Source organism: Schistocerca serialis, chromosome 11, assembly GCF_023864345.2.
Source record: "Schistocerca serialis cubense isolate TAMUIC-IGC-003099 chromosome 11, iqSchSeri2.2, whole genome shotgun sequence".
Classification (NCBI taxonomy): Eukaryota; Metazoa; Arthropoda; class Insecta; order Orthoptera; family Acrididae; genus Schistocerca; species Schistocerca serialis.
The window spans coordinates 43,973,162-44,117,340 of record NC_064648.1 but is presented as its reverse complement, the minus strand read 5'-3'; the positions used below and the strand labels follow the sequence as shown (position 1 = coordinate 44,117,340).

Below are 144,179 nucleotides of genomic sequence, written 5' to 3'. Positions count from 1 at the left end.
CTAATAATACACAGATTTTCGAAAACCCAACTACCGAAGCACTCAGGTGAAACTACATAATTTGCCCCAATTAGGAACTTGTAATATGTCACCAAATCAGTTTACTATCTGACGCAAGTGAAAATGCGAGGACAGAGGCTATTAGATATTAAATTTACGCGCAGAAACTCAAGGAACTAAACTATTAAAGCACACAGGTGGTGTAATAAAATTTGCTAATAAAATTTGTGCTTAATTTTTATGACCATTCTTTTAAAGTCAGAAGGTATGACATCACATCTAAACATCAACTGACACATGTACGGTTATCAAGAGGGCCATAGGCAGGAATATCAAATGAGATATGTATGAGTCTTGATGGCATCAAACACTGTAGAACATGTGGTTTTTGGTAAAATTGTGGCACAATTCTTGTGATGGATTTAAATCACTGAATGAGTCAGACTAGTAGATTTTATTCCATGTTTTACGTATGCAGCACATTGAGTACGAAATGCCCCTTCAACATGTAGGTTTACAGTCCAGCATTCTTTAGATTTCCACTTTGCCCTTGGTATCATATTCTGTATGAACAATCTATGAAATTTTTTAATGAATTTTAGAAGCCAACACATTTAACTGAAACCCTGTTCTTCTGATGTCCTGTGACATGTTCTATGAGAACCACATCTGGTTTAGAGCTTCTCTGTAATTCTTCTCTGTAAAAACCTAACAGAAATATCTTCAGCTTCACTGTCCTTTAAGATGTAAGTTCTTGTGTTTGTTCGTTGCACTTTGGAAACTGTAAATATCTCTGTTGACCAGTTCAGTTGATAAGATTTCTCAAACACCATCTTATATTTTGAAATGTGTTCCGAATCAGGGGCATTAAATTTTTGATCGCTTTGATTCACCATTTTAACACATTTGTGTACCATACTAGGGAACCCATCAGTGCTTCACAGTTGCTAAATATGTATGGGAATTGGAATACATTGTGATCTCCTCCTCCCCCCACTCTTTGCCCATCTCCTCCTCATTCTCTTCCTCTCTGTCTATCATCTCCTTCTCCTCTCTCTATCCATCATGTCCTCCCCTCTCTCACTCCATACCCTCCTCCCCTCTCTCTGTCCATCTCCCTCTTGCCTCTGTCTACAACAATCCCCCTCCCCCCCCTCTGTCTGTCTACTCTTACTTGACCTTGACCTTGAGCCTTGTTTATTGTTATTGTGCCGGCCGCGGTGGTCTCGCGGTTCTAGGCGCGCAGTCCGGAACCGTGCGACTGCTACGGCCGCAGGTTTGAATCCTGCCTCGGACATGGATGTGTGTGATGTCCTTAGGTTGGTTAGGTTTAAGTAGTTCTAAGTTCTAGGGGACTTATGACCACAGCAGTTGAGTCCCATAGTGCTCAGAGCCATTTGAACCATTTTATTGTTATTGTAAATGAAACCTTGATTGGAAACTGAAGTCACTTAAAATGAATGGGTAAATCGGTTGGGTTTGTTGGTATGCAGGGTATGAGAGAGACATCTCCAGCTGCTGGATCTGTGAAGATAGTAGCTTCAGTGATAGTAATTCATATGGTTTTAATCTGTGAATTACAAAGTTAGACAATGCAGTTGCGTAGTAGTATTCTAATCGTAAGCTGATAAGCCATAAATACAACTTACCTGTATTCTGCACAAACCAACTGCAAGGAAAGGAAAGAAAAAAAAAGCACATTACTGTGTATACAGTTTTTGTTTAAAGTTATATATAGAGGAAAAGAATACATATATATGAGAGAAAAAGTTTGTCTAATGGTTTAAATATTTTGCTATCATAGATCTGTCTTAACATTTAGTAGAGTATCATGTAGATGTTTGATGTAAATCATTCAAGAACTTTTTGAAATTTTTGTTAACAGCGTTTCCCCTTTATATATACATGTAGCATATGTCTGTCAGAAATTTTATTAGAGTATATATTATGTCCATTCAAACTTTATATTATCCTGTAGAAATTGGTCTAAAACTTTCCAAGATTTTTGATAATGATATTAAACGATGACTTGTCTTCGTAGAGTAATATAGATTTAGAAGCCCATTATCCTAAACATCGATAATTTTATTCTTATCAGTGATATTTAGTATGCTTATACTGCCAAGTTATTTGTGGGATAATATCTAGAACCACAAAGATTAAAACACATACATTTGTGTTTTTTATTGTTCTGTACAAACGTTCCATCGTACTCAATTTCAGATGGGAGAATGTTGAATAGTAGTTTACTCCATTCCTTGAAATACATACTGTAAGATTCACCTTATAATATAATAAAAATATATGATACAATAATATAAATATGTTTATATGTATCAAAATAATGAGATTAATTCTTCGGCACTTAGACAAGCACAATAAGCTGGGCTATACCTTTTAATGGGTTCATATTAGTTTCGCATTGACAAAGTACTCTTCCTGTTGTTTTAGATTTATGCTTACCAATTAATAATACTACGTGTGATCACCGTATCCACCTACGAAATCTTGACCATGTCTATGACATTGTAATCGGATCTTCATTGTAACTCCAAAGTACACAGGTGGGCTTCTTGGATTTTTATATATTACAGTACCACTTGGAATAATAACTCATATAATGTGAAACAAATACTAACAAAGAGATAGAGGGGCTGCCCAGTACTTACCTCAGCTCAGTTCAGCCGATACATACACAAAACGGTATCTATCGGCTGTACTGATATGAGGTAAGTACTGGCCAGCCCCTCTATCTCTTTGCTAGTATTTGTTTGACGTCTTTAGATGAGGTTTTCCATTAATCATTTAGCTCATATAATGTTTCAGTTAGTAAAATGATATTGTATTTGTCCTTTGATGCACATAAAAAATACAGACTTTTTACTTATTCTCACAACCAAAATGGCAGATTACACTCTAAAATAACATGCGTCTACCTTCATTCATTAACAGAGAGCGAGTCCTTCCTTTTACCAAGAAACAGGAAAAATATCTTTTGTTTTTTAACACTTGACAATCAAAAATACATGATGGTAGGCACAGGCTCTATGCTGGGCTACCACTTCACCGCTTCTCTTTGCCTTTGAAGAAATCAAAAACATGAAAACAAGAAATGGGAAAAGTACATCACAACCTGCATGGTCGATTTGAAGATTGCCTAGGCAATAATTGATCCCTCTCCACAGCAATTGTTCAAACACCCATGCAACATCTGTTCCACTCTTTGCTTTCTCAGGTAGAGCCCAGGGAAATTTGGAATATGTATCTATAACCATTAAAATATATGTAAATCCTTTATTTGCTCATGCATATCATGTGACATCTATTAGGACTGTCAATATTTATAAAAATATTGTGAATCCGATATATCGATATTTAGAAGACTGTCGTTATCAAAAAAATTATTGGTATATTGATGAAAAAAACATTGGCCTATAAAAATATCAGCCGTACATTGTAAATGTGTGGCCGGTTTTAGAGCTGTATTTTTAAGTACTGTAGTGATTTATTGTTAGATGTTCTGTTCATCAACAAGCTAGCAGCCTGCTTATCTCTCTTACAGCAAGAATTGAGAGGAAAGTTATGCACATTCGTGCTTGGCGATAATCACTTTGCTAACAATGGTAACTGCTTGTAAGTGGCACATAAATGAAAGGTGTTCAATGGGTACATCATTCGGTTTCGTCACATATCAGATCTGTCCAAACAACTTCATGTCGACTTTCATGATTTTTTTTTTTTTTTTTTAATTTCTGCACCCTGTTTTTTTTTTTTTTTTTTTTTTTTCATTTCTGCAAATGTCAGCGACCTAGCAGTAGTAATGTCAAAATTGTGTGGTGAAGTTAAACATTGCAGTTTCTGTTGTTAGCCGATTACAGCAGCATTCCCCCTCACACCTCTCGCCCTACCACATAGACCAATCTCGTCGTTTAGATTTTTGTTCATCTTTTTCAGCAACTGTCAATAAAATTCTTTAGGGCTATTTACAGCATTGTAAATATGTAAAATTGTCCAAAGTTTAGACCACTGTTGTAAGTGGTCTCCCTCAGGGCTTGCGCTGCGCTAACTCCTGTTTTACTTTAACAATGCTGACTCCTGTTTTATTTTAACAGCCCCTGAGCTGTTTCATTGACAATGATAATGGCTGCAGAAGCCAACACCTACTTTTTTTTTAATAATGCTACTGTGTAGAAATAGCACAAAAGTTGCATTATAAATTGTTTTTTAACCCAACTGGTGTGCTGTTTCTTCGCATTGGTAGTCTTGTTATCCCATTCACACTGTCACCCCTTAGTGGAACTGGACTACTTCTTTGTGCCACCAAATTGCTTCACACAGTCGAAGAGAAAGACTGGACGTGATGAAAGCTTAAAAAGAAGTAAGACTCCTTCACACCGTGAAAGTAAATAATGTTTTACTACAATTTCAAAAGAACAGTTTCAAACATTTACCAAAAATACAGAAAAATTTAATATAAAATAAAAATATTGGCACTTAATATTATTGCCATTTTGATATCTATATATTGGTGAAAAAGATATTGCTGATATTTTATCAACAGCCATTATATCTATGAAATCTACCTGCCATAAATCAGCAAGCCCTAATATCTATGAGATCTGCCTGCCATATATCAGCATGTCCACACGAGAATGTTTCACACACTGGATTGTGGAGTTACTGTTGTCTCCTTAATAATTGTTCAACAACACATCTTTCTCGAGGATCTGAAATGACTGATATGATTTCATTCATGTGAGCTGTATTCCTTGCAGTGGTTGATATTTTGAGCAGTCATTTCCATTGTGCTATTTTGTTGGGATTGTCATAATACATACAGGGTGAGTCACATAAGACCCTTTTATAATCTTGGACATCACATGACAGTGGGATCCACTACAGTTCATGCTACACGTGTCTACTAATCACTCAGTGCTCAATCATAATGTCTTGTCAAATTCATGTCAGGCAGCTTTCCAGTGGAGTACACAAATGATGAATATGTCAATATGCTTTTGGTGCTGATGGATCTGATAACTGAGAGATGTTGTTGCTGCTACTGCTACTCATATGTATGCCATCAAAGGCGCCATCCTGATAAAAATGTTTTTTGTCACCTGGAGCAACACCGTGGTAATCTTCTTCCACAAGTAATAGACACAGGTCATCCGAGGACCAGATGTACTCCACAGAGGTCATGATTCTTGAAATAGTTCACCAGTCACCTCGGAAAATTACTCGTATTAATTCAAAGCAGTTCCAGATATCTCAAAGAGTGGTTGTTGAAGTTGCGTGATGAAGAACGGCATCCGTGTAATTACACATTAACTCAACACCAGCATAAGACCATATTCGAAAAATACAGTTTTGTGAATGGCTTTTGCACCACATGAAAGATTACGAACATTTTATAAATAACATGGTATGGACAGAGGAATGTAGCTGCACTCATGAATGTATGTTGAACCTCCACGACAGCCATTATTAATCAGAACACAACCACATGTCTTCCTTGAACGTGACTTTTTCATGTTTTGACATAAACCCATGGGTTGGAAGTGTGGGAAGAGTGTTTTTGGGCTCTTACCTATTGCCAAATAAGTTTAATATCCTGCTGTATCATATGTTTCTTTGCAATACTTTGCCTAATGGATTAGAAAACGTTTCACATGGTGTTCAGCAACAGTTATGGCTTTAGCATGATGGTGCACTACCACACTTCGGAATGAATGTGTGTAACTGTGTAAATGAAGCATTTGTAGAGCCGTGGATTGCCCATGGAGGTCCATTGTTCTGGCCTCATTGTTCCCCGCTCCTTAATCCACTACATTTTCATTTGTGAGGATACTTAGAGGAACAAGTTTATAGCACTCCACCTATGGATGTACAGGATGTAATAGCTCGCGTGGATGCTGCTTTGGCAATAGTGGATGCCGGTGTCCTGCATAGAGTTGAGCAAAGTATGATCCAGGAAGTGGCAAAGTGTTAGCAAATGCGAGGTGATCGGTTTGATCATCTTTTCGAAAGTGAATGTAGCTCATATGTGTACGTACTGGCTGACTGATGTCAAACATACAGAATAGAATTATTGTGCATAGCACAATGTCAATCTAGTTCAGCCCGTCTATTGTGTTATTTGCACCTCATTGGATACAGACACGGTTAATGTATCAGCTATTATTTTCTGTCAGCTTTACTTGTGTCATGGACGAAACACAGTGGTCATTTGTGTCTGTAGAAAGTTTATCTTATGTCTTAATGTTTAAATAAAGGTAACAGTAACAGAAAGAAGATACCACATTGTGGGGGTGTTAATTTGATACAGTTTGATGCTTTAACTGGGAAAGAAAAAAAAGTTTGTCGTGAACGTTACTTCAACTTTGATGAGTCTGCGTATCTGTTCTCCATGGCTTTGCTCATCTCACTGAGCTAGTGGGACAACTCTGCCATTGCACATGAGTCAAAGGGAATGGGAAAGTGAAAAGACAAGTTAAGACAAAAATGAAGAAATTAAAGAGATTGTGTGGGGATTTTCATATGTATGTGGGCAAAAAAACTTACCTTTGGCTGGACCCATGTTGCAGAGAGGGGCTCTGAAAGCCTGTAAAGAGCAAGGGAATACATATTTAAGGCATCCACGACATGCCTGGACAATTTCAAAGCTAGATATAACGTTGTATGTGGAAGCAAAGGATGTGCAGTAAATTTAGCAACAGAATGGAGTACAATACTGCACAACCTAATGGTAAATTATGACCCAAAAGATTTGTCCAGTGCCGATGAAAAGGGTTTATTTTATCATGTGCTGCCTACAAAATCTGAAGTAATTCAAGAAAAGTACATCCGTGGAAAATGTCCGAGGAGTGACTCGTTATACTGCTGCGTGGAAACATGTTGGGTGAAATGGAGAAGCCACTGGTAATTGATGAGGTGGAAAAACCCCCTTGTTTCAAAAACACAGACATCAATAAGCTTCCAGTCAAATGGCTAAACAATGAAGAGGCATAGATGGTGTTTGTGTCTTATGGAACAGTGGCTGAACTTTTTCACTGCCAAAATTAAAAAAGGAAGTCGCCAAGTTCTCGTTTTCCTAGACAATGCATCCTGCAAATTGAAAGTCAAGTTATCAAATGTGAAATTAACTAGGTTCCTGCCCAGTTCAACCAGCCTCACACAACCAATGGACTAGAGGGTTAATTACACATTCAAGACCCAGTACAGAAGATTATTGATGTAGTCTCTTATTCTTAGTGATAAAGATGCCAAAAGTGCATATCCTCTAGTACAGTCAGTTTCTGTACTGGATGCAGTAAATTGGATTGGTTTGGCAGTAAGGGAAATAAAGTCCAAAACTGTCATCAAGTGCTTCAAAAAAATGGGGCATGGAAGTAATGAGCAAGATGCTTCTGTACTCTTCAAGGCTCAAGAAATTTCTGCAGCAAGTGCTGAATTAATTCAAATGCAAAGCAGTAGGTGTAATAGAAAACCGGAACACAGAAGACAGTGAGAAGGGAAGAAAGAAGAAGAATAGGAGCAAAGTAATGTCCCTAGAAAAATTAATACACCTGAAGAGGCTGTTGCAAGCATAAACAATGTTACACAATTTGCAGCACATACAAATTCTCTCAAGCTGTTGGAACTATTTTGTGGTGTAAAATATTTCTTAAAAAACAATTTTGAACAGGAAAATGTTTAGCAAATAAACAAGGGAATAAGACGTGTATGCAGATTGAAAGTTTTAGTAAAAATCAGATATGCTGTATCACATAGCAGTATTGTAATGATCTGGTGTTCTAAGCCACATCAACTGTGTAGGAGTAAAGGTATCTAAATAGGTGCATAGTTACGGATTGTATGTTTGTGTATGGTACTTTACAAATTTTACATAGTCTAGTGTGTTTTGTGTCATCCGGAAACTTGTCCAATTTGGAAAATTATTTTAGTCCCATGTGACTCCATTTTGAGCAAGTTTTATTGTATTATTATTTTTTCATATTTTTCATTTTAATTTTCCTTTTCTGCAGCATTTTTTAAAATCAGTTAATAGAACATAAAATTTGGAGAAGTGTAAATAATGTTGTGATATTTATGAAGAAAATAATAGAAGATAGATGACTGGGGATGAATTCCTTGGAACTGTTGCTTTGAGGTGATGACTGCCAGTCACAATTCTTAACATTAATAGTTACGAGTAGAAGAGACACTGTGCATTGGCTATATGGTTGATACTCAGGCAGTGTATTGGTTTAGTCCATTATTATTATTATTATTATTATTATCATTATTATTCTTTCTTTCTTTTCTCAGATGTTATGTCTGGTCAAAACTGGAAAGTGACGCGGACCTTGATCAAGCATGACTTCCTTTTAACTGTACGGTATATGCTATATTGTATTTGGGAACTTTCGGGTGATTGAACATGTATCAATAATTACGGATTTCTGTAGTTGTATATATAAGTTTGGATGTAGCTGTATTGCATTGATGTACTGGTGGATATTGTGTGGTATGACTCCAGTAGTTGATAGTATAATTGGTATAATGTCAACTTTATCCTGATGCCACATGTCCTTGACTTCCTCAGCCAGTTGGATGTATTTTTCAGTTTTTTCTCCTGTTTTCTTTTGTATATTTGTTGTATTGGGTATGGATATTTCGATTAGTTGTGTTAATTTCTTCTTTTTATTGGTGAGTATGATGTCAGGTTTGTTATGTGGTGTTGTTTTATCTGTTATAATGGTTCTGTTCCAGTATAATTTGTATTCATCATTCTCCAGTACATTTTGTGGTGCATACTTGTATGTGGGAACATGTTGTTTTATAAGTTTATGTTGTAAGGCAAGCTGTTGATGTATTATTTTTGCTACATTGTCATGTCTTCTGGGGTATTCTGTATTTGCTAGTGTTGTACATCCGCTTGTGATGTGATCTACTGTTTCTATTTGTTGTTTGCAAAGTCTGCATTTATCTGATGTGGTATTGGGATCTCTAATAATATGCTTGCTGTAATATCTGGTGTTTATTGTTTGATCCTGTATTGCAATCATGAATCCTTCCATCTCACTGTATATATTGCCTTTTCTTAGCCATGTGTTGGATGCATCTTGGTCGATGTGTGGCTGTGTTAGATGATACAGGTGCTTGCCATTTAGTGTTTTCTTTTTCCAATTTACATTCTTCGTATCTGTTGATGTTATGTGGTCTGGAGGGTTGTAGAAGTGGTTACGAAATTGCAGTGGTGTAGCCGATGTATTTATATGAGTGATTGCTTTGTGTATTTTGCTAGTTTCTGCTCATTCTAGAAAGAATTTTCTTAAATTGTCTACCTGTCCATAATGTAGGTTTTTTATGTCAATAAATCCCCTTCCTCCTTACTTTCTGCTTCATGTGAATCTTTCTGTTGCTGAATGTATGTGATGTATTCTGTATGTGTGGCATTGTGATCGTGTAACTGTATTGAGTGCTTCTGGGTCTGTCTTACTCCATTTCACTACTCCAAATGAGTAGGTCAATATTGGTATAGCATAAGGGAAATGGATAGGTTAAAGTTAGATATAACGGGAATTAGTGAAGTTCGGTGGCAGGAGGAACAAGACTTTTGGTCAGGTGATTACAGGGTTATAAATACAAAATCAAATAGGGGTAATGCAGGAGTAGGTTTAATAATGAATAAAAAAATAGGAGTGCGGGTTAGCTACTACAAACAGCACAGTGAATGCAATATTGTGGCCAAGATAGACATGAAGCCCATGCCTACTACAGTAGTACAAGTTTATATGCCAACTAGCTCTGCAGATGATGAAGATATTGATGAAATGTATGACAAGATAAAAGAAATTATTCAGGTAGTGAAGGGAGACGAAAATTTAATAGTCATGGGTGACTGGAACTCGTCAGTAGGAAAAGGGAGAGAAGGAAACATAGTAGGTGAATATGGATTGGGGGGAAGAAATGAAAGAGGAAGCCACCTTGTAGAATTTTGCACAGAGCATAACTTAATCATAGCTAACACTTGGTTCAAGAATCATAAAAGAAGGTTGTATACCTGGAACAATCCTGGAGATACTAAAAGGTATCAGATAGATTATATAATGGTAAGACAGAGATTTAGGAACCAGGTTTTAGATTGTAAGACATTTCCAGGGACAGATGTGGATTCTGACCACAATCTATTGGTTATGAACTGCAGATTGAAACTGAAGAAACTGCAAAAAGGTGGGAATTTAAGGAGATGGGACCTGGATAAACTGAAAGAACCAGAGGTTGTAGAGTGTTTCAGCGAGAGCATAAGCGAACAATTGACAGGAATGAGGGAAAGTAATACAGTAGAAGAAGAATGGGTAGCTCTGAGGGATGAAGTAGTGAAGGCAGCAGAGGATCAAATAGGTAAAAAGACGAGGGCTCATAGAAATCCTTGGGTAACAGAAGAAATATTGAATTTAATTGATGAAAGGAGAAAATATAAAAATGCAGTAAATGAAGCAGGCAAAAAGGAATACAAACGTCTTAAAAATGAGATCGACAGGAAGTGCAAAATGGCTACGCAGGGATGGCTAGAGGACAAATGTAAGGATGTAGAGGCTTGTCTCACTAGGGGTAAGATGGATACTGCCTACAGGAAAATTAAAGAGACCTTTGGAGAGAAGAGAACCACTTGTATGAATATCAAGAGCTCATATGGCAACCCAGTTCTAAGCAAAGAAGGGAAGGCAGAAAGGTGGAAGGAGTATATAGAGGGTTTATACAAGGGCGATGTACTTGAGGACAATATTATGGAAATGGAAGAGGATGTAGATGAAGATGAAATGGGAGATAAGATACTGCGTGAAGAGTTTGACAGAGCACTGAAAGACCTGAGTCGAAACAAGGCCCCAGGAGTAGACAACATTCCATTAGAACTACTGATGGCCTTGGGAGAGCCAGTCATGACAAAACTCTACCATCTGGTGAGCAAGATGTATGAGACAGGCGAAATACCCACAGACTTCAAGAAGAATATAATAATTCCAATCCCAAAGAGAGCAGGTGTTGACAGATGTGAAAATTACCGAACAATCAGTTTAATAAGTCACAGCTGCAAAATACTAACGCGAATTCTCTACAGACGAATGGAAAAACTGGTAGAAGTGGACCTCGGGGAAGATCAGTTTGGATTCCATAGAAATGTTGGAACACGTGAGGCAATACTAACCTTACGACTTATCTTAGAAGAAAGATTAAGGAAAGGAAACCTACGTTTCTAGCATTTGTAGACTTAGAGAAAGCTTTTAACAACGTTAACTGGAATACTCTCTTTCAAATTCTGAAGGTGGCAGGGGTAAAATACTGGGAGCGGAAGGCTATTTACAATTTGTACAGAAACCAGATGGCAGTTATAAGAGTCAATGGGCATGAAAGGGAAGCAGTGGTTGGGAAAGGAGTGAGACAGGATTGTAGCCTCTGCCCGATGTTATTCAATCTGTATATTGAGCAAGCAGTAAAGGAAACAAAAGAAAAATTCGGAGTAGGTATTAAAATTCATGGAGAAGAAGTAAAAACTTTGAGGTTCGCCGATGACATTGTAATTCTGTCAGAGACAGCAAAGGACTTGGAAGAGCAGTTGAACGGAATGGACAGTGTCTTGAAAGGAGGATATAAGATGAACATCAACAAAAGCAAAACGAGGATAATGGAATGTAGTCAAATTAAATCGGGTGATGCTGAGGGGATTAGATTAGGAAATGAGACACTTAAAGTAGTAAAGGAGTTTTTCTATTTAGGGAGTAAAATAACTGAAGATGGTCGAAGTAGAGAGGATATAAAATGTAGACTGGCAATGGCAAGGAAATCGTTTCTGAAGAAGAGAAATTTGTTAACATCGAGTATAGATTTAAGTGTCAGGAAGTCGTTTCTGAAAGTATTTGTATGGAGTGTAGCCATCTATGGAAGTGAAACATGGACGATAACCAGTTTGGACAAGAAGAGAATAGAAGCTTTTGAAATGTGGTGCTACAGAAGAATGCTGAATATAAGGTGGGTAGATCACGTAACTAATGAGGAGGTATTGAATAGGATTGGGGAGAAGAGAAGTTTGTGGCACAACTTGACTAGAAGAAGGGATCGGTTGGTAGGACATGTTTTGAGGCATCAAGGGATCACAAATTTAGCATTGGAGGACATCATGGAGGGTAAAAATCGTAGAGGGAGACCAAGAGATGAATACACTAAGCAGATTCAGAAGGATGTAGGTTGCAGTAGGTACTGGGAGATGAAGAAACTTGCACAGGACAGAGTAGCATGGAGAGCTGCATCAAACCAGTCTCAGGACTGAAGACCACAACAACAACAACAGTATTTATAGCTTTTGTCTTGTTTCTTGCTGTCAATTTTGTTTTCAGTATTTTTGTTAGTCTTTGTCTATATTTTTCTTTTAATTCTTCTTTAATATTTGTATTATCTATTCCTTTTTTTTGTCTGTATCCTAGATATTTATAGGCATCTGTTTTTTCCATTGCTTCTATGCAGTCGTTGTTGTTATCCAATATGTAATCTTCTTGTTTAGTGTGTTTTCCCTTGACTATGCTATTTTTCTTACCTTTGTCTGTTCCAAAAGCCATATTTATATCATTGCTGAATACTTCTGTTATCTTTAGTAATTGGTTGAGTTGTTGATTTGTTGCTGCCAGTAGTTTTAGATTATCCATGTATAGCAAATGTGTGATTTTGTGTTGGTAGGTTCCAGTAATATTGTATCCATAATTTGTATTATTTAGCATGTTGGATAGTGGGTTCAGAGCAAGGCAGAACCAGAAAGGACTTAATGAGTCTCCTTGGTATATTCCACACTTAATCTGTTTTGGCTGTGATGTGATATTATTTGAATTTGTTTGTATATTAAGTGTGGTTTTCCAATTTTGCATTACTATGTTTAGGAACTGTATCAATTTAGGATCTACTTTGTATATTTGCAATAACCATGAGTGGGGTACACTATCAAAAGCTTTTTGGTAATCAATGTATGCGTAGTGTAGTGACCTTTGTTTAGTTTTAGCTCAATATGTCACCTCTGCATCTATTATCAGTTGCTCTTTACATCCTTGTGCTCCTTTGCAACAGTCTTTTTGTTCTTCACTTATAATTTTGTTCTGTGTTGTATGTGATTAATTTCTGTGTAATGACTGAAGTTAATATTTTGTATATTGTAGGTAGGCATGTTATGGGGCGATATTTGGCTGGTTTTGCTGTGTCTGCTTGATAGTTCGGTTTCAGATAAGTTATTCCATGTGTAAGTGTATTAGGGAATGTGTATGGGTCTGCAATGTAACTGTTAAATAATTTATATTTAAAAACAAAGATGATGGATATGTGTGTGTGTGCGAGTGTATACCTGTCCTTTTTTGCCCCTAAGGTAAGTCTTTCCGCTCCCGGGATTGGAATGACTCCTTACCCTCTCCCTTAAAACCCACATCCTTTCGTCTTTCCACCTTTCCTGATGAAGCAATGGTTGGTTGCGAAAGCTTGAATTTTGTGTGTATGTTTGTGTTTGTTTGTGTGTCTATCGACCTGCCAGCACTTCCGTTTGGTAAGTCACATCATCTTTGTTTTTAGATATATTATTCCCACGTGGAATGTTTCCCTCTATTATATTCATATAATTAATTTGAACCCAACAATTACGTTTGTTATTGTCACTGTGGCATTTCGAAATCTTTCCTGTCATCTTATTTTCCCTTTCTGTTTTTGCAAGTAGTTTTACTTTGTATTCACCTTCTCCTCATTACCGAATCTACCATACAATTTTATCCCGCCTATATATACTCAATAATACGTAACCCACTTCCAAACCATAACCAAAAAATTTTTTTCCACTTTCAACACTACCGCTTCTATAAAATCTACCGTTTCCAGTTCACGAACAGTTCCTTTCAGCTATTAAACAGCCATTTCGGCTAGTTCTAATAACTTTCGCCTTTTTTTTCCATTTCCGTTTTTCCCACATCACTGATCTTTTTTAGCCGCTTCCCACAGGTTTTAACGTCATTATTTCTTCGTCAGACAATTGTTAGCCTCATTTTCACAATCTGCCACCACAAAACCACTCCTTTTAATACATTTGCACGCAGTTTTTTCGAAATTTTCACGAATTGCTCCACCCTTTTACGTGTTTTGGCGGCAACACAACCACCTAACCTTTGTGCACATCGTTGTCTGCCAACCCAAGTTCACCACAGGATCAACAAGCCCAGTTATAACCAGCACTTTTTCGCCTTTTTTCACACCAGATCTCCAGTTGCTTTCCAGTTCACCTTTATCTCTCCCCATATATTTATATTTTTATTTTCAGTTTCATTTCAGCCTCATGTTACACTTTCCACCTTCTAATACCATGTCACCCTCACACCATCCCCACAATGACGCCATTAAGTTTTATTTATATTCCCTCCGCAAACATGCCTTCGCCCTAGCCAGATTACACTCCCATATTTTATTTTCTCAAGCTTGTCTGACATTTGGCATTACCCCCAAAGGCCTCACACTTAAAGTTCCCATCACTGGCTGTAACCCTTCTTTCCATCAGACGCTATACCAGTTCCAAACTGAACAATCCATTGCCCTCACCCACCTAATCCTTCACCTACACATCAACTCAGCCAATGAACACACCCGTCAACTCCTATCCTTAATAAAAGTCCTCAGTCTTTCCTCTCCCACATCCACACCGGCTGTTCAGAGCATCCTCCTACAGGCAAATTGCAAATTAGAACAGCATGCTACCCTCCACCTCAAAAAACTATCCAGTCTCCTGGTTTCCCACCTACGGAAAGGCAAGTCACTCACCCTTCACAACCTTTCCAGCAAACCTCAACCTCTTCTCATTGCACACAGACCCAGTCTCTTCCATCTACTCAATCTCCCACTTCCAGCTCCACTCCCCCCAAAACCTCAAAATTCCAATCAACACAATCTGGAACCACAACACCCTAATTCACTAGTTAACCTTTCCTCCAAACCTCTCTCCCAATCCGAAACCTCTGTCCTATCCAAAGGCCTCACCTTCAGCCCCACTCCCAGATTCAACCAAACAGCCCTCGTCAAAGATTTACTGTCCTACACTCGTACTCTCTGCTGGAAGTATCACTTTGCCACGAAGAAAAATGATCCTAATCCTACTCCTAATGATCCAACTCCCCAAGACGCTATCCAAAATGAACCCTGCCTGGAACAGTTCTGTCCTCCGTCACAGTGGGACCCACTTCCTCTTCCTCAAAATCACCCTCTCCAAACTTTCCAGGAATTTATGACTTCCAGCTTTGCCTCTCAATCCCTCTTAAAAAACCTTAATCCTACTCCCAACATCACCACTGCTGAAGCCCAGGCCATCCGTGATCTGAAGGCTGACTGATCCATCGTCATTCTTCCGGAGGACAAGGGTTCCACGACCGGGATACTTGATCGTCGGGAGTATGTGACTGAGGTACTGCGCCAGCTTTCAGACAACACTACTTACAAAGTTTGCCAAGGTAATCTCATTCCTGATGTCCAGGCAGAGCTTCAAGGAATCCTCAGAACCTTAGGCCCCCTACAAAACTTTTCACCTGACCCCATCAACCTCCTGACCCCACCAACACCCCGCACCCCTACCTTCTACCTTCTTCCTAAAATTCACAAACCCAATCATCCCAGCCGTCCCATTGTAGCTGGTTACCAAGCCCCCACAGAATGTATCTCTGCCTACGTAGATCAACACCTTCAACCCATTACATGCAGTCTCCCATCCGTCATCTAAGACACCAACCACTTTCTCGAACGCCTGGAATCCTTACCCAGTCTGTTACCCCCGGAAACCATCCTTGTAACCATTGATGCCACTTCCTTATACACAAATATTCCACACGTCCAGGGCCTCGCTGCGATGGAGCACTTCCTTGCACACCGATCACCTGCCACCCTACGTAAAACCTCTTTCCTCATTACCTTAGCCAGCTTCATCCTGACCCACAACTTCTTCGCTTTTGAAGGCCAGACATACCAACAATTAAAGGGAACAGCCATGGGTACCAGGATGGCCCCCTCGTACGCCAACCTATTCATGGGTCGCTTAGAGGAAGCGTTCTTGGTTACCCAGGCCTGCCAACCCAAAGTTTGGTACAGATTTATTGATGACATTTTCATGATCTGGACTCACAGTGAAGAAGAACTCCAGAATTTCCTCTCCAACCTCAACTCCTTTGGTTCCATCAGATTCACCTGGTCCTACTCCAAATCCCGTGCCTCTTTCCTCGATGTTGACCTCCACCTGTCCAATGGCCAGCTTCACACGTCTGTCCACATCAAACCCACCAACAAGCAACAGTACCTCCATTATGACAGCTGCCACCCATTCCACATCAAACGGTCCCTTCCCTATAGCCTAGGGCTTCGTGGCAAACGAATCTGCTCCAGTCCGGAATCCCTGAACCATTACACCAACAACCTGAAAACAGCTTTTGCATCCCGCAACTACCCCCCCGACCTGCTACAGAAGCAAATAACCAGAGCCACTTCCTCATCTCCTCACACCCAGAACCTCCCACAGAAGAATCCCAAAAATGCCCCACTTGTGACAGGATACTTTCTGGGACTGGATCATACTCTGAATGTGGCTCTCCATCAGGGATACGACTTCCTCAAATCCCGCCCTGAAATGAGATCCATCCTTCATGAAATCCTCCCCACTCCTCCAAGAGTGTCTTTCCACCATCCACCTAACCTTCGTAACCTCTTAGTTCATCCCTATGAAATCCGCAAACCGCCTTCCCTACCCTCTGGCTCCTACCCTGTTGACTGCCACCAGTGTAAAACCTGTCTCATGCACCCACCCACCACCACCTACTCCAGTCCTGTAACCTGGAAGGTGTACATGATCAAAGGCAGAGCCACGTGTGAAAGCACCCATGTGATTTACCAACTGACCTGCCTACACTGTGAAGCTTTCTATGTGGGAATGACCAGCAACAAACTGTCCATTCACATGAATGGACACAGGCAGACAGTGTTTGTTGGTAATGAGGATCACCCTGTGGCTAAACATGCCTTGGTGCACGGCCAGCACATCTTGGCACAGTGTTACACCGTCCAGGTTATCTGGAAACTTCCCACTAACACCAACCTGTCAGAACTCAGGAGGTGGGAACTTGCCCTTCAGTATATCCTCTCTTCTCGTTATCCGCCAGGCCTCAATCTCCGCTAATTTCTAATTTCAATTTGCTGCCGCTCATACCTCACCTGTCTTTCATCAACATCTTTGCCTCTGTACTTCTGCCTCGACTGACATCTCTGCCCAAACTCTTTGCCTTTACAAATGTCTGCTTGTGTCTGTGTATGTGCGGATGGATATGTGTGTGTGTGTGCGTGCGAGTGTATACCTGTCCTTTTTTGCCCCTAAGGTAAGTCTTTCCGCTCCCGGGATTGGAATGACTCCTTACCCTCTCCCTTAAAACCCACATCCTTTCGTCTTTCCCTCTCCTTCGCTCTTTCCTGACGAAGCAACGGTTGGTTGCAAAAGCATGAATTTTGTGTGTATGTTTGTGTGTCTATCGACCTGCCAGCACTTTCGTTTAGTAAGTCACATCATCTTTGTTTTTAGATATATTTTTCCCACGTGGAATGGTTCCCTCTATTATATTCATATTGTTAAATAATGTAGTTAGATGTGAATGTGTTGAGGTGAACTTCTTTAGCCATAAAATTGCTACTTTATCTTTTCCAGGGGCTTTCCAATTGTGAGCAGAATTAATTGCTTGGGTGACTTCATGTTGCAAAATTATCACTTCAGGCATCCGCAGTATCATCTTGTATGTGTCTGTTTCTGCTTGTATCCACCGTGCATGCCTGTTATGTTGTACCGGGTTTGACCATATGTTGCACCGGAAGTGTTCCATGTCTGTTATGCTTAGTGGATTGTCTACTTTAATGTGTGTGTTATCTATTGTCTGGTAAAATTTCTTTTGGTTTGTGTTGAATGTTTGGTTTTGTTTCCTTCTATTTTCACTTTTTTTGTATCTTCTAAGTCGTTTGGCCAATGCTTGTAATTTCTGCTTCTTTTCATCTAATTGCTCTATCGCTTCTTGTTGTGAGATTTTACCTAACTTTTTTCGTTTTTTTTCTTATAAATTGTGTTAGCTGTCCGATGTCTTTTCTCAGTTTCTCTATTCTGATCTGTAGCCTGTGTTGCCATGCTGGTTTTGTGGGTTTCTTCTGTGTGTTGGTTGGTTCTGATCTCTGCCTAGTATGTATATTTAGTGTAGTGAGTGCTCCTATATACACCAGTAGTTGTAACTCTTCCATAGTTCTGTTTTCTTTTGTTTTGTTGTGTATGATTGTGTTGATAGTTTTTATTGTTGTTTCGACTTGTGGGTTATTTGGCGGTCTATGCAAGAATGGTCTAATGTCTGTATTTGTGTCTTTGTATTCTATATATGTCAGCTGAAATTTCTCTTCTATATCTAACATGTGTGTCACTTCGTGTTCTATTTGTGCTTGTTCTGGTGGCTGTCTTAAGATTTCATTTTCCTCTGATTGTTTAATTGATGCGTGTTGGTCTTTGTTTGTTTGCTCTGGGATGTTTGAGTCCATTACTGTATTTTCTTCTTCTTCTGATCGCACATTATTTTGTTCCAGTATTTGTTGTAGTTGTTGTTTGATGTTTTCTAATTCTGATTACGGTATCCTGTTATTTTTGATTATTACACGGATCTGATCAGCTAGTCGTTGTTCTATTAAAAATTTTAATTCTGGGTATCTGGTAATAAATGTTGTGTATACTTGTGATCTGTATACAGTTGTGTTGGTTCCTAGATTTGTTGCTTGGTAATAACAGAACATGAGGTGTCGATTAACTTCATCTGACCATCTCATCCTCTGTCTTTGTTTTCCGTCTAGGGTGGTTGCAGGAAGCATATCCTGCAAAACACCTCTATTTGGATTTAAATCATTTTCCAGTTGGCTAGCAGTGTCATTACCATTGTGGGCGGGAATAGGGTTCAAGCGTCGTGCCGGACCATGACGGCGCTTGTCCGAGGCTTCTTTAGTTCTGTCCTGAACCAAGTAATCACACTAAAAGGGGGGTTAGCCCTATTAGTGGTTTGTTCTTTTTGTCACCTTTTATGACTGGCTGAACGTACTGGAGGCCTATTCTTTTCCCGGACCTCCACGGGCTTATTATTATTATTATTATTATTATTATTATTATTATTATTATTATCATCATCTTCATCCTAATTATCTGTTGAGAATTTTATTGTTTATGTATCTGTTGATCTATAGTGCGTTTTTGTGACAATACACATCCACTTTCTTATACTTCATCTTATAAACAGGTTTAGATTACATTATTGGGGTGGATCTCATACTAACTTATAGTATAATATGGTCATATCAATCATCCAAAGTTCTTTTGTTGTAGGTGAATTGTTGCTTTCTTCTTCTTCTTCTTGTTCTTCTTATGCAACTCCCCTATGAAATCTGTCATGAGGTCGTGTATAGCCTCACCATCAATAGGTTTGTGTTTATATGTAGTTTTCTCATGTAGCTTTGGGGATGTTGTCTTTTCATATGTTAAGTTTGTCCTATTTCTTGTTTGTGGTTATGTGTTATGTAGTTTTGGTATAATATGTGTCTGATGTTCATATACTGTCTGCAGGACAAGCTGTATGTTCTTGGGATACTTCTTGCCCACATGTACAGGTTGGTGTCTGTCTGACTCATGTGGTTTAAATTCATGGAATGAGATCCACATCCAGTTTAAAAATGCGCAAATACCTCGGCTGGGATAGGTATGGTTCACTCTTAGCTGCTCCCTTATGTCATTATCACATAGGTGTGTGTAGGTACACTGGTAATTGTGATATTCATTGGGTAAATGTAATATTCAATATTTTAGGTTAATAGAACTTAGTGTTGGGAAATTTGATTTGAAGGATGAAAACATAAACTATTCCAAGTGGAGCTCAGAATTAAATTTAGTTGTATTGAATCTTGCAACTGAAATTATCATAGAGTTTGACTAATGATACAGTATCAGTTTATGGGTCTCCACCATAATATTTTCATATTATAAAGATAATTAGAATATTATCGCTAGTAAAGAAATCTGAAACATTTCTACAAATGGGAGTATAAACAGTGTAACTGTAGTATTATTTAATTTTATTTGTGGTTTTTATATGTCAGTTAAGTCAGAAATATTTCCATGTCCAACTTTAATTCAGTGCTTCCTGCAGTAACATCTCAGTACTGAGTCATGTAATGATAGTGATTGTAACTGTTGTTATTATGAGTGGGGTACAATCTTGCTTTCTAGGATTACTGATTTGTGCATTAATGGTAATTACTGCTACCCACAACTTAGATTGCCCTGTATTCATGTGTATCCAGTTTGCTATTCAAAGGAAGTCATAATGAAAGTCACTACAACAACTAATATTCAATTTTCTTGAACATTTAATGTGTCTAATTGGGCTGGTGACCATTTATTGTTTCATTCGTATGAACTTTACTACTTTCATTATCCCCAAAGTAAGAGCCTGTTTAGTTTTTTTATTAATTACAATATACTCAACATTACTGTCTGATACCTTCATCCATTAGACACACGCACAGTCAAAATTAAAAATCCTCCCAGAGCGTAACATTGGTTTGTGTCACAGCAAGCAAGTGTTATAATGGGATGGAAAGCTGAGTGTGATATTGTGCCATGATGGTAATTATTTTAAGCATCTTCTTTGAGATGCACACAGTTACATTTGTTTCAGTTACACGCATCTGATGTGTCTCTTTTCATCACACTATTTCTCTTGGTTATGTCATCCATGTTTATATGAGTGAATGGTGGTGTCTGTTGATATAGTTGGGGGATTAGATATTTCATAAGTATTTGTATTTCTGCATGAATCACATGTGTTGCTTTTGTATTTTTACTCATTTAGTTTGCCTACTTTGATTAATCTAGGCATTGTGGTGTTTGAGGTGTTTGTTTCCTGCCCTGCAAATGAAGCTTTTTGGTCAGTCTCATTTGAGGTGTTTGATTCCCATAATGCAGGTGAGCATTTTTTTTATCTCATTGCCTGGGTTAAGAATGCCTCCAGAAACAGAATTTTACTGGCTTAATGTAATATTCACTTTTATGAGTTCCATATGCTTATTCATGATTTGGTGTAATCAGTGTGATGGTTTGTTTGTTGTCCTCCAGTTGTCTGGTTGGTTGGTTTTGTTATACAGTCTGCTTTCTGTGCTTTCTTTTGTGAGGTAATCATCAGTTCGTTCTCGAGCTCCTCTGTATGTTGTATGAGTGATGCCTGAAAATCCATGCAGTAATACATTTGTTTTTTGATTTTCTTGGCTACCTTGTAGAGAACATATCCTCCAGATGTCATTTCATATGTGTATTCTGGTGTATTGATGTAACTGCCCTATAGCGTTAGCATACTTGTGTGAGTGGGAAGCTGCTCATCATCTATGAAGTTATATGTTAGGAGGCCTATTTGCCTGTCAGGATATTGCTCTCCAGTAGCTTCTCTTGGTGGTTGAGGTATCCTTTACTGCATTCACATCTCTTATTAAGTTGAATTTAACTGTCATAATCAATATTTTCTAATCGGAAGTAGTTGTTGCGTAGTTGTTTGTATGTTTGGTAGTCCCCTGCTGTAGCCCTTTTACAAGTATGGCATCTGTTTTTGCAGGATATGCAGACAATGGTCTCACTTGAGCTGCACTCTGTGCATTTGTGTCCTGATTGTCCATATTTTGTGCATGTTATCTCTCGCTTCCTTAGTGCTGTGGCTGAGGTCGTGGCAGTTAAACCACTGATTAACAGCAATGTAGACTTTAATTGCCAGTGTCTCAGTCTGCATACCTGGTGGTTGTAGCCACATGACTTTGGTCCTGCCTGTAATCTAATTTTCATGACCCTGTCAAACTCCTCACATGTGGTGTCACTCAGGAAATTTCATTGTTAAAGAGGCTTTCTAAAAGTTCTCCATCAGTCAGTGTGTCTAGTATGTAGTAGACAGCTACAAGTGGTTTTCGTTTTCTGGGCCTTTCACCAGTGATGGTGTTCGTCTTTGACTTTTTCAATAAATTTGTGGCAGTTGTTCTGTATAGCGGTTTCTACTGTGAGTGCTATTGTGGTTGCTCTAATCGAGCTGGTGTATAATTTTTCTTTCTAAGACATTTTTATCATTGTCTAATTGCTTTCATCTCCTGGTTAGTTGTTGATTTGAGGGACATAGTTGTTGCCTGTTTAGCTTTTGCCTGCTCTATACTTGTAGCTCTTTAGTTTTTGGTTCACTAGTAAAGGTGACTGCAGGTGTCACGGGGTCTTGCACCTGTTTGTCTATTTTGTCTAAGAGTTCATTTGTCACAATCTCTGTTTCATGGTTCATCACAATTAATTCCTACTTTTCTTTCTCATTTTGTGTCTTTTCTTTAAGTACCTGAATCAGGTGGGTCTGACACCTTTTGGAGTTCCTGTTGCAGTCATCTGTTCTCATGTATTTATCTTACGTTATGGTGTGTGTTGTCATATATGGGCACTATTTGCAATGGTCATTTAGCTTTAAGGGACTATTCAAGGAAAGTGTTGTATGATATCCATGTAAATTGCCTATTCCATCTCAGGTGGTCAATGGTGAATAAAGAATCTGAATCTGAATCTGAATCTGGCAGTGAACTTCAAATACGGGGATATATGGCATGAAAATCCTTATTCTTGCTTTCCAAAATACAAGTAGTATATGATAATATTTTTCATTTATACTTTGTGGGTGGGTCTCAGACTAGTGGTAAAGTACACACCTGGAATAATCTGAAGGAGTCCTACCTTGGCCTCAAGTGTTATGAGTTGGAAGGCAAAGGGATACAGTTTACTCTTCAAGTAGTCAGCAGCATAGGTGAGACATGTTCTGCCTTAAATTCTGTACCAGTTTTGAAATGGAGTCTGTTGCTGAGTTTTTCTGGCTTGGAGACATAGTCATCCTCCATTAGCCCCTTTCCAGTAGTGTTTAATACGTGCATTTGTGACTTAACCCGTGCCACCTTTACAGAACCACTGACATTGGTGTTCTTTGGACACAAGACCACACCATCTAGCATTTTGTGGCAATTGCGATGTCTGGCTTCAGGCAGTAATGTTGTCTCCCGCCAGTTGTTACTGACTCGGCAAGCACCACTCACTTGACTGTTACTGTCTGAGCAAGTACACTGACTCGATTGTCACTTTCTGAGCAAGCCCTGCTTGCTCAACTGTCACTTTCTGGGCAAGCACAGCTCACCCAACTGTCACTGAATGGGCCAGTGTTGCTGACTTGACATTGCTGTCTCAGCAAGCGCCACTGACTTGGCTGTCACCCCTTGTGGCACGGTGGTCTGGTGCGTCAGTCCACTGTAGTGACACTTGGAAAGGCGCTTATAGTCAGTGTCTGTGATATTTGACTGTGCTGGGCCCTCAATATAGTGCAAATGTTATCAGCAATTCCAATGAAATGGTAAGTACAGTCTTGATACACTTATTTAAAAACCCCATGTTGGTCTAATTTTTGTTCGGTCACTCCCTTGCTAAAATATGGTGCAAAGAAATTCACACACACTTGTCCAACAGTTTTATTTGTAGGGCACACTTAATCGTTAATAGATGTGATTATTCAGGGAAAATGCCACTTAAGACTGTCCACCTGTGATGGTTGCAGTCTCTTGAATGCATACACATACTACTTCAATGTGTATTCAGTGCAAATTCTTAGAAAAGCACAAATAACCTCCAAGAAGAACAGGGAAAAAGTCGTAGCATATGTAGGAATTGCATATTCTATTTTTGTGCAGCATATATTGGCCACAGGGTGACACACGCCTGTCTGTATGTGTTCAGAAAACCGATTTATTCGGTTGATTGACCTGTATACTTTTATTTACAAATTTAACAATAAAAACTACTTACATTCTTAATGAAATGAATGTCTATTATTATTATTATTATTATTATTATTATTATTATTATTATTATTGTTGTTGTTGTTGTTATTACACAGGCATTTGCAATAGGAATGTATGTTCTACAGCCTAGTAAACAAAAAATATGTAATGTGTGTCCATTTTACATGTGCAGTACATATGTATAGAATTAACACAAAAATCTTTAATTGTGACCTCTCTAAACAAGCTTAGCTGCTTACGAGCAGGACAGGTACATGATATTGCTCACATTGATTTTGAGCTTGAAACTGTCACAATGCAGAATCTAAAAATGTAATTGTTTCAGAAGAAAACAGCATATTTCTTATCTTCATTTTACGGGTCACTAATTGACGAGATGCTGGAAGTGTCAACTTTCAGTTACGAGGTTTACAATTTCACTGTCCTGAATGATTTAGTGTCCTGCATATGTACCATTGACTCCCACCCATCCTTTAACGTTTCCAAGAATGTCTTCACATGAGCAAATAACATTTTGGGTAATTGGTTGTTCCTTGGAAAGTACAGAAACTGTGAACAAAACACGCAAATGATGAAGTTTTGAGCCCACAGAAGATACATGTTCAATGCATAGTAGTAGTTCGTATTGGCCATAGGGTGCCACACACATCTGCACATGCATCATTAAGTCACAGCTCAGACACTCAGGAGTGCATTTGCAGCATGTCCATCCCCTTCAGTGGTCACGTAGGGACTGGACCGATGAAGAGTGGGATCAGGTGCTCCTCTCATATCAGAACGTGTTCGGTTGAGTGGTGGTTATGGATATACCCTCATATGGTGAGAGGTGCGGACTCATGCATTCAGGAACATGAAGATGAACATGATAATTTTGGTGGTTCAGTTGGTATGATAATATGAGTCTCCTATCACAATACTCAGGTTTTTGCAAGCCAACAATGAGTAGAGTTCGTGATTTGACTTCATTCCCACACTGATCCATTTTCCTGCCATTACTTAACTATACTTAGAATTAAACAGCATAATTTTTATGTCAGGTGGCTGTGATGACTTTGTCTCAACTGACAACATTCTGACTAATTATTGCCACTAATACTTACTTGATGGTCATCTTGAGGCAAGGAGTAATACTACCCATTGAGACATTTTCATCCTTTGTGAGTTGTTACACAAACAGGTGAACTGTTTATCAACTGCTGTAAATATGTAACATTAGCAGCAGCATATGCAACTTTAAAACACTAAAAAGTGTTTAATATATGTGAGCTTTGTTTTTGGTATAAAAATGCAAAAAAGTCCAGTTGTTAAAGCTTAGCAAGTTGGTGGAAGGATGGTAATGACACTCTTTCTGTACGAACTTGTGTTGAAGGATCGAACACCTTACTTGTGGAACTAAAGTGACTGCATGTCTTTATAAATGCTTAAATCACATTAAGTTACAGGATGGGATTGTGAAAAAATAAACAGTTTTGTAAGATAATAATATTATTCATTGTATTACATTGTGTGCAGCAAATCATCGTCCTTTTTTTTTTCCTTTTCTTTTTTTTTCTTAAAACACTTTTACCCCACTACATCAACAGCTGTGCTGTAGTTTCCAAATTGTTCCTTACTCATCCTGAATTCCGTCTCTACAGTGTTCAGACACTCATCCTGAATTCCGTCTCCAGAGTGTTCAGACAGATGGGTCCAATATAAAACTTATATGCCATCTGTAAATTTTGTTTATGGATTTAATATGTATGGCATGATAGCAGTCAGTTTTGCACTGCATGGACACATGAATTTATACACTGTTAAGTCATCTACATGTACATTATGTACATATATGTAACACACAGGCTCACTGAATACAGCTTTGTCATATGGTTGCCACTAGTTCAGTCTGTCAAACACAATCTGTAATGCACCGCATAGGCCAGTGAGTTGATAAGTCTTGAACGATGTCAATAAATGGAAAAGTCTCCAGCTGTTACCTTGAGTGCTGCATCCTTGTTCATTCATATGATGGATAGCTTCACACCTGAGAAGCCAATATCCTGGGGGGGGGGGGGGGGGGGAGTAAGATGGGTAATACTCCATCATGATACGAGCATCTGAGCATCAGTGTATGGCATTGAATGACAACTTATCCTACTCCATATGTGTAAACTGCACTTTAGCACTGTGTATAACATTCTCAGTTTCCTTTACTACATGGCAGTCACAGTCTGCTTGTATTTGCACAGTTGGATCTACTGACAATGAAATTATGCATAAAGGCAAAGAGTAGTAGTACACTGGGACCATTTAACTGTGGCTCAGTGGGTTGAAGAAACAAACAGCGGCAACTCCTGAACCGGTATTTCAGATAGGCCTGTTGTGGGATGCTGTTGCGGTAATTTAGACTCAAAGCCAAAAGATAACTCACATAGATGTTGCTGCTGCCACAATATATCTGAAAAAAGGGAAAAAAAGAAGTATAATGAAATCTCTCTCTCTCTCTCACACTCTCTCTCTCTCTCTCTCTCTCTCTCTCTCTCTCTCTCTCTCTCTCTCTCACACACACACACACACACACACACACACACACACACACACACACACACACTCACACACACACACACACACACACACACACACACTCTTAGACGGGGTGGAGCAGAGATGGATTAATTCTCATCCTTTTTATTTTGTCTTGGGGGGGGGGGGGGGGATGTCGGTGGCTGATCTCTGATGACACTTTATGATGCTAAACCTTCATTGAACAGAACACAAATGACAAGACTCTCACAGTTGGTGTGGAAATGGGAGAAGTTAGGGGAAGGTTAATGTAGCTGTTATCATTTCCTCAGCAAATGGGAATAAATTCCCATCGATTTTTGAGTCTAACAATTGACCTTGAGACATTATCATAGGAGATCTGACAACCATGTAGGCTGTGCTCAAATATCCAGTCAGTGGGTAGCAATGTTTTGAATTGCCTGCCAAATGAGTAATGACACCTTATGAATGTGCTCACCTATGGTTTCCATGTAAAATTTGTGAATGCTTGCTGATTCATTGAGTCTTCTTTACCCACTTAAACAGCAAACTGAAATAAGATACAAAGTCCATGTGACACTCACTTTAAGATTTTCTAATGTTTCCGTCAATCATTCTGAGATGTGTTAGTCACTTTTCATGAACCTCCTACTATGCTGTTACTTAATCTCTAATGTCTTTGGGAAGATATTAGACTTTGATTCTCAAATGGCAAATGTGTAATATTGCACGAGTTTTGTAAATTTTATTTTTTGTCATATAACTTTTACACAGACCCATTCTATTTCAGGTTAGTGAAATATTGCTGGAGAAGTGGCTGCCCATCTTGAATGGGAGAAAACTCTGCTTCAAAGGAGTCAGGTATAGATACATCTGAGAAAGACCATTTTTAATGTACATGTTATTTATTTATTTTTATTTAACTTATGCCCATAGATCCAGGTATATAATATAACATGAGCAGGCTGCATCTTTGCAGATGCTTGTTGTTCTTCTTACTTGAAGCCATTTTTCTGACTAGTTTCACTGTTGAGAAAGATCACACATAATTGTGGTGATGTGCAGTCCACAATGTAATTAATGTGATCATGATCTTAATGTCTCCACAAAAAGGAGTCCGATTGTATGTTAGGGTTGCATGAAGTAATCAGATGCCACTATTTAAAAAGTAATGTGGAAAAAGTTTTGGTGCAAATGCATAACCAACATTTGAAGAACTCCTGTGGGAAGCAGAGATCTGCGAGTAGGAGGGTAATGGGTGGGAAGTTGGGAATTTGGTCTGACAGAAAGAATGCCCAGATGAACAAGGCGGTGAAGGCAACTGTTCTAGAGAAGCGGAGCATCAGGGTTCGAGTCAGAGTGTGGCACCACAAATTTTCAACTCTCACCATCGCATAGCTGCAATGCCCTATGTGGCCGAAAGTCAGTACTTCCTTCCTATCTCTTTCCCATCCTGTTTGCTTTCACCCAATTATTCAAGAATATGTATACTGGCAATATGTGACTTCAAAGGTTAACAAGAATTTGTTAACCCCTGAAACAGGAACAAGTAGACACTATGTATATGCAAGTACTAAAGAAGACATTGGATATTTAGCATCTGGGACTTTTCAGACCTACCTTCTTTGTTGTTGTTGTGGTCTTCAGTCCAAAGACTGGTTTGATGCAGCTCTCCATGCTACTGTATCCTGTGCAAGCTTCTTCATCTACTCATTAACCTACATCTCTTCATCAACCTACATCCCTCTGAATCTGCTTAGTGTATTCATCTTTTGGTCTCTCTCAATGATTTTATTCCCCTTAATCACACACACACACACACACACACACACACACACACACACACACACACACACACACACACTTCCCTCCAGTACTAATTGGTCAGCCCTTGATGACTGATGACCTCAGAAGTTATGTCCCATAGTGCTCAGAGCCATTTTGATCACTTGATGCCCCTGAATGTGTCCTGCTAACTGATCCCTTCTTTTAATTAGTATGTACCACAAATTTCTCTTATCTCCAATTTCATCCAGTACGTGATCTACCCATCTAATCTTCAGCATTCTTCTGAAGTAGCACCACTTTTCAAAAGCTTCTAGTGTCTTCTTGCCTAAACTGTTTATCACCCATGTTTCACTTCCATACAAAGCTACACTCCTTACAAATGCTTTCAGAAAGGGCTTCCTGACACTTAAATCTATGCTTGATGTCAACGGATTTCTCTTCTTCAGAACTGCTTTTTTTTGCCATTGCCAGTCTACATTCTATATCCTCCTTACTTTGAACATCACCACTGATTTTGCTTCCCAAATAGCAAAACTCATTTGCTATTTATCTTATGTCCTCCTTTGAAGATACTGTCCATTCCATTAAGCTGCCCTTCCAAGTCCTTTGCAGTCTCTGACAGAATTGGCATAGGCCATTGGCAAACTTCAAAGTTTCTATTTCTTCTCCCTATTCCTCTTCCAAAGTTTTCGTTTGTCTTCTTTGCTGCTTGCTCAGTATACAGATTGAATAATCTTGGAGACAGACTACAACCATGTCTGTCTCCCTTCTCAACTAATGCTTCCCCTTTGTGCCCCTTGAATCTTATAACTGCAATCTGGTTTCTGTACAAATTGTAAGTAGCCTTTTGCTCCTTGTATTTTATCCCTGCCACCTTTAGAATTTGAAAGAGATTATTCCAGTCAACATTGACAAAAGCTTTCTCTGAGTCTACAAATGCTATAAACATAGGTTTGCCTTTCCTTAGCTTATTTTCAATGAGAAGTTGTAGGGTCAGTATTGCCTCGTGTGTCCCTACGTTTCTCTGAAATCGGAACTGATCTTCCCTAAGGGTTTCTTCCAACAGTTTTTCCATTTGTCTGTAAAGGATTCGTGTTAGTATTTTACAGCGGTGACTTATTAAATTGATAGTTTGGTAATTTTCACACCTGTCAGCACCTGTTTTCTTTGGAATTGGGATTACTAAATTCTTCTTGAAGTCTGAGGGTATTTTGCCTGTCTCATAGATCTTGCTCACCAGATGGAAAAGTTTTGTCATGGATGGCTCTCTCAAGGCAATCTGTAGCTCTAACGGAATGTTGTGTACTCCCAGGGCCTTGTTTAGATTTAAGTCTTTCAGTGCTTTGTCAAATTCATCATGCAGTATCATATCTCCCTTTTCATCTTCCTCTGCATCCTCTTCCGCTTCCATAACATTGCCCTCAAGTACATGTCCCTTGCATAGACCCTCTGTATACTCCTTCCATCTTTTTGCTTTCCTTTCTTTGATTAGGACTGGTTTTCCATCTGAGCTCTTGATATTCATACAGGAGGTTCTCTTTTCTCCAAACGTGTCTTTATTTTTCCTGTAGGCAATATCTAACTCGTAGTGATATATGCTTCCACATTCTTACATTTGTCCTCTTTCCATTCCTGCATAACCATTTTGCACTTCCTGTCGATCTCGTTTTTTTAGATGTTTGTATTCCCTTTCACCTGATTCATTTATTGCATTTTTATATTTTCTCCTTTCATCGATTAAATTCAGTATCCCTTGTGTTCCCCAATGATTTTTATGAGCCCTTGCCTTTTTACCTACTTGATCCTCTGATGCCTTCACTAATTCATTTCTCAAAGCTACCCATTCTTCTCCTTTGTACTTGTTAATATGATACTTTTTGAACAAAGAAATAAGTAAGCACTGGCCTGGTGTAAGTAAAACCCTCAAAGCCAAGTCTGATTAGGATAGTTAAATAAATGAAGAGGACCACAAAAAGATGTACATATGATATTAATTCAATAGAGAAATCACTCAAGCTACTGCTCTAACTAGGAACAGAAAGATACACTTTACTGTTTTACAATGTGACACTAGCAATAATACGGTGGAGGTAGTTACACATCTCAAAATCACTGACAATTGAAAGCCTTGAGACCTCTGCACATAGCACAGTGAACCAGGTGCCGGCAGTCGGTGATCGGGCTACCCCTTGAAGCCATCTTGTGTACCGGTAGTTGCGGCGATGCCTTTGAATGTCGGTGTGCATTATACTTGCTGCAGTGGTCCGACTTATGTCTACTTTGGCAGTAGGTGGCGTATGTCCATGTAGTCCAAGGTGGTAGCTGGAGTGGGAGCCAAAGGTGTGAGAAGTTCTCAATCTGCATGGACTGGCACATTTAGGTGAATGTTGTCTGTCTCCATCCAACTAAAATGCCCAGATCTTTCTTGACTTCATCACTTATATTACAAGCATTAAATAAAAAAATAAGTGTTGACATAACCACAGCTGAGTCCAAAGCAGATACAGGATCATCAGTGAAGTACAATACTTAACACTTACAGTACATTTATTACAGACACCAACATTTAGAGAGTACAGAATTGGATCCTGAATGGAGAGTGTTGCTGTTTATGTAACCATCATATATTCCAGAGTTTGAAAACGTTATGAACATGATAAACTTTGAGAACCTTCCAAAAATGATATATAGTAAATAAGAAATATTTGCTGGTGATTAGATTTGAACTGATAATTTGCAGCATGCCAGCCAATGGTGCTGATTGGTACTGCACTTCCATGCAGCACATATTCTGTCATTGCTCCATCTCATGATGAAACAGATGCCAGCCCATTTCAGAACTTCTCACTAGAGCTGAATACAACATCCTGGATCTAGATCTTGTCAGTGGTCTTCCATTTGGCAGCAATTCAGAGATCTTCATGTCATAATTTGCTGTCATGTTCTCTTTCCTTCCATGAGCATGAAAGGTAGACCTTCCGTCAAAACAATGTTTAGTTTTTTTAATGAAATACGTTCACATTCAAGTTAAGGAAATTCCAATTTTTCTTTTAACTCTTAATTTCTAAGTAGTTTACTCACATTGAAGGCCAGATAAATAAATAAAAGAAACTTATAATAAGCTTCACAGTCATTGGTGGGCCTTCAGTGTCCTTGAAAGAGAAGCCCCAGTGTCAGTCTTTGCCTCAGGAGTGTAGCAGGGCTTCATAAGGATGACATTGATGAGATCTCTGTACTTTTGACTTCTTGGTGAAGGATCATAATCCTCTACTTTGTATGTGATTTCTGAGAAGAGATGGAGGTTACAATAGAAACCACATTAGCATTTTACTAACTTTTCTGATAGCTACACTTTCGCATTATGCAGCTCTTGGTCCTTCTCCTGGGCTTCCAGGATCCATATGCGAGCCAGCTGTTTAGCTTCTTCAGTCTTGGTGATGATGTGTCTCACATAGTCTTCCTGAGTATCAGCCAGTCAAAACTGTAACATTGTTGTTGTTGCTGTGGTCTTCAGTCCTGAGACTGGTTTGTTGCAGCTCTCCATGCTACTCTATCCTGTGCAAGCTTCTTCATCTCCCAGTACCTACTGCAACCTACATCCCTCTGAATCTGCTTAGTGCATTCATCTCTTGGTCTCCCTCTATGATTTTTACCCTCCACGCTGCCCTCCAATACTGAATTGGTGATCCCTTGATGCCTCAGAACATGTCCTACCAACCGATGCCTTCTTCTAGTCAAGTTGTGCCACAAACTCCTCTTCTCCCCAATTCTGTTCAATACCTTCTCATTATTTATGTGATCTACCCATCTAATCTTCAGCATTCTTCTGTAGTACCACATTTTGAAAGCTTCTATTCTCTTCTTGTCCAAACTATTTATCGTCCATGTTTCACTTCCATACATGGCTACACTCCATACAAATACTTTCAGAAATAACTTCCTGACACTTAAATCTATATTCGATGTTAACAAATTTCTCTTCTTCAGAAACGCTTTCCTTGCAATTGCCAGTCTACATTTTATATCCTCTCTACTTCGACCATCATCAGTTATTTTGCTCCCCAAATAGCAAAACTCCTTTACTACTTTAAGTGCCTCATTTCCTAATCTAAAACCCTCAACATCACCCGACTTAAGTTGACTACATTCCATTATCCCCGTTTTGCTTTTGTTGATGTTCATCTTATATCCTCCCTTCAAGACACCATCCATTCCGTCCAACTGCTCTTCCAAGTCCTTTGCTGTCTCTGACAGAATTACAATGTCATCGGCGAACCTCAACGTTTTTATTTCTTCTCCTTGAATTTTAATACCTACTCCGAATTTTTCTTTTGTTTCCTTTACTGCGTGCTCAATATACAGATTGAATAACATCAGGGAGAGGCTACAACCCTGTCTTACTCCCTTCTCAACAACTGCTTCCCTTTCATGTTCCTCGACTCTTATAACTGCCATCTGTTTTCTGTACAAATTGTAAATAGCCTTTCGCTCCCTGTATTTTATGCCTGCCACCTTTAGAATTTGAAAGAGAGTATTCCAGTCAATATTGTCAAAAGTTTTCTCTAAGTCTACAAATGCTAGAAACGTAGGTTTGCCTTTCCTTAATCTTTCTTCTAAGATAAGTCCTAAGGTCAGTATTGCCTCACGTGTTCCAGTATTTCTACGGAATCCAAACTGATCTTCCCCGCGGACAGCTTCTACTAGTTTTTCCATTCGTCTGTAAAGAATTCGTGTTATTATTTTGCAGCTGTGGCTTATTAAACTGTTTGTTCAGTAATTTTCACATCTGTCAACACCTGCTTTCTGTGGGATTGGAATTATTATATTCTTCTTGAAGTCTGTGGGTATTTCGCCTGTTTCATACATCTTGCTCACCAGATGGTAGAGTTTTGTCAGGACTGGCTCTCCCAAGGCTGTCAGTAGTTCCAATGGAATGTTGTCTACTCCGGGGGTACTTGTTTCGACTCAGGTCTTTCAGTGCTCTGTCAAACTCTTCACGCAGTATCGTATCTCCCATTTCATCTTCATCTTCATCTACATCCTCTTCCATTTCCATAATATTCTCCTCAAGTGCATCGCCCTTGTATAGACCCTCTATATACTCCTTCCACATTTCTGCTTTCCCTTCTTTGCTTAGAACTGGGTTTCCATCTGGGCTCTTGATGTTCATACAAGTGGTTCTCTTATCTCCAAAGGTCTCTTTAATTTTCCTGTAGGCAGTATCTATCTTACCCCTAGTGAGATAAGCCTCTACATCCTTACATTTGTCCTCTAGCCATCCCTGCTTAGCCATTTTGCACTTCCTGTCGATCTCATTTTTAAGACGTTTGTATTCCTTTTTGCCTGCTTCATTTACTGCATTTTTATATTTTCTCCTTTCATCAATGAAATTCAATATTTCTTCTGTTACCCAAGGATTTCTACTAGCCCCCGTCTTTTTACCTACTTGATGCTCCGCTGCCTTCACTACTTCATCCCTCAAAGCTACCCATTCTTCTTCTACTGTATTTCTTTCCCTCATTCCTGTCAATTGTTCCCTTATGCTCTCCCTGAAACTCTGTACAACCTCTGGTTCTTTCAGTTTATCCAGGTCCCATCTCCTTAAAATCCCACCTTTTTGCAGTTTCTTCAGTTTTAATCTACTGGTCATATCCAATAGATTGTGGTTAGAGTCCACATCTGCCCCTGGAAATGTCTTACAATTTAAAACCTGGTTCCTAAATCTCTGTCTTACCATTATATAATCTATCTAATACCTTTTAGTATCTCCTGGGTTCTTCCATGTATACAACCTTCTATCATGATTCTTAAACCAAGTGTTAGCTATGATTAAGTTGTGCTCTGTACAAAATTCTACCAGGCAGCTTCCTCTTTCATTACTTAGCCCCAATCCATATTCACCTATTACGTTTCCTTCTCTCCCTTTTCCTACACTCGAATTCCAGTCACCCATGACTATTAAATTTTCGTCTCCCTTCACTATCTGGATAATTTCCTTTATTTCATCATACATTTCTTCAATTCCTTCATCATCTGCAGAGCTAGTTGGCATATAAACTTGTACTACCGTAGTAGGTGTGGGCTTCGTATCTATCTTGGCCACAATAATGCGTTCACTATGCTGTTTGTAGTAGCTTACCCGCATTCCTATTTTCCTATTCATTATTAAACCTACTCCTGCATTACCCCTATTTGACTTTGTGTTCATAACCCTGTAGTCACCTGACCAGAAGTCTTGTTCCTCCTGCCACCGAACTTCACAAATTCCCACTATATCTAACTTTAACCTATCCATTTCCCTTTTTAAATTTTCTAACCTACCTGCCCAATTAAGGGATCTGACATTCCACGCTCCGATCCGTAGAATGCCAGTTTTCTTTCTCCTGATAACGACATCCTCTTGAGTAGTCCCTGCCCGGAGATCCGAATGGGGGACTATTTTACCTCCGTAATATTTTACCCAAGAGGACGCCATCATCATTTAATCATACACTAAAGCTGCAAGCCCTCGGGAAAAATTACGGCCGTAATTTCCCCTTGCTTTCAGCCGTTCACAGTACCAGCACAGCAATGCCGTTTTGGTTATTGTTACAAGGCCAGATCAGTCAATCATCGAGACTGTTGCCCTTGCAACTACTGAAAAGGCTGCTGCCCCTCTTCAGGAACCACACGTTTGTCTGGCCTCTCAACTGATACCCCTCCGTTGTGGTCGTACCTATGGTACGGCTATCTGTATCGCTGAGGCACGCAAGCCTCGCCACCAACGGCAAGGTCCATGGTTCATGGAGTGGGCGGGGGGTTGTAACAATGTGTCTGCTGAAATTATAACAATGTATCTGTTGTAATTTCGGCTTTGTGACTGTGGAGCAGAAAGAATAGTGTGAAACCTTGCATTGCTTGGTCATACACAGATGTCATGATGGGCAATATGTATCCCAATCTTTGTTCGACTGTATCTGCCAACGTCCCATAACTGCCAGTGTTTGCCTCAATATTTTTGTCATACAGTATTACCAATGTAGATGTTAGCGTCTCCTTATCAGCAAGGAAACGTCTTCCTCCCACATCATTCCAGGAAAATTTAGTGTCTCTGCATAGCAATTCTGGCGAGGGTCATGCCTTGCTGCACAGGCCCTTTATGAAGCACTGGGATCAGGATGGGACTCAGTTGCCATTCACTTGGTGCCCCAAGATTTTTATTTTTTGGGTGGTGAATGGGCACTTTTTCAGACTCAGGTGGAACCCTGCAGGTCGAACAGAAACATAAACACAGTGCAAGTGACACGTCTTCAAACTCAGAGGGGCCATCAGGAACTATGAAGGCAGTCTTTTCACTATCAGCCTCATCAATCTCAATTTTGACAGCAGCCTGTCTGCATGATCATCGTTAAAAAAATACTTTGCTACTTTCAAGCAGTCTAGAGTATAGTATGCAGCAATGGGTTTATCTAATTTTTCGGACTTTTTTTCAGTGTCAGTAGTCGATGCAGTAACACCACGCGCCATCCTCACCCCTCATGAGAACTGCAGGAAGGATATAAAGTGCTACCTCAAAGTTAAATACTGACGTCTTGTGGCACTTTCTCCACTTCCTCATGAGTTGTGCGTCACTCAGCCAGTGATCTCATACACGTGGTAACTAATTCATGGATTCTGCCCCATTTTAATATGGTCCACATGATCTCTCACTTCTGCACTCAAGTTTGAATGCACCCAGAAATGGGCATGGAATGGCTACACACACAGACTTTTTCCTCCATCAGGGCAGATCTTATTAGCTGTCTGATAATAACATCGTCCACTTCATCATCTGTAGTGGTAGCAGAGCACAATTCTCCACCAGTGGCATTCAGCTGCCAACTCTGGTCTAGTTTAGCTGCTCCAATGCAATTACATTTAGGGAACAGCTGTATTTGCTTGTGACAATTAGTGATGTATGCGTATTTATTTTTTGGGCCTGAGTATCTTTCTGTAGTTGACAAGAGCTTCACAGTTTGACTGAGTATCTTGACTGAGGAATGGAGCTCATCAGTTAGATGACATGGGATGTCATCTTCAGTAGCAAATAACCACCCAGAGCTTGTTGGAATAGCTTTGTGTATGTGGAACTTTGATTTTGCACAGTCTGACTGCGTGTGATGTCTGCAAGAATTCCTATCTGAAAACAGCATTGTGATTACGTTATGTTAAAACAAAAAATTTCAAAGGGCTGTTGTTCTTACATGATAGTTATTCTTGCAGTACATCATGTGGATGTATGTCCCACTTGCAACCATCAGCACAATTGCTTTTGTATCATGGAATATTGTCCTCTGTTGCTGATGATAACAAGCATTCAACATTGCAGAAAAAGAAGCCTTGGAGTCAAACAGTGCCCAGACAGGTTGGTCGTCAGTGACTATGTCACTGTGGTTTCCTTACACTGTGATGATTGCCAACCAAGGAGGATTTTTGTCCGTGACAGCCTCACCTCCATAGATGGTTGCCTTACTTAGCTTTTATGAGATCACATTCTAGGTGAGTGGCTGGTACCTGTGTATGGCAAAAGGGAACAGCTGTCAGCATCTGATGGGTGACTTTTCCCCGTGTACAACAACTGGCATCATCTCACAAGTTGACTCTAACCATCTGCAGTTGACTAGTGTGAATAGAACTCTTTTGATACTTGACGTATCAAGGCACAATAATCATCATAAGCTAGTCTTATTTCTCTGCACTAGCATACAATGACTCCAGGGTGCCCACAGTGAAGACATACCAGTGTGTTGTTCTCTGACCACCAGATGTCTCTTCTACAGGGCATTGTACTTGGCAGAGGAGTTGGTTGTACTCGAGATTGTAGAAATGCTGGGTTTTCATTTGAAGGATATGCCATAATCCAAGTTGGTAGAGTCCATTCTTCATGGTGCATTCAAGTAGTGCCCGAGATTGGGGCTAAGGATTGGTACATCTCTTTGTCAACATTCTTTTTTTGAAGTATGGGGTTCATGTTCATAGCTGCTATCCCTCGTGCACTTTATGCAACATTCCTGGGTGCCATAAACTGCTGTATGTATCATTACCTGGTGTGTCAGAGAGGTGAGGTCATGATGGGCTTCCACAACTGCCATGGGGACCACATTGAGATGGCGATCATACTTCTTTCATCCAAGACTTGTCTTGTGCGTTTTCTTCATGCACTGGTAACATTAGATGAAATCGTTGATTGTTGTGACATCCTTTACCAGAAAAGCTCAATACATAATCTGTTTTGTTAGCTTCTGTCATATTCGCTTCCACTGTGTGGCATAAAGCCAAAATATTTTTTATGTACAATTGAGTCATTTCTCCATGAATTGGGCCCCATTCTTCAATTATTCTTCCACTAAGTGGACCTGCTGCTGATTATTATGGAATGTTTTCTTCAGTTAGGCCTGGAATTTGTCCCAACCAATGAGCTGCTCTTTGTTGTTCCTGAATTGTAGTTGGGCTATGCCACCCACATGAAAGTATATGAATGGCAAACATTAGTTGAATCCTTTCAGCCATTTTGTTGGGTCCTGACCATTGTCTTCAGTAGGCACTGGAGGATGTCTGATGTGCTGTTCACTTACTGTTGATTTGTTCATCAAGACAACACCTTTTATGTTGTCTAATTGGAGCTAGAAGATACAGATGTTTTGAAATAACCAACATCTCCACCAAACAGGGTCATGTAAAAATCACAGTTGAGTCCAAATCAGAAAGCACGGCCATCTATAAGTACCAACACACTGATACGGAGAGTGCTGTTGTTTATACAAACATAAACTATTTCATTATATGTGAACATAACAGACACAATATATTTCAAGAACCTTGTAGAAATTATGAATACTACATAATAAATATTTAGTGGTAATTGGATTGGAATTGGTGATCTGCAGAAGGCTAGCGGGGATGCTAGCTATAACTTCACACTGCCTATGGCAAAGCTCGTGGCAATATCACCTATTAATATTTTGTATCATCTGTCCAGGGCATTTGATGATGTCGATCAACACACTATTTTTTGTGGAAAGAATCGGTGATGAATAATATGTTTGCACATATTTAATAAAAAGAAGCAGATACTAGAATGACAAAAAAAATTGTCATGGGGCGAATCACAGAAAGTCACATACTGTTTAATTTTGCATCCTCTTCTCTTTCTTATACAGGTGGATGACTCAACATCACATTCATCAAGCATAGTAAGTTCTTTTGGTGTGTGGCACAGCAGTTACAATTAACCATGTTGTAGAGACAGAAGCAGGTGAAGTTGTTAAGAATGTTAAATGACATGTGTCTTAGTTTTAAAAAAGAAAACAAATGAAAAACATAATATTCACTTATATGCAACAAAGGGACTTAACAGCAGTAATTAATGAAGAACATTAACAGGAGCCAATGAATAGGCTAAAATGCTCAAGTTTTTGGTTGAGCTTGTTGTCGCATATTTGCAGTGGACGAAACATATTAGCGAGCCCCTCAATCAGCTAAATTCAGCAGCTGTTGCTACTTGCATAATTGCTAATTTGTGAGAGAAACAAGTCTGTATCTTGTTTTATGTAATGTTATTAATGGCATGTAGCATGAGTTTGTGTGGTAACTCATTGCCAGTGTAAACAGTATTGATTGTGAAACAGTAGGCAGTGAAAGAAATGTGTAGTTTTCACCTATAGCCATCTTTAGAGGCCCCTCCCACAAGTTAGGCATTCTGACTGCACTTGCAAGACAGGTATACAGAGTGTTTCACAATTTCTATTACAGGCTTCTAAGGATTGTAGAGGAGAATTAGTAAATAAATTTTTGTTTAGGATCCCAGTGTGGAGCAGTCACAGGGCAAACCTCAGAATGTCATATACGGTTTAATTTTGTGTCCTGTTCTATTTCTTATACATGTGACTCACTCAACTTCACATACAGCAGGCAGAGTTGGATGTAATATAAAATTGTAAAGTTTGGATCAGTTTAAATCTCCCACTTCGTGGTACATACACAAAGCAAAGGACATGCTGTCAACAACCACTCTTGTAATTGTGATGTCATGTACCATTTTTGCCCAACTACAACAACAGCTGTAAGGAACTGATAGATTAGGAGGGTTGACTAGTGCTTAATGGATCTGCCTCACTGTCAACATTGAAGTTGAAAGAGATGTTAGGGGCTCCTGCAGAACATACATGTCAGAGCTCGTTGTTTCCACTATCTGCATATTGTGAAATGGGGAATTTGAAAGTGATCAGATTTTCAAACTTAGTTTTGTAACTATTAAGTATCTATGAAGTACACTCTAAGACAGAAAGAATCAATGCACTATGAAAGAATTATCCTAATGGGATGGAAATTGGTAGATGTGATATTCATGTACAGATGAACAAATGAGTACAATTTCAGAAAAAATTGGATGATTTATTCAAGATAAAGAGCTTCACAAACTGAGCAAGTCAGTAACAAGGTGTTCCACCAGTGGCCCTTATACAAGCAGTTATTTGGGTTGGCGCTGATTGATAGAGTTGTTGGATGTCCTCCAGAGCGGTTGTTGTTGTTGTTGTTGTTGTCTTCACCCCAGAGACTGGTTTGAAGCAGCTCTCCATGCTACTCTATCCTGTGCAAGCTTCTTCATCTCCCTGTACCTACTGCAACCTGCATCCTTCTGAATCTGTTTAGTTATTCATCTCTTGGTCTCCCTCTATGATTTTTACCCTCCACGCTGCTCTCCAATACTAAATTGGTGATCGCTTGATGCCTCAGAATGTGCCCTACCAAGTGATCCCTTCTTCTAGTCGTGTTGTGCCACAAATTTCTCTTCTCCCCAATTCTATTCAATATCTCCTCATTAGTTATGTGATCTATCCATCTAACCTTCAGCATTCTTCTGTAGCACCACATTTCGAATGCATCTATTCTCTTCTCGTATCAACTATTTATCATCCACGTTTCACTTCCATACATGGCTACACTCCATACAAATACTTTCAGAAACAATTTCCTGACACTTAAATCTGTACTCTATATTAAGAAATTTCTCTTTTTCAGAAACGCTTTCCTTGCCAGTGCCAGTCAACATTTTATATCATCTCTATTTCAACATCTCTACTCTACCATCAGTTATTTTGCTCCCCAAATAGCAAAACTCATTTACTACCTTAAGCTCCTCATTTCCTAATCTAATTCCCACAGCATCACCTGATTTAATTCGACCACATTCCATTATCCTTGTTTTGCTTTTGTTGATGCTCATCTTATATCCTCCTTTCAAGACACTGTCAATTCTGTTCAGCTGCTCTTCCAAGCCCTTTGCTGTCTCTGACAGAATTACAATGTCATTGGCAAACCTCAAAGTTTTTATTTCTTCTCCATGGATTTTAATTCCTACTCCAAATTTTTCTTTTGTTTCCTTTACTGCTTGCTCAATACACAGATTGAATAACATCGGGGATCGGCTACAAACCTGTCTCACTCCCTTCCCAACCCCTGCTTCCCTTTCATGTCCCTCGACTCTTATAACTGCCATCTGGTTTCTGTGCAAATTGTAAATAGCCTTTCACTCCCTGTATTTTATCCCTGCCACCTTCAAAATTTGAAAGAGAGTATTCCAGTCAATATTGTCAAAAGTTTTCTCTAAGTCTACAAATGCTACAAACGTAGGTTTGCCTTTCCTTAATCTATTTTCTAAGATAGTACGTAGGGTCAGTATTGCCTCACGTGTTCCAACATTTCTACAGAATCGAAACTGATCATCCCCGAGGTCAGCCTCTACCAGTTTTTCCATTCGTCTGTAAAGAATTTGTGTTAGTATTTTGCAGCCATGGATTATTTAACTGATAATTTGGTAATTTTCACATCTGTCAACACCTGCTTTCTTTGGGCTTGGAATTATTATATTCTTCTTGAAATCTGAGGGTATTTTGTTTATCTCTTACATTTTGCTCACCAGATGGAAGAGTTTTGTCAGGACTGGCTCTCCCAAGGCTGTCAGTAGTTCTAATGGAATGTTGTCTACTCCCGGGGCCTTGTTTCGGCTTAGGTCTTGTAGTGCTCTGTCAAACTCTTCACACAGTATCATATCTCCCATTTCGTCTTCATCTACATCCTCTTCCATTTCCATAATATTGACCTCAAGAACATCACCCTTGTAAAGACCATCTGTATACTCCTTCCACCTTTCTGCTCTCTCTTCTTTGAGTAGAACTGAGTTTCCATCTGAACTCTTGATATTCATGCAAGTGGTTCTCTTTTCTCCAAAGGTCTTTTTAATTTTCCTGTAAGCAGTATCTATCTTACCCCTAATCATTTATGCTCCACATCCGTACATTTGTCCTCTGGCCATCCCTGTTTAGCCATTTTGGACCTCCTGTCGATCTTATTTTTGAGACATTTGTATTTCTTTTTTGCCTGCTTCATTTACTGCATTTTTGTATTTTCTCCTTTCATCAATTAAATTCATATCTCTTCTGTTACCCTAGGATTTCTATTAGCCCTCGCCCTTTTACCTACTTGATTCTCTGCTGCCTTCACTTTTTCATCTCTCAAAGCTACCTATTCTTTCCTACATTCTTGTCAATCGTTCCCTAATGCTCTCACTGAAACTCTCTGCAACCTCTGCTTCTGTCAGTTTATCCAGGTCCCATCTCCTTAAATTCCCAGCTTTTTGCAGTTTCTTCAGTTTTAATCTACAGTTCATAACCGATAGATTGTGGTCAGAGTCTACATCCACCCCTGGAAATGTCTTACAATTGAAAACCTGGTTCCTAAATCTCTGTCTTACCATTATATAATCTGTCTGAAACCTTTCAGTATCTCCAGGCTTCTTCCTTCTTTTATGATTCTTGAACCAAGTGTTAGCTATGATCTTGACTATCTGAATAATTGCTTTTATCTCATCATACATTTCATCAATCTCTTCGTCATCTGTGGAGTTAGTTGGCATATAAACTTGTGATACTGTGGTAGGCGTAAACTTTCTATCTATCTTGGCCACAATAATGCGTTCACTATGCTGTTTGTAATAGCTTACCTGCATTCCTATTTTGTTTTTTGTTATTCATTATTAAACCTACTTCTGCATTACACCTATTTGATTTTCTATTAAAACCCTGTACCCACCGGACAAAAAGTCTTGTTCCTCCTGCCACCAAACTTCACTAATTCCCACTATATCTAACTTTAACCTATCCATTTCCCTTTTTAAATTTTCTAACCTACCTGCCCAATTAAGGGATCTGACATTCCACGCTCCGATCCGTAGAATGCCAGTTTTCTTTCTCCTGATAACGACATCCTCTTGAGTAGTCCCTGCCCGGAGATCCGAATGGGGGACTATTTTACCTCCAGAATATTTTACCCAAGAGGACGCCATCATCATTTAACCATACAGTAAAGCTGCATGCCCTCGGGAAAAACTACGGCTATAGTTTCCTCTTGCTTTCAGCCGTTCACAGTACCAGCACAGCAAGGCTGTTTTGGTCAGTGTTACAAGCCCAGATCAGTCAATCATCCAGACTTTTGCTCCTGCAACTACTGAAAAGGCTGCTGCCCCTCTTCAGGAACCACGCATTTGTCTGGCCTCTCAACAGATACTCCTCCGTTGTGGTTGCACCTGCGGTACAGCTATCTGTATCGCTGAGGGACGTAAGCCTCACCATCAATGGCAAGGTCCATAGTTCATGGAGGGAGACTCCAGAGGGGTATGGTGCCAAATTCTGTGCAACTGGTGCATTGGATTATCAAAATCCAAAGCTAGTTGGGGGCCCTGCCCATAATGCTCCAAAGGTTTTCAATTGGTGAGAGATCCGGTGACCATGCTAGCCAAAGCAATAGAGACTCTTCCTGTGAGAAGGGATTATCTTGTTGAAATGTAAGCTCAGGATGGTGTCCCATCAAGGGCAACAAAATCCCCCAATGACAACCCAACAGGTCCTGCTGTGAAATGACATGGCACCCCAGACAATCACAATTGGTTGTGTGGCCATATGACAGGTGACATTTGGGTTGGTATCCCACCACTGTCCAGGGCTACTCCAGATACCTCTTTGCTGGTCATTGGGGTTCAATTTAAAGTTGGATTCATCATTGAAGACAATTCTACTCCAATCAGTGAGATTGCAGGTCGTATATGCCCGAAACCACTGTAGACAGGCTTGTTGTTGTACAGGGATCAATGGTGGTCAGCACAAGTGGCACTGAGAGCTCAGACCCTTTTCTGAGATTCACCTATTAATGGTCCTTGTGGTCACTGAAGCATCAGTTGCTCATCAGATTAATAGTGATGGTGAGTCAGGGGCTCTGAGTGCCTCTGTAATGATTGCTGAGTCCTCACATTCTGTTGTCTCTCTAGGTCAGCTGTTTCCATCCCAATGCTGTGTTCAGCCACGGTTAACCCATTCCTGCCAACATAGTCGAATTTTGACATCACTCGTATTCATTGTGAGTGATTCACTGGCTACTCCAACTGTCTTTTTTGAATCCAACTATGCGCTGTCATCTGTGTATATTGTTCATGTGGCACTCTGTAAGGAATAGCTACTGTCAAACTGAGTACACTGAATGGAATGTGCAATGACTGTATGTCTTGGTATCAACATATCCCCAGTTTACTAACCTTGCCAACTGTGTGGTGAAATTTCATTGCAGCATCATACATCCAACTGTCGACCACCAAAGTTTACAGTTTTGCTTTTTTTGTGTAATAAACTTTGTTCAATTGACAAAACTCCCACTACATGGCATTCTTACCTCTGTCTTTCCCGGTAGGAATCTACCATTTTCTGCCATCTTTGTGTGGGCCATACTAAGTTGACACATGGTTTTTTACTACACAATGATCCCCCACCCCATCCCTGTAGTGGGCCTCCCCTTATGGTGATACATATTTTGCTCCCCTCATGGTGGTACATATTTGGCTGGACTGCCCCTGCCTTTTGGTCCTTTGCACTAAATGTGCCACTGCGAGGTGCCAGCAGCCAATCCTGGGATGCTTAGTCTGTCCTCAGTTTTCTTTGCGAAAGCGCTTTGTCCTCTCAGGTTTAAGTTCTTGAATTTTTGTCTGGAATTGGAGTCCCTTGGCGTTGGCGTTGGTTATGGAGGCCATGGCCTTGCCTCCACACCAGCTAGATTCTTTCCAGCATTTCCGCTACGTTTTGTGCAGTTTTTTCCCATTTTCATGTGTCTTCTTCCTCCGGTGTTGTCCCCATAATGTTGTGATCGTGGTATATAATATGCAGTTTGGGACTGATCGATGGAGGTGCTGGTGCCCCAATGCGCGTAGCATTTCTGGATCACCCTACTCTCCCCTGTTTTTTTCCTCTCCCTGCTGCCCCAATGTTCCTTCTACCTCTTTGTTAGCCCGTTTTTCCTTCCCCGTGACTGGACTGTGGTGTTTGTGTTGTTTCTTCCTTGGTTTTTTTCCTACCACCTTATATCGTGGGACCGATCATATCGCTGTTTAGTCCCCTCTCCCAGTCAACCAACCAACCATCTGTCGATACCTGCATAGATATCAGTTTGTGAACAGTTTACCTAACTATTACGTAGCGCATTGTTTTTCTTGCCCTAAAGTGTAGAGGGTGACCCAAAAGCCTGATAACATTTGAAATTCAATATTTTACCAATTAACGTAGGTAGTGAGGTAAAAATTGACACACATACTTAAAATGACATGGGGTTTATGAAACCAGAAAGAAGTTCGCAAAAGACCAACAGATGGTGCTTCATAGGATCATCATCGTCAGTTATCTGCTATATTAGCAGGTCCTTTGCCTCTCCATTTTCTGCGATCCATTGCTTCCTTCTTAAGGCTGCTGTATGTTGTACCGTCCATCATGTCATCCAGTATCTGGAATCTCTTCCTTCCTCGCTTCCTTTTCCCTTCTACATAACCTTCTAAAACTGTTTTTATCAGTCCGTCATTTTTTCTTAATATATGCCCAATCCAATTTCTTTTTCTTCTCTTTATTACATCTAGTAACTGCCTTTTCTCTCCCACTCTTCTCAGTACCTCTTCATTTTTTACTCTGTCCATCCAACTTATTCCTTCCATCTTCCGCCATGTCCATATCTCAAAAGCCTCCAGCCTTTCTCTGTCTTTTTTCCTCATAGTCCATGTTTCAGCACCATATAGAAGAACACTCCATACAAGACATTTTATGAGTCTCTTTCTGAGTTCTCTGTCCATACCGCTGCAGAAGATTCTCCTTTTCTTATAAAACGCCTCTTTTGCCATTGCTATCCTTGTTTTAATTTCTGTGGTGCACTTCCAGTCGGTGTCTATCCTGCTTCCAAGATACTTAAAATTTTGCACCTGTTCTAGTTTTTCTCCATTCAGCACAATTTTTAGTTCCTTATTTCCTCCTATTGCCAATACTTTTGTTTTATTTGTGTTAATTTTCATTCCATATTTTTTTCCGTTAGTTGCAATGGTGTCCACCAAATCCTGTAATTCTTTTTCCCCTGTGGCTAAAAGGACCATGTCATCAGCAAATCTCAAGCACCCTACTCTTCTTCCTCCAATTTCTACTCCTTTGTCATCTAATGAGCATTGGTCAATCATATTTTCCAAGTACAGGTTGAAAAGAGTAGGTGATAAACAGCATCCTTGTCTTACTCCTTTCCCTAGTCTGATCCAGTTTGTACTTTCTCCTCTCACTTTAACTGAAACTTTTTGATTAAGGTACAATGAGTTTATAAGTCTTCTGGTTTTCCAGTCCACTCTCTTTTCCCTCATAATAGTCGCCAGCTTGTCCCAAACCACATTGTCAAATGCCTTTTCTAAATCGATGAAGCACATATATAGGTCTCTTCCTTTTTCAATAAACCTTTCTCCTAAGATTCGTAGGAGCCCTATTGCATCTCTGGTGCCCGTATTCCGTCTAAAGCCAAACTGCTCCTCGCCGAGATTCTCCTCTATTACTTTTTCAAGTCTTTTATTAATTATTCTTAACATCACTTTGGCTGCATGTGAAATGAGGCTGATTGTCCTGTGCTCGCTGCATTTCTTGGTTCCTTGTTTTTTCGGCAATGGAATCATTACTGTTGTCAAAAAGTCCTCAGGCCATTCACCACTGTCATATATTTTATTACATAACCTCAATATTTCTCTTATTCCATTGTGGTTCAAGCATTTTAGTATTTCTCCCGGTATTGTATCTGTACCTACTGCTTTGCCATTTTTCATTGCAGCAATAGCAGACTTTACTTCTTCCATTATGATGGTCGGTCCTTTCTCTTCATCACTTACACTGTTGTGTGATTCAAGTTCCAGAGTTTCTGGTTTGCTATTTGTGTCATATAGCTCTTTTATATATTCTTCCCATCTCTGGAGGACATCGTCACGATCTTTATACACTACCTCTTCGTCTTTACTCAAAATTTCCATAGTAGCACTTCCTGCTCTGTTTTGTTCCCATGTCATAGTCTTTACTCTGTTGTATAGTAAGTCGTATCTTCCTTTCCTGTCCAGTTCTTCAATTTCATCACATTCCTCTTTTAGCCATTTTTTCCTAGCCTGCTCTGTTTCTCTTCACAGTTCGTTATTTAACCTTCGGTATATCTTTCTTGCATCTTCAGTGTTCTTGTTTTTCAATTTTCTTCTCTCCTCCATCTTGGAAATCATTTCTTGTGTGACCCATGGTTTTTTTGACCTTTTCCCTTTTACATATCCTATATTTTGCTGTCCTGCTTTAATGATTCCTTCTTTCAGCATATTCCAGTACTCGTTGGCATTATCAGGTGCTTCTTTGTCTCGTAATGTGTTTAGAAAGTCCCGAGACAGCATTTCTGTAATTTGTTCTTTGTTGGACCTTATCTTCTCTAGATCCGATTTCTTCACCATTGTCGCCTTTTTCAGTTTTTTCATTCTTATTTCTATTTCTGCCATAAGTAAGTTGTGGTCACTATTAATATCTGCTCAAGAAGGTGCACACATAACCAGGTGCTTCATAGGATACAAAAACAAAAATTAACATAAAAATTGATTTTTAGCAAGATGATGTTCTTTGCTTAAGACATGCTCAACATGTCAGATGTCGTTCATCAATAATACTTGCAGTCAAGGGACAATGTTGTGAACAGCATTATGCTGCATATCAATAGATATGTTAGAAATTGCCATCAGATGTCATCTTTTTAGCATCCGTAATGTCAGATGATCACTGTAGACTTCTGACTTCAGGTAAACCTACAACCAATAATCACATGTATTGAGGCCAAACATGATGGAAGTATCAACTCAGCACACAATCCTCACCTAATGATGTGCGTAAGAGATCTTTCACACATGTAGCAATGTGGGCTTCAGTGCCATCCTGCATAAAAGTCATACCTTCCAGCAGGTGTTTATCAGCCAGGCTAAGGATGGTGCGATCCTGTAACATATTGGCATACTTCACACCTGCCATGCTGACAATTCAAAATGCAGTACTATGCATTTCCTCAAAGAAAAAAAGCCCAATCATGAGTGATGTGGTAAATCCACACCACATTATGACTTCCCCATCATGCCATTGAGTTTCCAGTGTCATTGACTTGTTGGTGGGTTTTTGCACTCATTATTGATTTCAATGAAACTCCATGTCATTTCAGACGTGTAACAAGTTGTACCTCTCTACCTTCTTTATTCTGTGTATTAGTGCATTTTAAAATGTTAACAGACTTTTGTGTCACCTTGTATTTTACTCTTAAATTTACTTTGATCTTGTTCTTTTGGTAGATGTAGTGTAATGTGATGCGAGTGCAAACTTCTGTTTATTTCTTTTTTGTGTTCATTAGGTCTATGGGAAGCACGTACATTGATCACACAACAGCTTCAGTAAAATCAAGACTCAAAAGTGATACTGTGACACTTGTTGATGGCAATACCTGCAAGCTCATAGGACAGTTTCATGATGTACATAATTGTAAGGATGTCTACAGTTTTGTATCTCAGTTTTAAGGTGTTACGTTAGAGCTAGTCGAAGGAAAATGAGATAGATGGCAAAAAAGTAAGAAAATTGTTTATGATTTAAAAAGTAATCATGATAACTGTTAATACATTATCTGACTGTGAGACAAGATGACTGATACCATCACAGAAAAATGTTAGCGGAGCAAATTGACGGCAAAAAATGTCTTTCTTCAGGGCTTCAAAAATATGGAAATCATGTTGGTAAGATTGCAACTCTATGAAGGATGTGCAAAGGCTTCCCAGCAAAACTACCGTAGAAACAGCCTTTCAACGTATTGCCCCCTCCACATATGACCTAAGTTGTTTTGAGTATGCTGCAGAAATTTTGCTGGGTAGCTCTTGCACATCTGCCATTCATTACTGATCTCTCCCCATGTGATTTCCATATTTTTTGAGCCTCAAAGAAAGACATCCATGGCATTTGTTTTGCTTCGGACAAAGAGATCTACACCTGGGTAGTAGTAGTGTTGGTGGTGGTGGTGGTGGTGGTGGTGGTGGTGGCGGTAGTAGAGTAGTAGTAGTAGTAGCTTTATTCATCCATAGAGCTCTTTTTACAAGTATATAGGACATGTAAAAGTATTTACAAGTTTAGACCAATTTAAAATAAGTGAATTCATATACACATATATTTACAGACCTCTAGTTAGACATAATCATTAGATTTACTCCTGGTATACAATATGTTTTTTACAAATAACGTATTAAATAATGTAATACCACACTGTTCACTCATATTTCACTATCACTCACTGCACACAGTATACACACATTGTTTCATTACACTTCCCTCACCACACACACACACACACACACACACACACACACACACACACACACACACACACACACACACTGGTGATCTCTGGGCAATTTTCTGTACCACAACTTGCCATTTGCTATCCTGAGAAACTGAGTCAGCATCCCTCCATAATGAGTAAGATGTTGAGCTCAGAAAGAGGAAGAGGTGTTAGAGTGGTGCTATGCATAGCTTAGGGGTAAGTATTTCTTGAAGAAAAAATAAGAAAAAAATGTAAAGTGAAGGTGTTATCTGGAATGTTGGATTTTTTAAATCATCATTATTATTATTATTATTATTATTTATTTCTACAACATTTTTTTATGAAACCCCTACTCTGTTTTGTCTAAGTAATCCTTCAATGTATAAAATATATCGCATAACAGGCACTTTTAGCTGCCTTATTAAATAAGTGTATTTCTGCAATTTCTTTAATCTCTTTTGGTGATTTATTGCACAGTTTTATTCCTTGGTAGAAAATGCTGTTTTGAGTTTTATGTTTATTTTTTCTTGGTAAATGTAAGTTGAGTCTATGTCTTGTTGCATGGTCATGGACAGAGGTGTTTGTGCAGTAATTATCAATCTTATTTTTGATGTGTATAACTGACTGGTAAATGTCTTCACTTGGAGCAGTTAAAATCCCCAGTGTTTGAACAGATCTTTACAATGACCTTAACTAGTATTTTTGGTTATTATTCTTATACTGTGATACTGTGTGCAGCATCTTTTCTGGAGTTTGAAAATTGTGATCATATTTTGTGCATTTGTTCCCCAAAAAAGAATGCCAAAGCTAACAATTGAGTGTACATATAAATAATATGTAACTAAGAAAACTGCATGTTACACCCTGATGATAGGATTCTAAGGGCATTCGCTCTGGTTGTAGGATTGGGAAAAGAGTGGACAGTCCTGGGATCCACATGGTGTGGCTCTCCAATCCACTGGCTAGTGTCAGGACACTGATTTGTGGATTTCTGGTGAGGGGGTTTCCTAAAGGGAGTATTTTCACTGGTGAATGACAGAGGAGAAATTTACTTCTTTTGCTGGGTGGGAGGAGTATTTCCCAAAATTAACTGTGCTGCAAGAACCTTGAGAAGGGAGGGCCTATCTCCCCTATGGTCAAGTTTATCTGTGTGCTACCGGATGTCTTGATGTCTATGTAATAAATACTCCTGTAACTACTGACAACTTGGTCACAGTAGTGACAAGGGTCAATATCATCACTGAGATTGAACTGAGGCAATCATACTTTTCCAGGGCTTCTAAATATGAAAGCATCTGTGAGCTTTAGTTCTTCACTTTTGTGTTTGTTGACTAAGTTACCACAATTCTGCAACTGAGGAGGGTAGTCGTTCCCACAACTGACACAGACGGGGTAGTGATCTCGCAATAAATTTTCATAATGTGGATGACCACAATCTGCCCAAATAGGATCACATGTACACTGGGAAGGCATCAGCCCCAAGTGCCACCCTTTAAAAATGTCGAATGTGGGATGGGAATCCAGCTTCACTTTGCATCAGTAAAACAAAAATTTTTTTTTACCTTTCCTGAAGGTGAATCCCTTTCAAAAGTCAGGAAAATGTGCTGGTGTTTGCTTTGTTTTGGTGGGCCTCAACGTGCACGATAAACAAAGTGAAACCCTCATCTCTCCAATTGTTCATGCAGTCCTTCATCTGTATGAAGGGTTAGTTCTCACTGAAAAATTAATTCTTGTACCATTTTGATGTTCTTATGTAGTGTGATGGTAACATGTACATAACCAACTTGTTTACAAGAAAAGAATGCCTGGGAATGGGTAGCATTTACCATCTTAATTAAGATTTAATCACACAGCAGTTTGCAAAGGGAACATAGTTTGACAGTAACTTTTTCAATAATCTCAACAAAAAAAAAACACTGATTTAATGGAGAGAAAGTATAATCCATCTGTTCAGATGCAAACCGGAAACATAGGGGAATAACTGTTGACAAGTCACTAGGTTATGTTTTCCTCCCATGGTGTAGCCCAGGAGAAAAAGTTTCTAGGGTCACAATAATAAGCACTAAATTGCAATCTGTTCAAAACGTCTGCAGAGGATTCATGGCCACCAGCTGACAACTTTGGTCATTACATGACACAAAACGTTCACCACAATTCCACAAATACTCTGAACGAAGGCTCTCACAATGCATGCCACCATGTCAGAGCAAAGGCCACCTGGCACAATGGTCAGTGCCCAAAGTCTCAATACCCCAAAATGGCAGGCATCTACTACTTTGTGTAAGTGGGAGGTGAAGGCTTGGGTATCAGTAGTGTGATCCATGTGTGGTCAGGAGGGCTACCACCATACGGATACTCGATGAGACTCCCCCTCCCATCCGGACTAGCTATGTTGCTGGATGGTGGGTGACCTATCCCGCGTGACATCATGGCTAGGTTAGCAGAAGAGTTTCGGTGTTAGAGAATAAGTCAGAGAAAATATATAGTCAGAGTAAAACTTCACCACAGGTAATGAAAAGGTCCTGCAATGGTTTGTGGGTCCATGCTCATCACACATATACACATAAAAGAGTTGTGAGCTACCTAGGTGCAAGACTCTTATGTGTGGTATGGTTCATTTATAAAGAATACTTTTAAAGCAGTCTGTCTGAATGAGGTATTTAGTCTCTCACACCTGTAATCAAAGAAATTATACCATTTTTGACCATGCTCTCCCTTACATTTTCAGCTGTCAGTTCAGCTGATGTATCTTTTCCCTTCCTGTTACAGTTTTTTCTTGTTTATTTCTGTCTCCCAATAGCAGCAATGTGCACAGCTTCAATGTGAGTGACAACCAATGTCAGTAGAAATTCAGTGCTCCCCTGACTGCTCTGTTCATCCAAGATTAGCCCACATTTGTGTGAGAGTTGTGATACCTAGCTTATCCCAGTCACTTCTGATACTATCTCAGCTTGAAGACCACAAGTCTTTGCCTGTTGTTCTTGAACCTCATGTCTTTTAAAAAGAAACCTACATATCCCTGTGAAGAGTCTCACTAGAAATCACTTCTCCTATCCCACTGCAGTTGTATCAGTACAAGGCAATTCAGAGTCACCACCCACACACCAATACCAAACTATTAACTAAATTAAATTACACAGATATGTGTCTACATAATGGGTCTGTTACAGCTGTATTGACAACTGCCGACACACAAAGAGAAGTGTGGCCTACTTGTCACACTGTAATCAAACCTGCTTTAATTTCTGTAGATAAATAGGAAGTACTATAACACTTAGTCTTTTAAATGAAGTGGGAGTGCCAAAGATATACCCAGACAACCTTCATCCCACATTTATTGTAAATTAATTTATATCAGAGTCTGTGTTTTCCCACCTTATGAACTTTTCAGTTTTAATGAATTATACTATATGAAAAGGGATACTTCTGTAATATGAACATGAAGTGGCATTCATACACTTGTTCACTTCATAATATATTAAAAACAAAGATTCCATGACTTACCAAACGGGAAAGCACTGGTAGATAGGCACAATAAAAAAACACACAAACACACACACAAAATTTCAAGCTTTCGCAACCAACGGTTGCTTCATCAGGAAAGAGGGAAGGAGAGGGAAAGACGAAAGGATGTGGGTTTTAAGGGAGAGGGTAAGGAGTCATTCCAATCCCAGGAGCGGAAAGACTTACCTTAGGGGGAAAAAAGGACAGGTATACACTCGCACACACACCCATATCCAACCACACATATACAGACACAAGCAGACATTTGTAAAGGCCACTTCATAATGTGGATGAAATTAATGGTTAAACTCCAATTAATACCTTAACTACAGAGCAGCACAAAATGACAGTGTCTCATCTGCAACCAAAACTACTTGTTCCATTCTATTAATTAGTATACTTAATGTCAGAAGTGCTTTACTTTTTTTTTGCATGCGATAGGCACATGTAGCTGATGCAGCCACAATACCACAAAATCACGTCCTTGAAGACTATGTTTTCATTAAACAATAAAGTAACTAACTCTTTGTAAGAGATAAGAAGGAAAATTCTTACTATCAAGTTGTTCAAGTGATCGGACTGTGGAGAAAACAATTTATGATGAAGAGAAAGATTCAGAAATGTAATGTTACAAATGAAGTTTTGGAATATCAACTTTGCAAAAATAAAAGTAAGAGGCCACACTGGATCACTAAAACTAAATACTAGTGCAAAGGTCATAAACAAGAATAATTATATAGTAAATTTTTCTGAATTTATCACGAAAAGTAATAAGGTAAAACCACTCAGATACCATGAGATAGATCGTAACAATGGTTCACAATAATATCTGATGGATTAATCAGTAAATGAAATGACTAGCAATCTATGATGATATACAGTAATGAAATAATACTCTGTGAGACAATGCTAATTATTTACGGTACTGTAAAGTTGTTGCATACGAGTTGCATTAGACACTGCAAGTAGTTTTATAGAGCTATACCCAGCAAAAGAAGTAACTTTCTCCTCTGCCATCACCAGTGAAAATACTCCGTTTAGGAAACCCTCTTGCCAGAAATCCACAAATCAGTGTCCCAACACTGGTCAGTGGATTGGAGAGCCACACCATTTGGCTCCCAGGGCTGTCCACTCTTTTCCAATCCTACACCCAGAACAAATAAACCCTCTCAAGGATCTCAATGGCCAAAAGTTGTGTAAGAGACAATATCAGGAGAAACATACTTCGGTGATCCCAGAGGCATTGGATACCCCATTTCTGTCAACCTTAGGATCTCTTCTCACAGTCTTGTGGCATCACTGCAATGGTTGATATGTGACAATCTTTGTGACAGTAAGCACTTTACGAAGGTCCTCTCACTCCCTCATCACCACGTGATGGACTGATTAACCTGTTGAGCTCTTCAGAGGGTCAAATAGTATTTGTGTACCTCTTCTGTTACCTTCACCTTCTCTCTGTCAGTTTGCATTGATGACATGGTGTCGAACGTCCCTGGCGTGGGTGAGATCACCTACACCACAGGAACTGCTGTTCCACATTATACAGCCCCCTCCCCCCCCCCCCCCCCCCCCTGCCACTGAATGGTGTCATTATAGACCCCAAAGACGTTACAACAACTTTTCAGGATCATTGAAGGGCCTTTAAATGTCTCAAGCGACATTCTTCACTGACCACCTTCTTTACTTGCAAACGGCTCTTCATCTGTGGCTCACTATGCAAGTAAACAAAGTGAGGAAGAATGCTGGAGCCCTACGTTTTCTCATTGGGAACATATGCCTCTTAATACTAGGTGTGAGTCAAGCTTCATAGTCTCCAGGGCTGTCAAATATCAACACGTGTTCCCAGTCTCTTTCTTTATGGTGTTACTTGTTCCAATGCTTTGGTCCTTGTTGAAAACCTTGTAACCTACTTTCCAACAGCATCTGTGACCTCTTCTTATGTGGGTACCTTGTGAATGCTTACATTGGATATCTTTCTGTCTTACACTATCTGTCATGCTGGTTATCTAATGAACCTTATACTGTCTGGGAAGTGCTTCAGGCTCTTGACTCATCATACAGCCCCAGGCACTGATCTGATTCATAATCAGACAATTTTTTTATTTAATCATGTCAGAAACTCACTCTATAGCTTACAAGTTATATGAAATGTTCCAAACCATGGTACTATAAGCATTACAATTACAATTTAATGTTTTGTGACCAGCATGTAGCAACCTCCTATGCATCCTTGGTGACATCGATGGAATTCTGTGGCATGCATGACATTGGGAATAGGCTGCAGACAAGATGATGACTCATCTGTTCTGCACCACATTCACATGCTGTGGAGTTGCATGCAAATCCTCACTTTTTCAAGTTGGACTTCATTCTTCCAACTCCAGAATGCAGCCTGTTTAGGGTCTTCCATATTGACCAGCTTTCTTCATGACCTGATGGGAGGTGTTCAGTTGGGATCATCCACCCTGCAAGGTGGCTGGTTCTGGAATGCCATGAGTTGATCCTGAAGTTCGAAGGTAGTTCAGTGAGGCTTTCAGTTGAATGGAGAAAGCTTTTCCTTGACTTGAGCCTTGGTACTGCTGGCTGATACCCGTGTAGTGTGTGGGTCTTCACGTTCAGTGCCTTAGCTGTTTCCAGTTTGTATGCACATTCACAATGGGTACCTGGAGGTGGGATGCCTGCTAGACTATAAACTTTATCAAGTGCTGTAGATCTCAACATCCTGTACTGAGTCTGCAGGTTTCATTCAAGGTGATATATACTTCTAGCATGAGATTTTCACTCTGCAGCGGAGTGTGCGCTGATATGAAACTTCCTGGCAGATTAAAACTGTGTGCCCGACCAAGACTCGAACTCGGCACCTTTGCCTTTCACGGGCAAGTGCTCTACCAACTGAGCTACCGAAGCACGACTCACGCCCGGTACTCACAGCTTTACTTCTGCCAGTACCTCTTCTCCTACCTTCCAAACTTTACAGAAGCTCTCCTGCAAATCTCATTCTGGAAACATCCCCAGGCTGTGGCTAGGCCATGTCTCCACAATATCCTTTCTTTCAGGAGTGCTAGTTCTGCCAGGTTCGCAGGAGAGCTTCTGTAAAGTTTGGAAGGTAGGAGATGAGGTACTGGCAGAAGTAAAGCCGTGAGTACTGGGCGTGAGTCGTGCTTTGGTAGCTCAGTTGGTAGAGCACTTGCCCGCGAAAGGCAAAGGTCCCGAGTTCGAGTCTCGGTCGGGCACATAGTTTTAATCTGCCAGGAAGTTTCATATCAGCGCACACTCCGCTGCAGAGTGAAAATCTGCTGGCCAGTGTGGCCGTGCGGTTCTAGGCGCGTCAGTCTGGAGCCGCGTGACCGCTACGGTCGCAGGTTCGAATCCTGCCTCGGGCATGCATGTGTGTGATGTCCTTAGGTTAGTTAGGTTTAAGTAGTTCTAAGTTCTAGGGGACTGATGACCACAGATGTTTAGCCCCATAGTGTTCAGAGCCATTTAGAGTGAAAATCTCATTCTGGAAACATCCCCCAGGGTGTGGCTAAGCCATGTCTCCACAATATCCTTTCTTTCAGGAATGCTAGTTCTGCAAGGTTTGCAGGAGAACTTCTGTAAAGTTTGGAACGTAGGAGACGAGGTACTGGCAGAAGTAAAGCTGTGAGTACCGGGTGTGAGTCGTGCTTCGGTAGCTCAGTTGGTAGAGCACTTGCCCGCGAAAGGCAAAGGTCCCGAGTTCGAGTCTCAGTCGGGCACACAGTTTTAATCTGCCAGGAAGTTTGATATATACTTGTTTAGCATGACTAGATCTGCACCAGACAGGGCAAGCATATTCTGCAGCTGAATAACAAAGAGCTACAGCAGAAGTTCTTAAGATGCAAGGATGCATCCCCCAGGTTGTACCCAATAATTTCCAGAAAATGTTGTTCCTTGCAGGGACAAATGTTCAAATGCATGTGAACTCCTAAGGGACCAAACTGCTGAGGTCGTGAGTCCCTATATTTGCTCATTACTTACACTAAAGTAATGCTAAGGACAACACTCACACCCATACTCGAGGGAGGACTCAAACCTCTGGCGGGAGGGACCGCACTATTAGTGACATGGTGCCTCTAACCGCGCGGCCACTCCATGTGGCCTTTGCAGATACCTTCCATTTGGTGTTCAGGCAATGTATTCTGTAGGTAAGTGCTTGATTAAGAGTTACTCCAAGATATTTGGGGGTGAAGCAGTGTTCTAATTACTTACCTTCCCAGAACACCTGCAATTTCCTTGCTGCATGTCTATTTCTAAGATGGAACGCACAAATCTGTGTTTTTGCTGGATTTGGCTTCAGCTGGTTGTCTTGGTAATAGCCACTTAGAATTTCTAGAGCATCGGAGAGCTTCTCTTCAATATGTTCAAAAGATGCTTCTTGGACTGCTAGAGCAACATCATCAGACAATTCACCATGTGGATGACACTCAAAAATCCTGTCTACTCATGGACTTCAACTGTATTTGACCAGAAAGTGTTCTCCCTTCACAGTGCAAGTCCCTTCACAGTGGGAAGACACTTCACAGTGCAAGTCCCATTATAGTGGGAAGATACTATCATCATCCCAATCCTTAAACCAGATGAAACCCCAAGTCTGTTGACAACTAGTGTCTGATTAACCTCACCAACAGGCTCAGAAACTGTTTGAGAGGATGGTAACCTGGCAAATATGATGGGATCTAAAATCACGGAGCCTTTTGTTGCCTGTCAGTGTGGGTTTATGGACAGGATACACAACTGACCATCTGGTTGGTTTCAAAACAGCAATCTGGCAGGCATTTTTCTAAATGCCAACCACTTATTGCATGAGGCATATGACACTGCTTGGCACCATCACGTTTTACTTACCTTCCATGAGATGAACTTTTGTGGGTCCTTATTCATCTTATCCCATCATCTGAAACTGCCCAAATTGTTCTTGTTTCTTCAACTGGATTTGATACAGAGCAGGTAGCTATTTTTTATGTCACTAATTCCTAGACGTTGCCAGACCTATTTATTTGGCTGACTGCCATCAGAAGTGAATGCAGTAATTCTTGTTCTGTCTTGGTCTTGAATCAATTTCTGTGAGATGAAGTCATCAGTACTTGCATTGCAAGTAGCATACACAGCAACAGGTTGGATCCAGTTATGCAGTAGAGCTACAAACGTAAACAGCAGAACATGATTTACATGTTTATTCATAGGAGTCTTCTGGAGTGTATTCCCCTATATTGATGAACCCATCAACACTGAACAAAGTGCTATTAAAATGCACTTCTTCTTGGAGCTTAACTTCATCAAAAATCAGCACACCTATGTGTTTCTTTTCATCTCATCCTTCCTGAGAATAATTCTTAATTGTTTTGGTAGCAGGCATATTGATTCCATATGAGCATCTGAGACCCATTACTAGATTCTGCAGATGGTGTTTTGGAAGGAAGTGGCAACAATCCTTGCTTCAAATAATGTCTATATCCTTTGGGTGACTTAATTTTTAAGAGCATGCTGTCCAGAAGAAACTCTGTTATCATCCACATTCCCTTATTGTTTTCCAACAGGTTTTTCTTTATTTTGTGTCTACTATGATTTTCTGTTTCTTGCTTAGTTTAGAATGATCTAAGTGATGTGACTGAATTGTCATATGCTTTTTGTCTGAGGGGTGCTTCAGCAGAAGATTTATTTCAGCATTCGCTATTCATAATTTAATATATAATCACACAACTTCCAGTTTCTTACACTTAAATGTTCTTTTTAATGATATTACTGCTGTTTCTGGAACTGTTTGGTTCTGCAAACTTCCCTTGACAGAAGAAACACTGAGATCATAACTTCATATTCAACATTTTTCCTTTGCTACAGCTTCTTTCTTGTGAGTGTTTTACTGGTGATTTTCTTTTGTGCAATACTTCCGATAGATATTTTGGTATATTGGGAAATAAATGAGGAACAGCTCCTCATTTTAGAGACCACTTTTGTCTTGGAATTTTAACTTGTTTACTATTGATGACAAACAAGTCTGCTTTTGTGAGAAGTTCCTCACTGAAATGTGAATCACACACAAAACAACTGTGAGTCAGATCTCTAACTTTCCGAATTATTGCTGTCGCTCATTTGGAAAACTCTGCTACATTTTTTGGAGGTCTAAAACATGCTTACCCTTACTTTCTCTGTTGCCTGATCTGCACACTAGAACAATGCACATAGGCATTTTTCATTCTTCTTCTTCTTCTTCTTCTTCTTCAAAAATGAATAACTAAGACTCTTAACACCACTTTGCCACTGTAGCCTTCAACTCTGTGATGTGCACTCACAACATTTCAAACAAACTTGCAAAATAAGCATAGACACTACTGACACACACCTTCCAATATGGCAAAATCATGTCAACTGAAGTGACAGTTCTGCTCGTAGTTTACGGGCTTGCCATCTGCCCTACACTACATGTGTTAACACACCGGGTGGCAGCACACTTTCTCTTCTGCTTGCTATGATCTAATGTTTTTATGGCAGTTGTGACAGCCATTAATAATAGAGCCCTACATTGTGTCAAATGGACCACCCTCAACTGCAGTTTAATTTGTAGTAACTCAGTGAGCAGTCTCCAGGCTGTTGATTTATGATACTTTTGTCACCGTATGATGTGTGCTATTCACAACATTCTCTATTAGACCTTAATCCATCCTCCCATGGGACAAGGCAGCTAACATTGACGTGGATGTGGACAGGACATGTGACCTCAGCACACGGGATGAGCTGGTTAACATGATTTGTGCTCTCAGCACTCTTGTGCACCCATTATTACCTTTATTTGATTCGCAATGCACTTCGTTACCTTAAAAGAATAGAGGCACATAAAATAGCTGTGTCAACTGTGTTAGGGATTGTCAAAGAAAAGTTGAGAAAATCATAATGAAGGTTCTGGACTGATCAGTGGCTTGAATGTTGAATTGCTGGCACTGGAACAATACGTAATGCTGTCCAACAATCTGAGATATTGTTATTTGTTAACTTAATTGGATTTCCATCCCATTTTCAGTTTTAAATTTAATACACTTATGGTATAGTGTCTAATGTCAGTATTCTCATGTTGCATTGACTACCAGCACTCTGAAATAACATACCTTATTGCACAGCTTTCAAGTTCAAGACTTGTTTTGTAATTTCATGTGAATGGAAGACAAGATTTTATCAAATTTGCATACCATCACTGAAAAAGATATTTACCAACAAGATAAAAACATAAGCCAGTCCATAAACCCATATTTTACAAGATGTTTCATAACAGTAAAAACTTCTAGTGTTTAACTTGTTTTACTTTCTGGCATACTCTGGCTGGCTTGTCAAGGTTTCTGGCCACTGGGGAAACAGTCTAGTTTTTGGCCTTTGCAACAAGAATTGCCTCAGACACATTGTTTATAATAAATAACATCAACTTCTGAGATAGTATTTCTACTTTAATTATTTAGGAAAGAAAGGAATAGAAGCAAGTGGATGTGAACCTGCTACCTTTCTTTTCACAGCTCATAGCCCACGGTGCTTTCAGCTGTGTGCAGCGGGTCGATTTGCATGTAATATTTCTGCACTGTGTCTGTCAGTTGTCCTGACTTTGTAATTTGTTAATAACAATATGTTTGCAATGATGTTAACAAGTCTGATGTTATGTGTTGATCGATTCAGTTCTTTCAACACTCTTAGGAGCTTACTAGTCTTCACTCTAGCTAATAATGTTATTCTGTGACCCCCTCTCCCCAGGGGTTCACAGTTCTTTTGTGATTTCATGCATGGTGCTCCCAGGGCCCATTCTTCCTTCCTGGGCTGCATTTCCTTCACCATGCTGCTCCTCTCTGCTCCCTCCTTCCCCTCTCTTGGCGTATTTATTTATGTTGACTTGGCTATTCACCTGTTTCCCTGCATTCCTTGTGATTTTGTTCCTCTTGCCTGTTCTCTTTCAACCTTTTTGGCCTTTTTGGTCCACCCTTGGTGTTTGACCTCCACTTCTAAATTTTCTGTCTTTAGTGTGAGCCATTTGGGGAAGATCTCCCTCTGTAGTGTCTATGATGTGGATTCTTCTCCGTTCCTGCCTTCCACTCTTTTTCTCCACCATAACCCCCACTGCCCCACTAGGTCACCAGCATGTGTAGCCAGTCCATGTGGTGTGGCTGTTATGTACTCATCTGGCCTAGGCCCCTGACAATACAAGAATCACACTACTGATGCATGAGTTGCTTGTCATCCTGGAACATCAGAACTCCCACCGACAGCTGTCCTGCCAGGTAGCCTTTGCTGTGGCTGGCTGGTGCCCATGGGGAGAGCCCCTGACCAGAGCGGGTGGTGTCAGGTGGATGCTTGGTGTACGAAGCATATCAAGCTGCAGAAATCTGGCCGTTCTCCAAAGACCATCACATTTAGTGGTAGGGAATCCTTGAATGCTGCTTCATATGATCCTGCAGCTTTCCCTTCCCTGGCTGTACTTTGGGAGGAGGGCCAGGCTCACAGTCTTTGGATGAAACACTTTCCCCACTGCCTGGTCTGTATTAGGATTCACATTCACCACCATAAAGCCGTTGTTTTTTGTGGAGAATATAGAGGAGAAGTTTGGCAAAGTAGAGTCTCACAGTAATAAGCAGTCAGGCTCCATGTTGATCAAAGCTTCTTATGATGCCCAATCTGCAGCTCTTTGTGCTTGTGGTTGCCTAAGTCATTTCCCAGTGTCTATTATCTGTCACCAGTCTCTGCATATGATCCAGGAAGTGACTATAGGGATCTCATCCTGCAAACTTATGAGTAGCTCTGGGCTAACCTGGAGCAACACAGTGTTCATTTTGTTTGACATGTGGAGAAGTGTCGTAAAGACAACTGCACCTTTATTGGCACCTTTATTAGGCTTTCTGGGGGATACCCTCCCAGAGAAAATTAAGGTTGTGTGTTGCCCCTGTGATGTGGAACTGTACATCCTGCCACCCATGAGGAGCTTTCAGTGTGGTGACTGTAGCCACCTACTCCATGAGGGAAGACCCTTTGTTCCTCCACCTGTGTTGTAAATTGTCATGACTGCCACTCTCCATGCTCGCCAGGTTGCCCAGTTTACAAGAAAGAAAGAAAATCAAAGAGGGTAAGTCCCTGGATTGTCTGTCTTATTCTGAGGCTCGCCAAAAATATGGCCAACTCCAGCCAGTGTTGATTTCTTCCACTTTTGCCTCTGATACATCCTTTCCCCCTCCTGCCACTTCCTTACCCAGCTTCATCCCCCTCTCACCTCCACCTCCCCTGCAGTTCCCATGCCCTCTCCTCTGGTTGCCGTTCACCCTCCCTGGATGAATAAGTGCCCTGTTCTTTGGCACCTGCCAGTGATGCCCCCCCTCACCCCCTCCCTTGGGACCCACCCCTGTGTCTCTCCAGCCGTAGGCCTGCTACCACAACTCAGCTATGGGGTGCACCATTTGTATACCCCAAGGTCGCCCACTCTCTTTCGGTTCCAGACCTTGGGAGCGCCTGCTATCCATCTGTGGCCTGCCTTCCTCAACCTCCAAGAGGAGGAGGAGGAGGAGAAGAAGAAGAAGAAGAAGAAGAAGAAGAAAATGCCTCCCCTTCCCGGTGCCCCATGAGGTGCCATCTCCCCATTTGCAACTTGAGTCTGATATTTATGGATGTCACCCTGCTCTCATAGGTGATGACCACTGACCTGGTGACATGACCTCCCCTCAGCTTCTTTGTGTCTAATCTGGTCTCTAACCACACAATAAACAAGTGTAACTGCTAAGGATATTACTGTCACCTACCAGAAATACAGCTTTTTTCCTCTTACTTTGCATTGTATCTTCTCCTATCAAGAAACGCACTTTCTTGATGACTACTCTCCAACTTTTCATGGGTATTGGGCATTCTGTCAAAACCATGCTGACCATGGGATAGCATCTGGAGAGGTCTGCATTTTGGTTCATACTGATGTCATTAGTAACTGGATCCCCATGTGTACTAACGAAGAAGCAATAGTGGCATGAGTGCAAATGACCCCAGCAATCACCATTTGCAGTGTCTACATCCCTCCAGATACACCACTTCCTTTTGTTGACTGCCTCCCTTGATACAGCAACTCCCACCTCCTTATCTCCTCCTCGGGGATTTCAGTACATGCCACACCCTTTGACGGAGTGGCATTTCAATGGGTAGAGATCTTCTGATTGAATAACATGTTACAGACTTTGATTTTTGTCCTCATTGACAGTTCCCCTACCCACTTCAGTGCCACTCATGGCACCTTTTCTGCTGTTGATCCCACGATCTCCTCCCCTGCTCTGATTGCTTCCCTACATTGGTCACGCCATGATGGTCTTTGTGGCAGTGATCACTTTCTGATGATTGTATCATTCCCCTGCTGCTGCCTGGCAGACAGGCCCCCATGCTGGGCGTTCCACAGAGCCAATTGGCCTTTATATATACGTCTGCAATGCACTTTGACACCTCTATGTTGGATTGCAGTGATGGGGTTGTGTGAGACATTTCTGCAACTATTTTTCATGACACTGGCACTTCTATCCCCCTATCTACAGGTCCCTGTCATTCACTGATACCATCATGGATCAAGGAGGTAGCAAGTCTCTATCGAGGATGGCCGATAGGCCCTGTAACAATTTAAATGTCACTGCTCACAGATCAACCTTATTGCTTTGAAACGTCTCCATGCTAAGTCTTGCTACCTTTTTAAGAAAAGTAAGAAGAAAAATGTTTGGAGCACTATGTTTTCTCCCTCAATCCTTGCAGGACATTTCACAACACACTTTGCAATACCATCATCATCCTGTTCATATCCTGCTATGTTTCTCCAGCAGAAATACCAAGCTGAAGAAACCCCCCTCGGTTTCAACCCTCACCAAGCTGTATTCTACAATGAAGCCTTCACTGAATGGGTTCTTGCAGGCTCTTACTGCTACACATGTCACAGCCCAGACCCAGATGCCATCCACAACCAGATGATCCAACACTTGGGTGTCACCCAGAGACATCATTTACTCAGGGTCAACATTTACTCAGGGTCTTAATCGCATTTGGCTTACTGGTGCCTTCCTCTTGCAATGGCAAGACACCATAGTTATCCGCATCCTTAAGCCCGGGAAGAACCAAACATCTCTTGACAACTACTGCCCAATTATGCAGATCAATGTACTTTTTAATCTGTTTGAGAGGTTGGTTAGCTTCAAATTATGTTGGATACTTGAATCTCAGGGCCTTTTATCACTGTATCTGTGTGACTTCTGGGAAGGATGGTCAACAACTGACCATTCACTCAGATTGGGAGCAGCAGTCTAACAGGCTTGTACTAACAGCCAACTCACTGTCACGGTACCTACATAAGGCATACAACATGGCTTTGTGCCATAACATTTTAGTTACCCTCCATAACGGGGGCTTTCATGGCCCATTCCAGTTTTTATTTGCGAGTTTTTATCCCACTGGCTCTTCAGTGTTTGAGTTGACATTCACCCCTCGGATTCAGAAGAATGATATCTCACAGGGTTGTATTTTAAGTGTCACACTCTTCCTCATTGCCAGCAATGTGCTATTAACCTTTGTTGGCCATCAGGTTACCCTGGCATTATACATCGACAATTTTTGCAGCTCCCACTTGGTAGCATCTGCTGAATGCCTGCTCCAAGGCACCATCTGACGGGCCTCTGCATAGGCCCTCTCCTATGGCTTCCAGTTTCCTCTTTCCAAAATGCAGGTTATGCATTTTTGCTGTCAACCCACAGTGCACCCTGATCCAGAACTTTATTTAGGGAACCAGCACCTAGATGTTGGAGCACAGTCTCAATTCTTGGGCCTTACTTTTGATAAAAAGCTGACATGGCTGCCCTATATTCACCACCTGAAGACTACCTGTGTGCGGAAGTTCAATGTGCTCTGTCTTGTGGTGGACACATTGTGGGTTGCAGTTTGTGCTACTCTTTTCCATCTTTACCGTGCTTTGGGTTTGTCCAGACTAGACTATGCTTGTGTGGTTTATGGCTCAGCAGCTCCTTCCACTTTGAAACTACATGATCCTGTTGTTCATCATTATATGGTGTGCCTTTCACATTAGTCTCATCAACAGTCTCTTGTCACCATTTTGACAGTTCCCTGACCATCCTATATACCCCATCATGTTTGAAAATGAGGGATCTCTCCTAAGATACCCAAACTCAGGTGGGACTGCTGGTTGGAATGTGTCTCACTTCCCGCTCCCCCTGCTGGTCTGGGGGTTAGAATAGGCCCAAGATATTCCTGCCTGTCATAAGAGCCGACTAAAAGAAATCTCACACTTTTCGGCCCTATGAGTTCAGATCCCATTCTATGGTTTGACCTGTCACTTTAAAAATTCTATGAAAATGTGGGCCATATGGGGCAGGACACCTTATGTGGTGCACGACTTATCCATAATGCCCTTAGATTCGATCTCCTGAATCTCTTGTCATGGCTTTGCATCTCCACCTGCAATTCAGCTATTTCGGCAAGGACACTTTCTGGGGTATGTCATCTTCTTCCGTTGCCTCCTGTCCTCTTTTGCCCCCATGACAATATTGGATTTCTCTGCACTCAGTATCCAGCATGGTAGCCAGTCCATTGTGGTTGGGTCATCATGTATCAATTTGGTGGTAGCTCCCTGACAACATAGGGATCACACTGCTGGTGACTGAATTGGAAACTCCCCATGTATGCCAAGGAGTAGATACCTGTCTTCCTGGGGCATCAGGACTCCCAGCAATGGCCATCATGCCAGTTGGCCTTTGCTGTGGCTGGATGACTCTCACAGGGGATCAGAGTGGGTGGCATCAGGGCGAATGACCTGCAATGAAGCGGACTAAGTCATCTCTTGCTGGTGACCGTATGTCACCAGCGGTCTCTAAGAAGGATAAGATCGAACACAATGCTACACCATGGAAGGAACGTATGGCTACAGAACAGAGAGCCATATTAGCTTCGGTTTTTAGTCTGTAGCAGAACTGATAGGGACCCCTTTCTACCTACGAAGCCTCAGTTTTTCATTGAACATGTTGAGGATAAGTTTGGAGAAGTGACAGCGTTGTTCAAGATGTAAAACAGTGCAGTCTTGTTTCAGACAGCATCCCCAGCCCAATCCCAGGCGTTATTCACTTGTGAGTGATATTCCTGTTTCTGTCACTCCCTATAAAAGCCTCAACATGGTCCAGGGGATCAGTTTTCATCACGGTCTCCTCTTGCAGTCTGATGATGAGCTCTGTAACAGCGAGGTGTTCATTTCATCCTGCGTGTTTACATAGGACCCAAAGACAGGGTTGCCACCTGTGCCTTCATCTTGGACTTTGATGATGATTCATTGCCTGCAAAGGTCAAGTTGATGGTTTACTGCTCTGATGTTAAACTGTACTTCCCTCTCCCTATGTGGTGCTTCAAGAGCTGGAAGTTCAGGCACATGTCTTCCCGCTGCAATTCCAGTGCCACATGTTGAGACTGTGGATATCCACTGCACCCAGATACTCCATGTGCACCACCTCTCACTTGCATCAACTCTGGATAGCACCACTCCTGTTGCTCACCAGACTGCCCAGTACTCCAAAAGGAGCATAATCATGGAGTACAAGACCCTGGACCAATTTACTTACACAGAGACTAAATGTAAATTTGAAAGATTACACCCCATTCAGTTGACGTTAACATATGCTGCAGCTATGTCACAATCACCATCCCAAGTGCCAATGGTTCCTCACTCTGTGCCACGAATAGTGGGCCCTCTGGACCACCAGAATACATTTGCCCCCTTGGTAGTAGAGGGCAAATCTTCCTCCATTGCTCCCAAAGCACCTACTTTGGGAGAAAGTCATCCCCAAATGCAGGGGACTTTGGTCCCCTCCCCCCTGCCGGAGAAGCAACAGCCTCCTCTGGCTCCTCTCGTGCGGAAGGGGTCCCTTAGGGCCCTCTCTCCCAAGGTCTCCACTAATGCCATGGTAGACACATGCCAGTGGCTCAAGGAGCCAAAAGCTGCTGGACAAAGAGGTTCATGGTCTTTCTCTGTGCCTGAAGCTGTTTGGAGAAATCTTCCCAGCAGGCCCCAAAGAGAAGCAAGAGAGCAATCAAACTAAGAAGTAGTCTGATAAGAAACAGTACCCTCTGGTGGCCTCAACACCACAACTTCCTATCAGTTCTGCATCTGAGGATGCAGTGGAGATCTTAGCATCCCCTGCAGACCTGGATCTCACTGATGCCTCATCCAGCATAGAAATGGCAACAAATACTCAGTTAGTAGCAGCAGATGACCCTGAGGCTTAACCTGCCTCCTTGCGCGCTTCATGCCTTCCCAGCCTCACGATAATGTCATTGTCCAGAGGAATTGTGGCGGTTTTTTCCACCATCTGGCTGAGCTACGGCAACTCTTAAGCTATTTTCTGCATTGCCCTTAAGGAAATCTGGTTCCCAGAAATGCAGATCCCTGCCCTCCACAGCTATAGGGATATTACAAGAACTTTAGTGACTGTAATAGAGTGTCAGGTGGAGTCTGTTGTGAAACTGTGCCCCTTCAAACACCTGTTGAAGCTGTGGCTGTCAGAATAAGTACGATGCAGGATGTAACTGTCTGCAGTGTGTATTGTTCTCCATATGGTGCAGTACCCCTGAATGCACTGGCTGCACTGATTGATCAGCGCCCTAAACCTTTCCTACTTTTGGGAGATTTTGACACTCATAAACCCTTGTGGGGTGACACTGTGCTTGTTTGCAAAGGCAGAGATGTCGAAAATTTACTGTCACAACTTGACCTCTGCCTCATCAATACAGGTGCCACCTGGAGACATCATATCCTTGGCCACATTATACGAGTGGGGTCTCCGAGGCCTGCTCCTGATTCTTATCCAAAGAATTTCCTGTCGCTTCCAGTTTTCATATACAAGTTGGTGACTCCCATACTTCCCCTTGTATCCAGGAGAATGGGGTCCTCGCAGGGCTGTGTATTGAGTTTATCTCTTCTTTTAGTGGCTATTAACGGTCTAGCAGCAGCTGCAGGGCCATCCGTCTCACCCACTCTGTATGCAAATGAATTTTGCATTTTGTACTGCTCCACCAGTACTGGTGTTGCTGAGTGGTGCCTACAGGGAGCCATCCGCAAGGCACAGTCATGGGGTCTAGCATGGCTTCCAGTTTTCAGCTGCAAAGTCATGTGTCAGAGACTTCTGTCAGCGTCTTACTGTTCATCCTGAACCAGAACTTTACCTTACAGATGATTCCCTCACTGTAGTAGAGACATATCAATTCTTAGGATTGGTTTTTGATGCCTTATTGACTTGACTTCCTCACCTTCATCAGCTTAAGCGAATGTGCTGGCAGCACCTTTATGCCCTCTGCTACCTGAGCAACACCAATTGGGGTGCAGATCGCTCTACGCTGCTGCAGCTCTACAGAGCCCTTGTTCAATGCCACCTTGGCTATGGAAGTCTGGTTTATGGTTCAGCGGTGCCCTCAGCATTGCATTTACTCGCCCCAGTGCACCACTCTGGCGTGTGACTAGCTACAGGAGCTTTTAGGGCGAGTTCAGTGACAAGCGTCATGGCAGAAGCTGGAGCCCCTCCATTGCAGATTAGGTGTGCACAACTGCTCGCCAGTTACATTGCACACATTATTCCTTCTATCTGAACTAGAGTCCTTGCCTTTACCACCTATACTCGAGGTCCATTCACGTACACCTCCATGGTGTACACCTAGGCTGCGGCTTTGTCTGGACCTTTCACATGGCCCCAAGGACTCAGTTCACCCCACAGCGCTCTTGTGTCATTTCCTCTTAATTCTTGACATGTACTGAGGCCATGAAGTGATTTACGCCGACAGCTTGATGGCTGATGGTCACATCAGTTTCACGTATGTCCATGGAGGACATATTGAACAACATTCCTTGCCTGATGGCTGCAGTGTTTTCACTGCAGAGCTGGTGGCTATATCTTGTGCTCTTGAGCACGTCCATTCATGTCCTGGGGAGTCGTTTCTTCTGTGTACTGACTCCTTGAGCAGCCTACAAGCTATCATCAACCAGTGCTACCAGCATCATCCTTTGGTAGTGACCATCCAGGAGTCCATCTATGCCCTGGAATGGTCCGGTCATTCAATGGTGTTCGTGCAGACCCCAGAACATGTTGGAATCCCAGGCAATGAACTTGCTGACAGGCTGGCCAAACTGGCTACACCGAAACTGCTTATGGAGATTGGCATTCCAATAACTGACCTGCATTCGTTTCTATGCTGCCAGGTTTTTCAGCTTTGAGAGACAGAATGGCATAGTCTCCATATGCACAACAGATGGCATGCCAGTAAGGAGACTACTAATGTGTGGCAGTGCTCCATGCAGGCCTCTTGTGGTTCTCTACCGGGTCCACATTGGCCACGCTTGGATTACCTGCAGCTATCTCCTGCCCCATGAAGACCCGCCAGAGTGTCGATGCGGTGCCCAGTTGACAGTGGCCCAAATTCTGGTGCACTGCCCCACTTTGCCTGCCCTGTGACGAAATCTTTGATTACCGGACTCGTTGCCACTAATTTTATCTGACAATGCCTCATCGGCTGATTTAGTTTTAGCACATGTCCTTTGTTCCTCTGTGTTCTACTTCCTAGTGCTTTTAGGCTGGAGGTTTTAATGTGCTGCACAGTGGCTGGCTTCTCCTTTTTATTCTTATGGTCAGCCAGCCAGGGCAATCTGTTTTGTCATTTTAATCTCTTCTACCTGTTTCTTGCATTTCTGTGGTTTTCTTCTCCCCTTTGTGCATTTAAGTGTTTGTTGCCCTTCTGTAGTTCTTGTGGTTTTTCCTTTCTCTCCATTTTGTGTTGTCAGTCTCACTTGTTTTATTCTCACCCTTGTGGCACTGTGTTATTCAGAACAAGGGACCGATGACCTAGCAGTTTGTTCCCTTCCCCCCCTCTTTTAAGCCAACCTATCAACCAATCCTCTGTTGGGATCTCCACTCATTGGAAAATCTCCATCTCCATGCATTGGAAAGTGCCCTGTGTATTCTCCCTCCCCCCCCTTCCTCCTTCATGATGCCTGGAAAACCAGTTAGGATTGATCTATTTCAGGGCCCTAAGGCATCTGTCACCCCTATGATATTCTGGCATCTTATACGTTCCATCCTTGCAGAATTCCAGAGTGTTGCCATCCTCTATACTGATGGTTCTAAAATGATAAAAAAAAGGTGGGATACACTTTTACGCCTCCTAATAGCGTGGAACACCATATGCTGCTGGGATCATGTAGTGTGTTCACAGCAGAGCTGCTAGCCATTAAGAGGGCCCTCCATTTCGTTACTCAGGCTTCTCTTCATAGTGTTTAAATATATGCTGACTCAGTGAGCAGCTTGCAGGCTACATCACCCTTTGGTCTCTGCTATCCATGAACTCCTCTCTGCCTTTGGCCCTGCCACCTGCTCCGTTCTGTTTCTCTGTGTCCCAAGTCTTGTTGGGCATCCCAGGAAATGAACTGGTAGACTGTCTGACTAGAGAGGCAGATACTTACCACCTATTCCCTTTCATGGTTTCAGGTGCATATAAGAGGATACTCATCAACTCTCTCTTTGCCAAAAAGTGAAATGACATCCGGTGCACTGCTGCTCTAAGTAATACACTCTGCACAGTCAAGGAGACTACTGCTGTTTGGCATTCTTCCTTCTGCTCCTCTCGGAATGAGTCCACTGTCTTATGCTGTCTATACATCAGTCATACTAGGCTCACCCACTGTTTTCTCTTGTGTAACAAGCCACCCCCACAATGTGTCTGTGGAGCCAGACTGACTGTATTCTATATATTGGTGGAATGTCTCCTTCTTTTGGCCCTTCATACTACGTTTAGTCTTCTAGATTCTTTGTCTTTAGTATTAGCTGGCGATTCACAGATGGTTGAACTGTTCCTCAGTTTCCTACCTAAAAGTGGATTTTATTTTCAGTTATAAGTTTTGCTTTCCTCCTGGATCAGGGGCAAGGTGGTTGTGGTTGGAGCCTCTCTTTGTGTTTTCTATGCAAAGACCACTCTCTTATACCCCTGTTTATCCAGTTTTTACATTTGGCCTACCCTTTTATGCTTTCCACTGCATTTGTTGTAAATTCATCCTTTTATAGTTTCACTCCTCTCACTGTATCCACCTACTTTTAACAGACACTGTATCTTAGGTAAATAACTTTTGAATCACGGGACTGACCACCTCACCATTTAGTAGTCACCATTTGCCCACATGCCCACATAAAAAGAGAGAGAGAGGGGGGGGGAGGGGGGGGGGAGAGAGAGAGAGGTGGTTACCGTGTTCAGGCACTAACTTTGAGATTTTGGAAACAGTTCCACCTATACTTATTAGGTCAATATCACTGTTGCCTCCGCCAAATAAATGATTTATCCTAACAGATTCTTGTTTAATTGGACTAGCAGGCATTAATTGTGTAACAGTGATAAATAAATCTGCTCATAATTGCCAGCAATAATGTATTTTTCACAGTTCATCATATAGTTATTGTCATCTGTTGTTAAGGCAACCAGTGATATTAGCACACACAACTAATCATTCATAAGTGCAGCTGTGTAACTCATGTCTTTGAGCTAACATTACACCATTGTGAAATGTTATGGCACCTTTTCACTATTGAAAACTGTATATCACTTAAACAGCATGTACTAGCCTTTCTAAATTGATCACGGCTACTAATACTGCCGCCAACATCCAAAGTCATTTCACTATAAATCAACCAACTCGAAGACAGCCTACTTCCCTTTTTCTCAGCCTCACTTAATTTATGATTTTGGTTCTGTTCAATGACATGATCTGGGTAGAATGTAACATGATGAGCATCTTGCACAAACACTCTTGTGACAAACAACTTCTCAATAAAGGTTTTACATTTTATTCATTTTCCATAATACATCTGTATCACCAATGTAATAACAGAAACTCAGGTTGCTCACATGTATGTGTGCTACTTAATTCTGTGAACACAACTAGGCAGTAACTGATACATGAATTAAGATCATACAAAGTCTTTCATCTTTTTTTTGTTCTACAACACAATATCTTTTTTAATGATAATTAAAGTCCGCTATCCCAATGACATCTGACAGCATGGCATGGCTGTAAGCTTTGTGCATATGATAACCAGCTTTTAACAACACCATACCCTGTTACAGCAAGTCTGCCACTGTTGCTCTGGCGTTTTCAAACCCAATGCACAGTACACACTATTTCTAACATCAAACTGTACATATCACGAATAAACTCATTTTTGATATTATGACTTGATACTGTTTTTCCTTTGATATGAATATTACGTATTTTGTATATGAAGAGTACTTACCACAAACTGTGTATCGAACCATGTCATTGAAGGAAGGTAGAGCTGGCTAGGGATGTGCTATATTCTCTCACGAATATCAGCACATGAGCTACAGTATCATCATAGCTACTGGATCACTGTTAATGACATACACAGATTAAGAACTGTACCTACAAATGTCATTAATTCATATTTAATATGGAAATTGTACCAAAAAGATGTGCTTTTGGTAGTCCATCATTGTGCCATAGCATTGAAACGATACATTTTCATAGATTTCAAGTTATAACACTTAAAATATCAGCAACAGGAAGCTATAACCTATGAATATTGAGTTTCCTGTCATTGTATTATAACAAATGGTAACTAAAATAATATATTTTGAGGGGATCTTCTATTTGCTGGTGCTTCGAACCAACTTATATTCATACCATGTACTCAATGAGAAATAAAACGCACCAAATATGATATTTAACGCCATTCAGTATGGCGGCTGCTTTTTTCGGCTTGTGACATGTAGCAGTAACACATCTCATCAGTCACATTCCTGTCCTTGAGGCAAAAATCTAACACACCAGATTATTTATTTCACGATCTGCAGCGTAATGGCACATTGAATACCATGCTGTAACCTCAGCAGCTTCTCATCCACATTAATTTTCACTTCTCTTGAGATAAAGATGGTGGTTGTAGTGCCTGCCCAGTTGCCTTTATCTGGGTCTAAAATCTTGAGAGCATCCCAGGGAATGCACTGATCAAACGAAAGGCTAGAGAAGTGATTATTGTCCAACATTTGCTTTGGTGATCACAGGGTGTGAATTTGTGGGTGCAAATATGACCTTTCCTTACTCATCATCTGCTGGGCTACTGCCTCCTCTAATAAATTTTACACTACCACTACTACTTCCATTCCTCCCAGAATGAGTCCTCCATCTTAATGTCAATTAGTCATTGATGGTGTCAAATTAATCGATAGTTTTATGTTACATAATGAGCCACCCCCACATCATGGTTGTTGAGCTGTACAAAAAGTAGTTCATGTCTGGGTGGGAGGCCCGCTCCTTTTGGCTTTCCATGTTAAGTGTAGTCTTCCAGATTTCTTGCCTCTAATCTTGACGAATGGCTCACAGACTGTTGAAGTCGTACTTCGTTTCCTCTTTGAAAGTGGATTTTATTCTCAAGTAGAACAGTTTAAACTACTGTGAGGTCAAAGTGGTTGGCATTAGGACATCTTCCATTCCTTGCTGGGCCTGGAGAACCCTTGATCATACTCCATTGCCAGCTCCCTCAGTCATCCCTCTTTTGTTCAGTTTTCACTGATTTTAGGGAGCAAGGAATGTGTGTGTGTGTGTGTGTGTGTGTGTGTGTGTGTGTGTGTGTTTCTCCTATAGCTTGAGAAAGGAATTTCATTCCAAAAGCTAGCAAACAAACCTCTTGTTTGTGTATCTGTCAACAACGCAGCGCTTCTGCCTTTCAGTGAATCGTTCCTTTATTCCTTAATAATTCATCATTATTAACCAGAACTTTCAATGCATTATTATAATTTTAAGTACATTAACATATATTTTACTGACTTTTTGAATTTTGTATTTCTCTCTCTCTCTCTCTCTCTCTCTCTCTCTCTCTCTCTCTCTCTCTCTCCCCCTCTCTCTCTCTCACTCTCTGTGCTATGTTTTCAAGGTTTATTTCTTTTCCAGCATATTCATGTAGTTGCCATCATTGTTGATACAAAGTCTGTAATTTTTTACTAAGTTTCTCAGCTCCTGTGTCAGAAGTCACAATTTTTCCAAATAAATCTTCACTTCCCATACAGTTAGTACGACACCTTGATACACCTAAAAATTGTTAAAGGGAACTATTAATGTTGGTTTGAGAGACAACAGCTTACTTCCAATTATTTCATGTTAGTAATGCTCAAACAAATATATGTAATTTCCTATAAATGAAAAAAATAAATAAAAACATTGTACTTGTTACGACATTGAGTTTTCCTCAAAAGTGATGGATGGCTGCGGTGGTCTGCGCTCTGTCATAAAAATGTTCCATAATCCCTATTTCCGTTCAGCCTGCTCTGATCTCTCTATACTTGGGCTGTGGTCAGTCTGGTATGAATATATACATTTTGATGTCTGTTAATTATTTCTCTTCTTAACGTGTGATATGAATATAAATTGAAATCTTTCATGTATTTGTGCATAAGACCACATGTATACATAACAATATAACAATCTCCCCCTCCCACTCTGTCTCTCTCTGTCTCAGTTGGCATGCAACTTTTCGGTAGGAAAGTCATTAGAAAGCCAGCCATGAATAGATTTGATTGAGTGTTTCATGGAGACAAAGAAGAACCCTCACCTTCAGAGTGTGACTGTACTGTCAACTCCTTGCTGACAGAGTAAAGTCTGGTGCTGTATCTGTGTACCACCTGTCTCAGCCCTATGCAATCTTTTCTTTTCTCTGTTTTAATATTACCATTATTAGTGTGAACAATTTCAACATAATTTAATCTCACTCTTCAATTATAGTGGTTGGGCATTTTTGTTTTCTATTGATTCATTTTAATTAAACCAAAATATGGAGGTATGAACCAACATAATGCAGAGTGATTTACAACAAGAGGGAAATAATGGTGTAAAGAAAAATCTAAGGAAAATAAACATAGAGATAAAGATAAATACAGCAAGACTGAAGGACAATGGTTGTTAGAAAGGGGCGTACGGCAGAGCAGGTGAACTAGTAGTCATAAATCTAATGATGAAATGGAAATTTGCATAAATGGAAGCTGTATTACAAGACAAGGAACCCTGCATCCAAAGCATTGTGTCACCTTTTATTTCTTTTCTTCTCAATGTGTGCTGAAACTTAGTAAGTGGAATTTCTTTTACAATCCAGATACGGATGTAGTATATTTTTGTTACATTTTTTTTGCAGGTCTGCCTCCACAAATTGCATCTAAGTTTAAATGTGGAATGCCACGGTTTTGGCATAAAGTTTTAGATATGTGGATTGTCTATGCTGGCAGCATTGAAGGTAATTAATTTTTTAATCTATTTTGGCATCTACTGTTTAATTTTACAAAGCTAAATGGCATAATTAACAGTTTTGACCCTTACCTGTGTATTTCACAGACACGATTGAAATTAATAAAATAGAGTGTACAGTTTTTGAATCAGATACTGTTGGACATTTAGGAGAAGAAGTTAAGGTAAAATGTTATCCTTTGAAGCTCATGTTGAAGAAGAAGAGGAAGAAGAAGAAGAAAACATTAAATATGACTGTAGGGAGGAAACAAATGTAACTGGAATAAAATGTGATAGGTGGATCCATTGTAATTGAGAGAAATACCAAAGAAATTAATGTTTTGAGTTACATGCTCCAGGAGTCACCTTGGATGATATATTATAATGATATTGAACTGAGGTAGTTTACAGGATACTTACTTAATTGATATTGAACTTTGATTGCATGCTGACCATTTACAAAGGAAATCACATAATAGGATACACTATTTATTTTGATAAAACAAGAGTTTATGTAAAGCTGTTGCACTAAATATGCTACTAGTTTCTACAGGGTGACAATTATTGAACTATATGGGGGAGAAGAAAGAAAAAAAGGGGGTGCAAACTATGGCATGCACACACATCATTGAACATGTAAACATCAATTCATATATTCAGATTTATGTTATGACATGTTCGATATGCCTGCTATCATTGGCGATGATGTGGTGCAGATGAATAGCGAAATTCCGCATGCCCCACTGAAGTGTCAGAACAAGGCTGTTGATGACCTGAACAGCTGTTTTCCGCTCAGCAATGGTTTTTGGGTTATTGTTATACACCTTGTCTTCAATATAACCCCAGAAAAAGGAGTTGCATGTGTTCAGATCCAGAGAATATGCGGTTCCCAGAGTGGTCCTCCAGGACATCAAACACTCTCCTGCTTCAGTGGGGTCAAGCTGCATCTTGCATGACCCACATCTTGTGGAAACCATTGTCACTTTGAATATTGGGGATGAAATCATCTTCCAAAACCTTAGTGAAGTGTTCAGTAGTAAATGTGCCGCCAAGGAATATTGCACTGATTATTCCGTGACAGGACACTGCACACCACACAGTCACCCATTGAGGGTGAAGAGGCTTCTTGACCGTGAAATGCAGATACTCTGTCTACCAAATGTGCCAATTTTGTTTATTGACAAACCTATCCAAATGAAAGTGTGCTTTATTACTAAACCACACCGTACAGTGCATAATAGTCCATTTGTGCTCCTTGGCCAATCATACAGTCTGAACATCCTAAAGCAAACTGTTCAGAAGTTATGACAATCTCATTTCATGTAGTTCAATAATTGTACCCCTATAAACAAAGAGGCTTCTAAAGAATGGAAGGAATTTCCAGAAAGGAACTTCTTCAGCTTACTTTCAGATTTAACTTTGTTGTATGTCATGCATTTAATATCATTGGGTAATGAAAGATTTTTTTAGGTAAATTATTCACTCCTTTCTATACTATAAAGTCAATTTAAATTAAGGTAATTTTTGCTATTATTTTGACTGGCTGTCGTTGCATATCCACAAGACATGTGGCTTGTAATAAAACAGACATGGTCTCTCCATTGATAAAAGTTTCTGGATTAATTCCCCATTCGGATTTGGCAAGGGAGAGTGATCATGAGAAAAAGATTGAAGAGTCAACGAAATGGTAATATTCTATGAATTGCGGTATGGGGTGTCTGAAGTCTAAATGTGGCAGGCAAGTTAGGAAATCTGAAAAAGAAAATGCAAAGGATCAGTGTAGATATAATGTGGGTCAGAGAAGTGAAATGGAAAGAAGGTGGGCATTTCTGGTTAGGTGAATAACTCATGAATAGAAAGGTGGGGAAGGGAGAGCTACTGTGAAAAGTTCAGCGATATGTTTTCTATCATCAGAACTGAAAGCAACTCAGGTCCAACTAGGGAGAAAAAGAGAGAGATTTATATAAATATACATAATCATGGGTGACTGATGTCTGTAGTAGGGGAAGCAATAGAAAACAGTTACAGGAGAGAAAGATTAATTCAGTTCTGCTATAAAATTTAGCTAGTAGTAGAAAATACAGTGTTCAAAATTCACGAGAGGAGGAGGGGTACTTGGAAAAGACCTGTAGCATCGGAAAATTCTTGTTGGATTATTGTGTGGTTAGACAGATTCCAAAATCAGATAATGGTTTGTAAGGCTTATCTAGGAGCAGACATAAAGTCAGATCACAGTTTAATAATGATGAAGAATAGTATAAGGGAGTCATTTAGAAGAATCACTGTTACTGAGTAATGATTATGTGCTTTTGAAGTTATCTAAAACAGCTGATACTATAATAATGAATACCACTATAGGCAGGTCAGTTGAAGGGGAATGGACATGTCTGATAAGAGCACCCATTGTGGAACAGAAAAATATAAAAGATACAAAGGATGGAACTGGGTAGAAAGTAAGGATAACAGAAGAAATATTTTCACTCATAGTTATATATAGTCTTTGCCTAGTTTCCAACAGAAATGTCATCCTCAGACCATTGCCTGCATCAAAACATTCAATATTGATAAAAATATAAAATACATAAAGTTAAAATAAAAGTAGTTTTCAAGCTCTCTGTATGCACAGATCTCAGTAGTGCAATATCTCAGTTATGACAACTCTGCATCTTCTGTATTTGATTGTAACATAATTCCAGTAGAACATTTGAAAGACTTGTTTATACACCACATCAAAATAACAAATGTATTTAGGAGAACTTGACAGTCATCCTAGCTTGTTTAATATATGTTCATGCACATTGTAATCACACCTCATTATTGATATACCTTCACATACAGCAAATAGTAACTCATAGTTCCATATTTACATACCCCAATAAACTTTACAAATCTTCCTTGTAAACCTATTCCAATTTTCATCAGATGTGGTTGTGACATTACATCTTTAATCCAAAATGAAAAATAAAAATGGTATATGTAACGTTACATTGCATTACCACCAGCTGAGGTGTTGACAGTTTTATACAGGGTGAGTCACCTAACGTTACCACTGGATATATTTCGTAAACCACATCAAATACTGATGAACCGATTCCACAGACCGAATGTGAGGAGAGGGGGTAGTGTAATTGTTTAATACAAACCATATAAAAATGCACAGAAGTATGTTTTTAACACAAACCTACGTTTTTTAAAATGGAACCACATTAGTTTTGTTAGCACATCTGAACATATAAGCAAATACGTAATCAGTGCCATTTGTTACATTGTAAAATGTTAATTACATCCGGAGACATTGTAACCTAAAGTTGACACTTGAAACCTCCGATGTTCAGTTGCATGTTGTTACAAACACGGGCCACGGTCGGCGAGCAGCATCTGCAGGGACATGTTTATGATGATGACCGTGTTTACGAGTGTGGCTGTAGTGCACTGTTGTGGTTTGGTCTAGCTGTCACCGTGTCCGCATGTAGCGCTTGCTGCTATTGTTATTCTGCATTCGTCTCCGCACACAGACCAACTGTAGTACACTGTGTTACCAGAAGTCTGTGATAGTGTAGTGTTGTAGGAACTGTGAGCATGGTGTATTTGAACTCTGAAAAGGCGGAGATGATACTCATCTATGGCGAGTGTCGACAAAATGCAGCTGAAGCCTGCAGGGTGTATGCAGAACGGTACCCGGACAGAGAGCATCCAACGTGCCGCACATTGCAAAACATCTACCGCCAACTGTATGCAACAGGTATGGTTGTAGCACGCAAACGGGTCTGTAACAGGCCCGTCACAGGAGAAGCAGGTGCAGTTGGTGTGTTAGCTGCTGTTGCCATGAACTCACACATGAGTACACGGGACATTGTGAGACCGGTGGACTGAGTCAAAGTAGTGTCATGCGCATACTGCATCATCACCGCTTTCACCCATTTCATGTGTCGCTACATCAGCAGTTACAAGGTGATGACTTTAATCATCGAGTGCAATTCTGTCAATGGGAATTAACAGAGAATGCGTTGCAGTTCTACCTGTTTACCGATGAAGCGGGTTTCACAAACCACGGGGCAGTGAATCTACAGAACATGCATTACTGGTCCGTGGACAATCCTCGCTGGCTCAGACAGGTAGAGCGACAGCGACCGTGGACTGTAAATGTATGGTACGGAATCATTGGCGACCACATCATTGGTCCTCACTTCATTGCAGGGGCCCAAACAGCTGCTACATACATATTGTTTCTACAGAATGATTTGCCAACGTTGCTCGAAAATGTCAGACTGGAAACGTGTCGACGCATGTGGTATCAGCATGATGGTGCACCTGCACATTCCGCAATTAACACTAGGCTGACCCTTGACAGGATGTTCGACGGGCGTTTCATAGGATGTGGAGGACGCATAAATTGGCCAGCCCGTTCTCCTGATCTTACACCTCTGGACTTCTTTCTGTGGGGTACTTTAAAGGAGAATGTGTACCATGATGTGCCTACAACCCCAGAGGATATGAAACAACGTATTGTGGCAGCTTGCGGCGACATTACACCAGATGTACTGCGGTGTGTACGACATTCATTATGCCAGAGATTGCAATTGTGTGCAGCAAATGATGGCCACCACATTGAACATCTATTGGCCTGACATGTCGGGACACACTCTATTCCACTCCGTAATTGAAAATGGAAACCACGTGTGTACATGTACCTCACCCCTCATGGTAATGTACATGTGCGTCAGTGAAAAAGACCAATAAAAAGGTGTTAGCATGTGGACATAATGTGCTGTTCCTGTCTCTTCTGTACCTAAGGTCCATCACCGTTCCTTTTGGATCCCTATGTAATTCGGTGCTCTCCGATACACACGATCGAACAGCGGAGGAGTGGTACTCAAGTGTCAACTTTAGGTTACAATATCTCTGGATGTAATTAACATTTTACAATGCAACAAATGGCACTGATTACATATTTGTTTATATGTTCAGATGTGCTAACGAAACTAATGGGGTTCCATTTAGAAAAACGTAGGTTTGTGTTAAAAAACATACTTCCGTGCATTTTTTTATGGTTTGTATTAACCAATTACACTAGCCCCTCTCCTTACGTTTGGTCTGTGGAATCGATTTGTCAGTATTTGATGTGGTTTACGAAATATATCCAGTGGTAATGTTAGGTGACTCACCCTGTATATACACATCAAAAAAAGTTTTGCATCAACCCAGTTCTGAGAACTCCTGAAGATAGACGTTGACTGTGGATATTGTATCACAGACACAGCCCATTTGACTGTTCAGAGATCTCACGAAACCCACCCAAAGATCTAAACAACCATGCATGAGTAGCACCTATTAGACAGGGGGGGTCAGACAGGCGATCAGTTCCTGTCATTGCACCAGGAAGGAGGTACACGGATTGTGTTATCTGTAGTTCAACCATGCCTAGATGGTCAATACCACAGTTTGATCATGTCTGCATTGTTACTTTGTTGTGCCAGGAAGGGCTCTCAACAAGGGAAGTGGCCAGGTGTCTTGGAGTGAACCAACTGATGTTGTTCGGACATGGAGAAGATACAGAGAGAGACAGGAACTGTCAATGATATGCCTCGCTCTTGCCGCCCGAGGGCTACTACTGCAGCGGATGATCGCTACCTATGGATTATGGCTTGGATAAACCCTGACAACAACACCACCATGTCAGATAATGCATTCTGTGCAGCACAGGATGTCGTGTTATGGCTCAAACTGTGCGCAATGGGCTGCATGATGTGTAACTTCACTCATGACGTCCATGGCGAGGCCCATCTTTCATCTTTGCAACCATGACACCAATGACACCATGCAGCGTGGTTCTGATGTACCCAACAAGATGTCGAATGGACCACTCAGGATTGACATCACATTCTCTTCACCGATTAGTGTCGCATATGCCTTCAACCAGAAATCGCCAGAAACATGTTGGGAGACAACCTAGTCAGGCTGAACACCTTCGACACACTGTCCAGCGAGTGCAGCAAGGTGGAGGTTCCCTGATGTTTTGGGGTAGCATAATGTGGAGGTCATGGAAGGTGCAGTAACAGGTGTATGATATGTGAATACCATCCTCTGACAGATATTGTAACCATATCAGTAGCATATTGGCGAGGCATTCGTCTTGATGGACGACAATTCACACCCCCAGTGGGCACATCTTCTGATTGACTTCCTTCAGGATAATGACATCACTTGACTAGAGTGGCCAGCATGTTCTCCAGACGTGAACCCTGTCAACATGCCTGGGATAGATTGAAAAAGGCTGTTTGTGGACAAAGTGACCCACCAACCACTGTAAGGGATCTATGCCAAATCACCATTGGGGAGTGGGACAATCTGGACGAACAGTGCCTTGATGAACTTGTGGAGAGTATCCCACAATGAAAACAAGCATGCATCAGTGCAAGAAGACATGCTACTGATTATTAGAGGTACCGGTGTATACAGCAGTCTGGACCATCACTTCTGAAGGTCTCACTGTATGGTGGTACAACATGCAATGTGTAGTTTTCATGAGCAATAAAAAGGGTGGAAATGATGTTTATGTTGACTTCTATTCCAATTTTCTGTACAGGTTCCAGAACTCTCGAAACCGAGGTGACACAAAACATTTTGTAATGTGTGTATTTTACAATAACTGTTTTAACGACTTTTAACTTGTTCTAAATTTAACAAACAGTGGTGCAGTACATAACTGTGTAAAGTGTAAAACTGTATTCATAACTTCAAAATATCTTGATAGCAGCAGAGGCAGTGTCGCAGATACTAATAGCGTACCGATTGCTGCCTCACTGTTCTGTGGCCATCAGCTGATTGCTATGCTTTTAAAACATTCCAAATATTGAAAAGTTAAATTAAAATATTTTCATGTTGTATTAATAACAGCCTCAGGCATTTTTAAAATAAGACAGATACTTTAAAATTATAAATACAGTTCTATTATTTTAACAAATATGTATTATACACAAAAAATTTGTAAATGTAGCAGCACCTGTGGCTGGTGGTAATACAGTGTAACATATTACATACAATTTTTATTATAAAAGTGATGTTACTTGGCTGGCGACTATGACTTATTGACATGATAAGGCTTGAAATAAAACTGATCACAGCCTTCTGTTGCAATTCAGGAATGGTTCTTGCAGGCTCTGGGTAATGAGTAAGTTTCCATTTCATCAGGTCCTATATGCGTTCTATTGCAGATTTGGTAATCTTACTGGACAGGTCTCTTGTTGTACACTACAAAAAGCATGTTGCATTCCAGTATAGGCATTCGGTACTTTATCCAGCAGAAACACCAAATGTGACCACAGGTTGTAACTAATGGTTCCCCCACACTACAAACCTGGGATGATAACTGTGTGCCAAAGGTGAATGTACTCTGGCACACGCAGCTCACCAGACCTGTGCAATACACATGTAGGTCAATTGCTCACATATAGACAGAACTTAACTCTCATCGCTGAAGACAACAGAATGCCATTGCACTCTCCACTCAACTCTTTGACAACACCAGAGTAACTGTGCTTGTCGGTGTCATGGCGTCAATGGTAGCATGGTCAGATGCACATGTGATCTTGAAAGGATCTTATAGTCCTCTTTCCTATCATTTTATTTTATTTCTAGTGCACTTTGCATCCTACAGAACAATTCAGGTGTTCTTGTTGCTAAATTTCATACCAGAGAAAACTGAGCTATGATTCAATCTAGCCAATTCCTATCCTGTGATTTGCAAGCATCATATGGTTGTTATGTTGGTTCTTTTTGGACTTGCAAATGTGTCTATAATGCCATTACAAGACTTCCATGTTTTTATATGTAAGCAAACTCACGACTATGATTCCATAATATGTTTATCCCTTGTTCTCCTATTCCAAAACTCTCTGGCATATGTAATGAATGAATGTGGGTGTGTTTCATTTTGCTGTACGGTGGTTTAGTCTGCTGCAGGGACTCAGCAGTAGTCGTACAGAATGGCCAACCCTTGTAGTTTTCAGGTAGGCAAAGAGGTTTTTTCCCCTTGTGTGAGAGTTACTGGTGTTGTGTTGGTGGTGGAAGCCTCATCTCTGGGATTTCCTGGCCACAGGGTTGTGTGGAAGAAGTTTTAGTGTTAGATGGGTAGTCTGCTTGCAGCTCTCCAAGGGTCTGCAGCCGAGGTCTCTTCGAAGAAGGGTGAGTTCATTTAACCACACGACACTTTGTCTCATAGTGAGAGGGGAGTTTTTATGTAATTCAGTCTCACTGAAGTTGCACCTTGTGCAGCTTATGGCCTCGCATTTTGTCTTATAAAGATTGTTTTGCTAGATCACAGCAAGGAATGCGAGGCTTTTCCAGACTTTCAGTTTGATTCCTAATGACAACTTTGAACCATAAGAAGAACGTAGCACAAAGGTGCTGCATATGTTGAAGCGATCTCACATAGGAAGCGCGCCCTCGGTTCTGTAACAGTTCTGATACTAAATGTAACTAGGTTTTCTCTTTTGATACTAGTCAATTGTCAGGATGAGCATTACTGCAATGGGCATTTCATTCTAAAGCATTATGTCAGGGTGAAAATCCTACATAAATTAATTTTTCTCTCTTAACAACATGTGGACAGGGTGGGTTCTTCCTTGGCTTGGTTATGAGGTAGAATGAAACAGCATTTTTACATAAGATAACTTTTATTGAAGATTTGTACAAGATTTGTACAACTCGATGTCCTGGCTCTGAGAGCGGCAGCTGTGTCGTTTGCAAAGCCTTCTGCTGCGGCAGCGGCGGTGTCTGATTACGCATGGCAGTGTGTATCTCATGTCGCTGTCTCGTCTGGCTGACTGGAGACAGGCAGCGTGAGGTGGCCCGTTTAATTATTGCGAGCAAAGTCGTGCATTGGATGGTGATACCTTGGATGTGGCGTCCCAGTGTTTCTCTTCTCCAAGCGGCCGCATGTGTTGTGCATCGGCCAGTGGAGCGGCGCGGTGGGGGAAGGCCAGTGTCTCGCACTCGAACAACGGACTCCCGCTTGCCAGTCTTTGGCTGTCAGATCTTCATCCCATCTCACAGGTGACTGCTGATAAGTGAGGCCGTCTCCTTCCCGTCCTCACGAGTCACCCGGGTACGTAAAAATCAGACTTCAAATACCTTTTAACTTCTGTCTTCTGGTGCCGAGGCTGCTGCTTGCTATTCCATTACAGCGGCGGACTTGGTGCGTCTGTGCATGATGTAGTCTCTTCTTGCATGACGGTCTTCAGTACCGAAACTGACTGAATGCTACTGCTACTATTCTCTTCTTCCTTCATCTGTCAGGCCCACTGCGTCTCGCATATTTATTCACTTCGGTTTACTGGAGGTGAACGACTTCACGGTCATTGCCTCTTCTGTCATGTTGAGAAGCTTTTCGAAGAATCTTCTTAATGTCGGTCATTGGCTCTTGGAATGTAGGCGAGGGCCTTTGATCACGTGACAACTGAGAAACACGTGAGCCGGTCATTGCCTCTTCTGTCCCGTTGAAAAGCTTCTCAAAGAATATTCTTAACATCAGTCATTGGCTCTTGGAATGTAGGCGAGGGCCTTTGCTCACGTGTGACATCTGAGAAACACGTGAGCCGGTCGGGCGATGCCCTGACGGCTGAATCGACAGCGTCCGCTTGTGTCAAACTTGCTGACTTCACGGAATTGTCTCTTCTGCTCTGCTGTTCTGCCCGCTGTTTGCCAGTACGTAACTCTCTAAACTAAACCAAGTTTTTCATTTATATTCTAATTTCTACTTAACTTTGATTTCACTAATTTATTTACTTAAATACCACTCAACAGTTCAGTGTGAATGCTTGTGTGCCTCTGACTGTGTGTGTATACATTCTAATCTTTCCTGAATTTGTGAATTTTCCTTCTTTCATTACTATATGTCCATTGGAAACCATCCACGTGGGTTAATGCTAGAGTTTGTTGGCCCTCTGCCATTACCCTTTGCCTATTCAAATGTGTCCTCTGTAAATGTTAATTGTTTGTGGCTGTGTAGTTCAATGTTGCTAAAATTTGGCCACAGTACTAGAAATTGTGTCTCCACAAACCACATGTCCACTTGAGTCAACTGTGAGCCTACCTTTCCTGTGGCCCCCTGCCTCTGTCCTAGAGTTTACTTATTGCTCTGATTTTGGAATATTAAATATGTCCTGTCCAGATTATTCAATTGTATTTGTGGTTTGTGATCTCATGTTAAGTGTGTAAGCATGTATGTGTGGCCCTCATTGAGGCTTTTTCTCCAAATCGAGTTTCAACTTTAAATGCAACTGTGATATTTAGAGTTACTCTTTTATTTAATCATTTCTCAACACAGTGGAACAAACCTCATAGCCTCATTGCACGTTGATTTTGGGGCCATTCCTTGCTGTTCTTTGAGTGAATGTGGGTCTGAATGTGAGTATTAAACCTTTCCCGTCCCCCTCTTATTAAGACCATCATTCTAAATTAAGAGATTCTGTTGTGAATCGTATAGCATTTCACAAGCAATCGTATATGGTTACCAGGCAACAGCAGTTACATAGATGTCTTCTATCAATGTTTTAAGAAAAAAACAATTTTGTTTCAAGTCCACTGTACCGATGTTACATCTCCTTTACCTATGCCATTTACCTTGTAGTTTCCTTGTCAGCCCACCATAGCATTTCAATGTGCACAGGTCCAATAGGAAGTGTTCCCTTTGTATTTAAAACAAATTTTTTAAAATAGATCTTGTTTTCATGAATGTTGCTGCAAGCTGCTCTTATTCACAGTGGTCACACACTTTTTACTTTATTTTAAAATTTGATCCATGTGAACAATCCCTGTATCATATCAATAATTACGTCCCACCTTTTTATGAGTGACATTGCAATGAATGTTCTTTTATGAGTTTTTTCTTTATGATTAAATTACCAAATTTTGCAACTCAATCGAACCTCTTGTTTGTCATGTGGCTAGAGTTGGTGGCGACCCAATCTTTTACTTTGATTTTAATGTCAGATAGCATTTCCATTTGTGTGTGGCTCTTTTAGCATTCTGGGTATAGCTCAGGGCTCCACTCATTTCATAAACACCACTTAAATTCACATCACTTACAATCTTAATCCTGCTGTGAGCAGATGGTTTCCAATGGTCCTTCGCCTGGATTTCACCCCTGGATGATGTTTGTTCGGTCATCACTGCTCACATGGTTTGCCAATTTTGTCTTATGTCTGTACTGTGTGAATATCCTGAACCTGGCCTACAAGTGTGGGAATTTTCCACAGGGTGCTGTTGAAAGCAGCAACCCACTATTAATTTTAAAAAAAAACTATGCCCAACATGTACAGCAACCTGTCGATCCATTCATCCAGCCTCCTCCAGGGCCACAGTGTGACTCCATGCAAACGGCTGAAGCTGTTCAACAGGTGTGTTACTCATTGCTGGGGTGTGATTGTACACTAGAATGAATGTTTCAGACACTATTCACCTTAATGAGCACAGTTGGTGCCTGCTGAGTCAAAACAGAGAGTACACAGGCAGACATCTTGAGCGCCATCTGACTACCAAATTGCGTGTCAAATGAATCACAAACACTATGATCCTTCAGTGTATGCTGATTACTCCCTTCTGCCACTGAACCCAGTTCCTGAGGGTGTTGCATTTTTTTCTGGCAGAGTATGAAGATTATAATCTACGAGGGTCACTCCAAAAGAAATGCACACTATTTTTGTAAAAATACAGTTTTAATTCTACATGTGTTAAAGTTTTTTAGTGTGTAGATACATCCTTCCCATTTCTTTTCAAACTTAGTTCAACCTGTTCCCGTGAATGGCGCTGTCACAGCATGTCTTCAAAATGGCTGCTACACTTGACGTTTGTCAGAAACAATGTGCTGTCATAGAATTCCTGTGCTGTGAAAACGAGACAGTGGAAAACATCCAACTGAGGTTGAAAAAGGTGTATGGAGATGCTGCTGTCGATCGCAGTACAGTTAGTCAGTGGGAAAGCAGGTTACATGATGAAAGCGGGCACGGCAATATTGAGGATTGTCCTCACAGCGGCAGGCCTCATACTGCACACACTCCAGACAATGTGCAGAGAGTTAACGAATTGGTGACTGCTGACAGATGCATCACAGTGAATGAATTGTCACACTACATTGGGATAGGAGAAGGAAGTGCTTGCAGAATACTGAAAATGTTGGTGTTAAAAAAGGTTTGTGCCAGGTGGATTCCCAGGATGTTGACAGTGGCTCACAAAGAAACAAGAAAAATGGTATGCAGCGAACTTTTGGAACAGTTCGAGAATGGTGGAGATGAATTTCTTGGAAGAATTGTGACATGTGATGAAACATGGTGCCAACATTTTTCACCTGAGATGAAGAAGTAATCAATGGAGTGGCATCATGCAAATTCACCCAAGAAAAAAAAAATTCGAAACCACACTTTCTGCTGGAAAAGTTATGGCTACTGTGTTTTTCGATTCTGAAGGACTCTTGCTTGTTGACATCATGCCAAGTGGAACCACCATAAATTCTGATGCATATGTGACAACACTGAAGAAACTTCAAGCTCAACTGAGTCGTGTTTGACCACATCGGCAAAAGCAGGATGTTTTGCTGTTGGACAACAATGGATGGCCACATGTCAGACAAAAAACCATGGAAGCAATCAAAAAACTCAGATGGACAGCACTGAAACACCTGCCTTACAGTCCTGACCTGGCTCCATGTGACTATCATCTCTTTGGGAAACTGAAAGACTCTCTTTGTGGAACAAGGTTTGAAGATGATGACTCCCTTGTGCACACTGCCAAACAGTGGCTCCAACAGGTTGGCCCATAATTTTACGATGCGGGTGTACAGGCGCTGGTTCCAAGATGGCATAAAGCAGCTGAGAGGGATGGAAATTATGTGGAGAAAAGAAAATATTATTCCTAAAGGATGTGTCTACACACTGTAAAACTTTAAAACATGTAGAATAAAACATGTATTTCTTTTAGTGTGATCCTCGTACATATAAATAATATTTTTCTGTAGTTTTTAATTACAATATCATGAAAGTTCCATTTGATTCTGCTCAGTTCTGTACTCTCACAACCTCCAAATGCCGAAGGAAATTTCTTAAAGTACTAATTCTTACACAGAAGATTTTGAGACTCATACCAATTTATTGGCTCACAGCAGCTAAATACCATGTTTCATGTTTCACAACTGTAGATTCCATTACAAAGCTTCAGTCCCTCATTGACTCATGAATGAACAATTCAAATGTTAAAAGAAATGACTTAAAACATTTGACCATGTTAATATAACTTGTTTCATCTGTTTCTGTTCATGGTTAAACTATACTATGTGTGTGCTTATACAGAATGTACTCTGTGTAGGTGAGAATCCTTCATCAGTCATAAACTGTGTGGCAGAGAACAGCAATGAGAAAAATAACAATGTACCAGAGAAACTATGTAATGATCAAGGCTCTAATGCTTTGCCTGTAAGTATGCTCTTATTTAATTTTATTCCCCTTGAAAATATGCCAGACACAGATATTTCTTGTGAAAATTATGGAATCGAATTTGTGTTCAGCACAACAAATAATGTTATTGCTATTAGTTTTGATTGTACCTCCTGTTTTTAATTACTTTCATATATATAAAGAATTTCACACACTTGATGATGGTTCGAATATTGGTTGTGTAACAGCTAAAGAAATGCATAATGGGTTTTCCAGCTTTTTATTAATGTAGTAACCATTACAGGACATACGGAAGATCAACTGTACTTATCCATTCCAGTGAATGTTTTAACAACATTTCAAAGTTTAGTCTATTGCACATTGTCAGTTCCCTGGACTTTTCTTAAAAGTTGTGTGAGCAGAAAGTAGATGGAGTGCCATCAAGAGTGAAATTTTGTTGCACAATTACGAATTCATATGAAAATCATAAACCACCTTTGAAGTATTGCACATCATATTGTGATGAGATACTCTGTAGAGTGACTGGATCATGAACACTATACATGCATTGGATATGACACATTGTGGGAGCAAAACAAAACTGAGTGGCTTACAGAAACTTACTCCCCTCAATTCCCAGTTTGCACCCCAACGGATGGAGGATCTTCTCTCCATATTAAACCAGTGTTCTCTTTAGTGAATATTGAAAATCTATTTGGTGAAATCTCCTCCCTTAGTACATTACAAATCTTAATTAAAATGATGAATCCTACTCAGTCATGGGCTTTGGCTCTTGTAAGAAATACTTGGTGATGTGCCTGCTAGTGTAATATTCCACAAGAGCCTAAACATGTTACAAGGTATAATTTTTCACCAAAACTTCACACTGCAAGAATTATGTGAACACTTGGAGAATCATGGGATCCATTTAATGTGTTGAGTATGTCAAGGCCCGGCTGATAACGAGGTTGCCACTGAGCTCTTTTGCTCAGTTTTGAGGAGTATTCACTTCCAGAGAAGACCACAATCATGGTTTACTGCTGGGATGTGAAGCTGTATTTCGCACCCCCAATGCGAAGCTGTAGCTGCCAATGCTTTTGGGCATGTGTCCTCCCAGTGTATGTATGAGACTGGTTGGCCACTTCACAAAAAACTGATCATGTGCACTATCAGCTTTCTCTGACAGTTGCAGAAATGACCACTCTTCTCCATCCTTGAAGTGTGCTACCCTAATTACAGAACACAAAATGCAGAAACTGTATGTCAAAGATTGCCTCTCATACTTTGAACCTTGGAAAAAATTGTATTGTTTACATCCAGTTTGACGGTGGTGAGGTAGTTAGCATTACCGGGCATTTTTACACTCTTGATGTCAAATTCTGGTAGTTGTGCAAGTAAATTAAACCATGCGGACGTTAGGCTGTCCCCTCTCATCATTCTGGGTGTGCCATCTGCTGGAACCTGAACTCCCTTCGCCTGGCTGAAGGAAAGACCAACAACTCAACACCAGCCAAAAAACCGTGAATGTGATAATTCAGTGAAAGTGCAATAGATATTATTGTCACCTTTCAATGGTACAAAAATTGGTGTCACTTCCATCTACAATATAAATGATGTTTATTTAGTTACCATTCCTGTAATGTCAAGTACAAATGGCTCTCTTTACCCCTAACCTCATCAGTTGATTTTGTTTATTGTTAGCATTATCAAAATTTAGTGAATATTTGAAATTTCACTGTTGTAACTTTGCTAGAATTAGCATCCACACACTATTGCTACACCTGCACATTCGGTGATTTTTTGCTGTTATGGTCAGTCATGCGGCACTCATTCATAAAAACCAGGCCCAGCTCCATGAGTTCTACAATGTATTTTGCTGTCACTTCACTCAGTTGAGCATTAGCAAAATACTCCTCATAATATTCACACTTTATCTAACACAGTTACTAAATAATAAATTTTTTGTCATGTGCTCCTACAGAAAATACTTAATTTGGATAAGTCACAAAATAAATCGCAAATCAAACTTTTTCATTGAAGCACAACTTTGATTGGGGATTCAATCCTAGGGAGAATACTGCCATACTTTTTTGCACACAGTAGCACCTCCTACCTTGTATTGTATTGTATTGTATTGTGTAGTATTGTATTGTATGTTAACCGGGAGCCTATAAATGATGGAGAGGCTTCATCCTTGCCGCAGCAGCAGGGGTCCACAACCCCATGACAACTACCGCAGTCCACTTCACCCCTCCGCCACCCCACACCAAACCACTCTTTCAGGGTTATTGTGCAATTTTGCATGTTTCAAACTTGGTTTAATTGTAGGAAACTTTAGATGACTTTACTGACTTGTTTGATTGGAAAGCTACCTGCGTGAATGAAATTTTGTTTCTATGTAAACTCAGATGCGAGATGGAAAAGTGAACTGAAATTTTAATATTCTTAACACACTTGTTAGCAGTGCAATACTACTGTTGATTGAAACTGCTCTGAATTGATTTTAACTTCAAATAATTCTTTCCACTAACTTTTATAATTAAATATGAACAATGTAAGAAAAGACAGATTACCACTTACCGTAAAGAAGATGCATCAAGTTGCAGACAGACACAGTTAAAAACACACTTGCATAAAGCTTTTAGGCACAGCCTTCACCACTCACATGCTCAAGCAGGCACACTTAATGCACATACGACTGGCAACTTCAGTAACTTGGACCAGAATGCAACTATCACGTGGGATGCAAGCAGCAGTCTGGAGGGGTCAGGGAAAGGGAAGGGGTTGGAGTTGGGGTGGCATAGGGATGGATTAGGATGTTGTGGAGGTTGGGTCAGCGATGGAAAGCCCCTTTAGGAGGTGTGGGCAGTATCTCAGGTAGGATATCCCTTGTTTCAGGGAATGATGATAGATAATTAAAACCCCGGGTGAAAGATATTGTTCAGTTGTTTGACGTAGCCTTCCTTATTTGATATGATTTAATATATTTGGAAAATAGAGCTACTGCCACAAACAAAATCTTCCGTTATCTTGGGGAGTGGATCGAAAGTGTCCAAGGCCCCAATTTCTAGTACTTACTTGGATTTTATTGTCTACATTGGCCTTCAACTAGTTGCATTTATCACTTTTGACTTTAATGATCACATGATTTTACCCTTTGCATAATTCGATGGCCCCATGTTGTTGAACATTAGACACTCCAACTTTTTTTGTTTTACATTTCTTTGTCCCATAGTGACCAAATGCTAGGTGAAAATAATCAATTGTCACTTCTATGTGCTGTGAGACCACTCACAATATTCCCAGACAACTTATCTTCTTGTTGTGTTATATTGCTTCATAAATTACATAGGAGCCTATGTCCCCAGCATCTACATCATCAAATTCGACCTTTACATACTTCAGCATCTCATCGGCATTCTGACACATCCTCTTTACTTTCCCTCTAAATTTTTTAAATAATTTATTTCGCAGCCACATCATTATACCTCACCTTTTGAGATGTTCCACTACACACTGGCAGTCATGATGGGTCATCAGGTACAGTATGCTCTATACCCTTGATGTATCTGATTTCCATGTTGAATTACTGTAAAAACAGAGACCATGAAGCCAGTGTGCTATGCAGGAATTGACAGTACTTCAGGAGAGTCAAGCTCTATGATCAGTGTGGATAATGGTTTTGTTCCCCTCAAGAACCCAAGACTATGGCAAGGGCCTCTTTTTCGGACACCATATAGTTACACTCGTATTTGCTGAGGGTTCGGCTTGCAAAAGCAGTTTGCCAATGAGTATTTCCTCCTGTGGCTTCTATCATCTGAAAAACTGAGACCCAGAAGCCAGAGTCTAACTGTCCATAGCCAAATAGTATGGTTCACTGAAGTCTGGATACCACAACTTAATATATTCAGCTAAAGTTACTTTCAGCTTCTTAAATGCTGCATGTTTGTCAGCCCTTATGAATGTGCCACTTTTATTCACTAGACTATTCGGGTGTGGACTCTTAGATAATTGATTGAGCACATATTTACAATAGAAAGAGCATGATCCAATGACTGCCTTCAGCTTCTTGCAAGTCCTGAGCACTGAACAATTTTGAATGGCTCTTATTTTCTACGGATCTTTTTCTATAACTTGGGCTGTAACTATATGCCCTTGAAATTTTATCTCTCTTTCTAACAAAATCGTAGTTTTGTAATCTCAGGTTCATTTCTCCCCTAATTAGAGCTCTGGATACCTGTGGAATGTTCCTAACAAGTCTTGATCACAATCATTAAGTCATCCATGTATATTGCTATTTGTGATCTGAGTTTGCTGGCCAAGATCTTGTCAAGTGCATATATGAGTACGAAAACTGGTGTTCAGCCTGAATGAAACCACCATAGTCTGATAACATTTCCTAGCAAGGAGGAAAGCTATATACTTTCACAATTCTGCATTCAACTCCACCTGCCAATACCCTTTCACCATATCAAAACTTGAAATAAATTTCACCCCACTAAATCTTTGCAAAAGATCTTCCATATTCTCACGGTGTTTTGTCTCTTTCTTTACAGCTTTGTATAACATACGTGCATCTATTACAACATGCATGCTACTATCCTTTTTCCCAACATTTACTAAGGGATTGTTATAAGGGTTGTTGCTCCTTTCTATTATCCTCATTCAAGGATGCAATCATTTCCTTTTGTACTGTGTCCTTTTCAGCTAATGGAATATTATGTGGTGACGTGAAAAAAGTTTCAGTCTCAATAACTTCTGTATGATGATCATATCCAACTGCCTTTTCTGGCCTGTCAGAAAACACTTCTTTAATGTCCTGTAACACTTGGAATAATTTCTCTCATTGTGTAAAAGACAACCTGTCTGCATGATCCACTGCTTGTTGTAAGTTGGGCTCTTTCCCTTCATTGTCTAACATTTTCTGTATTGGGTACCACTAATACCTCAATCCTAAACCAAAATTCCCTTCATCTGTATGCACTGAACAATTCAGCTGGTTCCCTTCTAACACCCTAGTTGATTCAAACAGAATGTCCAACTACCTCCCTTCTGCATGATATATGATAGCTTTTTGAGCTCAGTTTATCAACCAGTCAATCCCTAGGATGATTTTGGCACTTGATTCTGTTACCTCAAGAAATACATAACTAAGCCACTCTCTCTATATCTGAAAATCTAATAATACTTGGTACTTTTTAAGTTTGCTACTCTCTCCTGTGGTGCCTATAACCTTAAGACCTGCCACTGGCATATTTTCAATTTCCATTTGTGCCTGGTTATTTCAAGAAAAGCATTTGAAACAGTAGTTATTTTCATTCCTGTATCCAAAAGTACAAACATTTCCTGTCCATGTACTTTAATGGGAATGATGGTTTGCACCCTAGTGTCCTACCTCCAGTCTTCTCCATTTTCCCATAATAAATCCTTTCAACTGCAAGGTCTTGCCATGATATCCGACCCATTTTTATAGTGAAAGTATTATCTGGAGGTTTCATTCTCCATTTCAACCATCCTGCTCTGCTTTCTCTCATAGCTCAATGCCTACATATTCTGAGACCGCATCCTCTTCTACAGTGTCTTTTTGGTTATGTCCTTCCGCCATGGTTTCGGAAACTTCCTCGCTTACTACATCTTCATTGTTTTCCTGATGGATTTTGGTTTTATTTTCTTTAGCTCAAATTGACACTACAAATTTTACAGTTAGAGTGTATATTTCTTACAGTTGTTCATCTTTCTCTATTTACAATTCATCAGAATCATACATATCTTGCTAGTCTTAAAAGATGCTGTCTTACAATACTGATTATGACCAATTTCTTGTTCTTCTTGCCCCATCTCTTCTCTGAACAGTTTGCACAGGTTTAAATCAATTCCATCGACTTCTTTGTCAGAAAAAGAGACCACCTCATTGCAGCTGCTCAAATCTTCCTTGTTTTCCTGCAAATTTTCTAATCTATGTAGGATGTCTCCGATAGTACTGTCAGTTGTATAAATTCCAACAGTTTCGGATACCTCATCTTCTTGCTGTCACATCTCTTGTTTTCTTGGTTATACATGACTGCTATCACTATTACCAATTGAAATTGACATTACTCTCTATTATTTGCAGGTTTGGGTCAGAATTAGTCCCTTCTATGGAAGTTGTCGGATTCTTAGCAGGCTGATTCTTCACCTGTTGAGTGTATTGAGCAAAAGAGATAATCTCGTAATATGCATGCATGTCAGCATCACCCTTCCCCTTACTGCCTTCCTCTTCCTTCACGATTTATCCTCATCACAATTCATCGACTCGTTAAGTAGTATCTATGCAGATCTTATTTTACCAGTTCATCTTGCACCCTATTACCAGTTAAGTTTTCCCTTCCTGGTGGTAACAACCTACTCAGCCTTCTCTAACTGTTCCTCTCATCATATTTGTTTGTGGCTGATTGCCATTAGCTCTTTCAGGGACATTGTGGTTCCTGAATCCTCTTCGATTGTGAGTTTTGCACTCTATATTTTTGCTCTCTGCTTTTCCAGAAAGTCTTCATAATTATGATGGTTACATCCTACGTATAGCTTGGAATCATCTGGCAGATTCTTCTTGAGTTCTCAAGCTATCTCAGACTCAGACCTTCTGCTTTTTAAATACTCCAAGCTCTTAAACTATGATTCACAATATTCCTTCATGGATCCGCATCCATGTTTTGGCTTTCTGGCAATGGTAAACTCTCATCACAATTGGTCTTATTTCTGGACAGACTAAAACTCTTCCAGAAACTTACTCTCAAAAATTCAGAGAATGGCAAATTCTCCACATCCTAATTCAGTCCCCATCACTTAGCATTTCCTGTTAAGAAATTAATTACTGAATTTATCCTTTCTTTGTCTGACATCATGAGTAGCACATACAGTTTTTGATGAAGTCTGTAGAATGCCAACCTCCCTGTTTTTTCTGAGGGCCAAACTTACCCTCTATACTTAATACCCCAGAATTCTTTGTTACAAATGGTGTGTAACTACTCAGTGTCTGATTCTGTACCTGCAAATGTACCAATTCCATCTCTGTATGAATTGTTGTGGATTCTTGCTGTTGAATGCAAGAACCCATGTTCTCTAGTACACTCTTCATTGTGTTGCATAATGCTTCCAGTTTGGCTTGTGTTTCATCTGAAATTTCAGTCCTAACTATTGGTTCAATAACTTGCAGCTGTCCTTCTATAAGAGGTTGTACCTCTCATTCTAATCTCTAAGTTTCCAAATCAAATCTTTCTTTGATACTGGCAAATTTTGTCTGAATTTTAGTTACATCAGTCTTCATGTTGTTTACCAGTTTGCTTATGTCAGTTATGCATTGGCTTTGTGCCTGAAAGATTTCAATCCAAACTGTATATCATGGTCCCTCTTTTGATATACCCGGTTTTCACTTGAATATCAATTTTGTCTTTCAGTTTAGTCATCTTTGTTTCCTTTTGTGTCAATTTTGTATCCAGGCTAGTATTTATTTTACACTCTAACTGCAGCATAATAGTGTTCATGTTAGTTTCCAGCTGCTTTGGATTATTTTTGAAACCTGCATCCACATTGTTCATATTGTTGGTAATACCTGTAGCCATAACATTATTTGAGTCACTATATGATTGAACAAAGTCACTAAATCAACACTGATATCCATTTGCATCCCCTCCACTGCCACATACGGTTCAGTTTTAATTTTTACTTGACCAGAATCATGTTCCATTTTTATAATCAGCGTAAATCTTCTTAATGGATTGTCTAATCCACATGTACAGTTACATCCACCAACAAAAAAAAAAAAATCTGTTTTCACTGCAGGTAACACCATTCAAGAACTGTCTTCTAAATTGTTGTTCTGTCTTACACTGTCTTCTGCCATCTTGTGATCGAAAGGCAATGCCTCATCTGGTACACTAGGACCTGACATCATGTTGTGCTGCTCTCATTTGTGCCTATCTAAAATTTTCACACAGTGAAGCACAAGCTGCTTAACTATTCTGAATGTTAGGTTTCCTATTATTATACAGGTTATTGCATGGACTTACCAATTTTGGTATTTATTTTACAATGCCAAAATTACAAAACTGAAGGTTATGTAATTTACCATTTTACTGCAGTAATGCACAAATTTTAAAAATCCTGTCACCCAGTCAACAGGTTCAATGGTATAAAAATTATTTGATAATATAATTAAATTTGGGGTGTAAAGAGTTGAAACCTGAATGACAAACCCAAATCATGTTTCTTGTGCGTTGTTATTCTGATGTCACTTCCATCTACAATGTAAGTGATGTTTGTTCAATTTCAGTCCCTATAATGTCAAGTACAACTGACTCTCTTTACCCCTAATGTCACCACTCGACTTTATCACTCACAAAATTTAGTGAATGATTCAAATTTTACTGTGGTAACTTTGCTGGAATTGGCAGCCATGTACTACTTCTATACCAGCGTATTTGGAAATTTTTTGCTGCCACTCATTCATATAACTGCTGGCTGCCTGCCTTATTCTGTATTTTCTACAAGCTATTATGCTGTCACTTCACTCAGTTGAACATTAGTGAAACACTACACACAATGTCCACCTGTTATCAAACACAATTACTAAACAATAAACAATCATAGGTAGAACACTGCCTTACATTTCATATGCAGTCACACTTCCTACCTTACCCACTTTCCTATTGATTTATAATCCCAGTTGGCAGCCATAACAGCAGACAGCCTAAGCAAATTCCGAAGAGAGCATTAATCACTTACCAAGAGTTATCCCGTGTGTAGAACTAACTAATTCAATGAAGGTCGGTCACCAGCTCTAGAGCAGCAAATTTTGTTCCCGGTTTGAATTAATTTTAATGACTTTAGATGACTTCACTGACTTGTTGTATGACTGAAAAGTTACTTGCAAGAATGAAATTTTATTTCTCTGTAAACTCAGAACTGAAATTTTAATATTCTTAGCACACTTGCTACTAATGGAATAATATTGTTGACTGAAATGAACTTAATTGATTTTGGCTTTGAATAATTCTTTGCAAGAACTTTTGTAATTCAGTGACAGATAATTTTAAACAAATTACCTATAAACAGGTGACCACATTGTCTTTGCACTAACAGTGCCGCTCTAAAGGAGCATACATCATCATAATGTAACATTGGATAAGACGACAAGTTTTTTTCCTTATACTGTGCTACAAATAAACTTGAATAGTAATACTGATATTCAAATAGCAATGTACTTTAGGAAAGAGGAATGTGGTTTCAGGCAAAATAACTTTACAAGAATTCCAATTAGTAGTTCCACATTACTACTAAATTGATCACAAATTGAAATTATCGACTGGTGGTATTCTGCATAGATTTGAAATTATTTTCCGATTATAAAAATTATTAACAAAAGTCTCATACCTCATTTTCTTTTGTTACAAGTTGAGACGCCATGGTGGCAGCATGATGTCTTCATGTCTCTATACTGGTAGCCATTGCTAATGCACTCCTTTGTGCATTTCTACACCATTACACATTGGCCAATTTACCATCAGTTCAGTCGGAAATTCCTGAATTTCGACTATTTACATAACTGAGACAATTTTTACTATGATCCAACCCAGCTATCTTCAGTCTTAACATTTAAATAAGTGCTATAGAGACCATTACACAGAATGGCTCTCTCTTGCGTTCACACATGTACATTTACCACAACAACTCTTCAACGTCTGACCACTAACCAATCCCTACCTTTGTTTGTGCTTCTTGCACATGGCCCTGCCCATATGCAAGGCCACTCAACCATAATGCTTGTACCTGTTTGCATCCACACTGGATGCAACAGGTCACAACGCCCATACAGTACTAGGGACAGGAAGTTGGCTGAAACCAGATGTAAATAGTAATGAAATCCTAAACTCAGATTGGAATGTATACCGCAGAGACAGGCTGGAAAGTGAAGGGGGAGGCGTGTTTATAGTGATAAGAAGTGCAATAGTATCGAAGGAAATTGACGGAGATCCAAAATGTGAAATGATTTGGGTGAAGGTCGCGGTTAAAGCAGGCTCAGACATGGTAATGGGATGTCCCTATAGGCCCCCTGGCTCAGCAGCTGTTGTGGCTGAGCACCTGAAGGATAATTTGGAAAATATTTCGAGTAGATTTCCCCACCATGTTATAGTTCTGGGTGGAGATTTTAATTTGCCGGATATAGACTGGGAGACTCAGATGTTCATAACGGGTGGCAGGGACAAAGAATCCAGTGAAATTTTTTTAAGTGCTTTATCTGAAAACTACCTTGAGCAGTTAAACAGAGAACCGACTCGTGGCGATAACATATTAGACCTTCTGGTGACAAACAGACCCGAACTATTTGAAAAAGTTAACGCAGAACAGGGAATCAGCGATCATAAAGCGGTTACGGCATCGATGATTTCAGCCGTAAATAGGAATATTAAAAAGGGTAGGAAGATTTTTCTGTTTAGAAAAAGTGACAAAAAGCAGATTTCAGAGTACCTGTTGGCTCAACACAAAAGTTTTGTCTCAAGTACAGATAGTGTTGAGGACCAGTGGACAAAGTTCAAAACCGTCGTACATAATGCGTTAGATGAGTATGTGCCAAGCAAGATCGTAAGAGATGGAAAAGAGCCACCGTGGTACAACAACCGAGTTAGAAACCTGCTGCGGAAGCAAAGGGAACTTCACAGCAAACATAAACATAGCCAAAGCCTTGCAGACAAACAAAAATTACGTAAAGCAAAATGTAGTGTGAGGAGGGCTATGCGAGAGGCGTTCAATAAATTCGAAAGTAAAGTTCTATGTACTGACTTGGCAAAAAATCCTAAGAAATTTTGGTCTTATGTCGAAGCGGTAGGTGGATCAAAACAAAATGTCCAGACACACTGTGACCAAAATGGTACTGAAACAGAGGATGACAGACTAAAGGCCGAAATACTAAATGTCTTTTTCCAAAGTTGTTTCACAGAGGAAGATTGCACTGTAGTTCCTTCTCTAGATTGTCGCACAGATGACAAAATGGTAGATATCGAAATAGATGACGGAGGGATAGAGAAACAATTAAAATCGCTCAAAAGAAGAAAGGCCTCTGGACCTGATGGGATACCAGTTCAATTTTACACAGAGTACGCGAAGGAACTTGCCCCCCTTCTTGCAGCGGTGTACCGTAGGTCTCTAGAAGAGCGTAGCGTTCGAAAGGATTGGAAAAGGGCACAGGTCATCCCCATTTTCAAGAAGGGACGTCGAGCAGATGTGCAGAACTATAGACCTATATCTCTAACGTCAATCAGTTGTAGAATTTTGGAACACGTATTGTGTTCGAGTATAATGACTTTTCTGGAGACTAGAAATCTACTCTGTAGGAATCAGCATGGGTTTCGAAAAAGATGGTCATGTGAAACACAGCTAGCGCTATTCGTCCACGAGACTCAGAGGGCCATAGATACGGGTTCACAGGTAGATGCCGTGTTTCTTGACTTCCGCAAGGCGTTCGATACAGTTCCCCACAGTCGTTTAATGAACAAAGTAAGAGCATATGGACTATCAGACCAATTGTGTGATTGGATTGAGGAGTTCCTAGATAACAGGACGCAGCATGTCATTCTCAATGGAGAGAAGTCTTCTGAAGTAAGAGTGATTTCAGGTGTGCCACAGGGGAGTGTCATAGGACCGTTGCTATTCACAATATACATAAATGACCTTGTGGATGACATCGGAAGTTCACTGAGGCTTTTTGCGGATGATGCTGTGGTGTATCGAGAGGTTGTAACAATGGAAAATTGTACTGAAATGCAGGAGGATCTGCAGCGAATTGACGCATGGTGCAGGGAATGGCAATTGAATCTCAATGTAGACAAGTGTAATGTGCTGTGAATACACAGAAAGATAGATCATTTATCATTTAGCTACAAAATAGCAGGTCAGCAACTGGAAGCAGTTAATACCATAAATTATGTGGGAGTATGCATTAGGAGTGATTTAAAATGGAATGATCATATTTTGTTGATCGTCGGTAAAGCAGATGCCAGACTGAGATTCATTGGAAGAATCCTAAGGAAATGCAATCCAAAAACAAAGGAAGTAGGTTACAGTACGCTTGTTCGCCCACTGCTTGAATACTGCTCAGCAGTGTGGGATCCGTACCAGGTAGGGTTGATAGAAGATATAGAGAAGATCCAACGGAGAGCAGCACGCTTCGTTACAGGATCATTTAGTAATCGCGAAAGCGTTACGGAGATGATAGATAAACTCCAGTGGAAGACTCTGCAGGAGAGACGCTCAGTAGCTCGGTACGGGCTTTTGTCAAAGTTTCGAGAACATACCTTCACCGAAGAGTCAAGCAGTGTATTCCTCCCTCCTACGTATATCTCGCGAAGAGACCATGAGGATAAAATCAGAGAGATTAGAGCCCACACAGAGGCATACCGACAATCCTTCTTTCCACGAACAATACGAGAATGGAATAGATGGGAGAACCGATAGAGGTACTCAAGGTACCCTCCGCCACACACCGTCAGGTGGCTTGCGGAGTATGGATGTAGATGTAGATGTAGATGTAGGTGTAGAATGCAAATGCAAACAGCCCTATTGATCACTATATCAGGCGGGGCACTTACCTACCTTGAGGTGACCAACTTAATCCAACAACTCCTCTCCCTCCCCTTCCAATTTTTTTCCTGAGTTGGGATTTAAGTGCTCCACCGCCTCCCCCCCCCCCCCCCCCCCCACCACCACCACCACCACCTCTCCCCTCATAGGGAAGTACCATATTGTCTGGTAGGGGCCTTCTAATTGAATAACTCTAGTCCACGCTTTTCCCCAATCTCATGGATTCGCTGCAATGGTCACTACACAATGATTTGTATGGTAGTGGCCTTTTTCCAATGTTCCTGATACTTGTTTGTCAGCGTAACAGATCATGTACCATTTTGAGCTCTTGAAGCGGTCAACTGGCAATTGTATATTTCTGCTACCACTTCATGTTTTGAGTCACGTGTCCTAACTGATCGTCTGCTTTCCAGAAACTGCTATTCCCATTTCAACAGGCCCTTACTGACACCAGGCAGTGCAGTGGTTGACCAAAGACACTGCAGCAACAATTCAGGATCATTTAAGGGTACTGTGTGTCTCAAGTGACATCATTCAGAGACCACACTCATCAGTTTGAAGTGACTGCACACAAGCCTCACAGTCAAATTAAGCACAGTAAGGAGGAATGCTGGGAGCACCATATCTATGCCATGGGAATGTATGTCTTAATTCTGTGTACAGACCAAGCTCCATAGTCTTCTGGGCTGCCAAAGGTTAAAAACTGGTGTCAGTTCTTGCTGAACACCTTGCAACCATTCTGTATCAGCATATGTGAGCTCTTCTTACCCAACTACCTTATGACTGCATAATGGGAAAGTTGAAGATATATCCCTATTGTTCACCCTCACCACTCTGAATTAAATGACAACCTTCCACTGACTGAGAACTTCCCAATTCTAACCAGACAAAACCCCACATCCATCAACACCTGTTGGCCAGTCAACCTCACCAACATGCTCTGCAAATTGGTTGAAAAGATTATAGCATAACCGTTATGTTGGGTTTTCTGTTGTGGGGCCTTTCGCCCCCTGTCAGTTTAGTTTCTGGAAGGGACAATCCTATAAAAGCGAAAATTTTAGGTTAGGCTTTACCATGACTGTTATTGACATTAAATTTAAAAAAACATGTTTGCTGTTACTAGTCACCATTTTATTTATTTCCACAATGCGTTTCAAAGGTTTAAACCTGCATCATCTGGTGGATTTACGTTAGTGAGTATGACATTTCTGTGTGTGTTGTGTTACGACTTTTTGGGAGGAACTTGTGGGACTGTCTAGTGGAGAAACAAGACATTATTTCAGAACATGGTTTTGGGATTCTTCTGACAAAAATTAAACTGATATCTAACAGTAAACATAAAATAAGTAAAATAGAGGACCTCCAGTGGTCACAGGTTCCTTTCGCTGTCGTAACACATCACATGTATACTGTCATATTTGTAAACAAATATGGCGTCTGGAATCTGCTGGGTGCAAGGTTCATATAGCAGAAGAGAAGACATAATAACAAAGTACAAAGAATATACATCATAACAACATTATTACAGAATAGTTATTTAAAAGATTTGGAGGTGTTTGTTTTGAGGTGTCGAATACATGTGTGTGTACTTCAGGTGGCACATAAATCCAATTTTGACAAGTTAAAACAGCTTAAACTTTGCACTCGTTTATACAATCAGGTGAAATGCTAAAATGGCTTAAACTTCATACTTGTTAATGACAGTCAGGTGAAACGTTACAGACTTTGAGAACAAAAATCATATTGGCTACAGCAGTAAAATTACACATAAATGACAATATTTGATTGGGATTAATAGACAGATGTGGCAGGCTGGAGGCAGAAGGAGAGGAAGAGGGAGAGAAAGTGTGTGTGTGTGTGTGTGAGAGAGAGAGAGAGAGAGAGAGAGAGAGAGAGAGAGAGAGAGAGAGTAAGAGTAAGAGAGAGAGAGAAGGTGGAAAGAGTGATTGTATGAGAGCAAACTTTACATGGCTGGGGGTCTTATGCTTACATGCTACATATATTAACTGCCTAGAGGTTGGGGTAATACATTGGTTAATGCTTTAAAATATGCAGATAGATATACAGTTTCTGCCAGTAGTTGATGTACATATAGTTTCAAGCTGACAGGGTAAGGTGTTGGTGTGATGAATTATCTGTAATTGCAGCTGTCAATATTTATGGTAACTATTAAGGTGTGTGTGCATGCACGCACACACGTGTGTGTGTGTGTGTGTGTGTGTGTGTGTGTGTGTGTGTGTGTGTGTGTGTGTGTGTGTGTATTTTAATGATGTAGGCAGTTGCTGAAAACAGAGATGATACTATTATAAATATTGTCATTTTTGTCATTTAAGATGGATTCAGGTTGTTTTATTTGGTGTGTTTCAAAGATTTCTAGTTTTCTGCTTTTTGGTTGGATGTGTAGGATGCTGATACTTGTGTTGTTAACATGGTGTTTTGTTTCATGCAGGTGGGTGGCTATTGTTGATGAGTGTTATTTTTTTTGTTTTTAGTGCTGCCATGTGTTCCTCGAATCTAATCTCAAATGATCTGCCTGTCTGACCTATGTAGAAGCAGTCACAGTCCAAACATTCAATTTTGTACACACCTGTGTGATGAAGTGGATTTCGTGTGCCGATGTTGAGGGGTAATTTCTGTCCAATCTTGTTGTCTGTTGTAAAGGATATGCTTATGCCTTTTCGTTTGAAGACATTGGCAATCTGAGGGGATTGTTTGGAAGATGTTATTTTCTTTTAGTTTTTTGTGTTGTGATTGCTTTACCATTATTGAGTGTTTTAAGGTGTCTACTATGGAGATGTTATAACCATTCTCAAAAGCTGTTTGTTTTATTGTTTCAAATTCTTGATCACATTTCTCTTCAGAGAGTGGTAGTTGGATAGCTCTATTGATCATGTACCAGAATGCTGCCATTTTGTGTGCTGTGGGGTGACAAGAGGAGTTGTGGATTGTGGTATGTGTTGTGGTAGGCTTCCGATAAATTTCAAACTCTTGTCTGTTATTCTTTATTCTAATGGTAATGTCTAGGAAATTTATACTGTCATCTGTTTGGTGTTGAACTGTGAATTTTATGTTTTCATGGTAGTTGTTCAAAAACTGGTTCAACTCACTGATGTCATCTTTAGTGTCTTTGATTAAAATGATGGTATCATCTACATATCTGTAGTAGTAGATGATATTTTCCAGGAGGTGGTGATTGGAATTTAGGATTTTGTCTTGTAGGTTACTTATAAATATTTCTGCTAGCAATCTGGAAGGATTTGAACCCACTGCCAGACCATCTGTTTGTTTGTAGATTTTATTGTTAAATTTAAAATAGTTGTGTTAATGTGTGAATTCAAGCAGGTCCATTGGTTCAAAAATGTGAGTTGAAGGGATTTTTTTGTGTTTATGTAGGTTGGCATTGATTATCTGTAGTGTGGGATCTATTGGTATGGATGAATAAAGGTTTTGTATGTCAAATGAGGCAAGTGTGGCTCCATCAGGTACTTGTATGTTTTTGACATATTGTGTGAATTCTGTTGTGTTTTTAAGTGTTCTCTCATTATTGAATGTGTAAGACCACAAATGACCATTTGATTAGATGGGAAACAGCAGTCCATAAGGCTTTTTTTAATGCCAACACCTCATTGCAGTCTTCTATTTACCTATGTAATGTGTATGACACCATTTTACTTACTGTCCATAACTGGGGCTTTTGGGGCTCGATATTGATTTTTTTGTTGGTTTGTTCATGTCAATGTTGGTATATCACTCAGCTGCCCACAGATTTAAGAGAACAGTGTCCTTCAGGGCTCCATGCTGAGTGTGACACTCTTCCTCATTGCTGTCATTAGGCTAGTCACATCTGTCAGACCAGTGGTGCGTGCTGTATGCTGATGGTTTTTGCATTTGGTATAATTGCCAATGTGTAGCCTTGGCCAATCACCAGCTCTGAGTGGCTCTGCTTTGAACTTTTCCTGTAGTTTCCAGTTCTCTCCCAAGGAAACACTGTTTGTACGCTCAGGTGGTATCACCAGTTGGAGTATGCCTGGAGCAAGGCTCTCTGATGGGAATTCCTAACCCTGTAAGAATGTGTATTCCATATTTTCCTGCATCCCTGTTGATGCACACATTTTTCCCTCCCTATCAAAAAAACAGTAATAAGAATTTTGTCTGGTCACATATACTTTAACATCTTTGGCTAAATGACTACTCTAACTGTAACCCATATTGTCAGAATTTTGTAGGTAAATATTTAGTTGATAATTATGTTCTCACTTATGTTTATCTATGATGTTATCATGTTCAAAAAGAATTTTCAATAGTGCTACAAACTTAAATTCCATTCTGATCCAAATTAATTAATCACATATTATGTTAACCATAAGATTAGTGTTTTAATAAAACAGAAAGTATCTGCAACATGAGTCAGCCCAAAACTTCACGAATTGTTAAGATATTATGTACTTTTGATCTAGAAAGGGAGAGAGTGTGCATGAAGTCTTGTATTGTAAACATATAGCATTTCGGACCTACAGTAAAGAACACACAGTTAAAACATTATTTAGTCATACCCAGTAAGCACTCAAATTATGTAGTCACAAAGAAACCTAAAATTATGTCAGGTGAAGCAGGAAACTATAGGAAAACTAATGAAGCAACAACAATGTAGCAGTGAGTGGGAAACATGAACACCCACAGATTGTTTTTATATATTATGAATAATATAAAGTTTTGAATCAAGAAAATGATCCCTGGAAGGAAATTGCATAGAGTAACCTAAAAATTGTGCTCAAAATGACATGAAAAAATTTAATCAGTGAATCTGTTTAGTGCTAGTTCAATTCCAGCCCCTGCTATCATGAAAGGCGAAGCATGTCGTTAGCTGACAATCATAACAAAACGTGGACATACACAAAGTTTTTCACTTCTCTAATAGATTACATGCTGCATAGTACATTAATTAGCAAAATAACATGGAGTTTGATGACAACAAGTCCTAAAATAATAAAAGTAGCTTGAAATGAGATTTACACTCTGCACCAACTTGTTAGGATATGAATATGGCAAAACAGATGGACTGGCTGTAGTGGAGTAGTGGTTATTAATTCACCATAATACTCTCCCACCTCTTCATTCCTCTTTCATCTCTCAAATAACCAATGACATAGCCTACCACATCACTGTGCCTTCACATTTTGTTTCATTTATCTAGTGCATCATTTTATCAAATGACTGAATGATCTTACAGTTTTTTAAAGTCCTCTTCCTGGTCTCTGCAAATATTTGTAATCATGCAAAGGGTAGGTAATACATTATTTTATGCATGACTGTTACATGCTTGGTGCAAGAGTGCTGACATGCAGAATGTGGAGAAATGTATTTTCTATTTACACACATGTGAAAGGTCTGAATGTGTCTCCCAACTAGAATATTGGTGGGATCTGATGCGATAAGTGAGCAAAAAGTGAATGGAACAAGATGGTAGTAGCAGGCAGAGGACATATCTAACAGAAATTGGGGCTGTGTATGATGGCCGGTCACTAGTTTTGATTGCTCCAGCATTAGTAGTGTCTGTAGCTATTATGTATCTTTATGCTGCTTAACACCCCATCTGTGTGATAGTAGATTGTCATCACCCATTGTGATTAAAAAATTATTGAACTTAAAGCTTTTCCCATCTGTATTTTTAATTTATTTTAAAATGTTTTATATATATCATTATTTGTGGTGGTGTAATGTAGGTGACTGATTTACATTTGAATTCAGTTGATGTGCATGTTTTGAATTATTTAATTATTTTTACAGTCTGTGAAAAGCAACAGAGTACAAACTGCAGGTGACAAGAAAAAATGTGAAATGAACAATCCAGGGGCAGTACCACCAAAAAGCATAAGAAATGCAGTCAACTCAAAACAAAAGAAAGAATTAGTTGGCAGAAATGTAAAGAAAAGTAAAAAAGAATGACAACCATCTGTACCTGGCTCAGACAAAGTTGTGAATAGTGATTCTTTAGATAGATAGATAAATTTGAAAACCCAATTCATTTTACAAATTCAGAAAGGAGAGTTCTAAAGAGTAGAAACAAACAAATCAATGAACAAAAATAATGTTATAATGCCATAATGTATGAGAACAATAATTATGGTGTTGGTAAGAATGAAATTTCTCGTAATATCCAATCAAGTAATAAAATAAATTATGGATGATTAAAGCCAAATACTATAGTCTTAGTACTAGGCAAAGATAGTGAAGAATCCACCTTCAGAAAGGAGAGTTCTAAAGAGTAGAAACAAACAAATCAATGAACAAAAATAATGTTATAATGCCATAATGTATGAGAACAATAATTATGATGTTGGTAAGAATGAAATTTCTCGTAATATCCAATCAAGTAATAAAATAAATTATGGATGATTAAAGCCAAATACTATAGTCTTAGTACTAGGCAAAGATAGTGAAGAATCCACCTTCAGAAAGGAGAGTTCTAAAGAGTAGAAACAAACAAATCAATGAACAAAAATAATGTTATAATGCCATAATGTATGAGAACAATAATTATGGTGTTGGTAAGAATGAAATTTCTCGTAATATCCAATCAAGTAATAAAATAAATTATGGATGATTAAAGCCAAATACTATAGTCTTAGTACTAGGCAAAGATAGTGAAGAATCCACCAATGATGAAAATAGTAAGTGCACCACCAATAAAACTGAAAATATGAAAACAAGTGATATGAGCAATGATTTTACAGGTAAGATGATTGTTTCAGTATCCTAACTTAAAGAATGTAAAACATACACTGGTCTCCAAAATTAAAGCAACAAACTGCTATGTCCCCAACCTGTGTCCAATTTACAATATAATCATACAAACTGTCACACAGATGTCCGTATCGTGTTCTGCATATAAGATGGCATTCTGGTCAACTGACAACCATGCCAACGGTGATGTCAGGGCACCTATGGAAAAAGGTCGTGTCTGACAGGTAGCCTAACAGCCACAATAGCTTTTTACACAGTCACACATGGTGCAGAGAAGATGTTTACCAGATGCTCTGCAGTGGTGGGCCATAGAAAGAAGGGAAACAGGACAGCAGCAAATTGATTTTGACCAGTGGCATAATGTGAATCGTTCTGTCATTTCTCGGCTTTGCTGACAGTTTATAGAAACCAAAACTGTATCCCAAAGACCAGGGCAGGGCCGACCATGTATGATTTCAGGAGAGAGGACTGTTATTTGGCTTTAAGAGCACAATAATAGGGCCTTAGTAGTGCACAGTAATTGGCATGTGAGCTCACAGCAGCCACTGGGTGTGTTGCATCAGGGCAAACGGTGTGCAGAAGGCTTTGGCAGAGTGGCCTTTATTGTCAGAGACCTGCTGTATGCCTACCTCTGATGCATCTTCACAGAAGGGAAGGGAACGTCCAGAGGGTAGTCTCAACATGCCACCTGAACTGTCAAACAGTGGGCCACTGTTGCTTACACAGATGAGTCCCAGTTTAGTCTGGAGAGTGATTCTCGTTGGATTCACATATGGAGGAAACATGGAACGCAGTTTTGGTACCCAAACATTGTGGAAAGAGACTGATATTGAGAAGGATCCCTAATGGAGTGGGCAGGGATTATGTTTACCACTTAAACCACTCTTCATGAAATTGTATGGGTTAATTGGCAAGGATTAACTGCTGTCAGGTATCATGACAAGATCTTCTGACCTCACCTGCAGTAGTTGCAGGGTACTTTGTGCCCACACTTCGTATTGATGGATGTTAATGCTTGACCCCCATAGAGACAGCTGGTTTATGTTTTCTTGGAATCAGTATTGCACGCATGGTTGGCCTGCTCACTCTCCCAGTTTGAGTCCCATAGAGCATATCTGTGATGCACCATGGAGATGGCTTGCATCACATCAGCATCCACCAATCACTCTCCAAGACTGCGAGCAGCTCTGCAGGAAGAATGGGCATTATTGCCTCAACAGGTGACTGATGATATTCACAGCATGCCCTATCATTATCAGGCCTGTATTGTTGCCAGAGGTGGTCACACCCCATACTGAGCACACTAACCAGTTGTGTGCAAATCTGTTAAGTTGGAAAAAAAGAACAACATTTTTGTCTACATTTACACATGTTGTTTACAGTCTGCATTCTTGAATTGTTTCTACTTTACTATCACCTGCTTACACTGTTTTGTGGCAGAATAATTGCAACCTAGCAAAATTTCCATTTGTTATTTTAAATTTGGACACCAGTGAACTTGCACCAACATTTTAATGACAGTGACTAAAACTTTCTCTATTTATAGCATTCTATTTATCTGTTTTAAGAAATTCTCTGCTAGGTTTCTGGATCCTCAGATAAAGTTCTGAGATTAAAGCAAAAGTTGTGAAAGACGTATTAATAGATGCTTGTGCTCCAATGTCTCCAACTGCCATTCATATCCTAACAAATGTTCAGTAGAAAAAAACAGCACTATATGGACTCCAGCCAATAGTTTAAGCTTGGGCATTAAATACTGTACTACAGTGTGCATTCAAGATAATGAGCTTTTTTGTAAATTTGAAAGCAGCATTATTCAGTCTTCTTATATGTGGATCTTTTCTATGGCGTATAGGTCCGTGATCCTCTGTCAGCCTACTGCAATATCTCTCTTGTATAATGTACTCTTCCAATCTCTGAAGGCAGGATGTGACGCATCACTACATACCATGTTTTACAGACTATAAAATGCACCTTAATTTTTAAATAGTTTTTAAAATAACATTTTCAACGTTTTTATTATTGTTTCATCAATATTGCAGATTTTCTCAGAAAACCCCCACATACCCTGAAGCAGAGGAAGGAACTGGCCAAAATAGACAAAACTCTATCACAAAATAACAAAAACATTTGAATGTATTTGATGAAAATGGCAGGGTGTTATGTTTAAGATCTTGGTGTCTGTGTGCTTTCATAATAAATGTTTTAGATTTATCGTATGAGTTTTACTGAGACCATTGTAATCCATTCCCTTAAAAAAATTACTTATGTTAGCTTTTATCTGTATGCCCCCCTATTGAACGTCTATGCCTACAATACAACTTCCTTTTTGTAGGCAGTCAGGTGGATTATTCTCTCTTTCATTTACTTGTGCTGAGGAGCAAGGTGGTACAGCGGCCATATAGGTTTAGATCTCCTGTGATTTCCATACTTCACTTGAGGCAAATGGTGAGATACTTCCTTTAAAAGAGCATGGCCAATTTCCTTCCCTGTCCTTGAAGGAGTCAGAGCTTGGGACTTATCCAATATGACCTTAATGTCGATGGGATGTTAAACCCTAATCCTTGTTCATTCCATCCTTCTTTCCTCTTGCACTTATACACTTTCATACAACCATTGTATCAGATGGTTTGGTTGATTTCTGGTACTTGCTGTGCTAGATTTCATCACGTATGATACAAGGTGAAGGATGATCTCTTCTTCTGTGACCTGGCTCATTATAGTTTGCCTTATATACAGTTTTTGGTTACAGTAAAAATATGTGATTGTGTTAGTAAATTTTTGTGTATGAACCATTTGGAGATGTATACAAACTTTTCATGTATAATTTGATCTTAAGGCTCTAATTTGGATCAGTTGTACAAGCTAAGATAAACAATTTGGTGTCTTGCTAGAAGATGTTCATGATGATGATGTATTTATGCTTATTGGTCATCACACAGAAAGCTCTGAGGGCCTCATACATACAAAACAACCACCTGCACTTGTCATAGAATCAATCATCAGTTACCTTTTTGCAAAGGTAGTCTCTACTGATCGAGGAGAAATTGACTGTGGAATGCCTGTTAAATATTGATTTTGATGCGCATTCAGACTTCTTTTCACAATTTTGAAACTTTAATGATACCGGACAGAAGATGGAAGTGTGTGTCCTAGATTGTACAACTTTTCTGTACAATTTCCTATTTTCTGTCTTTGTGTTATCCTGACTATCAAACTGTGATGTTGTGCTCTTTCAGTTAACCCTGATGAATGTACTTGAGTAACTCCTGTCCCTCAAGGTGTTAATTATGACCATCTATATCTACCTCCATATGTATGTCTACATCTGTTTTTCATCTGTATTAAGTTTGGCAGAGTTTGTAGTGTACCAGTACCATACCCCACCCCTACTCCCATCCCCTCCATGACTCTATCTGTCCATTGTACATGGAAAAAAGATTTCTGTAGTTATTACATTGTAGTCATTATGTGAAATGTATGTTGGAGGAAATAGTATTTATCTTGACTCCTCCTGAAGTAGGACCTCTCAGAATTTTGTAAGAAAAAATGCTCTGTGCTGCACATAGTCTGTCTTGTAGCATCTCCCATTCCAGTTTTTGCAGCATTTTTGCGATAAACTCACACCAGCTAAGTAAATATGTGATGAAGTGTGCAGCTCTGTTTCAAATATTTTCTATGTGCACCACTAAAACAATTTTGTAAGGTGCTGTATATGACAAACAGTATTCAGGAATTGATTGGCAAGGATTTTGCAAGTGATCTCATTCATAGGTGAATTAAACTTCTTTAGCATTCTTATAATACACATAAATTCTGCTCTCTGCCTTCCCTGTGACAAGATTTGTGTGGTGGTTTACCTTAAATCACCCAGACAGGAACTCTGAGATGCTCGAAGACTGAGGTTAATTTTAGTAGAAAGAAAACTGTGTATTGGGTAATAAAATGTTTTCATATCAGTTAGTACATCACATATGTTCGACAGATTCCCTTTCAGGCTTCGTTTCTTAAACACTAGCATATATATTTTGCACAATGTGACATACTCTTTTAGTGCAGTTGTTTTCTAATGTTTATATGTAGTTGTAGTTCTGGTTTATTATATGGAACCAACAGTTATTTCCATCATGTAGCACATGACCAATGACACAAAATTTAATGAATGACCCATTCAGTGCTCAAGCCAGGCTTTGGGTGCACAGCGGAAATAGATGTGCAATCTGCAGTGTTTTTTATGTTGGTGCTGCCCCCTAACTTGAAAAGATTTATAAAAGACTTTCATTCAAACCGAGTTACTTATGGAAAGAGTTTAACTTGAACTGGAATCATGCATTAAACCAGGAAAGAAATGATTGTCAGTCTCTTTCAGGCATACAGGAACAACAAAAACACAACATATTGCCATACCTAATACAATGTAGAAAAACAATTGACATTCAAAATATCTTCCAATTGTCTCAGTATGGATAAATGCAGGTCCTGTATGACTTTCAAGGGAATTTTATACCATTCTACCAGCAAAATAGTGGCAAGTTCAGGTAACAATGATGGAGGTTGATAGTGATCACACACCCTTTTCGCTGAAGTAGACTAGAAAGGCTCATATTGAGATCTGCTGATTGTGGCAGATAGCAGAGAAGAAGCAATTTCTCCTCATGCTCACAAAATCAGTCCTGGATGACACGAGCTTTGTGAACAGAAGGCCCTATTGTCTTGGAACACACCACCACTGGGGAACAAATCACAGAATCATGGCATGGACCTGATCATCCAATATCGTCTCACAATCCGTGGCATTAATGCAACCTTGCAGAGTACCTGTGGGGCCCATGGAAACCACAATATGGCTGCCAAATTGTCACAGAACTTCTGCCAAGTTTCACTCTTGGAATGTAAACAGATCTGTATCACTGATTTCTGGTTTTGGATTTCCAGCTTGCCCTTCGGTTCCCAGCTTATGGAGCTCCCTTTATGTTGTTCCAAGTGTGACATTCAACTCAACAATGGCTTTTTGCAGCTGTCGTTATCCTATTTTTCATCACAACCCCGTTTGATGATGGTCCATCGTGATCACTCAACACACACTTTCATCAGCATTGTGACAGCGGATGATGTTTTCCCACTTTCCTGGTTTGTGGTGTAAATCTTCAAAACAGTGCCTCCTGTAACACCAAACTCTTTGGCTATCTTGGTTACAGAAGCACCCACCATATAACAACCACTAATTTGCCATGTTCGACTGCACTGAGCTCTTGCATAATGCAAGTACAACTACACAGAACACTGTTCTGACCAGGAGTGGAGATTTGCACAGAGCAGTTCGTGGTCAAACTGCAGGCTTGGCTAGAATCGAAATTTATGTTCAGGCTTGCATTTCATGTAGTATTTCCATATTTGTGTGCAAGCCCTGTATTTGAAGGTTTTATTCAAAAGCAATGAGACTGATGGCACTGCTGTTTCTACACTCTGAATGTCTTCCATAAACTTCCTGTAGAGGCACTCAGAATTGTAGTAATAATTAATTTCATTCTGTCCTGTTGCTTGTGACATTGGTTTGATGTTGCAACAGGTAATACATGAAATTACATTTCACTAACCATACTTATTAGTTGCCTTGCAGAAATGGTTGTTGGTGCAGTGTTTTAAACATGAACATAAGAAGCAAATTAAGTGTACAATGAGTGAGAATTCCTTTGATTTAAACAAATACAAACTGACCTGCCCATCATGATGTACTTCAAACTATGTTGTATAACTAAACATTAGAAGGTACAGGTTGGAATACCAACAACATTGTAAAAAAGATAGATTGATACCAACCGTAAAGATGGCATGTTGAGTTGCAAACAAACACAATGAAAGATTGCTACAAAATATTGCTTTTGGCCAAAGTCATCTTCAGAAAAGAAAAACAAAAATTTACACACATTCACACAAGCAAATCCACCTCTCACACACTTGACTGCTATCTCCAACCACTTCAGCCATAATGGAACTGAGGCACATTGAATGGGAGCAACAATCTGAAGCTGGGTGGGGAACAAATAGCAGGGTACTCGTGAGGAAGAGGAATCAACACTGCTTGGTGGAGCATCCAGAAACAACAGGTGCAGAACAGGGCTGCCAGGCCCAGCATCAGTAGTCTTGGGGTAGGGGGGGGGGGGGGCAGTATTGGTAAGGAGGAAGGAGAAAAGATGAGCATAGAAGCAGAAAAGACCAATGGGTGCACCTCAGAGAGCAGCTCATAGTGAAGGCGAGGGGAGTTTGGTAGAGCGTGTGAGGACAAGAGGTTACTGTAGGTTTAGGTTGGGATGATTTCAAGAATAGAGAATATGTTGTAAACATAACCCCATCTGTACGCTTGAGAAAAGCCAGTGGGGGATGGGAGGATCTAGATGGCCCAGATTGTGAAGCAGACATTGAAATCAAGCATTTTATGTACAGCTGCATGTTGTTGCCATAGCCACAGTTTCGCAGTGGACAATCATCCTGGTTGACAGCTGATTAATAGTCATACCAATATAGGAAGCTGAGTAGCCTCCCAAAACCCCAAACCTCTGGTCTGGTTGACGTTAGTGGATGATGTCTTCACACTCTGGACTCAGGGGCAGGACACCATATCCTCATTGTTCTACAACCTCAACACCTCTCCCATCCACTTCACTTGGTCCTACTCGACTGAGTGTGCTACCTTCCTGGACATTGATCCCCTCCTCACTGATGGCTACATCCACACCTCTATCCACATTAAACACCCCCAATCATTAGCAGTACCTGCATTTTGACAGCTGTCATCACTTCCACACAAAAGATCCCTCCCTCCCAGCCTGGTCACCTGGGGGATGGTGTACCTGCAGTGATGGGAGCTCCCATACCCAGTATGCTGAAGGTCTCTCAAAGGCCACCACAGACAACCACTTTCCCCCAGACCTAGTCTGCAAACAGATTTCCCAATGCCATATCCCCACAGACCCCAATCCTCCCATCATCCACAAGAACCAGCTACAAAGTACTGCTCTTTGTCACCCAATACTACCACAGACTGTACCAAGTGAACCACATCCTTTGTAAAGGCTTTGATTATCTATCATCGTGCTCCGAAATGAGGGACATCCTGCTCAATATGCTTCCAGCCCCTCCTAATTGGTGTTCCATGGTTCATCCAATACTCACAATGTCCTAGTTTACCTATGATATGCCCAATCCCAACCCCTTGCCACTGGGATCATATCCCTGTGGACGATCCATGTGCAAGACCTGCATGGTCCACCAACACAGCAATTCCTATTCCAGTTTCACTCCATCAGAGGCTGAGGCAACAGTGAAAGCAGGCATCATATACCAGCTCTGCTGCAATCATCGCACAGCTTTTTATGTTGGTATGACTTCCAACCATCCGTCCACCAGGATGATAGGCACTGCAAAACCATGGCCAAAAGCAAACTAGACCATCCTCTTATCACAACATGTAGCTGTACATAGCATACTTGATTTCAATGACTGCTTCACAACCCTGGACAATCCCTCCACCACAGGCTTTTCTGAACTGCTCTATTGGAAGCTACCCTTACAGCATATTCCCCACTCCTGAAGACATCGTGACCTCAGCCTACAGAAAACTACTGTAGCCTCACCCTCCACCCAACTGCTCCATCCCTTCTGTCCTGTCACCACTTCAGAATTCGACCCCCTCACCATCACTCTGCACTGTTCCTTGCTGGTGCATCCATCAATCTTTTCCCCTTCTCTGCTTCACTCCTTTCCACTCCCCATCACTCCCTCCTTTCTCTCACCCCACAGCCTCCCAATGCTGCATCTGGCAGCCCTGTCCTTCCACCTTTAGTCCCTGCATGCTCCATCGAGCAGCACAAATTCCTATTCTCGCAGCCATACCCTTCTTTTTCAAACATGTGCATACTTGGACATAAAAGTGCAATGCATTATTCCTTTGTGTATCAGCTAGGGTTATGATACACAGTATAATCATACCTGAATTCAGCACGATTACTCTTTTCTCGGAGATGATACAGACACAGGACCTCCGAGACCACAACCACAGATGAAAGCGTTGAGGAAGTAAATGATGTGATAATTTTCAGTTGGGAATTCAAAGTGTGTGGAATAGCTGATGGCATAGGCATGTTGCTACACAACTCACTCAAACTTGGCTACTGTCTCCATCCTTTGGGACCGGACTGTGAAATGCCCCTGTGTCTTGTATGCAGCAGTCTGGGGTGTGTGGTGAGGGTAAGAGGAGGTATGCAGCTGGTGGTGGGAGAGATAACGGGGCAGGAAAGGGGTGAGGTGTTGTGCTACTCGTGAGAGCATGCAGGTATGGCGGGAACAGGATGGGCTATTGGGTGCAGACTCGGAAAGTGTGCTGGAGAAACTGGGGATCAGGGGAGGGGAGGCATTACTGCTATTGAATACTATCTTTCCCAGTGCTGGAGTGACTCCAAACCTACAACCTCCTTAAAGGAATCTCGAAATTACTACAACCAGTTGCCTTTTGTTAATGTTCTTTAAATTTTTTTATTATGCCATTACCAGTTTTGAACCGCCTAGTGATTTATCATCAGATGGCACATATATTAATTGCCTGCAGCAGTGTGGGAGTCATGTAAAATGATTATCATCAATTGGTTGGATGTTGATGTACACAGTTATCTTGAAAACAATACTGAATGTTTTCCAGTGACAATAATTGTACTGTACTTAACACGCTTAGCAGAGGTAACACATTCCACGTGCTTTACAAAACACCTAGATCCAACCAACACATACTAATTGCTCTATATAATGTCCATCCTGCTGCAGAAAATTAATATATCCACCATCTGATGATGACTTGCTAGACAGTTCTAAACTGATAATGGAGTAATAAAGAAACTGAAGAACAAAACAAAAAGTGACTGTTGCAGTAATTTCAAGAAACATTTATTCAGCATAGACACAGTGTTTCTTATCTGTAATGGATAAAAATTCTGCAACCTCCTTCATGGTCACCATGACCAACTGTATCCTCACCCTCAATTACTTCTTATTTGAAGGCATCATGTACTATTAAATCCATGGTACAGCTGTGGCACCTACATAGCACCATCCTGTACCACCCTGTTCATGGGCCACCTAGAGAAATCCTTCATAATCACCCAGAATCCCTGACCCCTCATGTAGTTCGGATTGACTGATGACATCTTTGTAATCTGGACAGGGGATGAGTACACTTTACTCATGTTCCTCCAGATCAACACTTTCTTCCCCATTCACTTCACGTGGTCATCCTCATCCTCATCCCAACCAACCATCTTCCTCAATGTTGACCTCCAACTTAAGACTGGTTACGTCAGTACCTCTGTTCACATCAGACCTACCAACCAGCAATAATACCTCTTCTTTGACAGCTGACACCCATTCCATGTCAAGAAGCCCGTTCCATATAGCCAAGCCACATGCAGTTGTCACATCCGTAGTGATGAGCAGTCTCTCTCCAAAAATGCAAAGGCTCTACACAGACCGAAATTACCCTCCTAACCTTGTTCAGAAACAGATTACCCTTGCCTTGTCTCTCCATACACTTACCATTTCTCACATATCCATTGCCTGGCCACAAAGGAGCACTCTCTTCATGACTCAGCACCAGGACTGGAGTAACTGAACTATGTTCCATGCCAGGGTTCTACTACCTCTCACCCTGAAATGAGGAATCTCCAACCTAATATCCATGGTTGCTAAACATACTGCCCAGCACAGTGTACTTCCCATCAGTGATAGCTTCACAGCCTGTGCCATCTGGATCCTTCCTACCAACACCAGCTTTTCTGAACTGGGTTAGTAGGAAATCTCTCTACAACATATTCGTTATTCTTGTAACCTCACTGTCCTCAACCTTTGCTTGTCAGTGTCCTGCCCTTGCCTATTCCCTTTGCTGCTCCTATTCCAGCACTACACATTCCACCAGTGCACATATAGTCTTTTTCCTTTTCTCTATGTCTCCTCTCTCCTCTGTCCTCTCCCTTTCTCCCTCCCCTCCAACACAGCCTCTTGACTCTGCACCTAGCAGCCCATCCTGTCCCCACCATGTTCCTGCATGTTCTCACCAGCACATCATCATCTTCCTCCCACTGCTATCCTGATATCCCTCCCACTCCCCACCCCATGTCTCCTCCTTACCCCCACCATCCTCCCAAAATTGCTGCATTTGTCAGATGCAGGAAGAGTTTGGAGCTGGACCCCAGCGGTGAGAGACAGTGCCATGTGTGTGTTAGATGTGCTTGTGTGAAAGCGTGCGTGTGTGTGTGTGTGTGTGTGTGTGTGTGTGTGTGTGTGTGTGTGTGTGTTGTGTTGTTTCAGAAGAAGCACTTGCTGACTGAAAACTTAACTTCATTGTGCCTGTCTGCAAGTCAGCACCTCGTCTGTGTGGTGAGTAGCAACATATCCTTTCCAAAAATATTATTTTCCATTGTTTGGTAATTAGTAGTGAGGTATGTTCCACATGGAAAATTGGCTATAGCTCTGAACCTTATTGAATTGAAAGTTTATGATAGTTCCATAGCACAGCAGATCTAGTCAGAAGTTTTTGGAAGCCACATTCAGTCATTTGTCATTTCACTTCCCACATACCACACAGTGTGTAATACAGGCAGCACGCAGTAAAAACATGCAAAATTCCTGCTACCAAAGAAGCAACTATTTATAATTATCTTGCTGCTTCCTGACTGTAGCATACAAAGTGTATATTAAGACAGTCTTTGGAACACAAGACAACAGTTCTTACCATGATACAGCTTGGTTTTTTCTACAGAAGTTTAGTGGAGACTGTATGTCTTCTCACAGTGTTTCTAATCATGTACTGCAGAGCAGATGGCATAAGCAACACCAGTTAGAAGCTCATTGAGGATTTGACTAGTGACTATAATATCTGTCTAGTTCTTCATGTAATATCTTAGAACTTTCTCAGTTTGGATAATACTAAAGCAGTGGATTTTATCGCCATTTTCTCCATTTTCCATAGTCCCTCCTTATTCACTTCAAAATTCATGGTATTATGGTCTATCTATGCAACTACAATAAATGAAAGTCACTTTGTTTTTGTGCCATACACAGTTTTCTTCTTTTATTTATGAACTACGTAAGTGGACTAACAAGGCTGGAAATCTTAACACCAAACGATAATTTAATATTATAAAATTTGATGCTACAAAAGGTGTTACTAATCTGAAAAATAAGAGGAAAAAGTAGTAACATATTGTAACTACTACATAGTACATTTATTTTATGTATAAAAAAAACATATATCATGGCCAGTGGAGAGGCTTCGTAAATAAAAGATGCAAAATGCATATGGCAAAAAGAAACTGCCCTTCATTTAGGAGTGTAGGTGGAACATACCTCCATGAAAAGTGTATTTTAATTGTAATACAGAGTAATATCACTGTAAAGAGGCATAAATACCATCCCTGTGTTTCAATAATTATTTCTGATATAAAAGGCAACAGGTTCTGAATTAAGGCCCTTCACCTCCCAACAGATAGAAGATAGGGTTATAAAAATTTGTACACCTTTATGAATTCCTCAGCTGAAAATGTCATGAAATTCCTAAGTTTTGTTGCATTTCCAAAGCACAGATAACTAATCTGCTACACTATCAGATTTTATAGTAAAACATTGCAGCTGCAATGGTGGCTGATGAGATAATTGTGACTGGAGCTGTTTCTGGTAGCACCACAATGAGGTTCTGTGGATATCTTCCACCAGTGCATACACATACTGTGGATATCTTACACCAGAGCACACACATACTGGAGTTCCAAGCTCAAAATGAGAAGTGTTAGGCTATGGGATGAATTGGGATGGGTATGGAGGTAATGTAATAATGTTCTTCACTGTTTCTCCTGAAATATCTTCTGCTGGGCATTTTGTGCTAATTGGTGTTGCATGTTATGGACTAAGTAATAGGTTCATAGCCATTTAAGGTTTATCTTCTTCTACTTGAATCATAACACAATACCTTCTGATTATCCATTACTCTGTTGATGGACTGATGGTGAAGTGACATGTTATAACACAGCCACCTGCCAATGCCATAGTAAAAATTATAGTTTATTATGTTGTGTGTTGCTTCTTTGAAATACATGAGACTGGAGCATTTCACAAATTTGATAAAATGGTTGATACTAAAAATAAATAATAGTAGTCACCTTGCACATTTGTTGTCACATTGATATTGGAGGGATATAATCTTTTCACTGCAGCCTCTGTGTATCCAGGTTTAGATAATGTGGAACATAACTGTGATATTCTAAATAACTGTCAAATACATGACTTTTAATTTTGATTGAAGTTTAATGAAAAAACTTGAACTACAGTTACACTGTACTGGCTCATGTCCTACAGAAAACCGAATATTTTTGTGAACTGGTTTGGCTGACTCAGCCACCCATCTTTAAGTATATTTCTAACGGTAAAAACCAGTTCACTTATTGTTGATACTACAATTTTAATAAAGTTATAGTTACTAAAATTAATTATGAAACAAATAGGACACAGCATGATGTACATATTGATTACTCAAATTTTATTTCAAATTTGCAACATAAATATTTTGAACAATATAGAAATATTAAAACCTTAACATATAATTGCTGCTTTGAATTCTTTGCTGACATTTATGCCTAATAGAAGGTTGCATATTTTAAGGTAGCATGCTTATTCTGTAATGAAATTTCATATGAAACTTTCTGCCAGATTAAAACTGTGTGCCAGACCAAGACTTGAACTCGGGACCTTCGCCTTTTGCGGGCAAGTGCTCCACCATCTAAGCTACCTGAGCACAACTCATGTACTGGCAGAACTGAAGCTGTGAGGACAGGGCGTGAGTCGTGCTTGGGTGGCTCAGATGGTAGAGCACTTGCCCGCAAAAGGCAAAGGTCCCGAGTTCGAGTCCGGGTCCGGCACACAGTTTTAGTCTGCCAGGAAGTTTCATATCAGCACACACTCCACTGCAGAGTGAAAATCTCATTCTTGACATTTCATATAAACTGATAATGTGTATAGAGTGAAAAAAATGTGCTTTTTATGTAATTGAGTAATAATATTGTAGAGTGGATTTCACCTTTGTGGTGGGAGGAAGAGCCATTTTTTATAGGTCAGGATGGCATTCAGCTCTGCACTGTGGGTATGGTTGCAGCGAAGTGGTGATTAGCAACCAAGTTGCTATCTTCTGATAAATCAAGGGCACGAAATTGTCACATGTTTATTGATCAGTTTAGGGCAGTTGTGGCCCTGGTGTGCATCAAAGATGCTGATCTCAGTGTGCAGTCGTCAAAGGCACAGCCAATTTACAGTGCAAATAGGCTGTGGTGTGATAGTGGCCTGCTGGTGGCTCTATCCTGGCTGCATGCTGTGACTGTTGCCAGCACTGGCAGACATGCCAGTACAACCAGCACCAGGATGTGTGCATTTGAGCAGAGGTAGTGTGTCACTCTGGGCAAACCAGCAGCAGGAGAGCATGCTCATGCAAGGCAGCTAGTCATGTAGGGGTGTGAACCATGGTCCCCTCCAGTATAAGACCTGCAGCTGGCGGAAGTCAACCAGCAGGTGGCCTTCCGCCTGGAAGTCACCAGTTTGATGTTTATGCAGGCTTGTCACCTCATTGTTTTAAAAGGTCAGTATTTCCTGTCACATAGGGGGAGAGAAGGCTAGTGCTGCCAAGGCTGTGTGAAAACCCTAGTTGGCATTTCTCCAGCTTGGCTCTGTGTCCACTGTCAGCAATGTTCGTTGCAGTTGGCGGTAATGAGACTTAGACATGAGGTAGCTTTGACTACAGCAGGGCCTGGGTAGCAACTCTTTCTCCATCAGCTCTGGCCATTATTGTGAAAGAACCTTTTGGCTGCTTTTTGCTAAAGAATTCTATAGCTGTTGTTAGCCAAAGAATGCTTCAGTGGCTTCTTCCCTGATGCTTCTTACATCACATTGTGATGACATTGCTTGGTCATGCCAAGTAAATGATGCCATTGGGCAACTACATCATTGTTTGTATTTAAGCATAACACTTTAGTCAGCAGTAAGCATAAATGAATAAATAAAGTCTTCAGAGAATGTGCAAACTTAAAAAAATTGTGGCTCAGTTGTGTACATGGTGTGGTATCAAATATTCCAATATGTGCCTCACATTCTGTTGCATTACTACGAGGGCCGTTCCATAAGTAATACCCTGCATTTTTTTTCTCAGAATTTATTTATTGTTAATAGTCAGAATTTGGTGACAATATACTTCAGCATGTCTTGTCCATGTCCATTTTTTCTGTGTAGTCTCCATCATGTTCTATAGCTGTACGCCAACATTGTGGGAGTGTGTGTATACCCTGCTGGTAAAAGTTCTTGTCCTGTAGGCTCAGCCATGTTTTCATTGCACAACTTACACTCTTGTCATCTTCAAAGTGTGTTCCCCATAGAGAACCCTAAGCAGCCCAAAGAGATGGAAATCTGAGTGTGCCAGGTCTGGACTGTAGGGTGGGTGAGGCAATGCTGTCCAACCCAATTTGGTGATGTGTTCCCACAGTCTCAGACTTGTGTGGGGCATGCATTATAATGGAGCAAAGTTCTGCAAGATTCTTGTCCGACGGTTCTTGAGTTTATTCAGTCTTCACTTATGCTTCTGAATTGGTGGCTGACCCTCTTGGCATCACATCCACAGAAATTATGTCCCAGTCCCAGAAGACTGTCACTGTGACTTTTCCAGCAGGGGGGGGGGGGGGGGTGTCTTGAATTTCTTCTTTTGTGGTGGATGAGGATGATGCCACTCCATGGAATGCCTTTTTGTTTCCAGTGCAAAGTGGTGCACCCAGCTTTCTCCCCTTGTAGTGATCCGTGAGAGGCCTTTCCGTCAGTCTCCAAACGCACCAACAATTCAGATGAAATGGCTTTTCTTTGACCCTTGTGGTCTACTGTGAGCATTCATGGAACCCATCATGAGCACCTCTTTGAATACACAATATCATTGCAGATATGCTTCCAGGGCTGACCAACAAATGTAGAGTCAATTGTCAAGTTGTGATTCACCAATCGCCATGAATAATGGCATCTGCACTATTCAGCATATCTGGAGCAGTGGCTGTGACAGGATGTCGCAAGTGTAGCTTATCATGGAGCTCTGTTTCTGCATTTTCTTTGGCTGTAACTTTATTTACACATCACCCAACTATACTCTTATCAACTGCAGCATCACCATACACTCCTCACAAACATTTATGGATGTTCAACATGGTTTCCTTTTCTGCATACAAGAATTCAATAACAGCATGCTGCTTGTAATGTGAGTCACCATTTTGACACTGTAATATGACTCTTCCATCTGCCAGAATGGTTTGTATCTTCACAGGCGCACAGAACAAACATCAAATGTGAAGCCCCAACAAAGACATTTGTCTATGTATATTAATAGATTTTTTTTAAAAAATGTGGGGCATTACAACCCTCGTATGTCAATCTCATTTTTAGCAAAGAAATATATTTAATGTAAACTATGGCCCTGTGTCCATTGCAGTCGTCTATGGAAGACTTCAGTTGTAAGAATCTTAGTAAGAGCTCATCTGTAGTGGTAGACTGCATGTTGATTTATGAAAAATTAAAACTGTTTATACAGCCACTAACAACTTGGATGTTAAAAATGGTCCTGCAATGTGCCGATGATGGCTCTGCCAGGCATGAGTTGGTGTGAGCTATAAAATAAATTTTCCCAGTGGTCTTGATTATTGTGTGCATGTTTAAAGCAAATTGATCCAGTCCTCTCTATGGCTTCCGCATATGCAGACCTAGCCAGCTGTTCCATCAGCATCTCTCTCTCTCTCTCTCTCTCTCTCTCTCTCTCTCTCTCTCTCTCTCTCTCTCTCTCTCTCTCTCTCTGTATGCCCCTGGCCCTCTTTCTCTTTCTTTACGGTGTTTGATGTTTCTTGTTTGTGATGAATGTTTGTATCTGCATACTACTTACACCCAGTGCCCTCAATTATTGAATGTCTTATCAGTCCACTTCATTTTGAGCATTCAGCTCTAAGACCACTTCAATTCATTACTTCTCCATTTGTCCCACAGTCCATGATTCACTTCTGTGCAATGCAGTTTACAAGAAGCAAATTCTCAGAATTTTTTTTCTTAATTTAACATCTATATTTGATACTAGGAAACTTCATTTAGCGAGGAAGACTATGTTGTCTGTGCTAATCTTCTTCTTACATACTCTATACTTCCAAGATGGCAGAATTCCTTCCTACTCTGTCTACTGTTCACCCCATTCAGTTTCACAGAAGATAGCGATGCTATCACCAAATTTTGTTATTGAAATCAATTTGCCTTGAATTTTAATCCCACTTCTGTACATTTCAGGGACCGATGACCATAGCAGTCTGGTCCCTTTAATCCCACAAACCAACCAATCTGTACATTTCTTTTACTTGCTTCATTGTTTCTTAAGTGTACATGTTTGACAATGGAGGAGAAAGATTGCATCTTTTCCTAGTGACTATGGTGATTATGGTGACCCCAAAACTTATCTTTTAAGATGCACTAAAGAAAAGCAAACCTACATTTACAGCATTTGCAGATTTAGAAGCAGCTTTTGGCAGTCTATACTGGAATAAACCCTTTGAAATTCTGCAGGTAGCAGGTACAAAATACAGGGATGAGAAACCTCATTTATAATCTTTACAGAAACCAGATTGCACTTGCAAACAGTAGTTGAAATGTGTGTGAGACAAAGTTGTAGCCTTTCCTTAACTTTATTCATTTGGTACAGTGAAAAGCAGTAAAGAATGTAGAGAAGAAATAAGAACTTTGAAGTTCACTTTATGACTTTGTAATTCAGCCAGAGACAACAAAGGGCTCTGAAGAGCTGTAGAAGGGAATGAACAATGTCTTGGATAGGACTACCAGGATGAATACCATCAAAAGCAAAACAAGGATAATGCTACATAGTCAAGTTAAATGAGGCCACTAAAGCCTTAAAAATTTTCTATGGCTGACTGTGATTTGGCGGAACCTCGGTTCAATTCCTTGTACTGCCAGGGTTTTTCCTTGGTGGGAGGACTGGTATGGGGTGCACTCAGCCTCCTGAGACCAACTGAGGAGCTACTCAACTGATTAGTAGTGATCCCAAACTCAAGACACCCATCAATGACCAAGTTAGCAGTCCCTGACCACATGTTTCTCTGTACCAGATCCAATGCCATTGGCAGAGGTTGACATGGCAGTTCGTTGGGCCCAGTTGTCTCATCAAGGCCAGGTGGAGGAACTTTACATTTACCACTGCCAGGTACAGCAAGCAAAATTCTCTCATGAGCTGTACCAGCACCCCCTATAGAGGAAAGCCTGCGCGCCCACTCAGTGACGTCACGCACGTAGTCTGGTGCCAGTGCTCGCAGTCCATTTGGCCACAGCAATAGACTGTTAAGGGAACCACACGAGGAAAATTCGTAAAGAAATCTGACATACCTCTCTCATGAATTACAAGATTTCCTTTCTTAAATGACCCAGTTCTTTTGTCTGTAACTTATTTTTGCATACCTTTTAGCCCTTACGTAAAAAGTGGCTGTAATAACTTTCACTATCTGAGGCATCAAAACTACCAAATGAATGGACCCATTTCATTGTAGTTTACTTCAAAGTTGCTTTAATGGGGATTGTCACTACTTGTTTGATGACAGTCTGGTTAGCCGATCAGAGATCGTCAGCTATACAAAGTGCAAGTGTTGGCCACCAGTGTGCTCTTTTCCAGTACCATTCCTAAACTGTAAGTGCTGTAGTATAAATTGTAAATCTCGAAAAGGCCAATCTAAATGCCTGCAATGGTATATATTTATCTTTTATGGCTGACCACCATTCACCATTCTTCCATTTTGTAGTTCCTGTGTAAGACGATTTTTAATGACAAAAATTTTGATTGAAAGCCACCTGCGAAAGATTCTCGTATGCTCTCACAGACTTTCTATTAGGGTTTTCGTTTGGTTTTTTAAGTTAAATATTGCACCACTTTGACGCAAGTCTAATAATGTGGATGGCATTTTGCAAAGTAGCACACTGGCAGCTAACATTTTACGGACACTGTTATTGCCGCTGTTTATTCCTTATGTAGCAAAATCCATTTTAAAACCTGATTGGATGATATACCTGTGAATTAAAAAAAATAAACACGAAAATTGGGCAAATTGTGTTCGAATTAGAACAGCACACCCTATAGAGAGGCATTGGTAATAAGCAGTTGTATGAGTCATTTCAAAAACTAACACTGGCATGAAAGACATGTTCTACATATGTTTTAGTCCACCATTTCAGCAACCTTGTATTTATGCTTTTTTTTTTTAATTTAAAGAGATCTCTCCTGTTAATGGTTTTTAAGTGAAATGCAGTTCTAATGAATGATATGATATCTCTTCTCAGTTTGTGCACCTTTCCCTAAGAAACTTTCTTTCCATTAAGAAAGTCTCACTGACCCCAAGATGAGTATGTAATGGTATTGCCAGAAAGATTTGGTATGCCAATACAAATCTCAATGAATTCACTTTTCTCTGTAAGTTAACTAAATTTCAATTATGTATTGAAATTACATGAGGTCTCAAAATACAGATTACCAGGTTAGAATTTCGCTGCTCTAAACTGAATACCATTGAAGAAAGAATGTTTCTGTACTAAGAAATATATACATTTGAAACAAACTGTTTGCATGAATTACACATAAATAAATTTCAACTATGAAGTAAACTTTCATTTCATCTGTTGAGAAGTTTTATGAAGTGATGTGACCTGTGATGAAATAATTGTGAAAAATGAACACTAATTTCATTTGGCATCACATTTGAGCTGCACTCACGATTGGCTTAGATACTTCATCCTTCCATAAGTTGGGGGAAAGGGGTGGGGGTGGTGGTTCAGCTCTATTTAGTTGCAATACTTTAACAGATCATCATTCCAAAATATATATACTGGTAAACTATTAGAAACAGTTTAATTGTTTAGAAGTGGAACACAAGTTTCATCTACTGACCATGCTGATATGAATGAATGCAAATGAAATAAAAAATGTTGTGTATGAATGAATTTATTTATTTATTTTATTCATCTTCCATACACACTTGTCAATAATCACTAACACATGGAACGAGAAAAATTTTAGATTATAGTGGTTCACAATAGAAAATTATAGATGTACAGCATGAATACTATGTAGGTACAAAATAATTAAGACTTATGGACACCAAGTTCAAACATTAACAATAAGCACATTCTTGAGACTCAAGTTTCATAATTTTAGGGATAATAATGATAAATTTTGAACAACATTAATTATTAAAGTGCTATTTTATAATCTCCAGGGTAGTAATGGAAGGTCTTTAAGTAACTGGGACACTAAAAGAATGCAAATAAAACACTGCACCATAAAGTTTTGTGTAGGAAGAATGCATATGAAAGCACTGTAGTAGAAAAATGGAGATGCATATAGACATTATATTAGGTCACCCTGTAAATTGCAAGTAATTACTGTCTGCAAGTGTATGTTATGTGGCAAAAATGTGTCAAGTGTGTTGGAATATGATCAGTAATGCACAAGTTGGATCTGGACACAATAATCAGATTAGGTGAGTGAAAAGCAATTTTGATAGGCTTAAGCTTTTTGAATATTCTTTTATACACAAATATATTCAAAAAGGCAACAGGAGGGCGTACCTGAGAATCCACCTCAAATATTTTCCTCCTCAGCGAAGATGAGCTAACAAGAAGGCACTTTATGGCACAGAGCAAGAATCTATTTAAAGAACTCAGTAATTAGTCAACCTGAGGATTATTGGCACTCAATAGTGCTTGTAACAGAAGTGAGAGCTGTTCCACAATTACATTACTATTAGATGAGGAGACCTGCCAATCACTATACGCAAAGAAGGCCATGAAACTACTGCAAGGCCCTCCCCTACCAGCTTCTCCATTTGTAATGGTAGTAAAATATATGCAAACATCATCTACATAAGAAAATGTTGAGAGAACAACAGTTATAACAGCTGCAGAGAAAGTAGTAAACTCCGAAAAAGAGAGGCAATTGGCATAGCATGCACATCTGCACTCATAACAGTGACATTAGTAGAAGACAGAGGAACACCACAAACACTACGTGAAATCAAAGTTTGTCTACCTAAAGAATGCATAAATACTATAGTAGCTTTTTCAACAGTAACAATTAATTAATCATTACAAATTGGCAGATTTCTCACATATATCACAAGCTAAAGTAATAACTTCAGTATACAAAGAAAAGTGTTGCAGAGAATGTAGAAAACTATAAAGCAATTTTGCTCTTGTGTTCCATTTATAGAAGCATGGGAACTATATTTATCATCATAACAAACTAATCTTGTTTGCAAAAAAAGTGGAGTCTGCTATAGCACAGTTTGTGTAAGTTTTTCTCAAAATTATAAAGGAAGGTGATCAAAATGGCATTGTCTTGTCTTTGTCAAAGGCATGTGACATGTTGGGCCACATAACTTTATAACACAAATTAGAAATACTATGGATAAGGCATGCAGCAAAGAAATGGTTTAAGTCATACTCGGAAAACCAAGTGAATTGATTTTTAGGTTGGTCCTCTCTGCCTGCCACACCCCCTCCCCTCCCCCCTGTATGTATCATTCACCACCCAAACTTCAACTAAGAAAGAATTAGTGTAAGATTCTTTATATTAAAGATTAATTTCTTCGATAAAAATTTCAAGTTAGGCTATTAGTGTTGATAGCTGTTAGCAGCTGTATATTAAAATATTTATATAAACTCTCAGCCATAAGTTGCAATTTGGTGAGTTTGACTAGTTTCAGATTAACCTAATTAGTTCAGCTTAAGAGGCATTTGTTGATGTGGCAATATTACTGATGACAGGTTTTGTATTAATGATTTAAAAAGAATGTAAGATAAAGATTTCAAAATTATGTTGTAAGAGTTTGCAGTTTTTGCTGAGTGTTTTTTGAATTTTTTTTCCATTAACCTTTTTACAGTAGTTGTTTAAAAATATATCAACACCAACCCAAACAACACTTTTCATTATTGCCTGGGATGAATGTCCATTGCAGCATACCCCATCAAATAATAAAGTCATTTTCTTGAAGAGTGGCAAGTGCTACTGCACAGGCACATTGATTCGTACAGGCAAGAAAATCTTTTCCATATTCTTTGAGAAGTTTGCTGATGACAAGATAAGTGTAGGCAATCATATTTAAAATAGTGTCTGATGGGTATTTTAGCCCTCCATGATCAAGTCTCTGTATCAAACTAAAATGTTCGTTTATTGGCAACTCCATTTCAATCACAATTTCACTAAGGCAACTCTCACATTTCAGCTTCTTAATCACTGCATGAGCACAGTAGCCTGCAATGAAAGTTAAAGATGTTGCAATATCTTTAACTGAAAGAACATCGTCTACAGTTACACTGACTTCTATGTCTAATGTGTCTGTTTCTTCAGCTTCAGAAAACATAAAAATTTTTATGGCCCTTACTGTCATGTATCCATAGGAAGGAGAACATAAAACTAAAGGCATTAAACTTTGAATTTGAAACTTCTTTTCTGCTTCATAGACTTGTGTCACTGAAACATTGTATTGGGAACCTGCAAGCTGTCTATACTTTCCAAAACGCCGCTCAAGCACATCTGTTTGAAGCTTGGCTGTCAGTAAATAGCTCATACCTAGCTCTTCAGTACAGTATTGAGCAATCTCTACAACAGCGTATGTTGTATGCTGAATAGCAAAAAATGTTTCTTTTGTGAGAAACCCACTTGACAGACCCTTTGCTTTCCACATGTCAAGCCAGTCTAGAAAATCTAGCAAAAATTGCATAGAAATGCTATCAGTTGTCAACAGATCCATATAAGGATTCCGTTTGTGTTTCCCTTTAAACACTGATTTCACATTCATGACATCAAACCATTTTGTTATTATTCGAATGTATTCTGCTGTCGATGGTGCATGTCTCAAATCAAATTTATCACTAGCTACCTCAAGGCCCTCTGACACATGTCGATTGAACATCTGCAGTACTAGTTTCATGCTCTGTTTTTCTAACAATGTAGGGCAAAGGGATTTGAGAGACAATGTGTGACAATATTTTACTAAAGAGCTGGAATCTATGTCATAAATCTGTTTCAGTGTTTTAAAAGAAGCTATAGAAAACTTATTTTCTTTCACTTCTCTTGTAACTGGAAACTGAGGATAAAACATATCTTTACCATCATTTTTTTGGTTCAGCCACACATTTCTTATGCATTTACCGATGTGTATGGCATCAATTAAAAAGAAAAGTGGGCGATTAGGATCAGATGGATGTTTAAAAACTATATTAACAGCTTTATCCAGAGAAAACATGGACAGGGTTTTGCTATTGATTTTGTTGTTGTCAGTTACCACACAAAAAACCCTATAGCCAATTAGTTCAAGGCCATTTATTATGGCCAGTAGCACATTGTATAATGCATTAGATGAAATGGTTTTCACTGGTAAAATGTGAACAACATCCCTGTACACAGACCTGACACTCTGCAACATAAATACAAATGCTGAATTTGCAGGACATTCCGAGTTATATGACATGCCCAAAACACTACCTCATTTACATTCCAAACAAGAATTTAGATGAATTTCATCTACACTCAAATCAACATTGACATCATTGCTGTTCAAGTATTGAAATTTCTGTGTTGCATAGGACAGGAAATTGCTTCCCCCAAGCCTTTTGTGAGATGGATTCACATTAAATTTGCTGCAGATCCTATGCAGAGTTCTTGGATGTGGCATTTTCATTAATGAACTGCTACATAAAAAATTGTAAGCATGAGATGAAATTGAAAATAGCAAACAACACAGTATCATAAATGTAGAGCTAAACCTATGATTAAATTTTGTGACATTTATGAGACTAACTTGTTCATGTATAAAGTCTGCCATCTCCTTTTCACTCTCCTGTAAACTGTCTTTCAGCACTCCTAGACTGTCTTTCACTATATCTACAATACTATCTATAGAAGTTTCTGAGTGCCCACAATCTGTCTCTGAAAACTCCTGCAGTATGCTGACAATTTCATGGATATTGGTTACAATTACAGGAAAAGATCTTTTACCTAATGTCTTAATTTGTACATCTTTCTTAAACAACAAAACATTTAAATTACTATCTATAATGACAGAATGTGTGGTTAATGGTGCTGGTTTTCTTATTATCTTTAAGAAAACACACCAAATCACTGTGTTTTTCGATCACACTCCACTGATTGGGCAATTCCACTTCCTTCTTATGCAACATCAACTCTTCTAAAGAACTGAAGCTGAAAGTGTTTTGATAGTCCTTCTGTGATGCTAAACTATATTGTAACGCTGCAGCTAACAGCTCTTTTTCAAGCCTTTGCTTTTTCTCCTCTGGTCCTTCACGTCTGCTTTCTTCGTTTGAAAGGTAGTAAGGACAGTTTGGGAGTAGTGACGGAACTGCATCTGGTCTCAAACACTGTTTTCGAAGGGGGGCTCTTAATAACTGACCAGTCCTTTTGTCCACAACTTGTGTTTCCCAAATAACATCATCCTTCTGGAAGTGAACATGACATACCTGTAATTAAAAATGAATAAAAAATGAAAAAGGTGCGTACAAATGAATGTGATGACAATATTAATAGTGTGAAAACAATTTATGTATATAAAGTTAGTTTCTAGTTCTAAAATACAAATAGACTCCCAACTAAAATGCAGAGGTATACTCAAGTAATAAATGTGGCCATGGCGCAGTAACTCTATAAAACATTAACACTACAATATCAAAACACATGCAGTCACATGTCATGGCAACAAGCTCTTCAAGAGATGGTGAAATGAAGAAAGTACTTGCCCCATCAATAATTACAAACATTGACTAATGTTTGTAGCATAATTCAATAACAGTGATAATTTTTTTTATAATTTATCCTTGAAGCTCATATATTCACTAGAGGGGTGGGATTTTTGCTTAATGTCTTGCTCTATTGCCCCCCCCCCCCCCCCACACACACACACACACACACACACACCTCCGACACAAGAAAGCATGATGACACCAAACTCACACATGTGTAATCCATAGAAGCAACTGTGAAACAGTAACAGAATAATACAACGTAATTGTCACACTGTGTAACCTTTAGAACTATGAAATACTTAAAGGTGGTGATTTTTATCAGATAGACGCTGTTTTGCTTTTGTGTTTCAGCTGCTATTTCCTAATCAATATATCAGTTCATAACTTACATAAAAACTGACAATATGATGAACTAATACATTGACAGTTATGTGCTACCTATTAGGCCAAACATGAGCACACAATTGCTTTCAAGTACTTTAGCTGTGTGTCTATAAGACAGCTGTGTAGACCACCAGCATGTATCTGAAATTCCAGACCCAGAATAAGAATTTGTAAAATCCACAAGTTTTTTTTTTACATGTTTTCACAGTTTCTCCCTTCACATTTTGTGATGGCCTGTTAATCCATTCATGTACTCATTCATTTTTCCTGTCTATGGTTCACTGTAAAGTCAAAAGCATACTATATTCACTAATAGTAACATTCCTTACATTGACTTCAAATTCCCACCAATAATTTATTAAGAACAAACGCCTGAGACACTGTTTTTATGTAATTTTCAATTTCTGGGTACACTATATTCCTTGTTTTTGAACAGGCAACTTCCTAAAGACTTTTACAGCAAAAAGAAACAGAACTAAACAATAGAACCAGAATACATCAAAAGTCGTCTGTATCTTAAGTGTGTGTAAACCGAGTTTTATTCCTAACAACAAACAGCAAAAACAGTATGTATAAAGATATACTGAGATATTTAACTACTTAAGTGTGACTGTGCTTAGGCTATACTGGTTGAACTTGCAGAATACAGAATTAATATAACCTAAACCAGCTAAACTGTAGAATTGCCAGGGTAAGAAAATGAAACACTATTTTCTTCAGCACTTATGCAGTTAAGATCTGATATATTAGTCAAAATGTCGCTGACCTTCCTTACTGCATAAGTGCCTGTTCTTTGTTAGCACACTTAACCTCTTTTAAGAAATAAACAAAACAAATACTCACTCTTGAACTTGAAGAAGGAGTGAAGTTATCTCTGCGAATACTTGACAACCATTTCTTCCTCGTTGCTTCATCCTCTGGAAATTTAAACCCAGTTACTTTTGGTCCACCGTCGTAATTTCCTCTACAATTCGGCACACAACAACAATACGGCATTTTGCAGGCAACGAAATTTTCACAGGCAAGAAAAACAGATCACTAGTTTAGTGCACAGAAACTAAACAACCAAATCACGTACACTAACACAGGAACACCATTCACTATATTAGTAAACTGACACAAAACTCGCCAAACGACTATTCACAAGCACTGTTTCGTGAAACTGTTGAAGAAGGGACCATGTGTGTAGCCATCTTGTGACGTCACACACTATGTCGACAGGGTTTCTTTTACAGGGGGTGCTGGCTGTACGTATATTCACAACATTTGATACAGTAGCTCTATATGTTTCTGTGATCTTTAGTCTGAAGTCCTGTTTGATGCAGCTTTCCATGGTAGTCTATCCTGTACAGGCCTTTTCTTCTCTAAGTTAACTGCAGCACCCTGAATCAACTTGAGTCAGCTTACTGTATTCAATGCTTAGTCTCCTTGTACTGTTGTAACCCCCCCCCCCCCCCCCCCCCCCCCCCCGAGAAGACCAAAACTGATTATTCCTTGATGCATCAGGGTGTGTGCTATAAACCAGTCCCTTCTATTAGCCAAGTTGTAGCAAAAATGTTTCTCACCATCCAGTTCAGCAGCTTTCCATTAGTTATCTGATTCACCTATCTAATCTTCAGCAGTCTTCTGTAGCAACTCATATCAAAACCACTTACTTTCTTCTTGCCTCAAGTGATTATTGTTAATGTGTCACTTCTGTACAAAGTTGCACTTGACATAAGTACGGCATGATCAGATTGTACAGGTGTCCCTGGAAATGTTTTGCAAAATAAAATATAGTTTCAAATTTTTTCTTACAATTATATAGTTAACCTGAAATCTTCTGTTGTCTTTAGGTATCTCCATTAAGTGAAACCTCTTTCATGAATCTTAAACAAAGTGCTAGCCATGATTAAACTGTAGTCTGTGAAAAATTCTGCCAGGTGGCTTTCTATTTCATTCCTTTCCCCCAGTCCACATTCTCTTCCTTTCTTTCTCTGGTACCCCAGCTACTAGATGCAAGTGCCTTAATGTATTGTTTCTGTCACCCCCACAGTACTGGCTGCAGAGACACACCCTTTCTGTCAGCCTATCAGCACCCATGACTGCCACTTGTGATTTCACTGCACTACTGGGCTGATCTTACTAACATCATTGTGGTGTTCTGGATTCACTACATCTTAGTCTTTCGATCTTAGTTTACTCACTGCACTGTTATTCCACTCTGCCTCCTCCATTGTTTGTCTTTTTGATTTTGTTGTCCGCCACCTTACTCTCTGGTGGCTCACAATCTCCGCAGGTTCTCGAGTCATTCCAAGTCTTGTCTGATTCCAGTTACTATAATAGGCAATGAGGTCAAAGGTTAGCAGAGTCCCATGAATGCAGATCTCATGCAGCTCGTAGAACAGCAACAGCTCCTCTTGCTACAGCAGTTACAACAGCAGTTTTAGCAACAAAAGCAAACTGATTTACTCCATCAGGTAATTTAGTATTGCCTACAGATTCAGGGTTCCCACCCCATCCAGGCTGCTGTCACTTGTCAGACAGAGAGCCACCCACCTGCATTTCCACTGTTTAACAAAGCCAAACAGGACTGTGACATATACTTGCAGCAGCTGAGAAAGCATTTTGCCACTTTTTGAGTTTCGGATGATGCTTTCCAACAGTTGCTCTTTCTGTCTTGGGATTCTCCAGAGACTTTTATCTTATTAAAGAAGTTGGCTTCACTCTCGAAATCTGTCACACTCATGTTTGAGGAGATGTGCTTGTTGCTGTTAAAAATTATTCACTGTGAATCAACGGGCTTGCATAAAGTCTTGAGTTCCATCAATACCACAAACGAGCCGCCCAGTTGCACTGACCATGAGTGGCGGACATGCAAGGACTGAGTTGACAGTGTGATTTCACTTGTACAGACCTGGCTTGTGAAACTTCATATGAAGAGCCTTTTATTCAATATACAGTGGTTCAATTCGCTTCAAATCCAGAACTATGCACTGCCGCCCTGTAACTAGTCAAACCTTTCTTGGACAGTATTTTGAAAATCATGCACTCTTTCAAGAGCACACATGCAGAAAACGAATGCTTCATGGCTCAACCTCAGGTAGCAGTGGTCTAGTCACTGCTTCAGGGGTGGAATTCTCTTAAGTCTTTCTCCTGAAAGTGGTGTCATGATTCATTGATATCACACTCATCGAGAACCTCTAAACAGCCTATCACATCCCACTGGTGTAAGCAGCAGGATCTCCCATCATGATTGCTTCATAGAAAACCCATGAGTGGACTATCTGGGTATCTGGGCACACTGTGCCCATTGTAGGAAAGATTGGCATCTTCAAACTGTTTGTCCCCACATGCATCATGGGACGATGCCTGAACTTCGGACAGTTGTTTCTCGGGGCAATCTTCCTGCAACTAAGTTGTTTCTCAATCTCACAGTTGCACACCAGGATGTCTGTATCCAGGTTGACAAAGGAGTTACAATCCCTTTGATTAACCTCCAAATGTATGCTGCTACTACTTTCTACCCTGTCCTCAAAGGTTACAGGAGTTGCAGGCCTTTCTTGGAAGGTGTATTATTATTATTTCTTTCCTTTCTCAGACGTTATGTCTCGTTAAAAATGGAAAGTGATGCGGACCTTGATCAAGTGTGACTTCCTTTTAATTGTAGGGTATATGTTACATTGCATTTAGGAACTTTCGGGTAATTGAACATGTATCAATAATTACAGATTTCTGTAGTTGTATATATATATATATTTGGATGTAGCTGTATTGTGTTGATGCACTGGTGGATATTGTGTGGTATGACTCCTGTAGTTGATAGTATAGTTAGTATAATGTCAACTTTATCCTGATGCCACATGTCCTTGACTTCCTCAGACAGTTGGATGTATTTTTCAATTTTTTTTCCTGTTTTCTTCTGTATATAGGTTGTATTTGATATGGATATTTCGATTAGTTGTGTTAATTTCTTCTTTTTATTGGTGAGTATGATGTCAGGTTCGTTATGTGGTGTTGTTTTATCTGTTATAATGGTTCCGTTCCAGTATAATTTGTATTCATCATTCTCCAATACATTTTGTAGTGCATACTTGTATGTTGGTACATGTTGTTGTATTAGTTTATGTTGTATGGCAAGTTGTTGATGTATTATTTTTGCTATATTATCATGTCTTCTGGGGTATTCTGTATTTGCTAGTATTTTACATCCACATGTGATGTAATCTACTGTTTCTATTTGTTGTTTGCAAAGTCTGCATTTATCTGTTGTGGTACTGGGATCTTTCATAACATGCTTGCTGTAATATCTGGTGTTTATTGTTTGATCCTGTATTGCAGTCATAAATCCTTCCGTCTCACTGTATATATTTCCTTTTCTTAGCCATGTGTTGGATGCGTCTTGATCGATGTGTGGCTGTGTTGGATGATATGGGTGCTTGCCATGTAGTGTTATCTTTTTCAAATTTATATCTTTTGATGTTATGTGATCTAAAGGGTTGTAGAAGTGGTTATGAAATTGCAATGGTGTAGCAGATGTATTTATATGAGTGATTGCTTTGTGTATTTTGCTAGTTTCTGCACATTCTATAAAGAATTTTCTTAAATTGTCTACCTGTCCATAATGTAGGTTTTTTATGTCGATAAATCCCCTTCCTCCTTCCTTTCTGCTTAATGTGAATCTTTCTGTTGCTGAATGTATGTGATGTATTCTATATTTATGTCATTGTGATCGTGTATGTGTATTGAGTGCTTCTATGTCTGTGTTACTCCATTTCAATACTCCAAATCAGTAGGTCAATATTGGTATAGCATAAGTATTTATAGCTTTTGTCTTGTTTCTTGCTGTCAATTCTGTTTTCAGTATTTTTGTTAGTCTTTGTCTATATTTTTCTTTTAGTTCTTCTTTAATATTTGTATTATCTATTCCTATTTTTTGTATGTATCCTAGATATGTATAGGCATCTGTTTTTTCCGTCACTTCTATGCAGTTGCTGTGGTTATCCAATATGTAATCTTCTTGTTTAGTGTGTTTTCCCTTGACTATGCTATTTTTCTTACATTTGTCTGGCCCAAAAGCCATATTTATATCATTGCTGAATACTTCTGTTATCTCTAGTAATTGGTTGAGTTGTTGATATGTTGCTGCCAGTAGTTTTAGATCATCCATGTATAGCAAACGTGTGATTTTGTGTTGGTATGTTCCAGTAATATTGTATCCATAATTTGTATTATTTAGCATGTTGGATAGTGGATTCAGAGCAAGGCAGAACCAGAGAGGACTTAATGAGTCTCCTTGGTATTTTCCACACTTAATCTGTATTGGCTGTGATATGATATTATTTGAATTTGTTTGGATATTAAGTGTGGTTTTCCAATTTTTCATTACTATGTTTAGGAACTGTATCAATTTAGGATCTACTTTGTATATTTCCAATATTTGTAGTAACCATGAGTGGGGTACACTATCAAAAGCTTTTTGGTAATCAATGTATGCGTAGTGTAGCGATTTTTGTTTAGCTTTAGCTTGATATGTCACCTCTGCATCTATTATCAGTTGCTCTTTACATCCTCGTGCTCCTTTGCAACAGCCTTTTTGTTCTTCATTTATAATTCTGTTGTGTGTTGTATGTGTCATTAATTTCTGTGTAATGACTGAAGTTAATGTTTTGTATATTGTTGGTAGGCATGTTATGGGGCAATATTTTGCTGGGTTTGCTGTGTCTGCTTGATCTTTAGGTTTCGGATAAGTTGTTCCATGTGTAAGTGTATCAGGGAATGTGTGTGGGTCTGCAATGTAACTGTTAAATAATTTAGTTAGATGTGAATGTGTTGAGGTGAACTTCTTTAGCTAGAAATTTGCTATTTTATCTTTTCCAGGGGCTTTCCAATTGTGAATAGAATTAATTGCTTGGGTGACTTCATGTTGCAAAACTATCACTTCAGGCATTTGTGGTATCATCTTGTATGTGTGTCTTTCTGCTTGTATCCACCGTGCATGTCTGTTATGTTGTATTGGGTTTGACCATATGTTGCTCCAGAAATTTTCCATGTCTGTTATGTTTGGTGGATTGTCTATTTTAATGTGTGTGTTATCTATTGTCTGGTAAAATTTATTTTGGTTTGTGTTGAATGTTTGGTTTTGTTTCCTTCTATTGTCACTTTTTTTTGTATCTCTTTTGTTTGGCCAATGCTTGTAATTTCTGCTTCTTTTCATCTAATTGCTCTATCGCTTCTTGTTGTGATATTTTACCCAACCTTTTTCGTTTTTTATCTGATATTTCATTTCTTATAATTTGTGTTAGCTGTCCGATGTCTTTTCTCAGTTTTTCTATTCTGATCTGTAGCCTGTGTTGCCATGCTGGTTTTGTGGGTTTCTGCTGTGTGTTGGTTGGTTCTGATCTCTGCCTAGTGTGTATATTTAGTGTAGTGAGTGCTCCTATATAAACCAGTAGTTGTAACTCTTCCACAGTTGTATTTTCATTTATTTTGTTGTGTATGATTGTGTTGATAGTTGTTATTGTTGTTTCGACTTGTGGGTTATTTGGTGGTCTATGCAAGAAAGGGCTAATGTCTGTATTTGTGTCTTTGTATTCTATATACGTTAGCTGAAATTTTTCTTCTATATCTAATATGTGTGTCACTTCATGTTCTATTTGTGCTTGTTCTGGTGGCTGTCTTAAGATTTCGTTTTCCTCTGATTGTTTAATTGATGCGTGGTGTTCTTTGTTTGTTTGCTCTGGGATGTTTGAGTCCATTACTGTATTTTCTTTTTCTTCTGATTGCACATTATTTTGTCCCAGTATTTGTTGTACTTGTTTGATATTTTCTGATTCTGGCTGGGGTATCTTGTTATTTTTTATTATTACACGGATCTAATCAGCTAGTCGTTGTTCTGTTAAAAATTTTAATTCTGGGTATCTGGTAATAAATGTTGTGTATACTTGTGATCTGTATCCAGTTGTGTTGGTTCCTAAGTTTGTTGCTTGGTAATAACAGAACATGAGGTGTCGGTTAACTTCATCTGACCATCTCATCCTCTGTCTTTGTTTTCCTTCTAGAGTGGTTGCAGAAATCATATCCTGCAAAACACCTCTATTTGGATTTAAATCATTTTCTGTGTGGCTAGCAGTGTCATTACCATTGTGGACGGCCATAAGGTTCAAGCGTCATCCCCGACCATGACAGCGCTTGTCCGAGGCTGCACTAGTTCTGTCCTGAACCAACTAATCACACTAAAAGGGGGGTTAGCCCTATTATTATTATTATTATTATTATTATTATTATTATTATTATCATCACCATCATCATCATCATCATCAAGTTCCTTCCACAAGTGGCCCACATTATCCATCCTCCGATTGCAAAGGAAGGGTGTCCAGGTCAGGTGAACAGCTGATTATCGCACACTTTCACACAGCTAATGCATATGCTGCATTCTGTGCCTTGCCTTATGTCCTATTCTCTGTCAAGTCCACTGGTTTTAGCTGTTGATGCTTCTCCTTATATCATTGATGCATTGATGGTGCATAGGAATAATGACAATACTGAGCAACCATTTGCCTATGCAACCAAGATGCTGGCACCCACTCAAGAGAACTACTCCAAATCGAAAATGAAGCTTTGGCGATCATTTTTGCTATTGAGAAACGCCATGTTTACCAATTCAGAACCAAGTTTACCCTCATCATGGATCAAAAACTCTTTGGACGCTGCTGTTGGCTCCTGGAAAGGACAGCACAACAGCTCCAGCATTTGGCAATTTTCCTCAGCTCCTACAATTATACCATTAACTACAACTTCATGGCACTACACACAAATGGAGGTGCTCTCTCTCATCTCCCCTTGAGGAGCTGTGGTGAAGCAAGCTGGAATATTTTTAATTACCCTCTTGTTTTGCAATCTGCCACTTAAATTTGTTTTTTTTTTCATTTTTGAACTAATTATAATTAACATACATGAATATTATCTGAATTTTCATAAAAGAGAAAGGTTGGCCATCAGTTTTACAGAATATAACACCAGACATAATTTAATGCTTAGTTTTATGTATGTAATTGATTTTCTAATTTATTTCAACTATTCCTAGTTAGTATCTTTCAATATAGGCTGAAATGAGTAATTGTTTCATAACTTAAATTGTATTGTTGACATAAACAAATATAAATTCTATACTAGTTGTAAATATTTGGAAGATGAAACACTAGTAATCTTAAAGTGTCTATTTGGCTATATTCGAAAACATGTTAGCAAAGCCAGCCCTTAATTATTTCCAAAGTAATTAACAGTTTTGTCCAAAGTATTGTTTAGGTATCTATATATGTTAATTTCATGATTGAAACAAGTAATTTGGCCTTGCAGCAGAAGACACTTTTAAAAAGATGGAATTTTTCAATGTATTCAGTTAATTTAATGAGTTAAGTTTTAATTATAATTTCAATAAATGTAACTTCGAACAATGTGTAGTTTCAGCACTTATTATTGTGATGATATATAAGGGCCCAATTTTTGGTCATGAGACAGTCAATCCACAGCTGAGTTTCAGATGAGGAACCTGTCTTGGTTAGAATGAAAACAATGCCTCAACTTAAGAGTGAAATAAGTGTTACACTAATAGGCCGTGTGTTAAACCAATGACAGTTTCTGCTCCATATGTACCTTTCTCCTCTTCAAGAACTGTGATCTTTGTGGTTAGGTTTTTACTGCTTCGTAGATGTTCAACAGTAAACTATTGTAGCAGTATGTGGAGGTTTGCCTGCTAACTATTAATGAGGCTTATCAAAAGTTATAACTATAGTGCACTGGAAATATTACTACGTATTATTAGGGGGTTGTGAAAAGTGAAATTAAAGTATTCTGAAATGCAACTGTGCACCTTTTGGCTACATTATTTACAGTAGTCAGTGTCCTGCTTACAAACCCTAGTTTTCAGCCAGTGTAGCAAAGCAGTACGTTGACACCAAGGACAACAAACAAAGAAATAAAAAGCAGGTGGAACTGCTGCAAAGCGCAAAGGGGCTAGGTCAGATGTGTCAGGTGTGACAGCCATGCATTATCTTCCCGACTGCTGCAAATTGTGGAACTCCGCTGAATCACCTACTGATGACCTTATCCTCCACACCCAGCAACTAACTGTACTTTTGTCGACAGCAGATGCTCTGTAGACTTTGCACAAGCATTTGTGAAAATTCCCCACAGTGTCTCTCTCCGCAGTGAGAAATTCAATGACGGCACACTGCCTGGAATGTACATTACCTACAGACTCCATTTTGGAACTGTCCTGTAGCTACACGATCTGTGAAAGTGACGGAAACTTGGCACACTCACTCAGGAGTCTTCAAATAATACATACATAACGTTTTGCATTTGTAGCATTGCTTTCGGCTGTGAAAAAAAAAAAAAAAAAAAAAAAAAGAAAAAATTGTGCATTACTTTCTGGGTAACCATCGTAATTCCTATGATATACACACTGACACATAGAATACCACATTTGTTTTTTCTGGTGAAAACATCCTTCTAAGTACAGTATTTCCCACTCAGAGAGCCAAATGGAAACTGCTTTATCTGTGGAGTACTTTACACTTCAAGATGCAATCATCATTAGAGCTGCATGCCCTTAGGAAGTATAATAGTTATATTTTTACATTGTTCCAGCCATTAACAGTACCATCATAGAAAGGTCATATACTAAAAAAATTAAAAATCGAGACTGTGGCCCTTTTAATTATTGAGAAGGGTCTTTGTCAAGAAAATGGTTTTCAGATGGGAATACATGTTTTCTGCTGAATTTCCAGTATCATTAGGTGATGATTGTTTTAGTAAAATTATGCAATGCTTTAATGCTGTCTTGCCTGATGGAAATTCTGGGATGGTACAGATGCTGCCTTTTTTTTTACAGTCACCATCTTTACGTCATGGAGTTGGCTTTACAACCTGTTCCAGAAATTGTCCTGTCCTTTGACATCTAGATCCAAAGCTGGTTCCTACAAGTTATGCATTTTTCCCCAGGCTTTGTTTCCAGTGCTGCACAGGGACAGCTTACTGACACCACTGCCACCTCACTGCCTCTGATTTCCCAATTTTTTCATTTTAGTTTTACTCCACAAGGCTCTTTCACTCTCTCCACAGTTGGGGCTGTTACTTACCACCATTGAGACCTTTTTTCATAGCCTCTAATCCTTCAGGAAATTCTTCGTGTCATAAAAACTAACTTGAAACTTTAATGGCACTGTTTCTGGATGTCTGAGCAATGTCCACAATTTTTTTATTATGCTAAATACATCTGTTATCAATAAATATTGCATCTGCATGCTGCACAACTGTGATTCACATTCCCTCCTCATTTCTGCCGAAGTTACAGACCAAATACAGCCTTGCATCCATGGAATCATGGAGGCGAACCTCCCAGTTTGTTCAACCAAATTTACAAGTCCCACTCTCACTGTAAACCACTACCCTTAACAGAATAGTTAGATAGGTTTATTTTTAATTCACCTTTGCACATAATCAGCTATACATTATATAGAAGTTGTGATCAGATTATACCTGCTAGCTTAACTATCAATCTGCAGTAAAGAAATCTTACCTATTACATGTTGTTATCTGGAATATGGAGTGCGATGGGGAAGTCTCAGGTGTCTTGAAACAACTTCCAGGAAGTAGCTTTGAATGTGGCATTTCTTCTCCAGTGTTAAAACTTACACCACCACTTGAATCTATAAAACCATCCCACACCTGGAAATGGAGAAAACAATAATATTATAATGATAGTTATACTAAGTGGAAGCTAGTTACTTCATAAAATGTGTCTTTCACTCTACCAGTACAAAGCAAATGACTGAAAACAACAGATTGGAAAAATAGAGGTTTCTGTCAAGAACTTACATTTCTCAAACAGTAATACCTCAACAAATTTTACCGTGTTGATCTTTCAAATAGGGGGAAATCATTTTTGGAGGTTCTTGTAAATTGACACACTGTTTTAAATTAATTTTATGAGAACAAATTAAGCAAATATTGTAAGCAATGACATTAAAATGCACTGAAGAAGAAAAGTCCGAGAAATTTGAATGAGAATACTGTGAAAGGACTGTTGAACTGTGAGTATACCTAATGTATTTAATAAACTCTGCTTCAATTTAGGAATTGCCCAACACATTATGAGCATGTGACTAAATTACTGCTGCTTTTATCTGCTGTGCTGCAATTTTCACAAACCCAATTGTTGCAATGCAATTATACAAAAGCTAGTGTAAATTTATAATTATTATTTCAATGAGTATAAAAGACATGGAAGTAACCATATACAACACGAAGGACTCTACAAACTTCCTCAGTCAACTAAACAATGTCACAGAAACTAACGACAGTAACAACAACAAAAAAAGCAGTTTGTCGACAGTCAGCCATGGTATGGAGGCCAGCGACCTAGTAGTGGAACACTTACTAAATTTTCTAATTGAAGCAGTGGTTTTTCGCCTCTCATATGGCAATCACTGCTGTGAAAGTGACTCCTGAGCATAACAGTCATCTAGAAAAATAGTTAGAATGAAAACAGTATGATAGCAACTCCAAAAACTGTACCTTCATGATAGATTTACCGTTACCAAAATAGATTAATCCAAAGAAGAAATTTCAGCAGTGCTGGGTTCCCAAGAAATGAAAATATGTGCTCCATAAGCATACATTTTCATTGTTCTCTGCAGTAGATGCTGTTGACATTTCAGGCCCTGGAAGTTTAAAATGCAGACTTCTGTCCATTGTTGAAACGTTGTAGAACATCTGTAATCATTTGGATGGTCATATGATTTCCAAAACATTCTACTGTCACATGGAAGGAAAGGTGCCTACAAGGTTTATGAAATCCAATATACTTAGAAATTTAACAAACAAGCAGCCACAGCTAATAAGCTGTGGTTGGTCAGTGCCACTTGATGTCACTGGTGTCACAGCAGTACCAAAGATTGCAGTTTGCTAAGCGATAACCATAGTGTTTTTTCTGGTCATATACTGTGTTTCTTCCAACCGTTGTTGGAACTGGTATAGGCATGCGTATTCAAATACAGACATGTAAACAGGCAGAATACAGCACTGTGTTTGGCAATGCCTGTATAAGACAGCAAGTGTCAGGGGCAGTTATTAGATAATTTACTGCAGCTACAATGGCAGGTTATCAAGATTTAAGTGAATTTGAGCATGGTGTTGTAGTTAGCATACAAACGATGGGACACAGCATCTCTGAAGTAGCGATGAAGTGGGGATTTTCCCCACACGACCATTTCATTAGAGTACCATGAATGTCAGGAGTCTGGTAAAACATCAAA

At 39.8% G+C, this 144,179-nt stretch overlaps 1 protein-coding gene across 1 annotated transcript; it reads left to right on the top strand.

Annotated features, from left to right (window-relative positions):
• The first annotated feature begins 27,313 nt into the window (after positions 1-27,313).
• Positions 27,314-106,788, top strand: LOC126427181 (uncharacterized). Its single transcript, XM_050089405.1, has 4 exons — positions 27,314-27,330; positions 74,715-74,813; positions 88,163-88,269; positions 106,630-106,788. The coding sequence occupies exons 2-4, from the start codon at positions 74,753-74,755 to the stop codon at positions 106,786-106,788; spliced, it is 327 nt and encodes a 108-aa protein (XP_049945362.1). The 5' UTR covers positions 27,314-27,330; positions 74,715-74,752.
• Positions 106,789-144,179: the final 37,391 nt, after the last annotated feature.

Excerpts from the sequence above, each read along its gene's own strand:
- LOC126427181 (XM_050089405.1), top strand. The coding sequence starts at position 74,753 with ATGCCACGGTTTTGGCATAAAGTTTTAGATATGTGGATTGTCTATGCT. Across the intron at positions 74,814-88,162 it reads CTATGCTGGCAGCATTGAAG|GTGAGAATCCTTCATCAGTC; the intron begins GTAATTAATTTT and ends TACTCTGTGTAG. Across the intron at positions 88,270-106,629 it reads AAGGCTCTAATGCTTTGCCT|TCTGTGAAAAGCAACAGAGT; the intron begins GTAAGTATGCTC and ends TTATTTTTACAG.